The sequence below is a fragment of the Macaca fascicularis genome, chromosome X (genome assembly GCF_037993035.2).
Source record: "Macaca fascicularis isolate 582-1 chromosome X, T2T-MFA8v1.1".
NCBI lineage: Eukaryota > Metazoa > Chordata > Mammalia > Primates > Cercopithecidae > Macaca > Macaca fascicularis.
Genome location: NC_088395.1, coordinates 50,315,739 through 50,459,917, shown reverse-complemented (window position 1 = coordinate 50,459,917; position 144,179 = coordinate 50,315,739). Strand labels below are relative to the sequence as shown.

The 144,179-nt window shown below is 40.9% G+C and overlaps 1 protein-coding gene across 2 annotated transcripts; it reads left to right on the top strand.

The window, feature by feature from the left end:
• The first annotated feature begins 33,543 nt into the window (after positions 1-33,543).
• Positions 33,544-143,435, top strand: DGKK (diacylglycerol kinase kappa). 2 transcript variants are annotated; one of them, XM_005593586.4, is made up of 28 exons: positions 33,544-34,317; positions 80,871-80,981; positions 82,698-82,778; positions 84,713-84,817; positions 100,801-100,936; positions 101,380-101,486; positions 101,795-101,917; positions 103,830-103,932; positions 111,684-111,867; positions 112,566-112,674; positions 113,443-113,582; positions 114,615-114,696; positions 116,400-116,491; positions 117,372-117,471; positions 118,448-118,676; positions 120,226-120,330; positions 120,788-120,884; positions 122,451-122,558; positions 128,358-128,454; positions 128,701-128,808; positions 129,756-129,869; positions 130,215-130,349; positions 131,525-131,685; positions 132,277-132,418; positions 133,391-133,477; positions 136,952-137,062; positions 138,258-138,381; positions 139,807-143,435. In XM_005593586.4, exons 1-28 carry the CDS (start codon positions 33,691-33,693, stop codon positions 139,884-139,886), a joined length of 3,798 nt encoding a protein of 1,265 aa, XP_005593643.4. In that variant the 5' UTR covers positions 33,544-33,690; the 3' UTR covers positions 139,887-143,435. The 2 variants fall into 2 exon arrangements, with proteins under 2 accessions (XP_005593643.4, XP_045239545.2); XM_045383610.3 differs by lacking the exon at positions 133,391-133,477 and having other exon boundaries at positions 139,807-140,024.
• Positions 143,436-144,179: the final 744 nt, after the last annotated feature.

Here is a 144,179-nt window from a genome sequence, read left to right as displayed (position 1 = left end):
GAAGAGTGGAGGAGAAGGGAAAAGGGAGGCAAGAGGGACTTTAGACACTTGGGAACATTGATGTAACAATGATGAAGACGGAGAAGAAAACCAGCAGTGCTGCTTTCTGCCTGCTGCAGGGCTAAGGCAGTGAAAGAGGGCTCTAGGGTAGAACGCAGTCTGGAGTGACTGCAAGGGGCGACTCAGGGGCGACTCAGTTGAGTCGATGACTCAACTACAGGTTGAGCTATATTTTTTTATTAGTAGTATACTTTATGTTCCAGGGTACATGTGCACAACGTGCAGTTTTGTTACATATGTATACATGTGCCATGTTGGTGTGCTGCACCCATTAACTCGTCATTTACATTAGGTATATCTCCTAATACTATCCCTCCCCTCTCCCTCCACCCCACAACAGGCCCCGGTGTGTGATGTTCCCCTTCCTGTGTCCAAGTGTTCTCATTGTTCAATTCCCACCTATGAGTGAGAACATGCGGTGTTTGGTTTTCTGTTCTTGCGATAGTTATGTCCTTTGTAGGGACATGAATGCAGCTAAGCTGCAGATATTTGCATTTATTTGTCAATTGGCTCGAAATAAAGAGGACAAGTAAGTGGTGGGGGCAAATGGTAAAAAGAAGTGATAGGGTAAAGAAAAACCAGAAAATGAAGCCTTAAGGAGGGTGGGGCCAAGAATAAGAAGCAAGTTGTGAAGGCTGAAGATTAAAAATACTTGAGGTCCAGCTATTTTAAGAGCCTGATGTGGAGAGCCAAATGAGGCATAGCTTTGGCCATGATTGTGCCCTCAATGCCTAGTTCAGTGCCTGGCACATACTGAGTATTCAAGAAAGGTATTTGTATGATCCAGGATGTGAGTTGTGCATGTGTGAATGTGTACATGCATGTGCATGCATACTCCTATAGAAAGCTGGGTGAAAGCAAAAAATTAAAATTTCCACAGAGATATGAGAAACCTAGCCAAATTTATTCCTATCTCTATCTTCACGAAGGCTTTGCCCTGCAGATCATATCAAGTCCCAATAATGGCTGCCTTCTCAGGACTCCAGCTGCCCTGCTTGTGGGATCCATGTTGCTCCGAGAGTCTGATGAAAGGATTTTCTGCCTTTTCTGTGCATTCATCAGGGGTAGAAAGCCGTTATTCACAACACTGCCTGGCACAAAGCTAGCTACATAGTAGGTGTTCAAGACATACAGAGTGGTTTAAATACCTGGAAATTCCAAGTACTCGTCAGATAAATAATGGCTTGATCTTATTCTCCAACGAACTACCTTATGATAGAAATGGAGAGCAGCAACTTTCCAGCAATGATGGCTGAAGGTTGCTTATTACTTTGGAGAACACAAGACAGGGCTGCTTATTCACTCCTTCCACCTTCTCCTCCCAGGAAGTGTCCTGACCCCAAAGGTCATACTGGAAATCAGAATACTCTGTTCTTAGTAAACCTACCTTGCTGGAAAAACCCCTGAAGATGTTCCTACTACTTAGGAAGACAGCTCTAGTGCATGCAAAGTGTGACCTAACATTTTAGGACAAATGCCAATTTTAAGGCATTTCTATTTTTATTTTTTTTTCAAGAAAATAAATATATCTCTGCACATTATATTAAAGGGTTTACATGCAGTTTGCCAAGATGGATCCCATCTTGCACAGGATAGAAAGAATCCCTAGAATTGCCTTAATGGAAAAAGAAGTAGGAGATGATAATGACACGTAACATTTGCATAACACACTCTAGTTTACAAAAGTTCCTTATATCTGTTGTCACATATAACCCTCATGGCAACCTGTAAGGTTCAGTTTACAATTTTACAGATTAAAAACTGAGGTTTGGAGAATTGAAGTGACTTGCTGGGAAATGACAAATGCAGGATTTGAACCTGCATATATTGCAAGTTATCAACTCTGCCTAGAAACTCTAGCTGCCCAGTCCCACTGCAGTTTGCCGTACCCTCCTGATAACTGTGATTTAAAGCTCCTTCCTTAGGGAATTTCTCTGTCCTCTCCATGAGGAGTCTGAAACACAGCCTGGCATATCCCTCTGGCCCACTAGCTTTCTTTGGGAGGGCCCAGTCGTTCACTTGGCTGCAACTAAGCGGCCTATATCGGGTCAGTGGATGAATGTGAAATAAGTTACTTAATCACTTGAGCCTCATTTCATCTCCATGGAGCCATTATGAGGATAAATTATAACAATATGTGACAATTTTCTTATTTGTCCATTTATTTATTTACTAAGTTGTAAGTGACCAATCCAACACAGTGCTGACACAGATTAGGAACTCAGTGACTCTTTCCTCTTGGAAAACCTCTTCTCTGACTAAAACCTCCTTCCAGTCCTTCTATCTCTGTCATTTCATCCTCATCAAGATGGTGAACTTCTCCCTTACTTCCAGTTTACCAATTTGTCTTTTGTCTCCATATCTGATTAAAGTCTCATAGCCCCTTTGATTAAACAGCTCATCATAGTTGTTTTGCCTATTCCAAATTCATGGGTCTATGTGCCAAAATTTTTTTCTGGTTATTTCTCTGGCCCTAAAGGAATGCAATGGAAGAAAATCACACTTTCATATCTTCACTCAACCCATATTTATTGAGCCATTTATAAGCCACACACTCAATAGGTATTGAAAATACAAAGATGAATAAGATTTAAGTCACTATCTCTAGACACTCACAAGGAAGATCAGATAATAAATAAACATAAACGAAGTATTACAACACAGTGAGATAAGTATTTTAATAGTTTACTCCTTTACAATGCCCTTGGCAGCAGCATTCCCCCTTAGGAGATAACATATGACTATTCCACAGTATCGTGCCTGGCGCTGTCCTGTATGTATGTGAAATAATTAATTCCCCCAAAGTACAGCCATTCCTTGCCTCCCCTATTCCCAGGCCTTACTAGGTCTACTTATCTGTACCCTTTGATACTGTTGACCAGCCACTTTCTCCTTATTGACAGGGTTTCCTCCCAATCTTCTGTGTCTTTTGGTTGTCCTCCTACCTCTTTGATTGTTCCTCTTCTTTCATCTTTCTTAGTTTCTCACTCACACCCTAAATTTAGGCGTTTTTCAAGGTCTCAAGGTTATATCCTTAGCCAACTTCCTTTTTTTGCTATATGCTTTTAATGGCCTCTTTTATTCATTCTCATGCTCTCAGTTGTCATCTATATATTATCTTTGTGTGTGTGTGTGTGTGTATATATGTATATGTCACCTGTCACCTATTATCTTTATATGGGATAATACATACAGATAATACCCAAATTAACATTTGAAGCTCTGGTTCTCAATGGGGGTGCTTTTGCCCACAGGAGACATTTGGCAATGTCTGGGGACATTTTTGGTTGTCACAACTGGGAAGTATTCTGCCGCTGGCATCCAGTGGGTAGAGGCCAGGGATGCTGCTAAACATCTCGCAACATGCAGAACAGCCTTCCATAACAAAGAATTATCCAGCCCAAAATGCCAATAGCGCTAAGATTGAGAAACCCTGATTTAAAGTAGTCATAAATCTTAAACATTCAAACACAGATATTCTGTTTCATTCCCAAGCAATAACAGTCATTCTTAGGCCTAGGTAATCAGCCATTTTTCATTTAAGAAAATGTGACACACAGAAAAACACATACACACACACATGCTCACATGCATGTGCATGCGCACACACACACACACACATACTCCAAATCCATATTTTCAATTGACGTTTGGAGAGATCCATTCAGATTTCTCACAGAAACCTCAACATTAGCTTGTCAAAAATGCTATCCATTGTCTATCCCATCTCAACTCTACCATCTGTGTTTCCTATTCTAAACGCTGGGAGTCATTTTTGGCCCTTTATTTCCCAGCACTCCCCCCAACAAATCAGTTAGAAATTCTCTTATTGCTACCTCCTGAATAACTCTCAAACCTCATTTCTGTTACCCCAATCCTAACTAGTCACCATTATTTTCTTATAAGGATTATTGAAAGAACCTCCCAACAGGTTTCACTGTCTCTGGTCTCAGTCCCTCCAATCCATCCATTACACTGCTTCCAAAGAAAGTATTTTAAAATGCAAATCTGATCACATCACTCCCATCTTCCACGGTTTAGGTTCCCCACATACACTTTGCACTCCAGCCACATAAGGTTGTTCAACAATCCTTGACAAAATTCTGCATAATCTCTAACATCCACTCAGAAGTATTACTGCGTTATTTTAGTGTAAATGTGGTCAAGAGACTTGAACAGGTGCGTCACAAAATAAGATATTCCAATGGCCAATTAAACACACAAAATGATGTTCAAGCATATTAATGATCAGGGAAATGCATGTTGAAACCACAATCAGTTACCACTACATATCTACCAGAATATCTATAATTAAAGAGACTGGCAGTATGAAGTGTTCGTGAAGGTGTGGAGCAATAAGAACTCTCATATGCCACTGAAGGGAATGTAAATAGGTTCAACCACTTTGGAAAACTGGCATTATGTGAACCTACGTACATCCTATAACCCAGCAAATTCAGTCTTAGATACATACCCAAAAGCAACGTGTGCATATATACATCAAAAGACAGGTACAAGAATCTTCAAAGCACTATTATTCACAATAACTGAGGACCAGAAGGTACCCACATGCCTGGAAACAGTGGAATGAATAAATAAATTGTGGTATATGCCCACAATGGCATACTTGTACAGCTACATGCAACAACATGGATGACTTTCATCAGCACAATGCTGAGTGAAATAAGCCAAAAGAGTATATTACATTATAAATTCAAAAAGAAAACAGAATTGTATATTATTTATATATATACAATATATATTTATTGTTTATGTATCCACTATTGTATATAGTTTTGGAATACATAGTTGGGTGGTAAAACTATAAAGAAATACAGTGAAATAATTACATTAAAAGGATAGCAATTATATTTAGTGGGCAGAGAGATTATGATTGGTCAGGGACATACAAAAGGCTTCTGATATACTGGCAACATTCTATTTCTGGACCAGGGTGGGGGTTAGCCAGTTGTTCACTTTAAAATAATTTGCTAGCTGTACATTTATATTTCATGTATTTTCTGTATATCTGTTATATTTTATTTTAAAAAGTTTTTTTTTTTTTTTTTGAGACGGAGTCTCGCTCTGTCACCCAGGCTGGAGAGCAGTGGCCGGATCTCGGCTCACTGCAAGCTCCGCCTCCCAGGTTCACGCCGTTCTCCTGCCTCAGCCTCCCGAGTAGCTGGGACTATAGGCGCCCGCCACCTCGCCCGGCTAGTTTTTTGTATTTTTTAGTAGAGACGGGGTTTCACCGTGTTAGCCAGGATGGTCTCGATCTCCTGACCTCGTGATCCGCCCGTCTCAGCCTCCCAAAGTGCTGGGATTACAGGCGTGAGCCACTGCGCCCGGCCAAAAGTTTTTTAAAGTTCTGTTGTTTTCAGTTTTTGAAATGAGTTGTGTACTTGTGGAGACTGTTTAAGTAGTTAAATATAATAAATGATTACCAGACAGTGTTTTTGAAATTTGTTCAATTGGTTGTCTTGATTATCTCTGCAACAACATGTCAGTAAGTGTTAAGACCTTCATTAACATCTAAAAGACCCATAAAAGGGGCTACCAAATGAAGGCAGTTACCTCTAGCAGATCCACAAGGATTGGTTTGGGGTGCAAATCTCTGGGGAAAAAAAGTTTTGTGTTGCTGTCTTCTATGATCCTGTGAACATTATCTGAAGCCTAATGACAAGATACAATCCTGCTGCAGAAGAAACAAATACCCAAGAATGGGTGTCTCACTCTTCTTCCTCGATCTACTCAGGACTAGTCAGGAATATAGAAGGGTGGTAGAGCTATTGCACTATTAATTATTGGGTATTTCTCTGTCTTAATCAAAGACAATTCATTAAGAGTGGCTAGTGGAAAAGAATCTGATTTCTAAGGAGCAGGTCTACAAAAATCTCCTGCAGTAGATTCAAGCTATGGCTTATTCAAATAAATATCAGGAAATTACTATTTTCATTCATTCAGTAATTCAAAATTACTATTTTCTGTCCCCTTCTTCCTCTCCCTATGCATACCACTAAACCTTACCAGATGCTGCTTCTTCTGCCTAGAACACTGTCCCCAATTCCCACCACAGCTCTTAACTAGCCAACCTGTACTCTTCTATCTCAGCTTAGGTGATAACCCCTCCAAGAAGCCTATCCAAGCCTGTCCAAGGCTAGCCTTGATGCCATTCATTTGTATTCCCATAGCACCCTGCACTCTCCCTCACATAGCCTATGTGATCACACTAGATTGTAATTGCTTGCCTAGGCTCTTGTTTACCATGGTAGTCCCAGTATCTATCACAGTTTCTGGCATATAGTGGGTGTTTGATGAAGGCTGTTGAATGAATAAATGAAAAAAATTCCTTTCTATGAAGCCTTCCCCATTCTTCCAGTCAGAACAAATTGCTCTTTCCATGTTTCGTAGCACTTTTTTTTTTTAAAACAGACTTCTATTCTAGGCTGCCTCATGTTATAACTAGTTGTGTGCTGGCTGTCTTCCCTCACACAGTTTCATGCTTCCAGGAGGCAAGGAATTAACCTTATTTATCTTTGTATTTTCCCCAGGACCTACCTTCTTTCTTACATGTACAAAGCAGACCTCAACGAATGTTCGTTGAATTTAATTGAATTTCCCTGCCCTCTAGCCCCACTGTCACACAGTTAATGATCAGTAATAATTGGTTCATGATTTGTAAATGAAAAACTTAACTGTGCTAGAGAAATTGCTGTTTAAAGGAATAAGTTAGTGACTGGGGAAAGCAAACAATAAGAAAGAATAATGAGTAATGTGAATAATTATCTTCTAGTTTATCTAGTTTGTAAGTCCAAGATTTCATAAACTGGGTTTTGGGATTTTTTCTGCAAGTATAAGAATAGCCCTGTGATCACTTTAAATTTTGCAATTTTTCTTATTTTGTTCTTCAGGGTATATATTAATTAGGTGGCGTCAGAATTAATTTTAGAGAACTACATGAGAAGACACTGAGATGCCACACGTGCATATGCAAATGCACACACACGTACCTACAAATGGAAAATGGGTTGTAAATTAGAGAGACCTCTTAGGTCTCAGCTCTAAACTGAAAGGGTCCTAGTTAATTGAGATGAGAGGCAGCATAATGAATATAGCCTGACACCTTTGTAAGTCACTAATTTAAACTCAAGGCATGCATATTCAGTCTTTGTAATTTGTTGCTTATATCATATACTTGCTTGGTCACAACTTTAAAGAATTAAACGGAACATTGCCATCTCTACTCAACTGATCTCCCAGCTTCCACTCATTTCCTCACACAGTCCATTTTCCACACAGCTTTCCAGAGCATTCTTATAAAACATAAATCATATCATGTATGTCCACTCTTTAGAACTCTCCAATGGCTTCACATCACATGAGATCAAAATCTAAACTACCTTGATCTAGCAGACCTTGAATGATGCAACCTCTGCCTACCTCTTTTTACTATTTACCTTGCTCCAGTTTTCTTTCAGTCCCTTGAATAAGTCAAGGTCTTTCCAGCTTAGAGACTTTGCAAATACTGTTACCCTGCCTGGAGTGCTCTTCCCTTAAATCTTCCCATGGCCAGTTGCTTTCCATCTTTCTGATCTCAAATCAGATGCATTAGGAGATCTGACCTCTTTGTTTAAAGTAGCCTTATATTCCATTAGTCATTTTCTCAATTATTACCTTCGTAGCACTTATCATCATCTAATATCATTATCCTATTTATATATTTACTTATTGTATGTCTTTCTCTTTAAGAAAGTACATTCTCTTAAAGCAAAGGCTTTAGACACTGCTGTATCCTCAGCAGCTAGAATAGTGCTTTGTCCAGAGTAAGTGCTTAATAAATATTTATGAAATGAATTATTGTGAAATCAATTGGGATCCTCTGCACTACTGAGTTAGTTCAGTGTCTTGCCCAGGGATGAGCCATTCAATCTGATTCAATTTAATTTAGTTCAAGAGGCATTTATTTGTTTTATTCACCTCTGACTCTCCAGAACTAGAACAGTGCCCGGCACATAGTAGATGCTCAACTAACAAAGTTTAAATGAATGAATTACTTTCATTCTACTGTATGCAACATTGAGATAGGGAGAGCCACTGGAAAGGGGGCTTGCAATAATGAGGATAACAGTCCAGGAACCATTTGTTGACTGCCAATAGGGCAGAGGCAAAGGCTGGGCCTGGTCTCCATGGCAACCCTTCAATAGGAAGCATAGGAAGGAATCTCTCTTACACCTATTCCCCAGGCCAATTAGGAGCTATCAGGAAGATGAGAAAAGAAGAGGCATTTTTCTGAGACCCACATCACTTTTCATTTTCACTAACAGGGTGTGGATCTCTAAACGGCTTGCAGGGTAGGTCTCGGGAGAGAAGCCTCTCTGTCAATCTTAATCTTGTTCTCACCAGAGATCACTGACGGAGGAGTGCAGCACAGCTCCAGTTTTGCAGTAAGGTGATCCCTTGGGGTCTACCTGAATCACTGCAGAGGAGGAGTTTCCATAGAGAAGGCTGCTTCCCTTAACTCCACTAGGCCTGGGTGAAAGGTGGGGATGGTAAGCAGGAAGGGGCCTAGCCTGGATTAAAGCTGAAGCTTGTGTGGCTCTTCCTACAACTGTGTCTCTTTCCTGCTGCCCTAGTTACACTATGGGTGACATCTTCATGAAAAAGCACCATCTATGCTGTAGATTCTACAGAAGGGGTTCTTTCTAAAAGCACTTGCTCTAGACTATCTAGTGAGAACTGGTCTCAAGATATATTATTTCTATTCTTCAAAACTCCAAAGTAGGGTAATACTAGCCCCATTTTACAAATTAGGAAACTGAGGCTCATGTTGAGTAGAAATTTAAAAGCTCAGCCTCTAGAGCAAGATTACCTGAGCTGAGCGCCACCACTATGGGATCTCAGGCAACTCACCCACAGAGCCTCAGCTTCTTCACCTCTAAATTGAGGATAAAAATAATATCTTAATCCATAGGAATTCTACACATGCACACACACACACACACACACACACACACACACACACACATCCCTATACATATGTACATGATAAGTCCTTAAATGTGCTTAGCACATTATCTGATAAATGGCACGTTTGTTCAATAAATATTAGCTCTTGTCATTATCCTAGGTTACCTAGGTAGTATGGAGATCAGATTCAAACCCAGGTGTGTCTGGCTCCAAAGCCTGAATTCCTCTCATTTTATCAGGGGTTCTCAAACCTTAGCATGCATCAGAATTACCTAGAGCACTTGTTAAAACACAAGTTACTGTGCTTCACCTCTAGAGTTTTAGGTCTGGGTAGAGCTTGAGAGTTTACATTCCTAACAAGTACCAAGGTGATGCTGCTACTGCTTCTGCTGGTCTGCAGACCATGCTAAATACCACTGCATTAAACTGTTAACCCATAGCTTCACTCTCAAAAAGCATCTAGAAGCACCTCAAGAGATTTTAGATGATAATAAGGTGTGAATTCTTGCAGAGCAACTGCATTTTAAATAGAGAATTATGGAAGCTGAGATAGTGCACTTCTGCCTAGAGAGGGGCAATGAGTAGGGTCGCTTTTTTAGAGTAAAGAACTTGCCCCTCCAATCACAAACAGCTATAAGCCAGCTCTTTATCCCAAGACTGTGCAACTACTCTGTGCAACAAGAAGGCCCTAGAGGAGAATCTCCTCTTGACTGCTAATGGAGCCACATGGCAAATAGCCAGCCCTGGGGAGTGCTTTGGGCTTTTCTAGCCACATCCAAGCCACATTGTTGGCACTGGGTCAGGCCTGAGCTCACACCTTAGAGATTTGGGAGTTACTGGGAGATAAGGAACCTGTAGGTCTGATTTTACAGTCCACTTGGCTGAGATAGACTTTTCCTTTCAGTGGAACGACTATGAAATACTGCCTTATCAACAATCCATTTCAAAAAGGATGGAACTTGGATATGTATGCCCTCTCAATTGTCCCACAAGTCAAATTTTGTGCTTAGGAATTCTTCACCCTGAAGCATCCATATTGATTTCCCTAACCTCCTATCTCTAGTCCAGCTACTACTGGAGTGAACAATGCACCATGTAGGGTATATACAAAGGCCCACTCCCCACTGCTTCTTAAAGCCTCCTGCCTGCCCTATTCCTGATGCCCACTGCAGGCATCCATGTCCACTATAGACTTTCAATTTAGTTCCCCCCACATCATCATGGGCATCCAAAAACCAGATTTCAACTTCCTGGTAGGCAAACTTTCCCCACATTTCTCCCATGAACACTGGTTCAAAATGCAGTTCTTTGGCATAGGTTCCTCAAAATGCAAATTTCTCTGGCAGAATAACACTTCAAAACACAGTAAGTCTGAATACCTATGTGTCAGTGAGTCTGGGAGTTCTTGCCAAGTGTCAGAAAGTTAGGAAAAGGTGGGGCACAAAATTCAAGCTTCTTGAGGGTTGAGCCCATGACTGGTGCATCTCTATATTCATTCCCCCAAGAAGGCCCTGCTTTTATTCTGCCCTGTTTCTTTTCCAGTTTTGTTATTTCTTTGGGAAAGGTAGGTGAGTGTCCATATGCATTAACTGCTAAGTCTTTCAAAACACATCTATACATTAATAATGTGAAAATACTACATTATTGTCTTGTATACATTATTGTCTTGGCTCCCCAGTTTTTAATTGTGTAAATAATAGATATCCTCCTTTCCAGAGAGTAAAATGTGTATGTGCTTTCTCTTTCTTTACCTACCCCTCCCCTGACCCTCCCCTCATGTTATGTTAGAACTGGAGATCCCTTTTGTGAGTCTGTTTTGCATTGCTATAAAAGAATGCCAAATGCTGGGTAATTTATAATGAAAAGAGGTTTATTTGGCTCATGGTTCTATAGACTGTACAAGAAGCATAGTGCCAGCATCTTCTTCTGCTGAAGGCCTCAGGAAGCCCTCAATCATGGCAGAAGTTAAAGGGGGAATTAAGTCACTTTATAAAACCACAGATATCTGGGACCTACTCCATATCTAATGAGGCTCCAACAAGGGGGCCTGGATATCCAGATTTTCAAAAACATACTGCCTTTCACTTCTAATACACACCCTTAGTTCATCTAGTTTAAGCCCTTCAGTTAAAAAATGTGGAAACTAAATTCCAGAGAGGGAAATGACTTGTCCAAGCTTACATGGCCAGTTAATAGCAAAGCTGACTCCCCAGTTCAACCTTGAAATAGCCAATTCATTGCCTTTACTCATGACTATGTTCAGAACTGCTCTTTCTCAGTGTAGCTTACAAACTTAAATGTACCCAGAAAAATCTATAAAAGAACTCAAGGGAAGGGATAAAGGAAAAACAAGGAGAGGGGAAAAGAAAGCACAGTAGATTTCAAACTATTCGAAGACTTAGATGGGGATAAGAACCTGTGAATATCTGAAATTTCCAGTACTCACTAGCCAGACAGAATCTGCACAGAAATGATTTGAGAATCACACTGCAAACACTACTGGGAATTTTATGATCCCTGAGCTCAGTGGCTGTCATCTTCGTATTGCTGTTAATCAGCCAGGCTTGGTCTTCATTCCACAGTATAATCTCTTCAATTGTCCCTAGCCCCAGACTATGTCATGTGACAGCATCACCCTATACCAATCTTCTATCTTTTTGTAGGTCAGACACACTCCCTGTTATCTTTTCTGTATTAAAGCCACTTAGGGAGGGGCAGAGACAATGGCCCTATAGACCTATTTACATGAGTTAGTTTTCTTTTCAGATTTCTTTCTTTTTTTTTTTTTGAGACAGAGTCTTGCTCTGTTGCCCAGGCTGGAGTGCAGTGGTGCGATCTCAGCTCACTGCAACTTTTGCCTGCCGGGTTCAAGCAATTCTCCTGCCTCAGCCTCCCAGTAGCTGGGACTACAGGCGTGCGCCACGATGCCTGGCTAATTTTTTGCATTTTTAGTAGAGACAGGGTTTTACCATGCAGGCTGGTCTCTAACTACTGACCTCGTGATCCACCCTCCTCAGCCTCCCAAAGTGCTGGGACTACAGGAGTGAGCCATCGCGCCCGGCTCTTTTCAGATTTCTTGAAGGCAGAGGGGAGCTGGAAGCCTCCAAAGCTTTCTCTGACAACACATCAATGACATCCCAATCTAGATGAGGGATTTTTAGCTGTCACAATTGTCTTTTTGAAATAGGATCTTGAAAGAAATGAAGCTATTGTAAATTCAAGATTAAGAAAAAGTGAATAGGGGATTGGGAGCACCAGTTTCTCAACCACCTTAAACATTTGCGAATACACAAGAAACCCCTGCCATCTGTATTTGTGTTTTCTACCCTTCTGAGCCTTGATAGAAGAGGTCTCCATTATATCATTTTACACATGTAGCTTTTGGCTCCCCCATCACATTCCCCACAATGTCTGTCACATACTTTCTTTGCTCTTTCAAGCTCCTTCTACTCAATCTTGCCTTCCACCTTACTGAAATCAAAGTCATCCTAGGTGAGCTCCCTAGACTTTCCTTCCTCTTACATTTCTACCTAACATTCAGTTTCCTTCTTTGCATCACCTTTCTTCTCTGCAATGACTGCCTATATCCACCCACCCACCCCTTCCCTTAGCCTCCAGCACTGTGGTTCTATCCCTACCACTGTCATACACTCTTTTATTTTTCATCAGTCAAACCAAGAAATGAGGTCATACTTGTAGAGCACATGACACAGTTCCTGACACAGAATAAGAACTCAATAACATTGTAGGTCTTTCTAAATATAAGCAAGCACACACATGTGCACACACGCACACAGAGCTAACTCCAGTGGCTTTCCCTCTCTCATCCACTACCTATTCATGGCATTTGACACTGCTGACCACTCAAAAATTTCTCTCACCTGACTCGGGAACACTGTACATTAGTTCAGTATCTTATTGCTTCTTTTTCTTTTGACAATTCTTTCTCCTCTATCCCCTCCAACTGTGGTCACATCCAAAGGCTCACAACTGAAATCTCTTCTCTTGCTAGATTCTTCCTTCCACAGAGAGCTGCTACTCAAACTGTAGTCCATGTACCAGTGCCCATCAGCAAACTGTCAGTTATTGGTTCATGACAAGATAAAGAGCTTGTCCGAATGTAAATCACTCACATCACTAAACACATAGATTAGTTCAGCTGGTAGTTTTTGGTAACAAAACTTTCTCAGTGAAGGAAGCGGTGCAATGAATTACATTCTGCCACAAGTGTCTCCTCTTGACATGGCCTGATGCTTTGAGGAGCAACACCTTTGAGGTCCCTTACACTCTTTTAGCTTCAGTACTCAACCCTATGCAAAGAAAACACACTCAAATTAACTCTGTAACTCCAGCTTTCCCCAGAGCTCCAAATGTGCATCTGTGGCTGTCTGCCAGACTAGTCACCACTGACAACAACCTAGATATTTCATTAGCTCTTTAAACTCAACAAGTCAAAAGCTAAGCTCACAGTTGAAATCTGTTTTGGGAACAGATAACAAATATGCATATTTTCGAATATATCTCTCCTATATAAATTTTACTTATTCACATAACACATGAATTCATTTTCCTCATAAATATTTTGAAAGTTACAGATAAGGTCCATTTTGCATATCATCAACAACCAAGATCCACTCCTCTCCTCCCTAGAAATAACCATTGTTGACAGTTTAAATTTTGGTATCCTTCTAAATCTTTTTCTACACATGTTCATTCATATACAGAATATGTACTTTTACATAGGGCATTGTTTGTTTTTTTTTTTTAATTCCAGTGTTACTATATTGTAACATATCATTCCCAAATTATTTTTTCTGATCATCAAAATATTCTGCAGATCTTTCCATACCAGTCCACATAGAGACGTTTCTTTCTTTTGAAAGTGCTGAATAATGTTCCATAGAAAAGACATACACAGTTCATTTAGCCATTTTGTATTGATGGACATTGTGGCAGAGACATTGCTATATGTTCAGCAAACTACTCTATTTTTCTCCTGGGCACACAAGAAGTCACAGGTGGACAATATGACTAGTTCTGGCCAATGGAATGTGAATAAAAGTGACACATTCTACTTCTAGGTCTGGGCACTAAAATCTACAACAAATCCCTCTGCTCCCTTTCTTTCCCTTCTATAGCGACCATAGAGGCCATATGTGGAAGATGGCCAAATTACAAGATGGGAGAAACTTGATTTCAGAATGACTATGAGGACCAGAAAATCTCTCTCCTCTCTGACCACATTGGACAGTCATATGAGCAAGCAATGTATCCTCATTGTGTTAAGTCACAGATTTTAAGATTGTTTATTATGACAGCTATGATTGCTTATCCTAACTCATACGGAGAAAACAAGATGGACAGAAATTAAGGGGCAAGTGTTTAAGAGATGAAAAGGTGACCACTCCTAGGTAGCCATGAACCTATGGTGGCCTTAACGTTTTCTTCTTTGTTCCATTCATGATTCAACCAAAAGCTGTAATTATGGTTGACAAGTATAAGAGCAGCGCTGATTCAATCAAATTAAAGAACGAAGAGTCATACGCTTTAAAATAAAATTAACCATGATAAAGAAACTTTGTATCCTCTAAAGTCCTTGAAAGTGCCAAAAGTCCTATTCAGAATCTCCACATGTATATTTCTTCATCTACTTTACACCACTCATAATTAAATCAGCTTTTCTTCAAGTACTGTCATTTAAAACTCATTCTTGTTCAACTTGATAGTTCATTTTGCTTAATTATTAGTACCACAACAACATTATTTCATATTAATTTTCCTAATAAATGTATAGCATTCCAGCTATATCATGGATAAATTGGATTTATGGATCCACCTATAAAAGGTACATATCTTTAGTAAGTTCCCAAAGTAAAATGAACTCAAAGTTCCAAGCAGCTGCCTTACAACCCAGCTTTAAAAACACCACCTATTCTTTATTGTTCCATATATTTCTTTCTTAAGAAATAACAAATCTAGCCAAACAGTACATAAGCATCTTAAAGTTAGGAACATTGCCATTTTCATCTCCTAACCCATTCCTAGTTGCTCCAACACAAGGCCAGGTACACAGTCTACATCTTCAGAGAAGAGGACAGAGTTCAGATGAGAATTCAGTTGAGTAGCAAACCACACCTGCCTTCTCCATATGTGTTTCTTTTACTTTCTCTCTTGCTTCACCACCACACTTCTTAACCAGTTTCCACACCTGTATCCTGGGGACATAGTAGTTTACTTAATTGATGTAAAACGCTGATGACAGTATCTGACTGTTTAACAAAAGTGGTCCATCTTTATTATCTCACCTCCTGGCTCACTGTCAAGAAATTACTGTTACTGATAGTGAGAGTCAAGCCTCCTCAGGTGTGTTAAAGTGAAAAAAGTGTTGACCGTCACTGCCTGAGATGGCAAGATGGCACCTCTGTGGATTTCAGAATTTAGTCTTTGTAACTGCCTTGAGGAATCCTGATGGACTCAGGAGTGCTTACCAGATCCATTTGCACACAAATCTTTATGCCCAGTAAAGGCATATGGAGAGAGGAATGTTCCCGGCATGGGTAAATTAAAATGCTTCCAGGAGAGTTGCATTCCCTACATAACATTTCCCCTGCACTGGGAATGAGGCTGCTTTGAGGCAGTTAGGAGCTTTTCCAGAACCAAAGGGGTCAGTAGGTCTGCAGACCTTACTCTCCAGAAGGGATCTCCAAAACTGTGATTGATTCATTACCCTATCAGAACCAAAAGATACCCTCATACATGTATACTTATTCATACATATTGTATATAAACCACAGCACAATATACACAAATAAATACTAATATTAGATACAACTAAAAAGTATCTGTTGCTGATCATCCTGGCTGTATACTTCAGTGCACAAGAGACCCTCAGGATGAGGTTCATTGTTATTAGAATGTTTATGAATCCACATGTCAAAGTAAAAAAAAAAAAAAAAGAAAAAGAAAGTAGTCTGTACTCTCAGTCTCCAATTCCTTCCCTCCCATTTGTGTCATTTGTGTCTCAGCCTACTTGGGCTGAGCTCTCCTGGCACCATTCTACTGCATATGCCCTCTTTAAGATCACTAACACCCCTGAGTGCTAAATCAAGTGGGCCCTGCTTCTGCCATCATCTTTCTTGACCTCTATGCTGTATCTGACACTGTGGACCATATCTTCCTTCTTCTAAGGTTTTCCTCCTATCTCTCTGATTATTCATTCTCCTTCTTCATAAAATTCTCTTCCTGTGTCTACCCCTTAAAGGTTACTATTTTCAGAGACCCTTTTCATAAGGCCCTTTTCATATCATTCTGGAAACTTGCCCAGGGAAATCTTCTCCTTTCCCATGCCTTCAACTACTCCATTGATGATATGTAAATTTTTATCTCTGACTTTCATATCTCTCCCCTACTCCAGACCCATAAATGCAACTGTCTCCTGGATGTCTCCAACTGATCTCTATTAATGGCACTGTCATCTATCAAGTTACCTAAATTAGAAACCTGGGAGTCATATAAAACATTTTCCTCTCTCCAATAACTATGTTCAATTGGCTACAAAGTCCTATTTTATCTTCTTTGGAATCGCCCCTTAACCATATTCCCTCCTTATCATTTCCACTGTCACTGCCTTTGTTTGGACCCTTATCGTCCTCACACTGGGATTTTTGCGACAGCTTTTTAATCTGTCTCTGTACATTCATTCTTGCCTCCTTTCAAACTGTCCTCCATGTAGTTGTTGGAGTGAACTTTATACATTGCCAATAATAGTATGCCATGCCTCTGCCTAAAAATGTTCAATGCTAAATCCAAGTACTTTAGCATGGCATAAGGAGGTTCTTCACAATCACCCTAACTCTCCTTTTTAGCAAGATCACCTGACATTGCCTCAATCAAAATGAACTTCCTGCAGACCTTTGAACACTCTGTACCCCTTTACATTTCTGCGTCTTTTCATATGCTTTTCCTAATGCCTGAAAATAACTTTTTCCTTCTTCTCCATCTTAGAAACGTAGCTCAAATGTCACCTCCTTTGCGAACATTCCCTGGTTCCCCAAAGAAGAAAAAAAAAAAAGCCATACTTTGTCCAGGCATCTAATCATCACACTTATTATTCTGTATTTTGGTGATTCATGTGGGACTGTCTCTGGAAGAGAGATCTGTATGTGGAGCTATAAGTGCATCAAAAGCAGGAAATTGTATCTTGCATGTCTTTAAATCTCCAGTATGTACCACAGTGCCTGGCACACAATAAGTGCTCAATAAATGCTTGGTGAAAGAATGAATATGATTGGCTGCATAAAAAGACACTAACCCCAATATAATATATCCTCAAAAAAAAAAAATCCTCAGAAACAGACTTTCATGCATTGAGAACCATGGAATATTTAAAGTTCAAACCTCTTGCTATATCAAGATATCTTAGAAAAAACAATAATAAACTCAAACATCTTGGTTCACAGTGAGTGGCTAAATGCACTGTTCTGAAGGTACTTAGAGCAATAACAGAAGGCTCTCTAGCAGGAATCAGAACTATAATAACTGAGAAACTAAGTTACTTAGTTACTTATGGCACTGTGATATCCCCTTCTATTCTTTAGTATGTTCATTCTTGGCCTTGAAGAAGAAAAACACTAGTCCTTAGGCTAGTGGTGGAGGTGGGAGTGGAGGAGGGGAGTGAGAATTAGCTGACTCATCAGTCTCACTCACACATTTTTGTTTCCATGGAGGAGAAAGAGCACACATGTGATGTCGTCAAGACTACAAAATCTTCTCTCATCACTCTTGTCTCCAAAGAAGTCAAATATCTTTTACAAACTCTATCCTCTGAATTACCATCACCCCCTTCACTAGTCACACATACAAAAAGAACATTTTTCAAGGAAGGAAAGTCAATGATATTTTAGTACGTAGTCAGTCAATCTAGCCACCTCATTTATCATCATAGAAGTATGTCTTGATGAAGCTTAATATAACACAGTAGAAAGAAATTTACAGAAGAGTAAAAATCCAGCCAGAACTCAGCAGAACATAAATGGTTAGAGACAAAGAGCGTCAGCTCTACAGAAACTGTCAGAGCTAATGTTACAACAGAAACACAGGGTCCTAGGCAAATCTCACCTAGGTTTGCTGATTGACTTGGTTGTCAGTGTCCTATGTTCTCAATTGTATTGATTAACACTAGAGGACTTGGCAAAGCAGAGCATAATCTCTGCTATAGACTGAATTGTGTCCCCCCATATTTGTATGTTAAAGCCCTAACCCCAAATGTGACTTGAAGATAGAGCTTATAAGGAGGTAATTAAGGTTAAATGAATCCATAAGGGTGGGGCCTTAATTCAATAGGATTAGTGTCCATATTAGAAGAGACACCAGAGAATTTGTTCTCTTTCTCTCTCTCCACCATGTGAGGACACAGTGAGAAGGCAGCTATCTGCAAGCCAGAAAGAGGGCCCTTCCTAGAGCCCAACCATGGGGGCACCCTGATCTCAGACTTCCAACCTCCAGAACTGTGAGAAATAAATTTCTGTTGCTTAAGCTCCCCAGTCTAATGGTATTGTGTTATGGCAACCCAAGCCGACTAAGACATCGTTCCAGGATTTCTCCTAGGGGTAACAATCCCAAGTAATTAATAATAAGTTAACGTAATTTATACCGTCTGTTCCCAGTCCCCCTAAGTCTTCCATTTCTCAAGAAACTTGGGGAAAGTCTCAAATTGCATTAAAATTACTTCTTCCTGTTCCCCTTTTTTGTCCTCTTCTAGGCTACGTTCATTTGAACAATTCAAGACATTTCCATCCTTATGTGTTTTATTCCTGAAATTCCACATAAGTTTGAAGATTGGGCAAAGTTCTCATCTCCACTCCAAGCCTCCATTTCTCCTATGAAGAGCTTGTGGAGTAGAATAAGGCTGTAGTTCCATGCTACAGTTGAGGCAAAGGGGACGTTCTTGCCACTTTGGGCAATAATACAAACTATAAGAGAGGATTTTCAAAAGAAGCAAAATTCTGAGACAAGAATAGGAGGAGGTGGTTAACCAGAGGGACAAGGCGGTATGAGTAAAGAGTGGATGCATCCTACCACGGGTGTGGAGTAGACAGCAAATGAGTAGGAATGGCAACAGCTTATGTGATGAGCCCTCCCACCACTTCTAGAGTCCCTGTCATATTTTCTTGTGAAACTATACTCCCCAGAACTTGATTGATTCAGAAAGAATTCACTTGGAGAATTCAATGGTAATAAACTACAGATGGGTATCTACCTCACGGGGCTATTGGGGAAGTTAATTAAAATAGTATATGGAAAGTACTTAATATGGAACCAGGCTTACAGTGATCACTTCGTAACTGGGAGCTGGTGTAGTAGTAGTTGTTGTTGGTGGTGGTCATTACATTAGGGCTTTCTTATCATGGTAACTGTGTTCCTGGCAATGTTAGATTTGCTCTGAGCTGGTTTTGTGGTGACATCAATTGTAGTAGTGAAGGAGACAAGTGTGTTGATAGCAGCCCTGGAAAATGACATGAAAACAATGAATCACGAAATGGGTGAAATCCACCATCCATCCTACTACACAAGCTTAGGAGTCATCGGTGACACCTCCCTCTCTCTCTCTTCTCCCCACTCTCAATCTACTACCAAGTGCTATCCATTGCTTCCCTTAAACATCTCTTAGAACTAGCTACCTAATTGTTCTCCCAACTTCCACTGTTATCCCTCCCTCATAGTCTTCTTCACAAAAAAGGTCACCATAATCTTTTTAACATGTAAATTAGGACATCCCATTGACCATGACAATCTGAACACATGTATTTACCTCCACTTCACTGCCAGCCCTCATTAAAATGACAGTAATTTGGGGAGAGAAGATAACAATGCAATATTTAAAGCTAGAAAAATAGATATACAAGGGTAACTGACAGCTGACCTGCAGAAAATGAATCCAAAACTGGCATTGGGGAAAACTGACAACCAATACAATTCACAACAAAGAACCTCCAAAAGGCTCAAAAATTGGCAGGACCAGTACTTCTGGAAGTGGAGGTGAAAGTAAGCCTAAAATCAAGAGTATTGGTTGAAATTCTTATTAACCAGTTGGATCCTAAGATCTCCTCCACAACTCCTCACAGCTGTGTGATTGTCTCTGCCCCAACTCCCATCAGATGTGAGGTTTATTCTCTAGAGAGAGTAAAACAGAGGGTCTCTGGACTGGGGAAGCACAGTTGAGGAAGAAGTACCATATGGAAAACAAGGACATTCAGAAGTTTACATATTGATTTTTGAGATTCTTAGCCTCTTATCCCACTTAGTGCTTTTTTTTTCTTTCCTTTTCTTTTTTTTTTTTTTTTTTTTTGAGGTGTTGTCTTACACTGTTACCTGGGCTGGAGTGCAATGGCGCCATCTCGGCTCACTGAAACCTCCACCTCCTGGGTTCACATGATTCTCCTGCCTCAGCCTCTCGAGTGGCTGGGATTACAGGTGCACACCACCATGTCTGGCTAATTTTTATTTTTATTTTTTGTATATTTAGTAGAGACGGGGTTTCACTATGTTGGTCAGGGTGGTCTCGAACTCCTGACCCCATGATCTGCCTGCCTCTGCCTCCCAAAGTGCTAGGATTACAGGCCTGAGCCACCGTGCCTGGCCCCACTTAGTTCTTAGAATGCTGACAGTCAGGCTTACAACCTCCAGGCTTGAATATTCTTCTTTGGAAATGTGAACAACCTCAGAAAAAAAATAATAATAATAAAAAGAAAAAAAAAACTAAAGATGTTGATATAAAGGGTTGTCCAGTGAAATGACCCAGCCAGATCACCTTGCAGTGAAACCCATTGTGGTAGACAGACCCACAGTAGTCACCAGTGGATACCACCTCCTCGTACTCATGCCTTTGTGTACTTCTCTCTTCTTAAATGGAAATGGGAACTGTGACTTGTTTCTAACCTAACAGAATATGGCAAAGGTGATGGGATGTCACTCTCATAATTAAGCTACATTATAAAAGGCTCTGCTTTAGCGGACAGAAGCTAATGTCTCTTTCTCTGGGCTTGATGAAATGGGAGGCTATGTTGCAGAAGCCTATATGGCAAGTAACTGCCAATCTCTTTAAGGAGCTGTGGATGGCCTCTAAGACCTGAGAGTAGCCTCCAGCCAACACTTAGCAAAAAGCTGAGGCCCCAGTCATGTGGTCATTAGAAAATAAATTCTGCCAACAACAGCCTGATTAAACTTGGAAGAAAATTCTTCCCCAGTCAAAACTCCAGATGAATTTACATCCTGACCAACACCTTGATTACAATCTGGGAAGACTCTTGACAGAGAACTCAGCTACCCCAGACCTGAACTGCTAATGCACAGAAACCATGAGATTATTAATGTGTATTGTTTTAAGCCACTATATTTGTGGCAACTTGTTATGCCACAGTAGAAAACTGATATACTCACACGAGTCTCACTAAATACTCTGACCTTTTAATTAGCTTTTTAGGAACCTACTCATAAATATGAGCAAACAGCCAAGGATGACAAACTATCTGAGGAAAGCCTGCAATATCAAAGATAGAGACCTAAACCAACCAATAAACCAAAAACTTAAAAGAAACAGAAATGAAAATTAATAACCATTATTGTGCTCAAAGAGGTAAGATATTGTATCTATCAAACAAGAGCAAGATTATATTTAAAATGATACTCAGAGGGCAAAAAATTGCTCTGAAAAATTCCTGCTTTAGCTGGAGGCCATTATCCTAAGCAAATTAACACAGGAACAGAAAACCAAATACCACATGTTCTCACTTATAAGTTGGAACTAAATGCTGGGTCCTCATGGACATAAAGATGGCAACAATAGATAGTGGGGACTACTTAGCAGGAGGTAGGGAGGGAGTCAAGGGTTGAAAAACTATTGGGTACTATGCTCACTACCTGGATGACAGGATCACTTGTACCCCAAGCCTTGGCATCACACAATATACCCATGTAACAAACTTGCACATGTACCTCCTGAATCTAAAATAAAAGTTGAATTTTTTTTAAATCCTGCTTTGAACTTATTAGAAAATGTTGTAGAACGAAACATTTGTCTGGTCTTTGTTGCAGGATCTTTGTCTCAGTTTCCTGGGAAAGAGCTTCTAAACTCTTAAAATTTCTTGAGTGATAAGAATGTCTTTGTTATTCATGATGGGCCTTTGGACCCATGACTGAATTTATGCTAATGAGGTGGCTTAGGGTGGGCTCTTGGGTAGTTTCAGGATGGGGGTTGGTGAGGCTGTAAAGACCAACAGTGTTACTAGAGAGTTAAGGCTTTGTGCCAGATGATATCAGCCGAAGATGACCTCTGGGGAGGGAAGAAGGAGGGCTGGAGACTGAATTCAATCACATGGTCAGTGATTCAATCAGTCATGCCTGTATAATGAAACTCCTGTGAAAACCCTGGACACCAAGGCTCAGGTGAATTTCCTAGTTAGTAAACATATTGATATGCCAGGAGTGACATATCCTGATTCCACAAGGGAAGGACATGGAAGCTCCACAATTAGGGCACTCCCAGACCTCATCCTCTAGGTCTCTTCATTTGGCTAGTCCTGATTTGAATCTTTTGTAATAAAACTAATCATAAACATGGTACTTTTCTGAGTTCTGTGAGTTATTCTAGAGAATCATCAAACCTGAGTGCTCATTGGAATACCCAAGTTGGTAGCCAGTTGGTCAGAAGTGCAGGTAACCCTGAACTTGTAGCTGGCATCTGAAGTGAGAACAGTTCGTTGGAGACTGTGCCCTTAACCCACAGAGTCTCTGCTAACTCTGTTAGTATCAGAATTGCATTGCAGTAATGCAGAAGGTATGAAAGATAAAGCTAAGGGAACAGCCCAGAAGTAGAGCAAACAGACAAACATATGGAAAGATAGAAAATATAAGAAAAATGTAAGCAAATTACATTATTCAGGTAGTCCAACATAAGAATAACATTTGTTCCAGGAAGGAGAAGGTCAGAAAAACTGGAGAAAACAAAATTAAATAAATAATTCAAGAAAAGTTCCCAGAGTTGAAAGACAGTTTTAAGATTGAAAGGGTCCACAGAATACCCAACACAGTGAAAGAAAATGGACACACACCAGGGGATATCAATGTGATGTTGCACCCTAAGACAAAACAAAGAACCCAGTGGCTTCCAGAAAAGAAAAATTACAAGAGATCAGGATTCCAAATGGCCTCAGGCTTCTCAAAAGTTAGAAGCTAGAAAACAATGAAGAAATATCTTCAAAATTATTAGGGATATCACAGGATGACAGCGTTCTACAGATCTAGAGAGCAATTGGGCCGGATTGGAGCAATTCAAAGATGTCTCACAGAAGATGAAACTGACAGAAGAGCCAATGCATCTTCACATAATGGGAGAATATTTAGTCAACTGGGGAACAGGTTGTGGATGAGCTAATGTTAAGTGTGTAGAAAAATAAGCAAGAGAATAAACAAGACAATTATCAGCTCCATTAAAAACAAGCAGATGTGCAAGAAAGGAAAAGTAATCCTAGTGTGCTATGTAACTCAGCTGTGAATAGCATTTCCAGAGTCAAAATAATGTAAACACTGAATATTGAGCTAGTCAAAATTATGACATAACTGTACTGGTAGAGTGGTGGAATGGGAAGTCTGTGTTTGTGCATGCACGGGGGCTTATGATGATAATGAGCTAAACTCTCCTCTTCCATAGAGTGCTTTAATCTGAAAAATTATGAATTAGCTTTACAAGCATGCTATTTAGCTAAAGGAGCTCCAAGTAGTTCCCTCTAGGGAGTAGATAATGGGAGAGGGGGGCAGACTGACAGCTGTGACATGTACCTATTTGTTTCTTTAAACTGCATACAAAGCAAAATTCTTTAGAAAATAAAAACTATTTTTATTTTTTAAAATTTTTTTATTATATTTTTTTCTTTTTTCTTTTCAACTTTATTGTATTTATTTTAAGTTCCAGGATACATGTGCAGGATGTGCAGGTTTGTTACATAGGTAAACGTGTGCCATGGTGGTTTGCTGCACAGATCAACCTATCACCTAGGTATTAAGCCCTGCATGCATTAGCTATTTATCCTGATGCTCTCCCTACCCCCACCTAACCCCAGGACCCAGTGTGTGTTGTTACCGTCCCTGTGTCCATGTGTTCTCATTGTTCACCTCCCACTTATGAGTGAGAACATGTGGTGTAAAAACTATTTTTAAAAGCAAATTCAAATCAGATCATGTCACCAAATTACATAAAACCCTTAGTGGCCTACCAGTGCAATTAGAACAAAATATTCTATTTCCCTTGACTTATATGCTACATCATGATCTGAATCCCGCCTATCTTATTTCATTTCATACGACTCTCCCCCTTGATCTCTAGGCTCCAGTCATTCTGGTCTGCTTTTTCTCTCTCAAACACAAGCCTGTCTCCATCTCCAGGAGTTTATACTTGCCATTCCCTCTGCCTGGAATTCCTTTCCCCAGATATTTTCACAGCTGCCTCCTTGTGTTCACAGGACTCAACTGAAAGTTGCTTCTTCACAGAAGCCTTCCATGACAATCCAATCTCAAACAATTAGGCAAACCCAAATTGAAATTGAAATCCAGTCTAAAGTCAACTGGTCTGTACTCTTCAAAAGTGTCAATGTCATGAAAGACAAATGAAAGCTAGGACTAATCTAGATTAAAGGAGACTAAAGAGACAGAACTAAATGCAATCTATGATTTGACCCCATATTTACAAAAAAAAAAAAAAAAGAAAGAAAAAAAAGCTATACAGAGCATTATTTGGACAATTTGAGAAATTCACATATGCATTGTATTCTAGATAATATTAATGTATCATTGTTAAATTTCATAAGTGTGATCATCGTATTGTGTGTGAAGGAGAATGTCCTTGCTCTTTATGAGATACATGCTGAATGTATATGCTGAATACTTAAGTGTGACATATCATGATGTCTGCAACAAAGGTTCAAGTGGCTCAGCCAAAAATAGATAGATATGCAGATAAATAGATGGAGTTATAGATATTAAGTAAATGTGATAAAGTGTTAGCAATTGGTAAAGAATATGTAAGTGATCACTGTATTATCCTTGCAACTTTTCTGTAGGATTGAAAATTTTTCAAATCAGAAGTTGGTGGAAAAAAAATCTTGAAGTTTATTTAGTAGGTTTGTTGTTGGTAGTAGCGTTGGTGAAGTAATTCCAAACTATTTTGGATGTCCTATAGGATTAAGCAAATGAGTAAATAAATTGACTGACCAAAGTAGCCCTCCAGGCACTTTCTATCACATCATCCTGTTTTGTTTTCTTTATTGCACTTATTTTCTGAAACAACGTCTTCATGTATGTATGCCTGTTTAATGTTTGTATTTCCCCATCCCTTAGCCAATAAATGCTGTTTGAGCATGGATGATATCTGTCTTGTTTTTTGGTGATTCCTCAGCATTCAAATGAGTGCCAAGCATGTAGTAGATGTTCAATAATTATTTGTGGAATTGATGATTGAATGATGCAATCCCTAGAAACCCTGGGGGTCAGGAAGCTGCAGTTTTGCCCCAGGGTCACGTTAAAGTTCTGAGGCCCAGTTGGGAAAGGGCCTTGTTATTGCAGAGACCAGTGAAGCTGAGAAAGAGAAAGGGTAAAACTGAGCCTAGTTTTGTCATATGAAGTGTAGTTAAAGGGAATAGGCCCTTCCAGAAATGGCTGTGCCCAAAGGTCATAACTAGAGCATGGGGACTTAAAACCAAAAGGTGAATGATAGAAGGGAGGTCCTGGAAATGACTATTGAATGCTTTAATCTCCGTCTAAGACAACCAAGTTATGTGATATCTTGTCCTTGTAAGTCGCTTCAATTGTGTCAAGCCCCTCCCCTGAGATTCCTTCTTATGACAGAACTGATTAATTCTGCATTTTGAGCTAACTCTCAGTAAAGGGAAATTACAAGAAAGAGAAAAAGGGGCAGCCAGAAAGGCTGCTGGCAGTTCTTTGGAGGAAAAGAAAGCCACCTTCTTCCCCAACCTTTTTCATCACAGCAGTTCTGCCTATCAACACCTCTTTTTCCTAAATTCCTTTCTCTATCTGTTCCTCCCTCCTATATCCATCACTTTCCCTCCTAAAGTCAGTCATAAAGCATTTGTAGAGGGTGGTGAGGTAGCAAAGTAATTTTGTGCAGAGACAATTCTTACTAACATCATCTTTTTTCCTTTTTGGATAAAGATACACACACATACACATATTCAAATATTGAGAATGAGTATTACAAATGTCTGCCTGCCTCCATTACTGACACCACACCAGGAGGGTTCTAATAATCTTTTTCACTCTTTCTAAACACCATCACCTAAGGGACACTATCAGCTCTATATTCTCTCCCTCAGCTCCCCCCACACACACCTGTGATCTGCCACACCAATTTCCACCACGTTTTTCTCTATGCCATTAGAGCAATCTGTTTTCTCTTATTAATACAAGCTGAGTTTAGATCCTTGGCAGGTTAGACTGGATGGCTGTTTCTCATCAGCTTTCCCCCATATCTAAGCCACAGTGAGTTAAAGATTCTGCAAAGATTCATTTTTTTCTTATCTTCCTTCAAACTATTTTCAATCTTCGAATCTGCTTTCAGGTCCACAACCATCCCACTCCTGCCTGCCTACAAAGACCTTTCTCTCATCCCCTGGTCATTCATCATCAGTTAGAATTTTAAATTAGAAATCCTATTAGCATGTTGAGTCCATGGAAGCCAAACGACCCATTATGGACTAAATCCAAATGTATAGGCAGGTGGTTAAGCCAGTTGGGCCAGCAGCCTTGGCAATGCAGACCCAAAACTAGAGGTTGCAGTAAAAATAAAGAAAGAATCATGATTTTACAAATTACCTCAAATTAATTGGATATCAGCTCAAGGGGAACAAAATAGATTTGTAGATGCTTCCAGAACCAAATGCACAGTCAAGGACAATTTTTTTCTCACTGGTTAGTTTTACCACGTACACCTATATTCAAACAGCCTGCATTGTTCCCATTACCTTTAAAACCAAATCTTCCAACTCTTCAATCTGATGTTGAAAACCTTTTACATCCCCCTTTCTCCCTACCACTTGCTTCACTCTAATCTCTTTTTTTATACTATATTTTTTATTATGCAAATATATATTACATGTATTTATTTTAAAAACACCTTTACTGAAATTTAATTCATGTACCTTGTGATTCACCCATTTGAAGTATACAATTCAGTGACTTTTAGTATATTCACAGAGTTGTACATTCATCAGAATAATTTTAGAACATTTGTGTTACCCTCAAAGGAAACCCCACATCCCTTAGCTGTCACCACCATACCATCTCCATTCACTTTGTCCCTAGCAACCACTAATGTGCTTTCTGTCTCTATAGATTTTCCTATTCTGAACATTTCATATAAATTGAATTACACAATATGTGGTTCTTTGTGACTGACTTCTTTCACTTAGCATGATGTCTTCAAGGTTCATCATGTTCTATGTATCACTACTTTTTATTCCCTTTTATGTCTTAATGATATTCACTGTATGGATAGACCCCATTTTATGTGTCCAGTCATCAGTTGATGAACGTTTAGATTGTTTCCACCTTTGCCTATTATGAATAATGCTTTTATGAACATTTGCATACAAATTTTTGAATAACTGTTTTTAATTCTCATGCATATATAGCTAGGAGTAGAACTGGTGGATTATATGGTAACTCTGTGTTTAAGCATTTGAGGAAATGCCAAACTGTTTTCTGAAGCAGCTGCTCCATTTCACATTCTCACCAGCAGTGTATGGCGTTCAGTTTCTCCACACCTTCATCAACACTGTTATTATCTATTTCTTTGATTGTAGCCATCCTAGTAGATGTGAGGTAATATCTCGTGGTTTTGATTTGCATTTCCCTGATAACTAATGATGTGGAACATCTTTTTATGTGTTTATTGGCCCCACATATATTTTAAATTAATGAGATTATGAGGCTTTTTTACTTTCAGAATTTATATTTTTACCTAAAAACGTGTCAGATTTGTTTAGATATTTGTACCATTACTCTTCATTGTTTACAGTTTTGACTGTGTGTTATGTAACACAATGTTAGTTACTCTACATGATTTCTCTGTTAGCTAACTGTTATAAGAAATTGAGGCTGAGAGAAGATAAGTAATTTGTTCAAGGTCACAGAGCTAGCAAATTGTGTAGGATTTGAATCCAGGTCATTTCAAATCCAGAGCCTGTGTTCTTTATTTTTTTTTTTTTTTTTATTTATTTATTTTTTATTACACTTTAAGTTCTAGGGTACATGTGGATAACGTGCAGGTTTGTTACATATGTATACTTGTGCCATGTTGGCGTGCTGCACCCATCAACTTGTCAGCACCCATCAACTCGTCATTTACATCAGGTATAACTCCCAATGCAATCCCTCCCCCCTCCCCCCTCCCCATGATAGGCCCCAGTGTGTGATGTTCCCCTTCCCGAGTCCAAGTGATCTCATTGTTCAGTTCCCACCTATGAGTGAGAACATGCGGACTTGGAATCAACCCAAATGTCCATCAGTGACAGACTGGATTAAGAAAATGTGGCACATATACACCATGGAATACTATGCAGCCATAAAAAAGGATGAATTTGTGTCCTTTGTAGGGACATGGCTGCAGTTGGAAACCATCATTCTCAGCAAACTATCACAAGAACAGAAAACCAAACACCGCTTCACTCTAATCTCATCTCTCATCAGTCATTGGTATGGTCCCTCTATCTCAACCAGCCTGGCTCATTCTCGCCACCAGGTTTCTATCTTTGCTTCTCTCCTTGTCTGCAATGCCTTTCCACTTCCTCTTTGCTAATCTATGTTAATTGCATCATTCAAGACCCATTTCAAGATCTGTCCCCTTACAAAAAGCTGTCCGTGATTCACTCACAGGATTCCTGATATTTTGTGCTAAAACAGACTTTAGAGCTAGATGATCAAGTTCAACTTTATTCCTACCTCCATTTTTCATAGGAGAAAACTTAAGTCCCAAAGATATTAAATGATCTGTATAAGGTCATGTTGAGAGTTTAGTGGTAGAACCTTAATATGAAGCCAGATTTCCTGACTCCCCTTGCAATTTCCTTTCCGCTCTGTCACACTTAGTCCCCACCCACCCCCAGCCCCCCAGAAAGGTACAAAGTATGGTGTCATGATCATAAACTGGTGTCTGTGTTCGGATTGCTTTTCGCCTGTATTTGGCTTATCTTGACCACCAAGCTCGAATAATTGTTGTGGGAAGGATGATGTCTAATATTTCTGCCCTTTCTCCTTCCCCAGGACACCTAATAGGGCTGTATACACCACAGACTGGCAGTAAATATGTCTTAACTGTGGAGTGCTTCACTTCAAGAAAACATAAAAACAGAACCAATAAAATGAGTATACCCCGGTTGAATTATTATATTACATACATATTCACAAATGTTCCTCTAAACAGGGACCTTCTATAGTGAGCTTGGTTACAGATCATTAACTGCTATCCAGAAAGAGTGAGAGCTGAGAAACATCAAGGTAAAAATGGAAGAGTCTCCACTTCTTTGACAGGCCCAAGAAAGAAACAGGCATTAAGGCAGCCTTCCCACTCTACTATGGAGAGGATTTACATAAACCCTGTCTCACAGCACCCAGCTCACAGCCCTCAGTATTGTGCTCTGGTCTCCCTCAGCTGGGAATTGAGTGACACAAGTTCTAAATGTCTGTTTCACCACTAATTATCTCTGTGACCTAAGACATGGCACTTAATCTCACTGGACTTGTGTTTTCTCATCTGTTAAAGGGTAAAGGGCAGGGGTATGTGATGGAAGTCCAAATTTGCTTGCCTCACACATTTGTTGTGAGGCTGAAGTGAGATAATGTATGTGAAACTACTTTAGAAATCAAAAGGCATTATACAAATGCAAGGTATTAACTTTTTAACTCTCCAATCCTATATCAATTAATCCTAGGAGACTACAGTGAGTAAAGGTTAACAAGTTTGCATTTTAATCCCAGCTAAATTAATTGTCTGAATCCTCTACATTCTCCATAAATGCTGTCTGTTCTTCATCCCATCTCATTTTATTTAGTAGATTATTATAAAGGTTGCTATTTTGGCTTGGCACATCCCGAGGTAGTACAGTAGGAGAGGTTGGCAGCTGCTAAGACTCGGGAGAGACACTGATTTCTTCCCAAATTGCTCTAAAAGGGAGGACTTAGGGAATTTAAAGCTACTGATCAAGGGGGGAAATGTCTCCACTCTAGCAGTACAGTGCCACTCTCTCATTCAATAATGAAAATGAAATGAAAACAAGAAGGGAGAAGAGCTTTAATTTTGTCACATTTCTCAGCTTTTCTCTCCTTTGCCTCTCCAGAACTCTGAGCATGGCTGAAACTGAAGGAGCTCCATGCTGGCTTGGATAAACTTTATTTTGGGTAGAATCAGAGTAAATGCTGGCAGTTGGGTGAGGTAGTGCATCGCATATTCAAAAGATATGAGTCTACTGTACTGATCGATCCTTCATCCAGTCCAATCAGGTAACTTATATAACATGCCCAAAGTCCCAGGCTAAGGACCATTTCTGCCCTGGGACGTCCAGAACCATGTTCATCCAAGCCTTTGTGGATATGGTCATCATTCCATAAATGTCTGGTTAAATAAATTCTTATGTACCTCTTGGCCTTTTTAAAAATCAGTATTGTTTAATTAAAAGAGAGCCTCTTAGGAGATCATTAATCATTTGAAATATCAAATACTGCTAAAAAACAATGCAGAAAAATACATCCTAACCAGTAACCTACAATGAATCATCCACTTAACAGACATTTCCTGAATCCTGACTATGACCTCAAGCCCTGGGTTAGGTTGTGAGGAAAATACAGAAGCATCTAAACAAAACTTTATTAAGAAACCATCAGGTTATGGGAAAGAGGAAGGTGTAGCTTAGTTACAGCAAAGGTGCCTCCCCAAACCAGGTACCAATAAACCATTTTGGCCATCCCTCTACCCTACCTCCAATGTAAAGCATGGTATTCAATACTGGGCTAAGGAACTCCCCTGCCCCCTCCCCACACACAAAAACCCTTACTATGATATGAAGCAATAAGATAGCTAATGATGTGCTGAAAAATAATTTTCTAAAACCTTCAAAACTAATCATAATGTAGTTCAGGCAGCATATCTCCAGTAACCTACCCTAATGGAGCAAAAGCCATGTACAAACAACTATTTTAGCATTCAACCTCAAAATGACCTTGTAGCAAGAGTCTACCTCATAAATGTTGGCCTCATTATAATTCAGTGTAGAATTATAGACAAGAGTTTCAATAAACATATATAAAACAGTAACTCCAAGTTATCCCCTGATGGTATCCCGCTTGACAATACACTGTCTATGCCAAACCCCAAGAGGCCATCTGTAACCAAACAGGCCATCTTACTCTGTGACTGCTCAGCCTTCAGCCCATCTAGCTACATGTCAGGTTTAGTAAAAAGCAAAATTTAAATGTGGGATATCTGCTCCTTCTAAGGACAGGGATTTCATTAAGGTGTGAGAGCCAGAGAAGTGATCTCCAATCCTGGGCTTACTGGTTGGTCAGTTCTGGCACTTTTATGAGCCAGATCCGATAATGAGCTCTGGCACCTGTATATTTCAGTCCTGAACTCTTAAGATTAAAGGCAGCTTGGCTACTTGAGGTGTGGGATAGGGGAAAGGAGAACAAGCCCAGAGAGGGTGAAGAGAGTGGGCCCCTAAGGTGAACTTACTGGAAGGAGGACTACCATATGAGGGAATGGATAGGGCTCACCTCTCCTGGTCTTCCCATCCCCAGAGTTTAAGGACCGTCCCTGCACTAGCTTAGTAGCTGCCAAGCAGTGTAACATATCTCTGCAAAGGTAGGCTTAGGCTGTGATGCTGCAGCAAGGATCTGGGAAATGCAGACCTCACCAGAGATTCTGGTTTTTGGAGGGAGTTAGGTGAGACTGTGCTCTTGTGGTATTATTTATTGCTGAAACATAGTGTAGGTAACAGAAAGATGCTGCAGATTCCAGAAAATTCTGGCTAGGTCAGAATCCATTGGCAAAAGAAGAGGGAATGGTGGAGGATATGGTCTGGGAGTAGATGGCTAGAGAAGGGGCTGCAGAAAGAGGGCTGCTACCCACAACTGCAGCATTATGTGTATGGGAGATAAACTCAATTCTCGTATTTCAAATCAGGCTTACAGGTGTTTCTCCCCCGTCCGATCCCCCCACCCAGCTGTGGCTTAACGGGTAGTCTTCTCAAATTTTAATTACAATTGGCAAGATATTGGCGTCTCAAGTCTAGGTCTGACTAAGATGATGGTTTGTATGCATGTGTAGGTGACTATAACAGAAAGAGCTTCTAAAGTCTCCCGATGTGGTGGGAAAGGTGCTGCGCTAGGCATCAGCCGTTCTCTTCGCAACAGAATCTCCCATCTCTAATGTCAGACTGCTTCAGGAGGTGAAAAAGGTGTGGGTGTTGCAGTGAATTTCCCCAGCCCAAGACACACACACACACACACACGCACACGCACACACGCGCGCGTGCGCGCGCGCGTTAACAAGTTTGGGGGGGAAAAAAAAAACAACTCCTGCCGGTGGCTGGGAAATCCAGCTAAAAGCACAAGGCAGGCTCCTGTGGCATAGGCGAGTCAGACAGATGCCCAGATAGCTGCGGAGACCAGAGTAGCCTCAGCTCCCGAGCGCTAGCACAGCTGCTGCTGCCGGGGCACTCTCGCCTTGCTCTCGGGGAGGCTGTAGGCTGCGGAACGCCGGGGCTCCAGCCTCCCTCATCACACTCCTTTCCTGAATCACCTCAAACTCTGTACCCAACAGCAAACCGCTTGGATCTGGCAAAGCTCAGAAACGCAAAAACCGAAGGGGGGCAAATTGTACTTCAAAGGAGGCTGAACACCCCCACCCCCGCCACCACACACACACACACACACACACACACACACACACACACACACACACCATGCCGCTTAATTTCTTTTCCAGGCTTAGATAAAAAGTATTACTTGCCCATCGAGGCTTGGAGATGGGGGGCAAGAGGTTGGTCCGAGGCTAAGCTCACCTGCTGCTGAGGGAGAGAGCAGACACAGGATGGAAGCTGTTCTGAGCAGCAGCTCATGGCTAAGTGGTTGGGGAATTGCAAAGACCCTCAACTTCGCCTCTGGCTTTTTTTTTTTTTTTTTTTTCCTCTTCATTCGTGTTACTAAAGGGTTAAACACGGCCAGGCTCCAACCCGCCCCCCAACCTCCACGCCGCTCCACTCCCCCTCCCCTTTTTGTCTCTCCCCTCCCCTCCCGCGCGTCGCTAGGAAGTCATCAAGCACTCTGCCCAGTCCGCGTTCGCAAGCCCCTCTGCTTCCCGCCCATCGGACCCGTGGCTGCTTACGAAGAGGTGTGCGCTCACTGAGGGGCGTGTTCCAGCACAGGGAGACGCTGAGCGCCTACGGGTTAGACCTCAGAGCCCAGCCAGCCATGGAGTGGGATGGGGGAAAGTTTGGCACCCTGCGAGGGGCTGCCAGACTGGAGTGGGCGGGGCGCCCGAGGGTACTTTAGCCCTCCAGGCTTAGGGACGCAGGCTGCCCAGACCTGAGGCGGTGTGCGGACATGGACCGCGGAGCTGCCGCGGCCCAGGGCACTGCCCCGCCTCAGGATGGAGAGCAGCCCGCTGAGTCTTCAGAGCCTCCGCCGCCTTGGCCGCCGCCGCCACCACCACCGGCTCCGCCGCCGGCTCCACCACTGCTCTCCGAGCCTTCGCCAGAACCCGTACCAGAGCCCTGTCCAGAGCCTGCTCCAGGACCCTGTCCGGAGGCGACCTCAGAACCAGCCACAGAACTGTACACAGAACCGACCCCAGAACCAGCCACAGAGCCGGCGCCAGAACCTGCCACAGAGCCGGCGCCAGAACCTGCCACAGAGCCGGCCCCAGAACCGGCCCCAGAACCTGCCATAGAGCCTGCCCCAGAGCCGACTCCAGAACCTGCCCCAGAGTCGGTCCCAGAGCAGGCCCCAGAGCTGACTCCAGAAGTTGCCCCAGAGGCGGCCCCAGAGCCGACCCCAGAACCTGTGACAGAGCTGGCCCCAGAGTTCTGCCCTGAGGCGCCTCCAGAGTCCCGTCCGAGTCCAGCACCATGTCTATTGCAATGTCCGGTGGACATTCGAGAGAGGGGTCTAAAGACCTCGCCATCGCCATTGCCATCGCCCAGAACGCCAATGTCGTGGTCCAGAATAAAGGTAAGCAAAAGACCCCCTGGAGCGCGGAAAAGAAGCAAGGCGAAGTCAGATGGCTATGGAGCCCGCGGGACTCCGGGTACCCCTTGCATCCCGCTTGTCTGGCACTGGCTGGCCAAGATGCTGAGAAAGATGCAGGGATTGGGGAACCCGAGGGAATGGGAAGGGGTTGGGAGGCGGGAAGCAACATGTGGGAATCGAGAATGGGCTGTTTGGGGCTAGAAACGGGGGTGACAGCAGGGGGGTGGGAGCAGTTTTCCCCGTGAGGAGAAGCGACAGTGCGGTGAGTCTTGAAAGAGAAGATGAAGATACCCTCGAGGAGCGCAAGAGACCTGGAGAAGTGTTTAAGGCTGGCCCCAAGTACATAGCGGAGGGATTGAGTGGGGGCGGTGGGACACACCTCTTAGCCGCGGTCACTGCCGCAGAGGCCCAAGCTGCGGAGCCGCCGTCTGCTTGGCCCCCCTCCCTTCCACTGGGGAGGGGGCTCCTCAGCTGGGCGCAACTGGCGGCGCTCCAGGGAGGTGCCCGGCGCCTCTGCCGGCTGCTGTGAGCCGGTACTCCCGGTGGGGACTAGGGGATGGGCGGCGCCCACGCGCACTGCAGGGGAAGGGCAGGGTTCTCCGGGAGGAGGGGGAGAGCATGCGTGTGTGGAAGCCACCATTCCATCTGTCTGCAGGATTTCCCAGCAGGTAGGTGCAAACGCAGTGATACAATGATGCGCAGCGTCACAAACGGGGCAACTGGCATCCCGCACCAGGGCCAGCTGGAATGGTACAGGAGTCCTCGTTTAGAGACACGAAAATAGGAGATGGGATTGCAGAACGTGTGAAGGGGAACCTTCATCTCTACCAGTCTACCGCGACGCCTTCTAAATCGTTACACTTGGCCGGGAAAAGATGAGTGGAGAATCCTCCGGCACTCGCCCAGGGGGAGTAGGGAGGAAAAAGGTTTTCGTGTTTGCCTTGGACCCTGAAACCCCGTCTGCTCTTCAGCGCGAGTATGCCTGTCTTTCCTGCTTTCTCTGCACTCTCCCTACTCTTCCGTTCCCCTAAACTTCGTTCCACAAAACTGTGAAAACCATGATAATGCACACACACACCTCAATTTAGCTTCCCCTGCAGGAAAACATACACACACGCGCGCATTCACACACACACACACACACACACACACACACACACGCGCGCGCACACACAAACGAATAACACAACACACGAACAATACCGGTCCATCCTGCTGCCTAGCAGACCATAAGGAACCCTTCTGCTGTGGACCGCATACTTATAGAATGTAGAATGCAGGAGGGGAGGGGGCAGAGGTTGGCATCACGAAATAGAAGCGCTCCTTGCTTCCTGAGTTCTTAGTAGGGAGGCTTGAGTTTGCAAAATATCTGCAATGACGAACGACTGAAAAAGACGGCTAAAATGAAAAGTTTCACAGAGAAAAGAAAGTGCAGAGGTTTAAAAATAAATAAATGAAACAGGACGGTGGGAGACTGACAATTTTTTTAAAAGTCCAACACCCTAGCTCTCACACCAGGGGGTGTATCCCTCCCTTTCCTGAAAATACCCTTTCCTGAAGTGATCTTAAGAAGGGCAAAGTTGGGGTGGCTAGATTTGGGAGCTCACCCCCACCGGGTGATTGCTCTCGTCTTTTTGGAAGAGTTTGCATTAAGCTGGTGGGAAAAAGACAAGCAGGAATCACCTGACCTGTGGCCATCTTAAGCGAAATTTTGGGAACATGGCTGTGAAACTGACACGTGGGGACGTAATACCCAGCGAATGCATCTCCTCTTTGGCCTCTGGAAGGCTGACTGGAGACCAGGACCCTTCCCCCAGTGAAAAGCATCCCCTGCTCCTATGCGAAAGCATCTCCTACCTGTTTGACAGGAAAATGTTGTTGCCAGACAGATGAGGAGGATTAAGGTAAGGGGAATCAGATTAGTTTCCTCTACATAGTGCCCACTCAGACGTGCTGGCTAGCTGACTCACGGACATTTGGCAACACTGGCAGGAGACCAGGATCCCAGGGGTTTGACTTTGCCCTTAGTAGAGCCAGATATTGTTTGAATCACTTATCTGTAGAATGGGGTTAAGAGCCACGACCATCCGTTAAGAAGGCCATGCAGATTAACTGATCAGTGGCTCTGGAGAATTTTGAAGGATGCAAAGGATCTGGGTACGTGCTCAAATTAAATTGCTTGGAGCCAAACCCTTTTACAACACCCTCAATGTTGCTATGCAGTTGCTCTCTGGTGCAGCTGGAAACATCTGATCTTCAGTGATAGGATCATTCTCTCCTGCATCTTCCTCAGACAAATGGCACCTGCAACCAGCTGGCTTGTACCTTAACATTCAAGGCAAACAAGTTGTCATCTTAGCTGGGGTGATGTTGTTTTCAAACACTGCCTCCTCAAGGCAAGCTTGGGGGGAAACAGCTATGCAACATGCATAGGCGTGCACACACCCCTGACACACACATGCACATACTATACATACGTGCACAAAATGTCAGGGAACAAAACAAAATACAGGTCTCATCATGCAATGAAATCCTCCATAGCAAGCATGAAGCTATCCTGATAACTCAAAGGATGAAATGAGCAAAACCAAGTGTTTGAATGTGACTACAAGTTTCTCCCAGATAATTTTGTTGACTGGTATTGTAGCAAAAAAACATTTTCCAGCCTTGTAGTCTGCCCTCTTTTGGGATTTCAGGAACGTTTCAGAACCTGCAATTCTATGCCAAGCATGAGGGTAGAGACTGAGAAAAGGTGGCTCATGTTTTCTTTCCAAATAGCTACCAGGATAACACAGTCAGTCTGTGAACCAAACATGTCTATTTCTTTTCTTTCTAAAATGTTTCAATTCCCAGGAAATGAGCCATGGTCTCCCACCTGGTGGCAGCAAGTGTAAGTAAGGATGTGTGAATTGGTTCTTTAGCAACGCTATAACTTTCTTCCCGGGAGGGATGGGGCTTATATGAAGTAGACCATGTTTCTTTCTCTCCCATCAGCTATGCTTGAAGAAAGACAAAATTTTGTTTATTCATTGGGTTTCGACCGTCTATGAAATTAAAATCACATCATACAAGTGATTGATGAAAATCTGGGGGGAAATACACTTTTATGGCTTTTGGGGGAGATAAAAGGGGTCTGTGTATCCCTCCTGATGACTGCACAGTAATAACCATTATCCTCAAACCATATCAGGACAGTTTTTATGTACAAAACTGGCATTTTTGTACATTTTCTTGCAAAATAGCAAGCATTTGTTTATATGATATCTGGTGATTCCTATCAGAATATTTTAGTGATTTCCGAGCTTCTCAAAAATAGGGGTGGCCTTTCTCAGTGCCTAGTTCAATGCAGCCCTCCTTGGTTTTGCTTAATAAACACTTGCTGAAGCTTGAAACCTATCTATTTCCAGCAATGTGTTGGCTGCTGCTGTGAATGAATAAAAATTATTCTCATTGGTTTCAGAGTGAGAAGTAAGTGCTTATTTAAATGGCATGGAATATATAGCCCTTAAGGAAATACAGTCAATCTTTCCATTTTCAGAGTGGTTATTGGAACTATAATTAAGAAGCAAATTACTAACAATTTTTTTAATGGCTTGGAAAGTGCCCTTATCCCATGCAGTCCCACCAGCAGCAGACTAATAATGATATTGTTAGCTTCAGGGGATAATAAATTTTTTCCTAAGTGAACAGAGTATCTGCAGTGACTGTAAACAGCTTTGGGATTATAGATTCAAATGTTTAACCTGTTGAAGGTCAGAATGAAATTATTTTCTTTTCTCTTCAGTTTTTGCCCCCTCCTTGCCAAGTTTTGATGATACCATCTGATTTATTTGGTATATTCTAATAGTTCCTAAGCAGTCACTACAGGATGTTCTAGAAAAGATAATGAAGTATTGGTCAGTGGTCTTTAGTTTCTCAGAGTACAATTCTTATGCATTTATTAAAATCTCCAACTAGGGATTCTGCAGATCTGCAGCCCAAAGGGAAAGTGCCTCCAAGGAAAGGCAAAAAAAAAAAAAAAAAAAATCCATAGAAACCAGGAAACCATTCAGGGGTATTCTAATAAGGATTCTATAATTCCTTCTGCTCCTATGGCACTTTACAGTTTGCAGAGTGCTTTCCTCTGCATTATTAACCCTTTTATTTCCTTGAACAAGGCAGCAGGTGGGGGAGGACAAAAATAAAATTTGACAGCTTATAGGATGTAATGACTGAATTTTCTATTGTAGTTTTTTTTTTACAAAATCTAACATATGGCCTTTTGTGATACATAGGATCCTCATTTGTCTAAGAACAGTCTTTTAGCTGACATTTCATTAGCTCTGATATTTTTTCCAAAGCGGTGGTTGCTGCTCCTCTTCTGATGCTCCCAGAGGGGGCCAGCATAGAAGGGGAGCCTGAGAAGACAGGAGAAGAGGCAGAGACCCTGAACCGATCACTCACAAAGACCTTTTTTGTTTGTGTGTGTGTGTTTTGTAAAGGAAATAAATTGAAATCCTGCTAAGGATAGGGTGCCCGACCTTTCCAAAGCCCACCCACTGTAATTCTTTCAGTGGAAAAAAAATAATTTTAAAGGAAAAAAAAAAGCAAGCAAGCAAGCAGCCATTCTAAAGGGAGATGCCCCACCCTCACCAAAGCAAATAGATCTTATTCTCAAAATAATAAAAACAAATTTATGAATTTTAAAAAGGAAAAGAAAGGGACAGTGACCCCAGATAATGAAACTTACCCCTCCTCTGAAAATTATTTTAAGGAAAAAAAAAAAGAAAGAGCTTCTAAAAGGAAATTCTCCTCACCCTCATCAAAGCCCATGAAACTGATATCCCCCAAAGAAAAATTTTAAAATGAAAAACGAGAAATCATCGTAAGTTAAACAGTATTTCTAACCTCAAAATATTCATGAAATTTATAAACTTTATTTGACTTCTGGCTCATGCTCAATCTCTTGAGAAAATTAAGGGGGCAAAAATAGAGGGAAGGTCCACCAACCTCATCAAAGCTTCCTGACATTATTTTTCCCAATTACATAAAATGTGCAGAACAGGCAAATCCTTAGAGATGGAAAGGAAATGAGTGGGGCAATATGGGAGGTGGAAAAGGGAATGATGGCTAAAGAGTACAGGGCTTCTTTTGAGGGTGATTAAAATGTTCTAGAATCAGAGAATGGTGTTGAGTGCACAACCTTGTGGATACATTAAAACCCACAGAATTGTATGTTAAGATGATGAATTTTATGGTATGTAAATTACATCTCAATTTTAAAAAATAATTAAAAGAAAGATACCATCCCTCTAACCACAAGATAAGAGACCTAGTATTCTCCCCAAAACAAAAAACAAACAAAATTGAAAAAATGAACTAAAAGAAAGGGAGATCCTCTTAAAGGATCTTTAACCTCACCAAGGATAATAACCTTTATTTGCCACCCCTTCAATTAAAAAAAAAAAATAAGGAAAACAAGCAAAACAGGAAATCCTTTTAAGTGCAGATATTCTCAAAAATCATAAAAGTTAATGAAATTTATGAATCCTCCCCTCTAGATACACACATTTTAATTTAAAAAAAAGAAATAAATATTAAAGGATAGGTCCCTGATTATACCAAATCTCCTGAATTTTTAATTCCAAGAAGGGTGGGGGACGGGGAGGGGAGGGACAAGAGAAATACCACTCCTCCATGACTAAAGAACATAAACCTTATTCTTAAAATACAGTTTTTTTAAGATTTAAAATAAAATTAAGAATGGAAAGTTATATGTGTTGGTGAAGAGGATATTATTAATGAAACAAAAACAAAATCCTCTTAAGAGAGGAAGTACTTCAGTGTTACAAAGACCCATGAATTTTTCTGTCAAAACACAACCAAGAAAAAAAAAACGATTTTTTTTAAAAGAAGAAAAAAATAAAATCCTTCTAATGGGAGTTGACAAAAATTCACCCAAAAACTTCATTCTTTTTATTTTATTTATTTATTTTTAATTAATTTTTAACTGATGCATACTAGACATACATATTTTCAGGGTACATGTGATAATTTAATATGTTTGTATAATTTACCAAAAGCTTTATTCTTAATATAGAATTTTTGTAATTTGAGAATAAATAGAAAAGATAGGGGAGAAACACAAAGCCAAGAAAGTCCTCTTAAACAAAAGTATTCTCAGCCTCAACAAAACCCCTTTTTTTCTCAAAACAAGCAAATACGTTTAGAATTATGGGGGGCGGGGGAGAGAAGATCATGAACAGTATATTTTAAACAGAAATATTTTTCTTAAGGGAATGAAGATGCCCCCAAACTCACCAAAGTCCTGGAATATTTTTTCTGAAAACAAAAAAGAAACAAAGAAAAGGAGAGAGGGAGAAAGAAGGAAGAGAAGGGAGAATGAGAGAGAGAAACAGAGGGAGGGAAGGAGGGAGGGAGGAGGGAAGAAGGGAGGGAGGAGGGAAGAAGGGAGGGAGGGAGAAAGCCGGACAGGGAGAAGGGAGAGGAAGGTAGGAGCGGGTAGGGAGAGACTGAGATAGGGAGAGGAAAAAAGAGGGAGAGAGAGAGAGAGGAAGGGAGGGAGCCAGAGAGAGAGAGACAAAGGGGAGAGGGAAAGGGAAAAAGAAAGAGGGGGAGAGAAGGGAGGAGAGGGATAGAGGGAAAAAGAAAGAGGGGAGAGGGAGGAAAGGAGAGGGATAGAGAGAAAGAAGGAGGATGGGGAAATTTGAAGGGAAGGGGAAAAGGGCTAGCTAGGATAGAGTGAAGGAGGTAGAGAAGGTGGGGTGAGAAAAATAGGAAGAAGAAAATTAACAAAGGGATTATTTTTTAAAGGATCAAAGGAAGAAATTCTCTCCAGGAAAATGCACCACCACCTTACTGCAGACATTGCATATTATTCCTGATGACTATCCTCTCCATCCCCCACAATAAGGAAAAAAAAAACCCACAAAATCTCTTTCTCAAGCTTCTTCAAAGTGGGGAATGTGTGGGGGGGGGGGAAATGGGGGGGGGGGATGTGCCCAATGTCACCCTATCCCAGAGACCTTATTTATCTTTCAGCCTTCACTGTTTTATTAAAAACAAACAAACAAACAAACAAACAAACAAAAACAAAAAAAAAAAAACAAAAAAAGGAAACAAGGAAAGGAAAAGAAAATCTTTCCAGGAGAGATGTCCCCCATTCTAATTTTTCCCAATAAACTGTTTCTTTTAAAGAAAAGGAAAGAAAGAAAAATCCTACTAGGGAGGGCTCCCGAGCCTCATTAAAACAAGTTGCCCTTGTAGGTCCTCTTCACAAAACCTATTTTTTAATGGAAATCCTTCAGACCTAAAGAGAGATGCTCTACCAAAAGCAATGAATCTTTTCCCCTGGAGATTTTTAAAGAAAAAAATCTTCCATTGTAAGAGGAGATACCTTCAACTTTATTAAAATCAATGAACTTTATTCCTCTCCACATCCAAGAGGAGAAAAAAATATTTGAGGAAAAAAGGGAAGAAATCCTCCTAATCTAAGGCAAGTTGGCCATAATCCCTCCAACACCATTGAACTTTCTTCCTGAGATTTTTTAAAAGAAAAAGCAAACACAGAAAAAAAACCTCTAAAACAAACAAACAAACAAACAAAAAACCACTCACTTCTCCCACCAGCTCCACAGACTCTGAAGTGTTGTACAAAGAAAAGGTACTATCCCTCTCAAATGGCACTAGTGAACCTAACATTCAGCACTAAGGCTAAAGGATGATACATTTTAATCCCAGGCTGGCTTCCCGCTGCCCCAGTCTTTTTCTGGTTACCTTCCCCATCATCCAGGTAGGTGACACTCCCAAGAAAGGCACTGTCCAAGGGAAAAAGAATTAGGAGGCAACCCTGCTGGGGAAAAAAATCGTACCTCTTTTCCAAACCAAACAAATGATTTGGGAATTAGCTGCGTCACTGTTCCCATCTAACACTACAGAGAATTAAGAATTGATGATAAACTCAAAAGCAGTGACACTCTTGCTATTAACTACCAATTAGTCAGACACCCCTACCTAACAGGGAAGGACTCTTAGCCAACTCAATAATGGAGGTGATCCATCCTCCATTATGTCTCATTATGTGCTGGCTTTGATGTCTATTCCTGCAGGGTGATAAAAGGGCTTGATTTTCACAAATCCATAAAATTTGCAAGTCATATTTATAAACAGAGACTAAGACTCAATTAATGTTTTCCAAATTTTAAAATTCATTTATTTCTTTAAAAACGTAAACTGATACCTGCTCTCTATGTGCTATGTGTTTAGCATTGTGCTAAGCACTGAGGATTCTACAGTGAACAAAATCACATGGATGAGACTTCCTTTAAGCAAAACTGGTAAATGAGAGACTCAATTACCAAAACAAATATACAGATGGTGGTTATTTGTTTTACCAGATGCTTTGCCAAGGTATTCACTATTAATAGTCAGTTCTCTCAGCATTCCTCTACTTAAATTAAAATTCAATGTAATAAAATAAAGGAATGCATGCTGATTTCAGAGAATGTAGAAAATCGAGAAAGCTTCTAAAAAGTAAATAAAAATCATCTAGTACCCCACCACTCAGAGATAGTCACTGCTAATATTTTGCTATATTTCTTATTTATTTTCTCTGAGTATTTGCTGATTGTTTTCTGTAGTAAGATTTTGGGGAATGCACAATTGTGTCTCGGGCTTCACCCTGCCCCAGTCACAGCCCCACATGCTTAATTATTAGATCGTGTTCATTATTCTACCTTGGATTTAGGAAACACTTGTTGATTTTAGCTTAAAGTTCATCCAGTCAAACTCCTATATGATCTGGTTGATAAACATATGCTTGAATCACAACCCTTCAGGGACATATTTGCTGTGTGAAGCAATAAGTGTATAGATTTTATGTAGACACAATTGTTGCAGTTGCTCCCATATGCAAATGCAGTTTGATCTCACATTTACTTACTGCATTTTTTTGGACACTTAGATGTTATTTGTCCAGCTAGCTTTTGTGACTTGGCCTTGGAGAAGGAGATCCAGAACAAAACCAACCTTATCTTCCCACTGTTAAATTCCCAAAAGGAAAAAATCTAAATCTCTCAGTCACTTTTAACTATATGCCAAAAAAATATTAGTGATGGCTTTGTGTCTTTAACAAGAAGTTACAGCATTATGCTAAACTGGGTATGCCATACCCAGAAGGGAAATAAGAATATATGAGAACATTATCCACAATTATAAGGAAATAGAATATTCAATTCATCCAGCTTTCATTAACCAAGTGTGATCAAAAATTGAGAGAATTAATAAATTGTGTACAACTCAACCAAGGTTGAATCAGTAATTTAAAAGGGAAGTGTAATGCATTATTGAGTAAGATCAGAATCTTGCCTGGTCACTAGCACTTTAGAGATTTTCATCTTCCAAAGCATTATAGGCATTTATTGTTTAAGCCTCTCGCTTTAAAGAGCCTGTAAAGGAAATATTGGCCCCTGTGGACAGGGATTCTTACCCCTTGTTTCCCTCAAGCCCCTGTAGGATACTGAGGGATATGCTTAATGCTCCCCACCCACTCGCACACCCAGAGCTTTGCAGTGTTCTTCTGAAACAAGAGGCAGTGGGTCTGAGGACTGAGCCTTTTCCCTGCCTCCAGGAGTAGAGGGGAATGAAAGTACGGCTTGCAGAACTAAATCCTGGATGTTCATTCATTTGCCTCCTCCCCCAGCAAATGTCTCTACCTGTTCTCTTCTGGGATTTTGCAGCTTGACACAGGAAATGAAAGGTACCTGATGAGCAAAAATTGTTAAGCTCCTTTTGGCTGTCAGTAAAGAGACTTGAAACCCAGAAAGTTTTCGTTAACTCTGGGCTCTGTCAGTTGAGTCCTCACTGTCCTCAAGTCAGCTCCAGCGTCGTGGTGCTGTCCTCTGAACCCCAACTCTAAGAGCAGTTTCTCAGTTCCATTTTATAATAAACTTGATTTTAAATTTTCCCTTGATAAGTGTCACTTGCATTTATTATGTACCTTTAACATATTATTTCATGGTTTATTCACATCACTGTGCATGTCTCTTGCACTATAGAGGAAAATATGATGTAGCTTTATTAAAACAGCTAAGCATAAACAATAAAGAGGACAGTAAATGAAGCTGCAGAACAAGATTCTTGATTTCAGAAAATTAACAAGTTGGTACCCTTCTCACTAACCTCAATTAATGCTTACTGTGACAATTTCCCTCCTGCCGAGCTTGAGTAAAACAACTTTTCTCTTACCCAGAATTCGGATATTGCTGTCCCTTTCTTCCCTACCTCACCTCTACTTAACTCTCTTTGACTGTTAAGACTAATTAAAATGATAATTTTGACATTGTTATGGTCTCCTCTGCTTTAATTTACTTAACTTGGTGACATGTTTTTTGTTTGTTTGTTTGTATGTGAGAGCTTCACTTTGGTTTCACATGGAATCAAAACACCCATTAGTGGTTCTCTTCGTGGTTTTCTTATTATATTCCTTCGTACTTGTGAGTCCTCTTTCTAGAAATTCCTGAAAAAGCCTTCCTTTGCCTTTCCACAATTCCTCACTGGCACTGAACTTTTTGAATTTCTCTGCCTTTTTTTCTAATGATGGGACACAAACGTAACATTTCAAACAGCTTGAAAGGTTGTTTTTTGTGTGGGAAGTACTTTGTACCCAGGATAGCAGGGTATTATCTCACAAAGTATCTGCTCGTCTGTTAAGTGTTCAATAATTAGGTACTTAGTGTTTTAAATGCTTTATAATATGATACATATTTGGAGGATTGTTACTTGGGCATTTAACAGTGTTTTACAATATCTGAAGAAATATTGGGACTTTTAGATGTGGTGGGAATGCATTATCGCTTTTCCAACCTAAATAATGGAACAAAGGTTCCTACAATTCAAAATTCATCATCCAGCAAATTTTCAGAGATGGATTACGTGCAGATATGAGAGACTGCCTGATAGCAAATTCACTTTGATGTAAGAAGTTTAGGGGAAAAAATGAAGAAATTGTTTGAGGAAAGTAGAAACAATATATCCCCCTCAAACCTAGAGAGAAAACTGGTATTAAATTAAGCAGTGACAGTGAAAAGTATCAGAAGTGAGGTTATACTTGAATTGGGCAGGTGAGGCCAGGGCCAGGGAATCATAGGGTACTGATTGAAATATTGTAAAAAAGTAAAGTAGATGAGGCAAGTCCTATTGAAATTTTAAAGGCAACAGATTCCCTGGCAAGTAGACTCAGAAAAATAAATGAATAAAAGCAACCGACAGAATTTTGTATATCACCTGATTAATGTTGTGCAATCATTGAAGAGCTGTTGATTAGTATAACATGGCTGAAGTGCAGGGTTGGCTGATGGGCATATAATTAAAAACTATCCAGCTTTCAATTTCTTTGTATGCCAAATTCCAATGTAAACTACAAAAGCTAAAATGAGAGAAAATAAATATATTATCTAGTGTCCTTTTTCTACTGTTTTGGGCCCTCTTTTATCCACATTACACAGTTACAAAAGTCTCATCTGCTTTCTCCATGACATTTTTCCTATTTCATTTCAGTGTTTTCTATAGTGGAAGTAAGAAACCATGATGAAAATCCAGTGAAGCCTTTTATCTTCACTATTATAGACCATAGAATGTCCTGGAAAGAGCCTTTGGGGATCAGGTAGTCAGGTGGTTTTAAAACCTTTTTAGCAGTAGAATCTCATGTTTTTCTCAATGAAATAATAAATGAAAGTCAGACATTTAACATAAAACATGCAGTATTTTATTAGTCCTCTTCTATGCTAAAATGGGTTTGTAAATAACTTAGCTTCCCAATTGCTTATTTTAGGCTAATAGGAGAGTGAGTTTGTGCTCCCTGTTTATTACTAGCTCCTAGGAGGCTGGTGATGCAGGAGCACATGGGACAGAAAAAAAAAAAAAGAAAGAAAGAAAGAGAGAGAGAGAGAGAGAGAGAGAAAGAAAGAGAGAGAGAGAGAGAGAGAGAGAGAGAAAGAGAAAGAAAGAAAGAAAGAAAGAAAGAAAGAAAGAAAGAAAGAAAGAAAGAAAGAAAGAAAGAAAGAAAGAAAGAAAGAAAGAAAGAAGTCAGGGTTTAAAATTTGGCCTGTAATATTCCAGAAGGTAGATCATACTTTCTTGGAAACATGGCCATTCTTTCAAGTTTCTTTCTTCCCTCCTCCTAACCTGGAATGTGTTACAACTATCTCATAAAGTGGGTTGTCATAATGTACACTGTCTTTGCTTATAGGGTGTTATTATTATTGGGGATTGTGTTCCTGACCAAGGACACTACACCAAATAAACTGTAGATATAACTAAAAATATGTGGTAAAGGCTAGTATATAACTGTAAGCCTCTGTAATCATTTAAAGCAGCAAAATTGTTCCAAGTCCTATAAAACAGGCATAAACATACCATCCACACTGAATTTGTAAGGGGCCTCAGTGTACTATAAACTGTACATGAAGCACATAAAAGAGATAATTCTACATAACTTTAATCCATTGTTTGTTGTTTATTTAGAAATTACACTCTGCCTGCATCCAGAAAAGATATGAAGTATCTTACAAAATTAAGTGCACATAAAACAGTACAATTAAGCACAAATAAAAACAGGACAAAGCCAGTTCAAAGCAGGAGTGAATCAGACCTAGAACAAATGTATGCTAGTTATAATAAACTCTAATTACATTTTTAATTAGCAGTACTTTTGTTTGCTGCCTTTGGTGGTCGAAGGACTTTGGGGAATGATTTGAATGACTCAGGCCTCTTAAAGTTGGTGTCCAAGGAAGTTTGAGCGGACACAATGCATCTTCCTGTAGCAAGCTGTAGCAACCACAAAATGAAGAACTAAAGGTTGCCAGGATTGTGGTATAGGTGTTAATGAGCTGTCCTAAAAGGCTACAGGATTGGGTTATTTTGGTGTGCCTGCATTTTAATATGCCAATGTTCGTGTCTGTGAGGCATGTCAGTATGGAATTTTCTCACAAAAATCTTTGCTCCTTGGTAACTTGTAGCAAGAAGTTGAAGAGTTTGGACTCTTTCTTAGATTGGGAGTCACTTTACTTTGGTGGACTCCAAAGACGGTGGTGCAATATGGGGTAAATTGCTTAATCTTTCTGTGACTTAGCTTTTATGTCTCTTAAATGAAGCCAGTGATGTGCCATTAACTCAGCTCAGCAGTCTCATCCAGAAGGCCTTCACTGCTATCCCATCTGGGCTAGACACCCTTCCCCTAGGGTTCCCATAGCACCCTGTGCAAACTTTTGCATTACCAGTAGGCAGTGTAAGCAGGACTGCCTCATATCTTCCCAGAGGATTATAGATTTTTCTAACTCACACAGAGGCATCATATGTACTAGGAGGAGGCCCATATTGATTGTGTGGTCTTGAATTACTAGTCTTCGGTCATGAACATAGTTAATTTTAATAAAAGTGAGAATGATGAGTTATCTACCCAGTTCTTAAAAAAATCCAAAATGCGCATTTATTAAAATACTCCAGCATAATAACACTAAAGAATATTGCATTTAAATGTACTATATGGAGAGCAGGTTTAAACAAATAACTAAGTACCATTTGGTAACCTTTTCACTAATCTTAACTGTTAATCAGAATTTAATCTATTTCTGGTCGGCTTTTCACTTTGACTGAAAAGCTCTTGACTCATTACCTTAGTGTCAAATTTCTCCTGTACCTGGCACTTGAATTTGGAGCTAGGTGTCAGTAGGACAATTCCAAGGCTCTCTCTTTTTTTGTGAGGACTGAGAAGCAACAGCTAAGCTCTGATGTTCCTTTGGCAGTCCAAGTTTTATCTAAAATAGCTTTCTACTAATTACAGGAAAAGCCTTAACTTGTTTTACCAATGCCTCTGATCAGATTAGCACCCTGAGCTTGAAATGGTCTGGTCAGGGAAGAGAATATGAAGTCTCCAATCAGAGAGCAGGAAACCCTAACAGCCACCTTGTTTCCAATCAGAAGGAACAACTTTTCCTTTTAAATGAAAAGGAAAACTTCTGCCCTTTCTAGAATAGCTGCAGGGAAAGATGACCACATAAAGTTGTACAGGTTGTGCACCACATGAGGGTGTCATGTCTTAGGGGACACCTTTCACATTGTAGACACCATAGATGTATATATTCATTTTGACAATTTTCTAGCAGATGGCAGTTAAGTGCCTCGCTTTGACAAAATTGGTATATTGTGACAACAAGGGAGTGTAGACAAATGTGGGCAAATAATGTTTAGGGAAAAGGGGAGGGAAAAATACTGAATTCGAGATTGAAGTATTGAAAGTAAATCAGGAAAGAAAAGAATGTGTAATTTTTTAAGGAACATTTTCATTTAAAGGGTTGATTGATCCTGAGTAATTTTTTCAATAACTTTTCTATTTTTCCTTTGGCTATTTTCTCTTTGTTGATGAAAATTCTCCAAATGGCTTTGAAAGGAGAGGGAATATTGTTAATGTGTTGTCATTGGATGGAATGCAAGTGCCTTTTCTCTCATTACACAACTGCTTATTTATAAGCCTTGGAATATACTGTGTTTAGAGAAACTAGTAATGAAGGTTAATATTTATTCAGTTATTAATAGGAGGACCATGAAAATACTTCTCTTTTATTAAAATAATGAGAATTTATTGTTCTCTATATAAAAATTCTATTTTAATGTCCTTCACACATAGTGTGAAGTATTAAGTACCTATACTTAATAACTGCTGAATTAACATGAACAACAAAGCAGTGATAGACAGATAAATAGATACATAGATAGATACAGATATTAAAAGATCTCCAAAGACAGCAAGCTAAAATATGCTTAGAGCATTATAAGATTTGCTCTGAAAATGTTGAGGGAAAGTGAGGACTTTCTTAAAAAAAACTGGTCTCACCAAGTCAACATCGTCTTTCAGGTATCAACTGAATAATAAGCTCCTTAAAATGGCTGCAGACAAAGGGAAGGCCAGACAGAATAATCAGGGAATAAATCAGTAATTGTTTAAAAGTGTGAACTGAAGACCTAGTAGGTCCCCAGTTTGTGGAAAGAGCAAAATAGATGCAAATTTTGCAATCTCATTTGAAAGACAAAACATATACATTGGAGACAGGTACATAACAATATGAGGAAAGATATGATTTTGTTACAGGATATGCGGTACAGAGAATAATGCTGTAGAATTATAAAAGAGGACCAATGAAGGATGGAGGAGACTTTTCTTGTAATTAGTAGAAAGCTATTTTAGATAAAACTTGAACTGCCAAAGGAACATCAGAGTTTAGCTGTTGCTTCTCAGTCCTCACACAAAGAGAGTCTTGGAATAGTCCTACTGACAATTTAGCTCCAAATTCGAGTTTGGGAAGGCTTCCTGATGGAGTTGAGATCAATTGAATTTGGATCTGTGGAGAGGAGAAAGCATTCCACTACAAGGGAGCAAGCAACATACACAAATACCTGGAAGCAGCAAGAATCCTATTCAGCTGATATCAAAGAGCTCTGAGAGAAAGGCAGAGGGATTTGGACCTTATTATGTACAGCAGGACATTAATTAAAGTTCTTGAGTAGGAGAGTAATGTAATGAAAGTACTGTTCTTAAGATATATATTGTGATTGCATAAAGGATAGATTGGAAGGAAACAATACAGAATGCAGAAAGATTACTTGGGCTGTTGCAGAAATCAAGGTGAGAGATGATGGTGGCCTGCTTACCTCAAGCAATGATAATCTAAAATCATTCATTTAACGCCTACTCTGTGTTGAGTGCTGTGCCAATAACTGTAATTTGCCTGAAGGAAGGAAATTACAGTCAAGTAAAGGAAATAAGACCAAGTATACAAATAATTGTAATCTCAAATAGAAAATGAATGTGGCCACAAGAGAAACTCAAATTTAAAGGAGATAAGAATTCACTGGGGCCTAGCAAGATGGGGTAGACTTGGGTTCAGCGATGAGTAAAAGGACATTCCAGAATTTTTCTTATTTTGGCGGAGGTGCTGAGAGGAGTGATGAGAAGGGAATTCTAGGCAAGCAAAACGGTGTGAGAAAAGGAACAGAGATGGGAAAACCATTTGTTTGTTCATTTGTTTGTTTTTGGAAGCCAGAGGATGTGAGAGAAGTGGGGGAGAACAAGTGAATAGTGGAAGGAGAAAGAAACTGTCAGGGGAGGTAGCATAGGATGTTGATAATGTCTCATTTTCTCTCCACTCTACAACTCACCCTTTTCTCAGGCTATCTGGATTCTTTGTGGCTGCCATCCAAGGGTCTGCAATGTTTTTGTTTCCCCTCTGTTGCCCATTTCCATGTATCATCTTTCTCTGCCATGAGAGCATCAAATCTTGATTGACTTTCAGAGATGTCCATGTCTGAGAAGGGAGCTAATTCCCCCTTGCATTTTATACAGGGCCAATTTCTACATGAAGGAACATCTATATTCAGTCTTTGGTATTCAAGAGAATCTTTCAGTCTCAGTTTTGTTGCCTGTATATGTCTGTTTGTCATACTTTTGGAAGGCCTTGTCATGCATGTAAGGAATACTACATCTTTCTCTGTAGGCTTATAATATTGCAGAATGAGCCTTCAGAGACCTTCCCAATCAGGCATGTTATGGCCAAAAAAATGTAGTTGTCTTTCTAGACTACCACTTGATTTTTGTATCATACTCTACTGCCTTATACACATACATTTCCTAAGTCCTATGTCCTTGTATTCTCACCCCAATCCTGTGTAGTTAGCGATATTCATTTAATTCCCATTGTGCAGATGAGAAAACTAAAGCTAAAGGAAACTTAACTAGGGATCAGAGTCAAGATTGAAGCCCAAGGTTCCGGACTACAAAACCACTTCCTAGTCCACCTCAAGATAATTAATACAAGGTTTTCAAAGCAGCCTCTTTGAGCCCAGAAATGATCTAGGTTCCTCTAAACAAAGTGGAATAATGGGGGCCACTTGCCAGCCTTTTAGGACTAATTACCTTATTTAGGGCTAAACAAATCCATAGACTTAAGATGAGATACCATTTTAAGGTGGTTGTAATGATTGATTTTTTAAAAGGCTTAAAACTTTTAAAATGCTTATAATGATGACTCATCATTTAAACTGTTTGAGACTTCCTGAGATCAGAATTCTCAAAAGGTTCTACAATTCCTAAGAGATTAAAAACACACCAGTCTAGTGCTTTGGGCCCAGAATTGAAATTTAACAGGCTGACTCTATTCCTAGCTGTGCCTTTGTGATTTGAGATGCATCTTTTAACCTCTCACTTCTTATATATTCATTTGCAAACAAGCATATTTCCCACCATAGAATATCTGGGAAGCACTTTAAAATTCTAGGCTCAAAGGTATTTTAAAGCCTTATGAATTCTATAAAGCACTTTGCATAGCCTTAAAGTGAATGTGACACCAATACATGGTGGAATTCATTCACCAAATAACAGTAAAGAGCATGGGAACGGGGTTAAAGCCCAGATTTCTGCCTGCCTACTACTGTTTTTTAACAAGTGCATCTCAGGACTATGTTCTGCTTCCATCTCCGCCACAATGTGGTGTTGTCACAGCAAGTTGGATTATTTTATATACTGCCTCCTGTAGAGCAGTACGTCACTAAGACTGATTGCTGGGTAGAGATTTTTCTAAGGTAGAAGCCTAGTGAAGAAGGCGAATTTTTTACTTCACTTCCCCGCTTTGGAGCCTAGATTATATGAAAGAAGAAATGTTTTAGACTCTTTGGAATAATACTTCTCTGTCCTATGCCTTAATGTCCTTGTCTATAAAATGGAGTTAAGATTTGCTTCTACCTACAGAGAGTATGGTGTGAGGCTAAATGAGAGAGTATAATATAGCAGGCTTCAGAGTCAGACACATTTGGGTCGCAATCCCAGCTCTGTCATTTCCTAGCTCTGTGACCTTGGGCAAAGACCCTTGCTCACCTTTCTGAGTCTCATTTTCCTCATTTATGATATCAGTCTAATAATTCCCACCCTGTAAGGTTGTTCTAAGGATCAAATGACATATCAAGTTCTTAGTTCAGTGCCTTGTGCCTAACTGATTCTTTAAAACTATGGAAGCCCCTACAATGTGGAGAACACTGATTTCGTTTCAAACAAATGCTATACTCCTCATGACCTCTGGTCCCTTTTCCTTTCAAAAGGATGAGTGCCCTATGCAGAGTAAGGAAAAAGTCAGAACAACAAAGATGGCTATCTTAACAATGCATCTTTACATCAGAGTCATAGATCCTCTTTAATTACTGCTGTTTCTTTCTCTTCTGGTTAAAGGGGCATGTTAAGAGAAAGATCCGCAATTCAATTCAACAAGTATTTCTGAGTATTTAGTATGTGACTCTCTGACTTTTTTCATAATAAGTTCTTGCCTCTTTCCATAATTTTTCACAGAAAAGTGACAGATATTTCATTGATATTAGTAACTGTAGGATTTCCTAAGTTTTCAGTCAATAATTATTTTAATCTTTCCTGACATCTGAGCTACCAATATCTGACTAATCACTATCTCATATATATATTAAACTTAAAAATTGTATATAAATATATAATTTCCAGGATGCATAGCATTGGCATCAATTTCATTTACACTTGTCTCTAGCAAGAATATTAGTAACACTTGGGTGACTTGCCTTCAATCATTGAGGATGATGATGAACTTTCATCATTCTGGAAAATGATAAACTTCCTTCAGCAAAGATAACGGTGAACTTTCATGATCAATGTATGAGAGTTCACAAAGTTTTGTATTAACTTTATTCTAGCCGCTAAAGAAATTACTGGAGAAACCTAAGTCCTGAAAGGAACTCTTCTCACTTGGAGTCTCTCCTACGTAGATTTTTCAAGCAGATAGAGGCATTAATTCAGTATCTACATAGAGTTTTTTCCCATTCATAGAGTACCAGAGAAATGCCATAAAATTTCAAAGCCCCATTTTTTTATTTTTTCACTTAGAAAAGAAAACTATTGTGGCCTGGCGTGGTGGCTCATGCCTGTAATCCCAGCACTTTGGGAGGCTGAGGCAGGCAGATCACAAGGTCAGCAGATTGAGACCATCCTAGCTAACATGGTGAAACCCCGTCTCTACTAAACAAAATACAGAAAAAATAGCCAGGCATGGTGGCGGGTGCCTGTAGTCCCAGCTACTCAGGAGGCTGAGGCAGGAGAATGGCGTGAACCTGGGAGGCGGAGCTTGCAGTGAGCTGAGATCGCCACTGCACTTCAGCCTGGGCCACAGAGCGAGACTCTGTCTCAAAAAAAAAAAAAAAAAAAAAAAGAAAAAAAAGAAAGAAAGAAAGAAAAAGAAAACTATTTTGTGTTGCCTTCCTCCCTGCCACCCCTCTTGATTAGAGTTGTTCTGGATCTGAGAACACTGACAACTATATTTTCCTAGGATGGGCTTGTAACTTGAGATTGCAGCATAACAAACATGGCAGACACAATTTCTGATGGGTGAATTTGTATCCATGAGACGAATTGGAGGGAACAAGGCAATTCTGTTTATGCACTGACATTGCAACATCTGCTACTATTAAGAGGCCTGAGCTCTAATGTCAAGTTTGGCTACCCTGAGAAGGTCTCCAAGATCCTAAGGCTCCTCACAGTTGATATAATCTATAATCAACTCTCCATCTCTAGGTGAAATTAAGACAGATTTAGGTATTTAATCCATGGTCTCAAGTAGCCTTGAGATTTCATAGAGGAGGCTCATGGCAGAGCATGCCTCTTGTCCTCTGGGAAGTACTTTGACTCAGTAGTCTAAAAATAACATGAATGCCAGGGATAGTCATGTAGACACTGCTGTGGTCAAATGACTGTTTGCTAAGCACACACCTTAGAAGACAGACAAATGATTATAAATGGTTGTGAAGAGACAGCACTGACCTTCTGGGAAGTGTGAGGCAAAGCTAGCTTATGTGTCATCCTGTAACAGGATCAAGTTCTGTATACAGTGGAAAGCTGCCACTTGAAGCCCACCAACGGAACAAGGTCAGCCAGATAAAAAAGGCAGGGCAGCAACATCCAAGTTCCCATCACATTTCCACTCATCTGAGTTGGTGCTCTGTGTTTTATAAATGGCAATTGGAGACTAAACAGCCAGTGTATGATGTGGTGAGGTAATCAGAAGCCTAGAGGATGAAGAAAAGCTTTCTAGGACACACTGAAATACAGTATGGCTTGGCCTTGGACTTCCAGCAAATGAGAGTGTATGTGCAGACCATTCTAGTCAGGAACTCTCAGAAACAGAATGTCTTTTTACATATGGAGCCAAATATGAATCTTAGTTGCAAAAGTATGAAAAATATCTAGCATGAGTAGTGGATAAGGCTGGCCTCAAGGATAGGGTTTGTGTGTAGAGCATGGAAGAGAGCACTCACAATTATTTGCAGCCATGTGTATACATGACAAGTCATCACTCTCACCTGTACTACATTTCAGCATAAAGGACAACAATGTGTGCGTTGTTTCTCAAGTCTGTCTCGCAGAAGGCTAATGTACACATTTTCTATGATTTAGAAGACAGAAAATATTTAAAAACACCACGTACAGTTAGTCATCCTTTCTAGGCTAAAGTCAATCCGAGGGACTGACTCTTAGTTGCCAGGGGGACTTTTGTGGGAAAAGTTAAAGTACCGTAGCCGGAGAAGTCAGTCAAGAAAGCTTCAACTCAGTCCTAGTAGCTATTGGGGCCCTCTATACCCCATGTGTGTCTGAGCAAGGTCATGGTACTAGTGGTGTAAACAGTAGCACAGGGGTGGTTGTGAGCCGGCTCAGCTCTTGAGGCCATTGTGCTTTATCATTGCCTTTTCTCTCTAGGGAGCCTGGTCACTAGAGTCTTTGTATGACCCATTACATTATTTGCTCAGAGGCAGCATAAAGTTTCTGTTCTCTGGCATGTGGCTTCTATCTCTGCTCAGAAGGAGGAAAAATAAACAATCAAAGTAGTCCGCCTTCTCACTCCTCAGTGTCTTCTAGTCCCAATACCATTGAACTCTGTCTTAGCTGTTTCGATCAAGGTTTCCACTACAGCAGACACTTCCTCTGTGGGATGGCTATTGATGAGGTATTTGAACATTTCATCATCTTTGGGTGGGTCTTTCCCAGGTTCCACTTAAGGAGGGGAAAAACAGGAGGAGTGAGGGAGAAGAGGAGGCTCCAAGTGGGTAATATCTCAAATGCTGTTACTTCCACTATCTCCCCTCTGACTACTCCCTGGGCTGCCACCCTAAGGGACACACGGTTCTTGTTTTGGAGTGTCACCATGTGATTTAGCATGCAATTCTCATTCCAGAGCTTGGTCTTCCTGCAATGTAGTGGTGATCTCAACAAAGAAGGAAACTGATGTGTGCAAGCTAGTGTGGGCAGGCTGTTGAGGCTGTAAGCTAACAACAATGACTTCTACTTTACCCTGCCCCTGCTCCGGGATAAAAGGCCCCAATACTTGCCACAGGTAAAGATGCCACTCAATTCATTCTAATATCCTGACAATTATTTTATCAGGGTGAATACAGAGGCACTTCCCCATTCCTCCCTGCTTCACAGGTTCCTGCAGTCCCGCTGGGGCAGTGAAGACCATTATTCCTAGGGCATCCTGCAGGGGGAGTTCTAGGTCAGGAAGCAGATAGAAGCCCTTAACCTGGCTGACTGTTGGGACACCTTCAACTGTGACTCATAGTAGGTGTCTGATATTCTGAGTCACCACTATTAAGGCATACTGGTCATCCAGTGTTCATTGTGAGCTCTTGATAGCTATGCAGACTTTAGAGACTCTTGGAAGAACAGGAGAATCTATTTTGAAGCTCACCACTCCCTGCCTCACCCCCTCCATGCATTATTGAGTCCATTTGTGGCTGTGTATATACTTATGCACACTCATATGGATTTGCCTCTGCTGATGTATGTGTGTTTCTCTTCCTACGTGTTTCTGTGTGGGAGTCTAGCATTATGTCTTTTAGTCAAGTCCTGTGAGGGGTGTTCTCAGATAATTAATAGAGCAATTTGTTTAGAAAGCACTTCCCACCCCCAGATGTCCCTAAGCAGACTGGGCTGATCATAATAAATAAATAAATAAATAAATAAATAAATAAATAAATAAGAACTATCTGGGGAGCTCCCAGAAGATCAAATAGCCTTATTTCAGATCAGCCATTTGGGATCCAGGAAATGGTATTGGGGCTAGAGCCTGCAAGATGGAAGTACTGGGTATGGGATGGAAAAAAAAAGAGAGAGAGAGAGAGAGAGAGAAAGGAGCTTTAATAAAAGGTTAAAAATATTCCCTCACAAAAAAGGATGTAACCTCTGCCAGATGCCTAATTTCTCTTTCGGTGTTTAGAAATACCACACAAATAGCTCTTGCATTTGAGTTGTCCAGGTGGCTGGAGATGTATTTATTTGACATTTAACAAAGGGTCAAAGGATCTTTGCAGATGTTTTTGCTTAAGGGTCCCAAATAAACTGTGTCCACCACATTTATCTGGAGGTGGACTGGGGTGGGGGCAGTTTGTTCAGTACTTGCTATTTTTATATCACCTTTAAGTCACTCCTTTTTTTAAAAAAAAATAATTAAAAAGCAACATTTATGTCCTGAAAGATTTCTGAAAAGAATACAGAAGATCTGGGTTACTGCTCCCCCTCCTTCCCAAGGGAATTTCTCACTGGAAATCCAAGCAGTCACTTGGACTCTGCCCTGAACACAAAGGATTCTCATGCAAATAACAGAAATTGGTTAAATATTGGTACAACCCAAGGTAAAGTGTCAGAAATCTAGCCCTACCTTAAGCCAAGTTGGGTTTTAAGAGTTGGCTGATAATGATAGCTAGTCAGTGTTTGACAATGTAGGCTCATAGAATCTGACTGTCTTTGTATGAAACACCTAAAACCAGTGTTCTGCAGTGAGTTCCAGTTTAATGAATTTTGATTCATGTTGGTGCCTTATTAAGTAGGTGTGTCATGCATTTGTTGTACAGTGGCCTTGGATCTCAACTTCTGTGAAAGTATATATATATATGTATACACACACACACTACTTCTCCTAGACATTAATGAATTTTAGATTTTTTACTTATGTATGACCACATACTTTTCAAGACATTTCACAGATTTATATAAATATAAATATATATCATATATATATACACTATAGTCATGCCTCCCTGTTTAATTTTTATAAATGGAGCAGTATAATTTGAAGAGGAATTGTAATTTTATGAGCTATTTCCTCCCCATGCACATCAGGCATGGTAAATAAACTCTCACTAGATAATATCTTTTACAGTATTATATTCAGCTCTAGGAGCTATGGTTCTATGAATTCCATCGTAGTACGTATGCATTAGCAATTATGCATGAGCAATAAGCTCAAGCTTTTCTAGTTAGACCAGTCAGCATACATGCACACGCACACATGCATGCACCTACACATGCACATATACATATACACACATGCATGCACATACATGTAAAAGCTTCCAAAAGTATGAAAGACAGCAGAAAGAATGTCATGAAGAATGTTTCTCCAAAGGCAATATATAACAATATGCTATCAAAAGCATGAACCACAAAAGTAAGAATTGATCAGTTATATCTCATCAAAATTTACAACCTTTACTCTGTAAAAGAACTTGTTAAGAGGATAAAAAGACAAATTGCAGATTAGGACAAAGTATTTTCAAATCACATATCCAACAAAGGACTTGTATCTAGACTCTATAAATGACTCTAAAAACTCAACATTTAAAAAACAAAAAATCCAATTAAAAAAGAGACAAAAGGCACACACAGACATTTCATCCAAGAGCATATACAATAGAAAATAAGCACATGCAAAGATGTTCAACATTATTAGTCATTAGAGAAATACAAATTAAGACCACATTGAGATATCACTATACACCTATTAGAATGGCCAAAATAAAAAAGTAATGACAACACCAAATGCTACAGAGGATGTAGAGAAACTGTATCACTTATAAATTGTTGGTGGAACTCCTATTCAATATAGTATTGGAAGTCCTGGCCAGAGCAATCAGGCAAGAGAAAGAAATAAAGGGCATCCAAATAGGAAGAGAGGAAGTTAGACCATCCTGTTTGCAGACAACATGATTCAATAGCTAGAAGACCCCATAGTCTTGGCCCCAAAGCTCCTTCAGCTGATAAACAACTTCAGCAAACTCTCAAGATACAAAATCAATGTAGAAAAACCACTAGCATTCCTATACACCAACAACAGCCAAGCCAAGAGCAAATCAGGAACGCAATTCCATTCACAATTGCCGTAAAAGGAATAAAATACCTATGAATACAGCTAACCAAGGAGGTGAAAAATCTTTACAATGAGAGTTACAAAACACTCGTCAAAGAAATCAGAGATGACACAAGCACATGGAAAAACATCCTGTGCTCATGGATAGGAATAATCAATATCATTAAAATGACCATACTGCCCAAAGAAATTTAGAGATTCAACACTGTTCCTATCAAAGTACCAATGACATTATTCATAGAACTAGAAAAAACTATGTAAAAATTCATATTGAACCAAAAAGGAGCCCGAATAGCCAAGGCAATCCTAAGTAAAAAGAGCAAAGCTGGAGACATCACGTTACCTGACTTCAAATTTTACTACAGGGCCACAGTAACCAAAACAGCATAGTACAGATACGAAAACAGACACATAAACCAATGGAGCAGAATAGAAAGCCTAGAAATAAGGTTGCACACCTATAACCATCAGATCGTCCACAAAGCTGACAAAAACAAGCAATAGGGAAAAGACTCCCTATTAAATAAGTGGTGCTGGGATAACTGGCTAGCTATATGCAGAAGACTGAAACTGGACCCCTTCCTTACACCATATACAAAAATTAACTCAAGATGGATTAAAGACTTGAATGTAGAACCCAAAACTATAAAATCCCTGGAAGACAAACTAGGCAATATCATTCTGGACATACGACTTGGCAAAGATTTCATGACAAAGACACCAAACACAATTGCAACAAAAGCAACATTTGACAAATGGGATCTAATTAAACCTAAGAGCTTCTGCACAGCAAAGGAAACTATCAACAGAGTAAACAGACAACCTACAGAATGGGAAAAATATTTGCAAACTATGCATCTGAAAAAGGTCTAATATCCAGCATCTACAAGGAATTTAAACAGATTTACAAAAAAAAAGGTGGGCAAAGGATACGAACAGACACTTTTCAAAAGAAGACATATACACAACCAACAAGCATATGAAAAAATGCTTAACATTACTAATAATTGGAGTAATGTAAATCAAAACCACAATGAGGTACCATCTCACATCAGTCAGAATGGCTATTAAAAAGTAAAAAAATTACAGATGTTGGTGAGGTTGTGGAGAAAAGGGAACACTTATACATTGTTGGTGGGAGTGTCATTAGTTCAACTGTTGTGGGAAGCAGTGTGGCAATTCCTCAAAGAGGTAAAAACAGAACTACCATTTGACCCAGCAATCCCATTACTGGGTATATACCCAAAGGAATATAAATCATTCTACCATAAAGACACATGCATGCAAATGTTCATTGCAGCACTATTCACAATAGCAAAGACATAGAATCAACCTAAATACCCATCAATGACAAATTGGTAAAGAAAATGTAGCACATGCACACCATGGAATACTATGATACTATGCAGCCATAAAAAGAATGAGATCATTGTTTTTTGCAGGAACATGGTTGGAGCTGGAGGCCATTATCCTTAACAAACTAATGCAGGAACAGAAAACCAAACACTGCATGTTCTCACTTATAAGTGGGAGCTAAATGATGAGAACTCACGGACACAAAGAGGGGAAAAACAGACACTGGGGCCTACTTGAGGATGGAGGGTGAGATGAGGGAGAGGATCAGAAAAAAAGTAACTATTGAGTACTAGGCTTAATACCTGGGTGACGAAATAGTCTGTACAACAAACCCCTGTGAAATGAGCTTACTTATATAACAAACCTGCACATGTACCCCTGAACCTAAAATAAAAGTTAAAAAATAAATTGCTGGTGGAAATGTAAAATGATACAGTCACTTTGAAAAATAATTTGGCAGTTTTTTTAACATTAAACATGGATGTACCATATGACCCAGAAATTACATTCTTGGGCATATATTCCAGAGAAACGAGAACTTATTTTCATGCAGAAATGTACACACAAATATTCATAGCAGCTTTATTTATAATAGCCAAATACTGGAAACTACCCATAGGCTATACAAAGCATGGACATTCTTATCATGGAATACTACTCAGCAACACAACTTTGATGAACCCAAAGGAAATATACTGAGTGTAAAAAGCCAATCTCAAAGGGATACAGACTGAATGATTTCATTTATGTAACCATTGTGAATTAACAAATTACAGAAAAGGAGAACAGATTTGTGGTTGCCAGGGATTAGGGATGGGAGGGGCCAGAAGGAGTAGGTGTGGCTATAGAAGGGTAGCAGGAGAGAGTTTTGTGTTGATGGTACAGTTCAGTATTTTGATTGTGGTGATGGTTACCCAAGGCTACACATGTGACAAAATTGCATAGAGCTACACACATCCACCCACCCCCACACACACATACACACACATACACACACACACACACACACACACAGTGAGTGCACGTATAACTGGTGAAATCTAAATAAGCTCTATGGATTGTACCAATGTCATTCTCTTGCTTTTGCTGTCATACTATAGTTATATAGGATGCTAACATTGGGGGAGCTAGGTGAAGGGTGCACAGGACCGCCCTCTGCATTTCGTTGCACATTTCTTTCCTGTGAGTCTATAATTATTTTTTTAAAATAGTGTTTTTTTAAAACCCCAGTGATAACATCTTTTGGATGCTAAATATTTTTGCTTTATATGTAGGACATTTTGGTTCTGTCTGTGTCATTTTGTGCTTAACTATATAGTGCAATATATTTAAAAGTACAGCATCTGATGTAAAAGATGTTAGTTCTCTGGCATAGGGATGTCACAGTGGAAATGGGAGGACTTATGCCACTGGACTTGAAGTTTCCTAGGGTAGAATTTTTGGTGTGTTGTGGCAAACAAACCCTGAAGTGACCTCAAATGATCCCTGCCTCCTGGTGTTCACCCTTTTGTATAGCACCCTCCCCTAGAATGTAGGCAGGATCTGTAAATTTCTGTGACTTGTTTCTCACCAACAGAATATGACAGAAGTTATGAGATGTTACTCCTGTGATAATGTTACTATATATATATCTATATAAACTCTGTGTTGCTAGCAGATGAGCTAGTCAGACTCTCTTTCACTGGCTTTGTAGAAAGAAGCAGCCGTGAAATAAGTGGCCATGTTGGAGAAGCCCATGTAGCAAGGAACTGTGGGTGGCCTGTAGGAGCTAAGCATGGCCTGCAGCAAAAAACTGAGACCTCAATCTTGTAACCATAAGGAATTGAATTCTGCCAACAACCTAAGGGAGATTGGGAGCATACCTTTCCACAGCCAAGCTTCTGATGAGAACAGAGTCCTGGAAGATAGCTAGATCTCAGTCTGGTGACACACTGAAGCAGAGGACTCATCTAAGCTGTGCCTGGACCTCTAACCTACAGAAACTGTGAGATAATAAATGGTTTACTTTTTAAGCCACTAAGTTTTTGGTAATTTGTTACTCAACAATAGAAACGTAATACATACATGAATCCCCTGCAAGGTCCCACTTACAGTTGAGGCCACAACCTACACAGATCTACTTCCCGTAATCTGTCTCATCATCCTGAGACAGAGAGAGGTCAAAAAGAGTAGCTTCACACATTTTGTTTCTGGTGACCATGTCCTGAAATAGTGTTGTTTCTTCTCCTTATTTGTCAAGGGGGTACCTTGACACAGCTGAGCCCAAGGTTTTACAGCCCCATTGTTAAACTGTAATCAAGAAGTTTAATAGGTTTGTTTGTTTAGAATTTTGTAATCATCAGTTCTCAGTTGTGGCATGACTAATCAAAACACATTTATATTTGGCTTTTGAAATGTGTTTTATGCTTTCATTTAAATATAGTTACATAAACCTGAGTGACTTCATATTCTATTCAGAAAATAGATGGCATTATATCTTAGACTCAAGCAAAGTACCCAACTTAAGCAGATTGCCTGTTATGAGACTTGAAAATTTGCATTTCACATATTTTTTAGCTCTTACTTGCTCTAGGTTGTTTGTTATGTGAAGAAATGGCCTTGTGAGATTTACCTTGAGGAAATTAATTGAGCATTCTGATTCAAGAAGCCTCTTTTGGGGCTGTAGGTTGCATTAGAGCACAGAACTCAACAAGAGAACAAGGAATGTTATCTACGAAATTTCTCAAGATCCATTGTTGAAGTGTGTCAATGAGACCCTGAAAGCATTTTGGCCCAGGAAAATGACATAAGATGACATCATTTTTATTTATTTATATCAATGTATTAAAAGGTTTATACTTAAGCTAATATATAGCTATACACACATTCTGTTAAAAACTGTCTAAATGGCAATAACACAAAATGAATACGGTCTGTAACACACTTTGACATTCTTAGAAATAGATACTATTAAGAAAATATGACATTTTACTGCACTTTAAACTTGGGGAAGAGAAAGCACTCTGTAAGTGTATCTACTGAGGCAATGAGTTATGAAAATGATAACCTACTTTCTCATTACCTTTGTGGGATGTTGAAAGGACAAATCAGGCAGAATGTAGAAAACTTTTTTTTTTTTTTTTTTTTTTTTTTTGAGACGGAGTCTCGCTCTGTCACCCAGGCTGGAGTGCAGTGGCCGGATCTCAGCTCACTGCAAGCTCCGCCTCCCGGGTTTACGCCATTCTCCTGCCTCAGCCTCCCGAGTAGCTGGGACTACAGGCGCCCGCCACCGCGCCCGGCTAGTTTTTTGTATTTTTAGTAGAGACGGGGTTTCACCGTGTTAGCCAGGATGGTCTCGATCTCCTGACCTCGTGATCCGCCCGCCTCGGCCTCCCAAAGTGCTGGGATTACAGGCTTGAGCCACCGCGCCCGGCCGAAAACATTTTAAACATCGTGGAAAACGTGTTCTTGATGCTTTTTCTCCATACAGTAAAAGGTTTTATACACGGAATTTTGCCTTCCTGAAATCCTTCACTGACAGCTTTTCCTTTACCACTTCTCTCTTTGATTCTACTATTCGCTCACTCCAGAACTATCTTCTCTAATCCAAATATTTGTGTACCCACCTTAGTTTCAGGCCATCAGTTAGAATGTCCTCTTACCTCCAAACATGCTATTTGGAGAACATTCATATGTGGGAATCAATTAGTAACCACGATTGACCACAGGGGTTCCAAGGCACATCTGAGTCCTTGAATGAGGAGATAGTATGTGTATACACTTTATACATTTTGAGGTCAGAGAGACTGTTCCCTTTCATATTTACTTAAGGTTTATGAGGTTTTCAGTTTATGTTTCCCTGTTATTTCTCATTATGCAACTTGCTACTCCTGGGTAAAAATAGTTGAGTGAATCATGAGCCTGGAAAAGGGTTTCACTGTGTCTCCAGGTGAGAAAGACATGGAGAAGTCAAAAAGCTCATCAAGTTGGGAACACTACAGTGGAAGTTCTGCTCACCAGGAAGCCATGAGGATTGAAGGCAAATGGGGAGTTCCCTTATAGCTAATTACTCTATAATAACCAGAGAGAGTTTAAGCTATGTCCACCTACTCTATACTCACTTCCCCACATTAAAAGTTATCTTGGTTTTCCACTGGCCTCATGTTGGTATAGCAAATCTTTAACTGCTCCTGACAGAATTGAGAGCTAAGTAGAATTAGCATTTCCTGCCTCTGCATAAAAGATAAAAGGAAGAGGAGGAACTTCTAAGAAAGGTAAGAACAGCCATTTGGAGGGGATAGCTCAACTATGTAGTCATCCCATATAGCCAGGAGCAAGGAGATGGATTTTTTTACTGTGACACCTACTCCAATTCTCTTAGCTTCCCAAAGGCATGCAGTAAATAGGAAGATGCATTTGCCATTTTTCATTTTATAACTCTACATTTAGACTTTCCTTGAGAGCCCAAAGCACATGAATGACAAAGTATAATAAGAAAGGGTTGGATTTTTATTTTAGGCTAAGTACATGGCAGAAGCCGTTACGTAGTATATAATTGTAGACTTCCAGGTCCTGTCCAGTAAAGTCATAGATGTTACTCATTGGTATGATAAAACCCTGCTCGTCATTGTTGGTTTCATGGAAAAATGGCCTTGTGATATTTACTTTTATGTCATGTAACTAATTTGGGGTTTGCAAGGTTAGACTCTAAAAGCTATTGCTTTCCTCCTAGGTTATTGGCCCGGAATTACGATATACGATGACTAGAATACATTGACACCAGGTAAATGGTGATGCCTCAGTTATGGCAGATTATAGCAGCTCTTGAAACTACGTTTCCCATAACCGTGGCTGATGGCATACAACAGAAGAGGATATTTTCAACTCAGCCCTTTTTTGGGGCTTTCAAAAATTGGCTCGACGTTTTAATAATAAACATTAGAGAGCATTAGATTCAAAATGTCTATGTGCTAAATTTAAAGAGATACAAACACTTGGGTTCACTAATACTAATTGTTCTTATCCCCTCTTATTCTAACACTGGTTTCTCTTCCAGGCTTCAATAGAGCATTTCTTTCAACGTACCTTGTCTTCATACCTATCATCAGAAGCCCTTCTGATGTAATAGGTTCTGTTTTTTTCTCTGGCGACCTCATGAGTCCTAGTACTATGGGTGTCTTTATAGGGACAGTAAGTACAAATTCTTGCACAGACATAAATTTGATTTTCTATTTATTGTCTTTGTTTCTTTTTCCCAGTGATCTTTGCTCTGTTACTCATGGGAAGGAAAGAGTCTGTGCTTGCCTGGACTAATCCACACAAATCAAAAGCACCCTAACCTCTGGTAGTAAAGTCCTTCTGGGCTTGGACTATTTTTATGTAAATTATGCTTCCAAATTTGGGGCAAATCGAGCCCCCACTACCCTGTTGCAACCACATATACACTCATACTTGACAAGACTTGTGTTCTAATTTAAGGGTCAAAAATATAGCCACCATGTTCACAGAAAGAAAGAAGAAATATGTATTGCATTTCTACCTTACACTAGGCACTTTAATGCATTATCTTGATCCCTACTGAGAGTTGAATGTCATTATGTGTATTTTTACAGATAAAATTGCTAAGGTTTTTAAGTTAAATGACTTGCCCAAAGACACACACCTAATAAGTGATGAAGCTGTGTTTCAAATTCAGGTTTATCTGAGTCCAAATCTACACTCCTTTTTGCTGTACTATATTGGTTTTGCATAAATATATGTGCTTGGATATATTAATATAAGAATCTTCAGTGTATTTCTTCCAATAGTGACTGACTTTTAGAAGCCAGTTGATAGAAAAATGAATCTGGGAACATTTGAGAACACCTTTTTCATTGTCCTCTCCAGATATGTTTTCCCCCATTCAATTTCACTTTATAAATATTCATCAAGTGCTAATTATGGGTAAGTTGTGGCACTTTGGGCACTGTGCCTGACAGATATAACTTGGCTATGACACATATTTGTGATTTACCAAGAGAGTTTTATGCTGAGGTTTGCCTTCCTGGCCTGCTCAGTTTTGAAATAATCTCTATTCCCGGGCCCAGGGTCTATCCCTGCAGTGTTAAATTAGGTAGGAGGCTACGTTATGGCAACAGACCTAAGCGATATTAATAGCTTGTTTTTTCTGTTATGCCTTGGCTTTCCTTGATGAATCAAGTGCCAAATTTTCATATCTTTAACCATAGTTCCTAGCAAGGAGATGGCAGCTTGGAGAAGCGATAAGATTTGCTCACACATCTGGTTACTGCTGGTGGCTAAACTCCATGGAGTTCAGAATACTTTAAGTCCACTGTCTTTCCCAGGTGCCATGTTGGTGCCCATATTGTACCTGTGTGCAGATGTTTCTGTGAAGTGGTATTATTCAGGTGTCTCGTGGTTTTGCAAACTATTCACCCTCTCTCACCTCAAACCACCCCCACTTTCCAGGAAAGAGAGGCAGTGTGTGTGATATAATGAGTAGAAATGTGTCTAGGCTTTGGAATCAGACAGACTTGAGTTCAAAGTCATCCCTCTTTGTAACTGTGTGTGGTCTTGGAGAAGTCTATTGAATATTCTAAGCTTCAGTGTCTTATCTGTAATACGAGGACAATAATTACCTTGCATATTGTTGTGACTATTAGCACTAATGTATACAAAGTGCCTAGCACAATATTTCAGAAAAGGTGTAGATATCAGATGCCAGTCTAATTAGAACATTACTTTTTAATTATATGCATGGAGGGGTGGAAGGGGCAAGAGAAGGATAGCTGTGTCATGGTATTTGTGTTTCAACTTTGGGTGTGAACATTGCTGTTAGTGAGTTTGTTTCAAACTGGACTCTCCCCTGCCATCTCCCTTGCTCCTTCCCTTTATTAAGCTTTGTTGTTTAGGCCCTGTTTCCAATTAAAAGACAGTCCCCTCCCCCACAAGACAATTTTGCCCACTGTTTTGGTTTTTTTTTGTGTGTGTGTGCGATTCAAGACTGGCTGTCCCCCAGATTGCAGCTGATAACCCTTCTCTTCCCAGTAGCCACTACTGCCTCTTCCCAGAAATTTTAAACAGGGAGCAGCACATATGGATTAGGGCACAATCTCAGAGTTGATGAAATGGTGGCTCAGAGATCTTTCCAGGACCAGTGGGAATCTCATGTGTCATTGTGGGAAAATAAGCATCCCTTGTCACCTACAAGTCTACGAGTGTTTGCTGCCACCCCTAGCCCTCCAATGCCACATGCTCATCCTATTCTTATTTATTATCTACTCCTCTTCCTCCTCCCTTTCCAGGCCTATCAGATTGAGTTATAATACCACTGATCTCTTCCTTCCCTCCCACCCCTCTCTCTTTCTCTCTAATTGCATTTGTACGTTTATGGTCAGCCCTTCTGGATACGTTATCAAGAATTGAGCAGCACAAAATCCAGATGGTAACAGTCAGCCTTGCTCTAAGCCCTGGCTGGTAGGTGTTAGAATTTGATTACTGTAGTTAGTGGCCATTTAGGATTTGAGCAACCTTAATCCTTTAAACAGAGCCTGGCTAGAGAGGAGTGGAGGGGGGGTGGTAATTTTACCAGGTGTTTGCCTGCAGGGAGAAGTTAGAAAAGGATGCAGATCTGGATGCTGTTTTTGCCTGCAGGGAGAAGTTGGAAAATGATGCAGATCTGGATGGTGTTTCAACAGGGAAATAAATGGAGGTGAAACATTGTGAAAAAGGTAGCAGTAGGTTCTAGGGTAAAACATCTGAACAAGCTGTGGGAAGTTGCCCCCTGGGAGGGAAGGCAATACTGAGAGCCGCACTCTCAGTGTTTCTCAGTGAGATCCTTGTGTGATGCTTTTGTGTAGTAGTTGTATGGCCAAGTTAATTTTTTTATTACCAGGAACTATCCAGGTCAGAGGAGAATTTCCCTTTGGGTCCAGCGTGGTATTACTTTCGTTAACCAAGAGAACGCCTGCCACTGGCACACTTGATTTTGTCATAACTCTTTACCAGTGATGATGGCAGAGAGTTTTATTGCAGGATAACAGGAAAGGTAAAACTAGGCTTTGAAATATGGACTACTAATCAAAATGATATCAAATAACACAGAACATATAAAGTGTGGAGACAACAGTGAAAAAAGCCTTGTACTGGAAGTCAGAAGGCCAGAACAAGTTTACTACTTGGGCAAGTCACTGTGCTTTTTTGAGTCACAGTATTATTACCTGAAAAAGAAAGGCCAATAGCATTACCTACCTGGCCTACCCCTCAGGGATATGTTCAGAGTCAAGTGAGAATCTTCAATATCTTTATAACCTACAAAGTGCTGTGTAAATTAAACAATTATTACTTTAATTACTTTAGCATTTAAAATTAAAAACAAAAACGAAACTGAACCAACAAGCTGTGATTCACACCACCAAACTCCTGCCAAATCTGCCTTCTTCTGTCGATTGACTTAAAATAGGATATAATTTCCAATAGGACCAGTGGTTTAAACCTTCCTGTTTTCCTTCCACTGAAGGGATAACTAGTTATTCATGTCCTTGTGAAACCTCAAGAGAGATTTCAGCTCTGCCATTTATTAACTCATTAGGGAAACTACTTCATCTCTCCAAGACTCAGATTAGCATGGCATCTACCTTTCAGAGTTGCTAAAATCAAATGAGATAACCAATGTAACATGATTAGCATAGTCTTTCCCACATAGTAAGGACTCACCAACTGTTAGCACTTCATTTCACTATTATTACTCTAGGAGGCTTGTCCCTGATAGCCTCCTGTTACCAAGAATACATTCACATTGGCACAACTTTTCAGCTTTGTCACCTGGCCAGTAATTCTCTGGACCCAAGGCCCACAACATAGTCTCTTCTTTGACAAGAGTAGTGTCTCATGCAGTCACTTCTCTTCCCTCTCTCTTCCCTCCAAGTGTGATAGGCTGTCAAACTACCATATCTCCTGACTCCATGTGAGGCAATTGTGTTCAGCCAGGGACAATCCTCTGCTCAGAGGCAGCAAGGCTACCCACAGCTTTAGGAATTGAGTGAGGGCTCCCATTATTCTGTCATCACCCATTCTACCCCCAAGCCAATCCAACCCCTGAGGTGCCCTTACCTGACACTTTGCTCCTGCTCTCACCTACCACTGGTGGGACAGAGGCATTCTCTCTCTCTCTCTCTCTTTCTCTCTCTCAGTCTCTCTCTCTCTCTCTCTCTCTCTGTCTCTCAGTCTCTCTCTCTCTCTCTCTCACACACACACACCTTCTTTTCCCACCACTCATACACAACTCCTAATGAATTAATGAATTTCATCTTGCCTAGACCACCACTGCTGCAAGAAGCAAGCAGAACCAACTGGTCTAGCATTAATTTCTGTCTACCTTCCTCATGATTCTTGGTAATGCCACTTCATAAAACTGAGAAAAAGTAAAAACCAAACCCACACATCCCCTCTTTATAATCAAACCACTTATTCCCCAGAGAACTTTTTAGTGAATGTATTCGTAAGTATTATTCAGGCCGTCAGATAGCTGTTTACATGGGTCCAGTTTGGTAATAAAACAATCTCTCCAGCTCAGGAGTAAACATGTGCTTCCCAAGTACATGTGATTAGGTGATGTGGGCTCACCATCCCCGCTTCTAAGAGGCATTTAAAGCCATGATAGGAAAGAGATGGGTACTTTTAAAAACCAGAGCACAGAAATCACCAAAATTGAGTTTCTCTGCTTTGCTGTTCTGAGTGAGTTGTAACCAAATAAGCTACATACAGGCATGCATAACAATGTCTAACATAACAATTGTTATGCACTGCATAACAATGTCTCAGTCAATGATGGACCTCATATACTATGGTGGTCCCATAATATTATAATATTGTATATTTACTGTACCTTTTCTATGTTTACATACACAAATACCATTGTGTTACAATTGCCTACAGTACAGTAACATGCTGTACAGGTTTGTAGCCTAGGAGCAATAGTCTACGCCATATAGCCTAGTTGTGTAGTAGGCTATACCATCTAGGCTTGCGTAAGCATACTCTGATGTTTGCACAGTGATGAAATGGCCTAATGACGCATTTCTCAGAACATATCTCTGTCTTTAAGTGAGGCATGTCTCTATTTGCATATTTACAAGCTTCCTTTTTGGCCTTAGGTTGCAAGCACTTTTAAATACCTCTGGGGGCTGAAGTCTCCAGATTTAGAAGCTCCCAAGCATGGTCCAGCATATTGTTACAAAGTTGTATATATGCAAAATTTGGGATTATGACATTTCAGGTACCTCTCTAAAGGACTGTGTTTTTTTTTTTCCTCCCTATTGTGAAATCGTTTGCAGTACATAGTCCCCTTCAAGAAATTCAGCTAAACTAGTGGGAAATCTGCAGATATCACTGGTCCATGGCTTTTCCTGCTGGGTGAAATAGTGGCCCCTGGGGGAAAAAAGAAGTGAACTGAAGTGATCCCCAAGTTAGATCTGACACCCAAGTCAGATCATGATAACTGTCATCATGTAGTTATTTGATATGGGAGTAGGGTGGGGAGAGACAGTAAAGTAAAAGAGATCGGGGTTCGAACCCCAGTTCTGCTATTCATTGTGACTTAGAACTAGACACTTAACCTCTCTAAGCCCCAACTTCTTCACTTCCCTCACAGGACTGTTGCTGTGGGCATTAAATAAGATAATGCATGTAAAGCAAGGGCAAATAGCAGGCATTTGTCAGCCAGAAGCAGCTCTCTTCCTTTGGAGAAGGAGGGTTGAAGAGAAACTTAGAGAAGAAATTGCTATTCCTGCTGCTTCTAATGAGGGCCATCACCAGAGTCACAACAGGAGCCACTGCTCTCATAGTAGATGGTTAGGATCAACAGGGCATGTTGCTTGGTGTTGGGAGCCCAGGGTTAGTTAGAAGCAGTGAAGGAAGTGTCCCTGAGAGAATAAACATCCACAGAATGTTAGAAGAACCATAGTCTCTGGTAACTTATGGTCAGGTAAAAGAATGGAAAAGAAGGCAATTGGAAGCAGGCATTGCACTGTCACTTTTTATAAGATGGTGGCACCAGATAAGCTAATTGATGTCCTGACCTCTGTGATCTTGCTTAGGTTGAGGACTAGGGTCCAAGATACCCTGGTATCTTTTGGGGGTAAATTCGTGTGACCAAAAACCTTCTTTTCTAGGCAAGCAGCAACTACTGCTGTAGCCATAGGGGTCTCCCACGAAGCTTCCACTTATACTATTCCTTTCACTGGATTTCCTGTTTCTAGGTTTTTGGCTCCCCAGTGGTCAGAAACAATCCTCTTTCTCCTACTCAGAATCTTGAGTCTTCCCTGGATTTGTGGAGCAAAGGCAACCCTCTGCAGGAAGGTTTATCATAAGCCACTTTTCTCCTCAAACTCCTAAAGCTCTTACCCAGCCCTTCCTTTTGATCCTACTCTTAGAGTCAAGCCATCTTCCTGCTGGTTTCCTCACATGCCATTCCATGCCATTCCCCTAGCCCTGTAACTGTGCACATATTCCAGAAGGCATTCCCAATACAGAGAAAACTCAACGGCTGCAGTTACAGGGCACCTTCACTCACCTTAGGGAGGTCGGTGAGGAGCCCAACACAACTGAAATACGGTGGCCTGAGGCCCAATGCTCTACCACTAATTTGCTCTTTGACTTGAGTAAGCACAGCCCCTCTTGGAGCATTATTTTCATAATCTCTAACAGGGCGGGGAGATCTAAGATTACTTGTTACTAAGGTCAAGATTGGCTCAGAAAGTTAAAAGGCCAGTTTTGTGGCATGAGCACAGATTTTGAACTAACATAGATCAGAGCTTGTATCTCCATCCTACCAACTTAACGGTGGCCCCTCTTCGCAGTGAAATAGCTTGTTCAAGGCTGCACAGCTAGTAGGCAGCAAAGCCAACATGCAAACCTATAAGCGGTTCTGGGAGGGCTCAGCAAAGCTCTTCCTCCTTCCTGGATGCAGCTAGTCCCAGGTCAATTACCAAGAGCCAGGTTACTGCTTTCAGAACTTTGTCAGCCTGGGCTCAGATTGCTCACCTCCTCCCCATACCCCAAACAATCAGTGATCCTTACTCTCCCTAGGAATTCCAGTAATAGAAAAGAAGAAGGGGGAAGGGGCAGAGAGATTTGAGAAGACACAGGCTTAAAGGCTAAACTTCCATTTATATTGTTCCTTTCACTGGGTTTCCTGTTTCTATGTTTTTGGCTCCCCCAAAACTTATCGGTGTTTAGGCTTTATGGTCCCAGTGGACCAGTTTTAAAGTCATCAACCCTTGATATTTATTTTATCAATGTACTCAGACCAGTGCAAAATGACATGTATATACAGAGTTTCTGCAGTGTCATTTGTAATAAAATAAGATTTGAAAGCACTGTCTTTCAATAGGGAACTGTTTAAATAAATCACATTACATTCATTTAGTAGAATGCTATGCAATTGTAGAAAGAAAGGAAACCACTTAATATGTATCAATATCTAAAAGGGTTCATTGTATATTAAGTGTAGAAAGCAAGAAACAAAACATTGCACATAGAATACTATTATTTACAGGAAGAAAAAAGAATATATGTGTATATATGTTTGTTCACGTGTGTAAAATACCTTTATAGTGATATGCAAGGAACTGGTTAAAGTTTTTGCCTATTCATAAAAATAAATATGTATAGCAGCTCAACTTTCTTTTATTTCACTGATAGAGAGCAGGGACATAGATGTTCATCTATAGCTCTTCCTTAGCACAGGAAGCAGTGGGAGGAGATTTGCAGATATAGTCCTTGCAGACCTGTGTGGTAGAAAGATCTGGCTTTTCAGTGTTAGGGTGACCACGAGGTCCCAGTTTGCCCAAAAACCTCCTGATTGTAGTGCTGAAACTCCTGGGAAAACCAGGACAGTCGGTCGTCCTATTCCTCATCCTGCTGCTGCAGCCCTTAGCCAGGAGGGAAGATTCCAGTAGTGGCATGAGCGGAGCAATGGCAGCAGCCCTTGCCTCCACAATCCACAAGGGACAAGGGACTCACAGAGTGGCAGGCACATGCTCTGTAAGGTATCTTCATCTAACAGACAAGGAAATTGAGGCTCAGTGAGGTTAAGTGATTTGCCCAAGGTCACACAGCTAGTAAGTGTTGGAGCCAGTCTGTCTGACTCCTGCCATGTCAACAGGACCCTGGGGAGTGTGAAGCTTTCAGTGGAGCAGTGGATCTGACCTTTCTTAAAGCCTAAAGCACCCGGAGTTGCATTTTAACCAAATCAAACACTGTTGCTTTGAATCAACTTTGGCAAGCCAGTGTTAGGAAACGGCTTTCTTCCCAGCACTCTAACCCAAGCAAAGAGAATAGATGTTCCAGGTCTTTGGACTGAAGGAGTCATAGACAGAAAGCTGGCCTTCTCAGTTGTTCCCAGAATAGTTCAGTTCTCACTTGGGGAGTGTAGCCTACTCATCCCCTAACTTGATCCAGCCTCCTACACAACAGCAACAAGAGAAATTAAAACAGAAGAGCAGCCAACTAATAACAGGTAGTGGTGCGTATCATGATGCTTGTCTACTTTTTGAGTGGGTGGGGGTGGAATTCAACTTGGCTGTGTAACAGGGGACCCTTCTGCTAGGAAAAGGTAAAGAATTCTCCAAAGCCTTATGCATCAAAAACGAACAAAGCAGGCTGGACATGGTGGCTCATTTCTGTAATGGGATTACAGAGGTGGGAGGATTGCTTGAGCCCAGGAGTTCAAGACCAGCCTGGGCAACAAAGCGAGACTGTCTTTACCAAAAGATGAAAAAATTAGTCAGACATGGCGGTGGGCACCTGTAGTCTTGACTACTCAGGAGGCTGAAGCAAGGGGATTACTTGAGCCAGGAGTTTGAGGTTACAGTGAGTCATGATTGCGCCACTGCACTTCCGCCTGGGTGACAGAACAAGACCCTGTCTCTTAAAAAAAATCCACCAAGCGACAGAAAAACAGATGTAGCAGATAGTAGAAGCTTTAGGGACTTGGGAGAAGCATAGGAAAAGGTCACAGCAGCAGCTGTACTTGCCCTTTCCCAATTAAGCAGCAGGCGGGTGTTAATTATATACAGGAAATTGGGCTGCTTTACAAACTCTGTTGAGATATATTATAGAAGATATTTTATAAATATGGAGTGAGGGAAATGTTTATCCTCATTAATTTATTAATTTACACATGCTGAGTTGTAGAGAGCACCAGAGAGAGATACTACCTGTGCCAGGGTGTGGGAGTTTCTGGGAGCAATGGATTTGGGTATTGGCTTTTCAAAGAGGATTCAAAATGAAACTGAAGCAGAGTTTTCCAAAGCTTTAGCCTTCTCTGCAGGGGCTGCCATGGTTTTGACAAAGACCATTTTGTGTGAACACTGTACACAGGACCTGAATTACGTATGCCTTGGAGTCCTACATTCTTGAATTTGAATGAAGCCAATTGATCTCTGTGGTGATTGAATTCAGGACAATAGACTAATTAGCACCATACTCACTCTCACCACAAAACAATCAGCCTTGAGGGTTTAATAGTAGAAACCATAATGTTATTTGGGTTTTAATGTCTAATAGAGCTGGCAGGAAGGATTAGGAAGCCTGCCTGCAGTGTGCTGTGGTTTAAGAAGCATCAAGTGGTAACATGACATTTTAATATGTACAAGGATTCTACAGCCCTTCCTAAATTATTTCTATCTGCAGCATCACAGATATTGCCACAGAAATGTGGCAGCTTGGACCAAGAGGACTACATGTGTGTCCCTTCTTATGAAATAGCTGTGTGCTTATAAATGTGGCCACCAAGGCAAAACTTCCCATATGGAGTCCCATTCATCATTGCCTTTTGTAATAATATCAGAGATGTTCTTCTGACAAATATTTTAACTCCAAGATGTTGCAAAGTCTCAAAACTGCAAAACAAACATGGGCAATCTTTTTTGAGAGGAAAACTTTCAACTATTTCCTCGGGCAAGCCACTTGAAGATACTAATTTCAGGGTGTCTTTCATAGGACAGAATTGCGTTAGAAAACGCCTTTCACTACCTGCTTCAGAGGGCTGATGAGAAGCAAAAGCACTTTATCAATTACAAAGTGTTGTCGATATGTGAATTCTAATTACTCTTCCAGTCAATCGTGGAGTATCACTTTAAAAAAACTGGAGAACTCCCTTCTCGCCCGCCAACGAATGTTAGGTGTTTAGAAAAACAAGGAATACCATTTGCCACTTTGAGGGAAGCTCATTAAGAGTTCTATTATGGAATAGTCAGAGCTGTTCATAGAATACTTTTTTTTTTTTTTTTTGAGGGGAGGGGACGGAGTCTTGCTCTGTCGCCCAGGCTGGAGTGCTGTGGTGTGATCTCGGCTCACTGCAAGCTCCGCCTCCCGGGTTTACACCATTCTCCTGCCTCAGCCTCCTGAGTAGCTGGGACTACAGGCGCCCGCCATCACGCCCGGCTAATTTTTTTCCATTTTTTATTTTTAGTAGAGACAGGGTTTCACTGTGTTAGCCAGGATGGTCTCAATCTCCTGACCTCGTGATCTGCCCGCCTCGGCCTCCCAAAGTGCTGGGATTACAGGCATGAGCCACCGCGCCCGGCCTAGAATGCTTTTTAATTCTTAGCAATCTATGATCTTGTCATTCAGGATAAAGTTTGGCAGTGGGATGGGGTGGGGTCTGTGTTCACCCTGTTGTGTACATACTAATTAACCAGGCCCTCCCAGTTTTCTCATCATGGGTAGAGGAAGCACAGAGTCCACTAGCATTTTGTAATTATGGGTACTTGAACAAAGTAAAGGAAACCAAGCCTCAGATTTACTTTCTGGAAGTCAGACGTGATACTGCATAGTTGTGGTGAGGAGGCAATGAGATAATATTATCTGCCAGAGGCCAGGGACCAGGAAGCACTATGCAGATCTTCTTAGGGGATAGGCAAGGTCTCTCCCTTCAACTGCCCCCCTTGGCAGGATGCATTTGCTTGTTACCTTGCTTCTTCCAATTTTTGCCTCAGGACCTTGTTCAGTTTAGTAGCCCCAAGTAGGTAAAGATTGTTTTGCATGCGCATATTTTATCGACTTGGGGCAATCAAACAAGGGATTTTTAGCTTCTACCTGCTCAAACTGGCTTCCTAGGGCTGCCTATTGGTTTTGGGATTTTAACAAAATAAACAATGGTTTATTTAGAAACAGTAATTGGGTGAGTAGGGAAGTTTCCCTGAAGGAGGACAGAATTCAGAAGGGAAAGGACTACAGGCCCTTTATCTTTTCCAAGATCCAGGTTTGAGCATTTGTAGAAGTTCAGAGCTGATGACATAGAGCCTCTGTTTAGAACTTAAGGAGCTCTTCTTGTGCACCCTGAGAAGGGAGGCATTGAAGGGAGAGCCCTTGCCTATCCCCTAAGAAGATTTGCATTCTAACTTAATTAACAAAAACTAGGTTTTAACTTCATTTTATCTTATTCAAAGCAATACAACTTCGTTTGGTTCCTTCCAACAATGCCCTCTTGGGTCTTTTAACTTGGTGAAGAGGTTTATCTCACTAAACAATTTTAGAACCACAGAGCTTACCTACTCCCTAGCCTTGACATTCTGTTCTTGTCATGGTTGACTGTGTCCTCCTGTTTCCAGTTTCCAGATGGTGATTTGGCTTTTGACAGAAACAAAGTAACTTGATAGGCAAAAGAAGGACAGTTTCCACAAGCTACCAACCGTGTTCTGGTGCCAAAGGATTATAAACTTTGTGTTGACAAGCCATAGTATCTATGAGAGTAATTCCAGACTTAATCTAAAATGTGTTCATAATAATAATAATAATAATTTATTATTGGAAAGTAGCTCCACAATCTCATCATCCACTTCAGAAATAAATCTTCCTCATCTCCACTGGTAGACACACATTGAAACTCTACCCTTCTCATATCCTCAGACCTTAGGTATCAGGTATAAAAGAGATTACTTCATTTGTGCCATCTCTTTTTCCCTTAAAGAACTCAAACAACCACTCCCAGAAACAGCCAGGGTGTAGACAGAGCTTTTGTTGTATTTTTCAATGAATATTCTACATACTTATGCCCCTGCCATATCACATGGGTATATGTTTATGTTCCTTTAATAATTTTAACATTTTAGTCCCTTTAATTATTTTTTTATTACTATAGCTTTATACTAGGTTTTAAAACCTAAATAGGAGGTAGTTCCCTCTTAATTACTCTTCTTTTTCAGAATTCCCAGTCTGTTTTTGCTTGCTTATTAAAAAAAAATTAATAGACCATTTTTAGCAGTTTTAGGTATATAGAAAAATTGAGTGGAAAGTAAAGAATGTACTCATATACCCACCGCCTCCCAGTTTCCCCTATTACCTGCTTGGGGCTACTAAACTGAACAAGGTCCTGAGACTATTATTATTATTATTATTAACATCTTACATTAGTGCAGTGCATTTGTTACACTTGGTGAGCCAATATTGATGTTTTATTCTTTTTTTTTTTTTTTTTTTTTTTTTTAGACGGAGTCTCGCTCTGTCACCCAGGCTGGAGTGCAGTGGCCGGATCTCAGCTCACTGCAAGCTCTGCCTCCCGGGTTTACGCCATTCTCCTGCCTCAGCCTCCCGAGTAGCTGGGACTACAGGCGCCTGCCACCTCGCCTGGCTAATTTTTTGTATTTTTTTTAGTAGAGACGGGGTTTCACCGTGTTAGCCAGGATGGTCTCGATCTCCTGACCTCGTGATCTGCCCGTCTCGGCCTCCCAAAGTGCTGGGATTACAGGCTTGAGCCACCGCGCCCGGCTGATGTTTTATTCTTAACTAAAATCCATTGTTTACATCAGGGTTCATTCTGGGTGTTGTGCATTCTGTGGGTTTTGACAAATGTATAATGACATGTAGCCACCATGACAGTATCATACAGAGTAGTATCACTGCCCTAAAAATCTCCTGTGCTCCACCTATTCATCTCTTCCCAACTGCCCTTGAGCTTCTGGCAACCACTGAGTTTTTTTCACTGTCCCTATAGTCTTGCCTTTTCCAGAATGTCGTGTAGTTGGATTGATACAGTATGTAGCCTTTTTGGATTGACTTCTTTTACTTGGCAATATACATTTAAAGTTCCTCCATGTCTTTCTGTGGCTTTACAGCACATTTATTTTTATTACTGGATAACATTCCATTGTTTGGATGTACCATAGTCTGTTTACCCATTCACCTATTGAAGGACATCTTGGTTGCTTCCAAGTTTTGGCAATTATGGATAAAACTGCTATAAACATTCATGTGCAGGTTTTTGTGTGGACATAATTTTTTAATGCATTTGGGTACATAGCAAAGATTTCAATTGCTAGATCACATGGTAAAAGTATGTTTGATTTTGTAAGAAACCGCCAAACTGTCTTCCAAACTAGTTGTACCATTTTGCATTCCTACTAGCAATGAAGGAGAGTTCCTGTTGCTCCATATTCTTGCCAGCATTTGGTATCATCACTGTATTGGGGTTTAGCTATTCTAATCCACGTGTAGTGGTATTTAATTGTTGCTTTATGATGTATTAATAATTTTTAAAAGTTATTTTTCTAGTTGTTACTCTGGGGCTTATACATCTTATCAGAATCTATTTCAGATTTGTATTAATTTAGTTATGGAGAGATATAGAAAACTTATTCCTATATAGCTCTATTGTCTATAAGGGTCCCCTGAGTGGTAGAGCTTAATTGGGGTCCCCTGAGTTGAGGGTGGCTACTGGTTTGTTGGGAGTAGGCTCTGAATAACCAAGCAGGATGACTTGCTGAGGAAGGGGATGTGATCTACAGGCAGATAAAATAGGAACTTGAACAAAGATAGCATTTCTCCTTCTTGCTCATAGTATTATCATTAAAGAGCTTATCAAATGCATAAGCTAAAATCTGAGTCCTCTTGGGCTATCATATTCACAAGTTATAAATTGAGAGATTTTAGTTTACTAGCCCACGACTTGCAATGCCTGAAAAATGGTTCTTTAAGGGTAAGTGCTTCTCAGAACAGGCCAAGAGAATGTAGTAGTGTAAATATCTGACAGTCAGAACTGCAAAACTTTAAACTGCAAGTGGAGGGAAGGAGAAAGTAGCCAACCAAAAACTGTAAAATGAGCTTGTACGGGGACATTATATACGACAAAATAAGAAGAGTAAAGGAAGCATTTAATAATTTTAACAGAGCAGAACAAGTTGGGAAAAGGGCAGAGATAATGGGTGTAGATTCAGTTGTACAGAATTGGAGTCGTTAAATTTTGGAATTTAAGTCTTTAGCAGAGAGAAGTAAATAGGGCTGCCTAGGTAATACGAAGACTTAGTGTGGAGAAGTATATGGATAGAGGTGAGAGGGTTAGGATACAAAAAACCAAATGCCATTATTGAGAATTGTACTTTAGGCCACCTGGCCAGAGAGAGGAAAGGAACAATATATTCTTAATGCTTACAGCAGTTGTTTTCTCTTGGATGACTCAATTTCAACAATTTAAATATAATTTCTTACTCTCTCTCTCTGCAACCTCCCTCCTTCCCACAAGATCGTATTGTTCTCTTTGTTCTGACTCCTCAGCACCATTCTTTTGCATCCCAAGGGTGTTACGATAACCTTGAAACTCCCATAAGCTATGAAGAGGGTTCAGGTAAATCATGACTGCTTATGAACTGACTTTTCAGTTGAGATACAGAGGCTCTATCCACTAGTACTATCCAGTTGTTTAGAAAATTGAAGAGTGTATAAATGTGTGTGTATGAGTACGTGTGTGTGTGTATGTGTGTATGTGTATGTGTGTGTGTATTTGGGAGAACAGGAATGACAAATAATTATTTGGATCAGGATCCTAAACTCAAATTCCTGCTGGAGTCAGGCACCTCATCTGAAGGGGGCAGCTGGTACTCAGTTTCTGCAGACTGTTGCCATGTGAGAATATAAATTCAATGTTACCAGATGTTCTATTTTTTTTTTTTTTAAGGAACAGGAAACCTGAATTTTTATATGAAATCTTCTACCTTTTAAATATTACCAACTAATTTAAAACTTTGAAAAACACTAGGTAGGCCAAACAAAACACTTCTCCAGCCACCCAATGGTGAATGCTACTTTAGATGATAGATAGAATTCATGGTAGGGCCTTGATCTGGTGATTTTAAACTCAATCTGGCCCTTCGTCCATTAAGTATGAGTTTGATTCCAGCTTGGCGGGGTTGAGTACTTCTCCCAAATGGCAGTCTTGCATGTTGGTTTGTATCCTGTAACTTAAGTGAGAACTTCCTCAATGATGAAAATAGTAAGTAGACTCTATGCTTGGTTAGGATCAGTCTGTTCAGCAGGTAACTGAAAAATCTGTAGTTAGACTATGGGATGTAACGAAAGTAATCAGAAGGTAGTTTTCTTGTGGTTCCTTTTTATGTGCTTGCTCCTTCATGAGATCATGAGTCTGCTGAAGACAAACCATGGTAAAGACTTTGGATTTGGCTCTAAAAGTGTTGAGAAGCTATTGGAGGCTTGCGAACAAGGAAGGAACACGATCCAACTTAATATTCTAAAAGGAACACTCTTAAAGAGCTGACAGGCGAGCCCTGTCTAGAGCTATAATCAGGAGACTTCCAGAAAATCTGCCTTTACAGCCTTTTCCTCTACCACGCGTTCTTTCCTAGGAATGGTGTTCTTGTGTGTTCATGTTCCTGCCCTCTACTGCAAATAGAGATATTCTTCATGGTTTTTGGGCCATGTAGCCTGATAAACGTGAAGCCTATATCATCCTGAATGAGTAATCCAAGGGTAACCAATGTCTCCTCTGATTGAACAAGCTTCACTGTGTTCTCACCTGGCCTTCAGGCCATTTCTCAGATATGTGACAAGATAGAGCCTTCTAGATGTCTGCTCTTTCCATCTGAGAAAACAAGTGATATGACCTTATGAATTGATCTAATTGCTCAACACCATGCTTCTATCTTTCAGAAAATATTGAAGGAAGGACCTATGCTGAAGAACTGTAACTCCTTCAAGAGATGGAAGCTTAGATATTTTCTGGTTCAAGGACAGAAGCTCTACTTTGCACACCATCCCGCGGTAATGTATAGCATATTGTCAACTAGATTAATGGGTGGGTGCCAGGAAACGTTTGTGCGGGAAGATGGACTAATAAGTAAAGATATGTCAGCAAACATTAGGGTGGAAGTTGAAGCCCTCTACGCTTTTTTTAACTTGCCCTTTTGAGTCAAATGGGGATACTTTTCTCTCCTTTCTCTTTTCTGTATCCCTTTCCTTTCGTATTTTTCCCAGCTAGCTTCTGCACCCAGAACCAACTATAATTTTGGGGATCCAGTGCAAAATGAAAATGTAGTGCCCTTTACTCAAAAAGCAGGGGGAAGTTGTATTAAAGCTACTAACATATAATGCTTTATGTTTATACTAAAATATTAATATAAAGCAAAGACTTGTCATGGTGTTTTTACTTGCTAATGTAATTCTAAGTAAAGAAAAATAAAATTTTAAACAATTAGCATGAATTTCACTATTCATCTGAACACTATACAACACCAGTTTTAAATGCAAATGTAAGAGCATTTAATTCATATAAAGAATCACTAAAATTATACAATTTGTGTTTAGTAGCTCATACAAGTGTATGTATTTTGTTCTCAGCAGTATAAAAAACTGCACAAAACTAGCTCAACTGTTCATATTTTACTTCTCGATACTTGCACATTCCACCAACACTTTTCTAACTGAAAGTACTATGGATTACCTTATCTTTCCATTTCCTTCCATGTCATCATTTTTAGCAGAAATGGTTGGCTAACCCAGGGGTGTAATGAGCAAGGAAGAATACAATAGGGCTTCTTGGTTTTTCATATTTCTTAGAAACCATTGTCTTTTTTCTAAGTCTGAAGCAAGTTCTGGTTCCAACAGAAAGTATGACCTCTCAGGGCTGTCAGCTCCCCTACTGCTTACTCAGTCATAGATGTAACACACTTATCTTGTACTTGCTTTGAGTCTTGCTAAACTCCCACTCTTCATGGGTCCACTAGAATTCTATGTTCATGGGCATCACAAATGCAAATGGAGTGACAAGACATGGGGTGGAAATGTATATTGCGCCTATCTACTCTGCTCATATGCATGATCTGTTGTCCCATTGGACTTCACTTACGAAACACATGCACAAAGACAAAATTATGAAGTAATTTTAAGATGACAACAGCAAAGCATTAAACTAAGTGTGGGGCCCTTCTGAACACGGGGCCCTGTGTGACTGCACAGTTTGTATACCGGTGAAACCGGCCTTGCTTGTATCCATGATACTGATTTCCTGCTGCTGGCTAGATGGTATCTACTATGGCCAATTAATAAGGAGACACAGACCTCAAACTGGATGGGACTAGCAACACTGCAAAGGCTGCCACCCAATAAAATAGGAGTTAATCACAATCTGTTTCTCTAGGACTCTAGTTAAACCACATCCCATTATCTTTTCCAGCATAAGCCTTTATGTTTAAATAATTCTGAACTGACCAACTCAAGCCTTCCTATAATTCCACATAAATATCTGTAAAAAGTTTATTTTGATTTCATTTTTTTTGTTGCATGATATATTAACAAAAATCATGTTGCTAAATAAATGTTAGCCCTCAAGCCAAAGAAATGATTGGATCATGACTGCCACAAATGCCTGTCAGCAAGTCTGTGTGTGCGTGTGTGTGTGTGTGTGTGTATACCTTTTAATGTCTCTTTGCATCATTAACCAGACGGTTCCTTGTCCCTCTCTCTCTTATATCCTTCCAGTTTGCACACTTTGAAACGATTGATCTGTCTCAAGCCGCTGTGGCAGAAACCAGCTGTAGAAACCTTTGCCACAGTTTTTGTGTAAGTAAGATTGGGAATGACTGAATGGGCAGGGGTAGGGGCTAGCTGGGAAGATAGCTTTCCATAACCACTTCTTACTTCTTTGAACTTCAGGTTTCCAAAATTTCCTTTGATCCCAAAGTGTTATCATTCACGCAAACATTTTCTAGCAGCCCATTGATAGGGAAGAAAAAAGTGATGGTCTTTTTCCTTATTACCAGTATAAAGCTAAGCTGATTTCAAGGGGAAGGGAGTATGTGACTTATAAAAATCAGTCCTTCCAGTGAAGGTGATTTAGAAGCGTATCACTGGGAGTCTTTCAAGACACTGCTAATATGTTATAGAAAATGGCAGGATAATTGAGTTACATGACATCCTCTCCTCTGATGAAGTAGATAAGAGCCCTAATTCAAAGTGAAATCTACCCCATGTTGAGATTACTGATGAAAGTGCCTCAGAGAAAGCAGAGGATTTTCTAGGGAAGCATCTAGGGCTTGGTGTGACTGAAATGTCACATGGCTTTGGTCATTCAAGTGAATCCAGACCAGAAAACTCACTGAAAAATAGAAAGCTTGGTGGTCCAGGAATTCTACCCACCTCCTTCCAGAACTGTCCTCTCCCAGCCTCAATGGTGGAATATGGAGACTGGAGTTCCTGTTTAGGCAGGTAGGGGATAGTACCGAACAGACTAAAGAGCTGCAGACCCAATATCCTGCTTCCATGGTTGGTTCATGTTCCATCCTCCCTTGAAAGGAGAGTGACTGGGTCTAAGAAGAAGACTTTGCTTTTGTTACTCTCTCATTACATCACCTTGACACAGGGTAAAGCTGAGGGCTGTGTTGACCAATCCCAAAAAGCTGAGCCTTTGGGTGATGAGCCTATAGGCTAATGTTTTTGGTCTCCATTTTACAAAGAAATAAATCATAAGGGCTAGGCTGCCCCTTAACCTAATTAAAGCACAGAAGCAGTGAACATCAGCCCCACTCAAGAATGGGTTTGGACCAAAGGAGTGGCTGTTATCACAATCCCGACTAGCTCTTATTTCCATCTACCACGTAATTTCACTGTGCTACATGCAAAAGAAGAAACAAATTCCTTGTTGGTGTGGTGAGCTCTAGCTTCAAGACTTGGGGAGCTTATAGTAAAGGCAGTAGGGCAATGGAAGCAGTGACTGATGCTGTAGCTATCCATGATCCCTCCTTCCCTCTGGGAAAAGATCAAGTCCTGCTCATGGTCTATGTCTGCTAGACTCTCAGTGTGGCATTCTTATTATTCCTGCCTGGGTTCTTGTGCCAAGCAGGATTAAGAAAGACAACCGTAAAATTTTCTTCAGGTTGTCCCTAACCATAAGAAAGAAAGAAACTGGATTTTTAGACATCTCACTCTCCCACTAAACAGAAACAGGGACACCCTAATGAACCACATACAATTTTACCACTTCAAGTAGACAGAGTAGCAGTAAGCAAGTAGGGTTTTCAGGCAAACTAACTTGAGTAATAGATGGTACGTGGTTTAGTATTTAAAAGAATGAATTCTGAAGCCAAAGAATCTGAATTTCAATTCTGGTTTAGTTTTTTACCTGCTGGGTGACCCTGGGCAAATCATTTAACTCTTTTTGTCTTGGTTTTCTGGGCTATGAAATGGGAAAAATAACAATGCCCATCTCACAGGGTTGTAATGAAGATTGAATGAAATCATATGCATAAAGTGCTTTAGAGTAGTTCCTGGCACATAGTGAGTGGCATTAAAATGTTAATTATTGCTATTAGCATTATTATTATTTTGGATGGGTATCTAAGGAGCTACCAGTGGCTCTGGGAACGTCTGTTTTATATTCAAGAAGTGCCTTATGTTGTGCTTGGTACAACTGTGTAGTTTCTTAGAGAGTTCACAGACTCTGTTTGAAGGCAAAGTTATGGAGTGAGAACCAGCTAATAATGTGACTTTTTGTTTAGGTTATCACACCACAACGAAAAATCACTCTGGCTGCACCCAACCGGAAAGACATGGAAGAATGGATTAACATCATAAAAACCGTCCAACAGGGAGAAATTTATAAGGTAAGGAAACTAGTAGAGAAGCCACACAATTCTTAATAGGTAAATAATTAATTGCATTAGTTAAGCCACCTTTACAGCAGGGAAATAATGAGATGGAAGCCGAGACCACCTGGTTAGGAATTAAAGACAGAAAACCTCTTTAGAATTATTCATAAATAGGAGTAATTCACTTGGACTCAGACCTTTGTAAGTATGTGGTGCAGATACTTTTATACATATCCACTTAATATGTAGATGTAAATGTATGCCCAATAGATGAGTCACTCAAGATGTGTGTGAGCAGCTAATGTAGATGCCCTTAGGTTAGGAAAACAGGAATCAGCAGTCTTAACTTGGGTCTGCTGAATGACAATAGTAACAGCTAAGGCAACTGAGACTCAGAAAGAGGTAGGAACCAGTCCAAGGTGGAATCACTATTCAGTAGTGAAACTAGGATTCCAATGCAGGCTATGTGACTCCAAAGCCTATGTCCTTGACCACTATACTCTTTGCCTTTCTGTTTTCTGTCTACTACAAAAGTAATGCAGAGGGAAGAGCAAGAAGTATCCTCTCCAAAGCTTAGCAGGGTTCTTTTTAACCTGGCAGTACCAAATATCTGGCCACTGCTCCCGGCAGTAACTGGTTCAATCAAACTTCAGGAGATACACTCTGCCTGCCCTTCTATACATCTACCACAGTTAGAATTTATGTAAGTTCCAAGAGGAGAGAGATCTGTGTCAGTTATTTACTTAGAGCAGTCTCTGGCACATAGTAAAGGCACAATAAATATCTTTTGAATGAATAAATGAATCTGCAGGAAATCTTGGAACCAGGATTTGGACAGAGAATGATACATGGTTCATCTTGAAGCAAAATTCTGCTGTAAAAGTCTTAGAGATAAAGGGGAAGGTGAATCCAGATTTTAAAATAACCTAATGTCTTAAATAACTAGCAATGCGTAGATGATTGTTCTAGGCAATTTGAATGGAGCAGTATGTGAAGTGGTTTGGATAATGTGGTTTAGAAATAAAACTAATGCCATAGAGAAGAGCCATCCATCCCTACTCCCCAAGTACTTCTCAAGCTTTTGACCACTTAGTCTCATAACTATACATTCTGCTCCCTATAGCAATGATGGGGAACATGACAAGATGGCTGACTTGAGGCCTCTCCAATATCATTAAGGCCTCCCCCAGTCCCACATTATATATGCTTAAATTGAGAGATCCTTTGCTTAGCATTTGCTGGTGATCTTTATACGATTTAGCACTCAGAATTTTACCTCTTTGTTATTTTCTTCTTCCTTTCCTAATGGAGAAGCACATCCCCTTTTCGCCTCCTGCCCCGACCAATAAGGCCACTACAGTACAACATTAGAGGCAGTCATAAAAAGTTGTGAATTCCATGCTCCTTTCCTATCTTCATCCCTGTGGACCAATATCTTTCCTTCCTGTGACTTAACCTCTATTCAAACTGGAGGATTTCTCATGAATCTTATAGCATTTTCAGTTTGGCATAAAAGGTCACTTAGGATATTTTGAATTTTAATTATTGTTCTAGGAACGCAAAAACTGCTAGAGAAATTCTGATGACTACTAGAGAATTGGTGCACCATCCCTGAATTCATTGAATTAAACACCTAGGTATTGATTACCCACCACAAACTAGAAAGGAAAAAAAAATCCCTGTTTACTCTCTTGGAAGAGTTATATCAGGTTGTAATCACAACCTCTGTGGAGCTTCTCCAGGGACCTAAATCTATTAAGGAATACTTTTAGCTGATAGTGAAACGTCTCAGCACCAGCATCTTAGCAATTTGTCTTACTTGAGGCTTAAATAGTCAAATATGCTTTCTCCCATATGTGCCTTATCTCTAATGGTCCCTTCTATCTTCCGTCACCACCAATGCCTGACAAATAGGGCAAGGGAAGATTAATCATGGATTTAGTGGTCTATTAAAGTGGTGACAAAGTAATTGGATAATCTATTGGAAACTAGTCAGTACACATTAATAAGCCATCCCATACTAGTTACCCAATTCTGTTTCATAGAGAGTAGGAAAAAAAAAAGATGCAATACTTGCTCCCAGCCTCAATGAGCTTTGTAGGTAATACGGAGACACTATATACACAAAAGAAACAGTTAAAGGACAGTACCCAAGATAAATGACAGTTTTCAGAGATGTTACAAGGCAATGCATGATTGATTGCCAGATGAAGGAAACAGACAATAAAGTGGTATGGGAGTTCAGAGGAGGAAGAGATAAGTATGGGCTGGAGTCCTCTGGCTAGAGTTAACAGAGGAGAGATTTAAGACTGACCTTGAAAGATAGATTGTATTTTATTGGTGGCAGGGAATTAGGGGCAGTGGGAGGTCCTAGGCTATGGAACTGGTATAAGCAAAAGCTGAATAACAGGAAAACAGACCATTTTGGAATACAGTGAAAGGGAGAATCCATTTCACCAGAAAAGTTTAGGAAATTGTGTCCAAGAAGTATGTCTTGAGAGGAAGATGGGGCCTGACTATGGAGATTTTTCAATGCCTGGATAAAGAGTGGGGAAGATTTGCAATGTATACAAAGTTAAGCTTAAGGATGGATTCAAAAGAGAAGAGAATTGATAAGAGGGATACTTTATAAATACAGGATGGATTAGACAAGGGAAAAACTGAAGGCCAGAAGTTCAGAGAAGAGGCTATGATTAATTATGGCGAGACAGTGTCAAGCCCCAAAATGAGGATAGAAAGGGAGGACAAGTGTGGATACTGAGTTAGGGGTGGGGGATAACCTAAATATAAGAAAGAGGCAAATGAAGTAGAAAAGTCACAGACAGATGAAAGGTGTGAGGCTGGGGGATTTAAAGAAAGAATAAAAGGAGAAAGTTAGAAATAAGGAGCTGCTTGGAAGACTAGATTAAAAAGTTTGCTCTTCCTAATGAATTGTCATGGAATCATTGACTGTGGAAACAGAAATAGACCTTAAAAGTTATCTGGACTCCAGATACTAGGTTCTAGAGCATCTGGAGATGTAAGTCATGTGGCCTTTATTTGAACTCTTCCAAAGGTAGGGAACCAAGTTTCTTACCAAAGAGTCCATCTAATGTTCCTAAAGCTCTAAATTTTGGAAATTTTTTTCTGAAACTTTGGCCTAGTTGAAGAAAGAACTTTCTAACATTCACTGTAAGCTGCAGGAATGGCATCAGCTGGCTCTTGAGGTGGAGAACTCCCTATCATTGGAAGTAATACAAACAAACAAACTGAACAACTGCTTGTCAGATGTTGTACAGAAAACTGATTTTTTCAAGTGGGCAAACTAGATGAACTTCAAAATTCCTTTCAACTTGAAAAGCTTATGATTCTGAGATTTCATTTAGCAGATGAGAAAACTGAGCCTCAGAAAGTTTCATTTGCCTTGCCTAAAATCTTAAGTTGATTCTGGCAAAATTAATATCTTAATTCTTTTAATTTTTAATCCAAGTTCTCAGGAGGATATCGTAAATTCTGCCTAATTATCTTCTTTCTGTCCTTTAATTTCCACCCTTTGTGATTATGGGGCAGGAATACTAAGGTAGACAACTGAATTGTATAGATCAGCAAGTAAATTCAAAGTGGCAAAATGACTAGCTCATGCATAGTGTGTCCATGGCTAGTGGTTTGCTCAAGCTGAGCCCAGTTTGCCCTTGTCCCAACATAAGTATTAATAGCTCCCCTTTCACTGTGGAAAGTGGCCCAATGTGGGCAACATGGTCACCCTACCAATGGCCAACCTGGGAGGCCCTAACACTATTCTATAATTCCCCAAACTTTGATAGAACTGAGCAGTTGAGTTCACATTAAAGCACAAACCACTGACTTCGTTTTATCTAAACTCAACCTTTTATCATATAAGCCATCCCCAAAAAGGCTCCTTTATGGAATTATATCTGTAGCCAACTGTGCCTTGTGGGATATTTCACCTGATACTTTTACGTACTTTGCAAACACTTAATATTACTAAATCCTCACATTTGGAAAGTGCTTTAGAGTCAATACGGTTTCATTTAACTAATAGACAAATAATTAATATACATATCTGACTTCTGGATTATACTGAAAGGAATTCAGGAGGTGGGGAAAGTACCCTTAGCTGCCCTACATCAGTGATGTCTTAGTTCAGGCTGCTATAATAAAAATACCATAGACTAGGTGGCTTAAACAATAAACATTTATTTCTCACACTTCTGGAGGCTGTAGAGTCCAAGATCAAGGTGCTGGCAGGTTCAGTGTCTGGTGAGGGGCTGCTTCTTGGTTCATAGATGGGAGTCTTCTCGTTGTATCCTCATATGGCAGAAAAAGGAGCAAGAAAACTCTCTGGGGTCCCTTTTATAAGAGCGCTAATCTCATTCATGAGGGATCCATCACCTCCTATAATGTGTGGGGAGCATGCATTCAGTGCATTGCAATCTGCCCCTGCACACCTCCAAATTAATGGCCTTCTCACATGTAAAATACACTCATTTCACCTATAAATTCCAAAAGTCTTAACTCATTCCAACATGAATTCTAAAGTCTAAAGTATCATCTAAATATCATTTACATCAGGTATGGGTGAGACAGCCTTGGACAAAATTTCTTTCCAGCTATGAACCTGTGATGTCAAACAAGTTATGTCCTTCCAAAATAGAAATGGTGAACTAGGCATGGGATAGACATTCTCATTCTAAAAGGGAGAAATAGGAAACAAGGAAGGAATGACAGGTCCCAGGCAAGTCCAAAACCTGGCAAGGCAAGCTCCATGAGATCTTAAAGTTGGAGAATAAAGATGGTCTCCAACTTACGATAGTTGGACTCACAACTTTTTGACTTTACAATGGTGCAAAAGCAATACCCATTTAGTAGAAATAGTACTTCAAAATTTTGAATTTTGATCTTTTCCTGAGGTAGTGATAGGCAGTACCATGCTGGGCAGCAGCCACAAGCCACAGTTCCCAGTGAGCCACTCAATCTTGAGGGTAAACAACCCATATCCTACAGTATACTGTGTTGCCAAAGTTTTGGGGGATATTGTACTTTGCGTTTTTGCATCCCATCATGTCTACAAAACATCCATTTTTGACTTAACAATATTTCAAACTTACTGGGTTCATCAGGATGTAACCCCATAGTAAACTGGGAGCATCTGTAATCCTCTAGCTCGATGCTCTGCCTTCCAGACCTATTCGGGTGGCAACATCACCCCCACAGATCAGCAGGGCAGTGCCAATGCTGTGGCTCTCTACAGTGACCCTATTCATGGCATGATTCTCTGTTGGAACAGGTGCAAGCCCGCAGGGCTCTGCTGGACTGTTCCATCCCCACAGCTCTGCTGGGCATTGGTTCCACCCTTTGAAATTGAGGTGGAGACAGCCTTGCCACCTAGAACTGTGCACTTTGGGCCTGTGGTGGGAGTGGCAGCCCTACTGATCTCTGAATCACCTTTGGGATCATTCTTTACTTGTCTTGAAGAAGTTCGCATCCGAATAGTTCTACGGTCCAGTCCTGTAGGGTCTTCCTTTGCTTCGTCCCATTTTCTCAATTTCCTTTAGTCTCAGCTGACAGTGGTTCTGCTACTATAATCCCATCTCTATTCCTGGCTTTTGTAGAGATGGTTAATTAAGTCTGTGATTGACATCCACACTAATCTCCTTATCAAATAGTGGGTCTTTCACACCTTTTCAAAGATATTTTCTCATTTTTTGTAACGTGGACAGACTGAGAATTTTCCAAAATCTCTAAATTCTATGGGTTTTTTGCTTAACAATTCCATCCTCAATTCATTTATCTCCTCTCACATTTTTTATTTTAATAACATTTTATTAACCAAATATATGCACAATATTATAATTTTAACTATAATCAAAATAAAACTGATTAATGAGCTATTTATTTATGTTTCATTTTTAAACATTGTTAATATTAATTTTGATTGACAAATCATAATTACAGATTTATGGAGTAAAATGTGATGTTTTCATATATGTATACAAAGTGGCATGATTAAATCAAGCTAATTAACATATCCATCACCCCGATTACCTATCATTTTTTATGGTGAGATATTTGAAATTTACTCTCTTAATTATTTAAATATACTCTATATAATTCATTGTTATTGACCATAGTTACCCTGCTGCACAATAGATCGCAAAATTCATTCCTTCTGTCTATCTGAAACTTTGTATCCTTTGATCAACATCTCCGCATTCCCTCTTCCTCTCCCTCAACCACCGTTCTATTCTCTACTTCTATGAGTTCAACTTTATCAGATTCCATATATAAATGAGATCACGCAGTATTTGTTTTTCTGTGCTAGCTTATTTCACTTAGTGTAATGCCCTCCAGATTCACCCATGTTGTCACCAATGATAGAATTCCCCTCTTCTTTAATGCTGAATAGCATTCCATTGTGTATATATACCACATTTTATTTATTCATTCATTTGTTGATGGACACTTAAGCTGTTTCCATATCTTGACTATTGTGAATAATGCTGCAATGAACTTGGGAGTGCAAATATCCCTTTGACATATTGATTTCAGTTTCTTTCCACATATACCCAGAAATGGAACTACTGGATCATATGGTTGTTCTATTTTTAGGTTTTCTGAGGAACCCCTATACTATTTTCCATAATGGCTATATTACTTTACACTCCTACAAGCAATGCTTAAGAGTTCCCTATTCTCCACATCCTCTCCAACACTTATTATCTTTCATCTTTTTTTTGTTAAAAAGCCATTCTAACAGGTGTGGTGTGATATCTCAATGTGATTTTAATTTTTCACTTCCTTAATGATTAGTGATATTGAGCATTTTTTTCATGTACCTATTGGCCATTTGTATATCTTCTTTTGAGAAATATCTGTTCAGGTCCCTTGCCATTTTTAATTGGGTTGTTTTCTTGCTATTGAGTTGTTACAGTTCCTTATATATTTTGGATATTATCCCCTTATCAGATGTATGGTTTACAAATATTTTCTTCCACTGTCTGGATTGTCTTTTCACTTTGTTAATTATTTCCTTTCCTGTATAGAAGATTTTTAGTTTGATGTAATCTCATTTGTCCAGTTTTGCATTTGTTGCCTGTGCTTTGGGGGTCAAAGCCAAAACATCCTTGCCCAGACCAATGTTGGGGAGCTTTTGCCCTCGTGTTATCACAGTAGTTCTACAGTTTCAGATCTTACATTTAAGTCTTTAACCCATTTTGAATTGATTTTTTAATATGGTATAAGGCAGCAGTCTCCAAACTTTTTGGCACCAGGGATTAGTTTCCATGGAAGACAATTTTTCCATGGACTGTGATTGGGGGTTGGTAGGAGGACTTCGGGATGAAACTGTTCCACCTCAGATCATCAGGCATTAGTTAGATTCTCATAAGGAGTGTGTAATCTAGAGCCCTCACATGTGCAATTCACAATAGGGTTCGCACTCCTATGAGAATCTAATGCCACTGCTCATTTGACAGGAAGCAGAGCTCAGGCAGTAATGCTCACTCGCCCACTGGTCACTTCCTACTGTGCAGCCTGGTTCGTAATAGGCCATGGACTGGTACCCATCTGTGGTTCAGGGGTTCAGGACCCCTCATATAAGGGTCTAATTTTGTTCTCCTGTATGTGGCTATCCGGCCAACACCATTTATTGAAAAGACTGTCCTTTCTCCATTTTGTGTTCCTGGCAACTTTGTAAAAAGCTGTCAACTTTTGTCAGTTGACTGTAAATGCATGGATTTATTTCTGGGTTTCCCACCCTGTTTCATTTGCCAATGTGTCTGTTTTTATGCCAGTACCATGCTGTTTTATTTATAATCACTTTACATATGTTTTGAAATCAGCAAGTGTGATACTTCCAGCTTTGTTCTTTTTGCTCAAGATTGTTGTGGCTATTCAGGGTCTTTTGTGGTTCCATACAAATTTAAGGATTTTTTTCCATTTGTGTGAAAAATTACATTGGATGATCTTAGAGGAAAGGTGTTCAAAAATGTCATAGAAATTTTGATAGGGATTGCATTGAATCTCTAGATTGCTTTGGGTAGTATGAATATTTTTTACAAAATTAATTCTTCCAGTCCATGAACACAGCATATTTTTCCATTTATTTGTTTTTTTCTTCCATTTTTTAATTGATCTTTTAAAGTTTTCAGTATGCAGGTCTTTTACTTCCTTGATTAAATTTACGCTTAAGTATTTTTTTGTTGTTGTTGCTATTGTAAGTGGGATTGTTTTCTTAATTTTCCTTTCACATAGTTCATTATTGGTACAGGTTGAGCATTGCAAATTTCAAAATCCCAAACCCGAAATGCTCCAAAATCCAAAACGTTTTTAGCACCAAGATGATGCTTAAAAGAAATGCTCACTGGGGCATTTCAGATGTCAGATTTTTGGATTTGGGGTGCTCAACAAGAAAGTATAATGCAAATACTTCAAAATCCAAAAAAATCTGAAATCTGAAACACTTTTTGGTCCCAAGCATTTTGGATAAGAGAGACTCAACCTGCATATAAAATGCTACTGATTTTTGTATGTTGACTTTATATCCTGCAACTTTACTGAATTTGTTTATCAGTTCTAACAGTTTTTTGGTGGAGTCTTTAGGTTTTTAAAAAAGTACATAAGGTCATGTCATCAGCAACTAGAGGCAATTTCACTTGTTTCTTTCCTATTAGCATATCTTTTATTTATTTCTCCTGCCTAATTGCTCTGGTCTTTACATGTAATAATTATCAGAATTATCAGAATTTGAAAAGAAGTGATGAGAGTGGGCATCCTTGTCCCTGATTTTAGAGGAAAAGCTTTCAACATTTTACTATTTAGAATGATACTAGCTATCAGTTTGTCATGTGACTTTTATTATGCTGAGGTGCATTCCCTCTATACCTAATCTGTTGAGAGGTTTTTTTCTTTTTTAAATCATGAAAGGGTCTTGAATTTTGTCAAATGCTTTTTCTGCATCACTGAGATTATCATGTGATTTTAATTCTTCATTTGTTGATATGGTGAATCACATTTATTGATTTATGTATGTTGCATCATCTTTTTATCTCAGGAATAAATCCCACTTGATCATGGTAAATGATTCTTTCAATGTATTCTTAAATTCAGTTTGCTAATATTTTATTGAGGATTTTTGCATCTGTGTTTGTCAGGGATGTTAGCCTGTAGTTTTCTCTTTTTGTTGTGTCCTTGTCTGGCTTTGTTGTCAATGAGCATCAGAATTATTGGATCACCTCCCTGACACTACGGTTGGATGGGGCCAGGTGTTCTGGGTAATTGCTGGCCTAACAGTTATCCCTTGGCCTGGGGAAGAGTTAGAGCACCCAGGTTGTCTGAAGAAGCTAGCTAGGAATTCAAGCCCAGAAGACCCGTGGACCATGTTTCCTGCAGCATGGTGCTATTGGCTAGCTCCTCTGATGTGGTACTTCCATTGGCAGGAACACAGAGCAGCCACTAAGATCTATACATTGATTACTGTGAGCCCCACCCCATTTTTTGCTTCTAACTGACCCCAGGTGACCTAGCCCTGCTGGTACTACCAATGTTTCCCGTGGGACAAGACAGGAGTGGATTTCCTGTGAAGGGTTCCAAAATGTGAGGAGGTTGAATATCTGCCTTCAACTCTCTTTTCCCACTTAGAAACCATAACTTCAGGGAAATTCTCTGTGGCACTGCACCAGCTTGAGGGGGAAGTGGCACAGTAAAAGAGAACCATTCCTCTTACCATTTGACCCTGGCTTTTCTCAGTTCTGTAGTCCAAGGGGGGAGCCTCAGCCTCACTCCCAAGTTCTGGGATATTCACAATGGTATTCTGGCCTGTGGATAGTTGCCATATGGATTTCTGTAGTGCAGGGAGAGAAGCTGGAGAACTCCTATTCCGCCATCTTGCTGATGTCACTCTCTATCTTACATTTTACTATAAGCAGTCAGGAGGAACCAAATACCCTCAGCTAAATATTGAATTTCATCATCCACAAGTTCTACTTTCCATCAAACACTAGCATACAAACACAATTCAGTCAAGTTCTTTGCCACTTTATAACAACAATCACTTTTTCTTTATTGTCCAGTAACATGTTCTTGGCCGGTCCATATTTTTACCAAAATTCTGTTCATGATTACTGAGGTATACTCTAAGAAGATAGAAGCTTTCTCTACAGTTCTCCTTTTCCCTTTCTGAGCTCTCACCAAAATCTCCTTTAAAATTCTATTCAGAACAATCTAGGCTTTCTTGGCATGTACCTCAAAACTCTTCTAGCCTCTACCCATTACCCAGTTTCAAAGTTGTTTCTATATTTTTAAGTATTTGTTATAGCAGTACTCCTCACTTCTCAGTACCAATTCCTGTCTTGGTCAGTTTGGGCTGCTATAAAAAATTCCACAGACCAGGTGACTTCAAATAGCAAACATTATTTCTTACAATTCTGGAAGCCAGAGAGTCCAAGATCAACCCACTGGCAGACTCAGTGTCTGGTGAAGACCCACTTCCTGGTTCATAGACAATTGTCTTCTTGTGTCTTCATATGGTGGAAAGAGGAGTGAGGTGGGTTTCTGGGGCCTCTTTTATAAGGGTGCTAATCTGATTCATGAAGATGCCAATCTCATGACCTAATCACCTCCCAAAGGCCCCATCTCCTAATACCATCACCTTGAGGGTTAGGATTTCAACATATGATATGAAGGGGGTACACAAGCATTCAGTCCATTGCAAATGAAGAATCTGATCGGAGCAATGGACTGCATGAATGTATTCACCTAAGTATTTTAGAGAGGGTAAAAATCAAACACAAAAACCCAAGAACCACACACTGAAAACTTTAAAGAAGACTCTTTCTTTAGCATTTAGAGATCCGTGGTTTGTGTACATGCCACAGTTTTAAATCTGTCTTCAAAATGGATTTTTAATCTGTGTCAACAAGTAAGAAGACCTATAATGACATACTGTATTAGTTTCCTAAGGCTGCTGTAACAAATTACTGCAAATTTTGTAGCTGAAAGCAACAGAAATTTATTTTCTCAGAGTCCTAGAGCCTAGAAGTCTGAAATCAACACGTCAACAGGGCCATGATCTCTCTGTAAGATTTAGGGGAGCTTTTTTTTTTTTTTTTTTTTTTTTTGGTGTCTTCCTAGCTTCTGGTGGTTGCTGGTAATTCTTGGTGTTCTTTAGTTTTCTGCCACATCACTCCAATCTCTGCCTTCGTCATCACCTAGTATTCTCCCCTGTGCCTGTTCCCTCTGTATCTTCACATGGTGTTCTCCTCTCTGTATGTATCTAAGTTCAAATTTCTCTTTTTATAAAGATAGTAGTCATTGGATTGAGGCCACCATAATATAGTATGATCTCATCTTAAATTTGTTATATCCTCAAAGACCCTACTTCCATATAGAATCACAGTCACAGATAGTGGACATTAGGACTTGAACATATCCCTTGGGGGGACACAATTCAATCCACAAGATTCACCCCCTATTCCCCCCAAATTCATGTCCTTCCAATGTGCAAAATACATTCACTGTCATCTCAACATCCTCAAAAGCCGTAGCACATTCCAGCATTAAATCTAAGTCCAAAATATCATTTTGTAAATAATCTAAATCAGGTATGAGTGAGACTCTGTGTATGGTCCATCCTGGGCAATATTCCTCTCCGTCTGTGGACCTGTGAAACCAAGAAAGCAAGCTATATGCTTCCAAAATACAATGTTGGGGCAGGCGTAGGACAGATATTCCCATTTTGAAAGGGATAAAATGGAAGGAATAAAATGGTTGCAGGTCTAAAAAAATTGGCAACTCACCAGGGCAAATTCCATCAGGTTTTCCAGGCCTGAGAATAATTCTCTGTGGCTAGGTGTTCTGTTCTTTGACCCTACCCACTTAGCTCACTGGAGTGTCAATCCCCCCACAATCCCCTGCATAACCAAGGAGGTAGCCCCACCTTCTGGAACCCAGGAGACAACTCCACCCTCTGGAACCGAGGAGACAGTGCCCCTGCCCCTTGGGCCCACATGCTTTGGGCCTATAAGGGCAATAGCAGCGTCTCTGGCCTCTGAGCCTCTCTCGGCAACCTTGCTGGCCTCTGAGCTACCCCTGGAAGTCATTCTTCCATTTTCTTGAAGGATAACACATGTTCACAGCTGAGTCGCTTTATCAGTGTGTTTCATGCCTATAAAGTCTGACAACCTTCCTTCATTTTATCCCATATCTGTCCCCTTCAGTCCAAGTTCAGTCCAATCTGACAGTGTTCTGCTGAAATGGTTAATCAGAGCCAGGTGTCCCACATCTCATCTCTCCAGCAAAAGTTTGTCCAGACACACCCTTGGTGGTCTCTGCAGGGCACACTTTCTTGTGTTTTGCAATATAGATAAGCTGAGAATTTTCTAAATCTTCTAGTTCTGGTGACTTTTTGCTTGATAGTTCTGTTATGGACTCCATTGTGTGCCCTCCACCCGAATTAACATGTTGATGCCCTAACCCCTAATGTGACTTTGGAGATAGGACATTTAGGAGGCAAATAAGGTTAAATGTGGCCATAGGGTGGAGACCTAATCTGATAGGATTGGTGGCCTTATAATAAGAGGAAAAGAAATAGATATTCTCTCTCTCTTTCTCTCTCTCTCTTTCTTCTCTCTCTCTCTTTCCCTACATGCACACATTGAGGAAAAACCACAAGAGTACACAGTGAGAAGGTGGCCTTCTACAAGCCAGAAAGGAAGCCCTCACCAAAAACTGAACTGATTGATACCTTGATCTTGGACTTTCCAGCTGTAAACTGTGAGAAAATAGATTTCTGTTTTTAAGCCATTCAGTCTATGGTATTTTTTTATGACAGCCTGAGTAGACTAACACAATTTCTTTCCTCAATGCATCACTTCCCTGTCACATACTACTATAAACAGCAAAGAGAAACCAAGATGCACCTCTTATACTTTGCTTGGAAATCTCCTCAGTCAAATATTCAAGTTTATTGCTCATAAAGTCTACTTTCCACCCAACAGTAGGACAAAATCAGTCATGTTCTCTGCTACCTTATAAAAGTATTACCTTTCCTTTAGTTTCCAATACATTCCACATATTCACATAAGGCCTCACCAGAAACACCTTTAATGTTCATATTTTTAGAAACACTTGGTTCAAGGCAATCTAGGCTTTTTCTAGCATGTGTCTCAAAATTCTTCTAGGCTTTACCCATTACCCAGTTCCAAAGCCACTTGCACATTTTTAGGTATTTGTTACAGCAGCACCCCACTTCCCAGTACCAAAATCTGTATTAGTTTCCTAGGGCTGCCATAATAAAATAACTACAAACTGGATGACTTAAAACCAACAGTAATTTACTGTCTCACAGTTTTAGAGTCTAGAAGTCCCAAATTAAGGTATCTGCAGAGCCATGCTTTTTCCAGTGACCCTAGGGGAGGATCCTTCTTTGCCTCCTCCTAGCTTCTGGTGATAGCAGGCAAACTTTGGCATTTTTTGGCTTGCAGATGCATCACTCCAATCTCTGCCTTCATTGTCACCTGGTGTTCTCCCCTGTGTCTGTGTGCTCTGTATCTTCACAAGGTGTTCTCCTCTTTGTGTGTGTGTGTCTGTGTCCAAATTCCTCTTTTTTTTATAAGGATACCAGTCATTGGATTAGGGCCCATTCTAATCCAATATGGCCTCATCTTAACTTGATTATATCTGTTAAACCTCTATTTCCAAGTAAGGTCACATTCATAGATGCCAAGGGTTAGGACTTGAACACATTTCTGAGGGGACACAGTTCAATCACCGCACATACTCATCCAGGGTGGGAAGCATCAACGTTTCCTTACAGAATAGGATGTACACAAGGAATATGAATTCCATTACCTCAATTGCTGAACCTAAGCAATGTCCATTTTACATATTCCTATGTATTCTGTAGGCAATTCGGACCATGAAATTTAATATTATACCCAGGCAGAGCTCTGAATTTCTTCCACGCAGTCCTGTGAAAGCTTGCACATTCTAGAAGAGCTCACTTGTCACTCTAGACAGGAATGATTTTAGAATTTGTTTCCTCCAGTAGACTATAAATTCCTTGATGGAAACAGCTACGGTTTATTCATCTCTGCATCTCCAGTGCCTACCATGGTAGATGATACATAATAGGTTCTTAGTAATTATTGAAGGAGAGGAGACTGGGAGAAAAAAAAAGAAGATGCTTGTAGAATTACAATCTAGTGACTTGGGGAGTAGAAAGGTTCTAGGAGCTCAAAGTGCCAAAGCCAAGAGTATGTCACTTCCTTAGGACTCTCCATCTTCTATTCTAATCACCCTAGAGCTTTCCAGTGCCTTAATATACAATAAACATTACAATCACAAAGCAATCCCAGAACATGTGAGCCTTTAGTTCATCAAAATAGCTTTCCCTTCCAGAAGGTTCCAGGTCAAATCAACAGTAGCTTAGCACATAACCAGCATGCCAGAAGTGGGAAGGAGTGATCAGAGAGGGCTATGTGTAGGCTATGTCTTGGATAACTAATTCCTGTAAATTGATCAAGAATGAATACTTAATGTGCTAGAGCCCTCAATAGCTTTCTCTCTCTCTCTCTCTCTCTCTCTCTCTCTCTCTCTCTCTCTCTCTCTCTCTCTCCCCCCACTGTCAACTGATGTCAGGAAGAAAATATAGTTCTTTTTAAAGTCTTGTCATGCCTTTATACACCCAACTCATTATAATGTCAAGAATGAAAAGCTCTTTGTACGCCTATGTCTAAACTTCAGGGGAAGGCAGAGAAGGAGAAAATCAGACATTAACAGGAATTAGTGAAAAGGTGTAAGAGTCCTTGGAGTTTTTTTTTGTTTTTTTTTTTTTTTTTTTTGGTGCTCACCCTTCCCTTCTTTCAATCTCAGAACTGTTGCTGGTATACCCTGTGCCTTCCCTACAGTCATGAAAGTCAGACTGTGATATACAAATGCAGCATTTAACAAAAAATGTTAAGGCATGTTAACAAAAAATGTCAAACTCAGTACCATGAAAGAGGACACCAAAAAGGATGCCACTCCATGTGGGCAGGGGTTGTGTCTTGTTCACTATATCTCAAATGCTTTGAAAAGTGCCGAACACAAAGTATTTACTCAGTAAATATTTGTTTAATGGATTATTGAATGAATTAAGCTGATTAATCAGGAAACTGCTATAGGCAGTCAGAGCGTGGTATTCCTAAAAGAATACTCAAGGGATTCCTAAAAGAATCCCCTGAGATGAAACTGTTGTCCAGGTAAAGCAATGCTCTGCTCACCTGGCAGCCAGGAAGGGAAGTGTATACCTCCAGAAGGTAGTTAAAGCCTTATAGAATATTCCTTAGCCCAGAGTCAGAGCCTTATCTCCTGTCTTTATTCCCTGGCTAGAACATTTGGATATCACTGAATTTCCAACTTAATGCCTCCTTTTGCTTACTACTTAAAAAGAACCAAGGCCAAGGCTAACAGAACACATTTTTGCTTGAACTAAGCCAATAGAGTGAATGGCCAAGCAATATAAAGATCATTACTCCTGGCCGGGCACGGTGGCTTGCGCTTGTAATCCCAGCACTTTGGGAGGCCGAGGCAGGCGGATCATGAGGTCAAGAGATGGAGACCATCCTGGCCAATATGGTGAAACCCTGTCTCTACCAAAAATACAAAAATTAGCTGGGCGTGGTGGTGCACGCCTGTAGTCCCAGCTACTCGGGAGGCTGAGGCAGGAGAATCACTTGAATCCAGGAGGCAGAAGTTGCAGTGAGCCACTGCACTTCAGCTTCTATTCCAGGATCTGCCCCTCTATTATTTTCTTTTTGAAAATGACTGGCAAAACAAACAAAAACACACACAAAAAAATCCCAGGTCCCTGGTATTGGCTCCAGCTTTCAGTCTTCCTCTTCACACGCTCTGACACCTATACAGTAGGCCATTTTAGACTTAGCAGCAGATTTTCAGGCCCTCTTTAATCCTTCTCTGTGATTCATCCTCTATTCTCTCTTCTCTTTTGTTTATTTTAGATACCTGCAGCAGAAAATAACCCTTTTCTTGTTGGAATGCACTATTGGTACTCCAGCTACAGCCACCGGACTCAGCACTGCAATGTTTGTCGAGAGAGCATTCCTGCCTTATCCAGAGATGCCATCATCTGTGAAGGTACCTTTCTGATTCCTTTAGGAAGTGAAGCTCAGTGGGTAGATATAGGAACTCATGTGGCTTTAGTATCATTAACTCACATTAGGTCACTGACTCTGGTGTGAGGTTAACCCTGACTGAGGAAAGAAAAAGGGAGGAAACTATCATGAGGGGGATGAAAATAGAGGGATGAGTATGGGGGAATAGGACTATATTATCACAAGTGTTAAAAAGACAGAAATCACCTCATTCTTACCATCAATTTTCATTCAAGCTGGATAGTAAAAAGATTAGCCAGTAAGAATAAAAAGGAACTGGATTCTATTGGAAATAGGTTTTTGGAGGTACGTTAGAACTATATAGAATGCATCTGTGTTCTAACTTTCACAGCAGCTTAGGGAAGGGAATTAGAGTCCTCACTGTTACCAGATTCACACCCATCTTTTTTCTTCTTCTTCTCACAGTGTGCAAAGTGAAATCTCACAGATTATGTGCTTTGAGAGCAAGCAAAGACTGCAAGTGGAATACATTGTCTATCACTGATGACCTCCTCCTGCCTGCAGATGAAGTAGTAAGTACCAGCCATGTCTTCCCACAGTCTGCCTCTCCCATCTCCCCTTCAACCAGGATACACAGGGGAAGGAAGACTTCTTCCTAACTCCAGATAAGCAAAGTCCCAGGCTCACAATCCAACTTATCTGGAAGAATGAACCTCCCTCTTGTCATTGTTCGCTAGCATTGGAGTAGGGAGGGCAGGACTATGAAGAGCCTGGGTCATTTACCTAATGTCCTCCATGGAGTAGTACAATTATTCCAATTGGCCCTTCCTCTCCTTATATCTCTAACTTCTACCTCCTGTGTCTTTTTACCTTTCTGCAGAACATGCCCCATCAGTGGGTAGAAGGAAACATGCCTGTTAGCTCTCAGTGTGCAGTATGTCATGAGAGCTGTGGCAGTTATCAAAGACTTCAAGACTTCCGCTGCCTGTGGTGTAATTCTACGGTAAGACTCTTCTCATCTTCTTGATATTTAGAGAACTTAACTCCTGGCGAAGGGGTGGATTAGAGCTCGACCATGTATACACATAGATAGAAACCTAAGAAACCCTTATCTCAAAACAGGTTAAACAGATTCCATAGTATAAAGCTTAGTATCCTGCCTTTCCAGATCTGGCTATGGAGCCTTTGGGAGAAAGATTTAAGATCATCTTTGTTGCTTCTTAGTTGGTGAGGCCTACTAACAAATGGGAAAAGCTGAACTCTCTAATGGCAGTATGGGCAATTAAAAAATAAGTTCTGAGTCTGCCTTTGAGAAACCTTCTCCCTTTCTCATTCACTATTTCCTAGGAACTTGTAACCTTTATTAATTAAAAATAGTTGATAATATTAACACATTATTATTGCCACTATATACTGAGTGCTTAATATACATGATCTCATTTAGTCCTTCCAATAAGCCTAAACCGGGCCTCATTTGTTCCCATTTTACAGATGAGGAAAGTGAGGGTCAGAAACGTGAAGTGATTTGTCCAAGGTCATTCAGCCAGTAAGCAAGAGTCTTGATTCATACATAATGCTGCAAAGACTATGCTGTTTTTGTTTTGTTTTGTTTTTTGTTTTTGAGACAGGGTCTCACTATGTTGCCCAGGCTGGAGTGCAGTAGCACAATCACAGTTCACTGCAGCCTCAAACTCCTGGGCTCATGTGAGGTGGGCTCCTCTCACCTCAGCCTCCTCAGAGTAGCCGGTACTACAGGCACATGCCACCATGCCCAGCTAAATTTTTAATTTTTAAGTCTTGCTATGTTGCCCAGGCTGGTCTCAAACTCCTGGACTCAAGCGATCCTCCCACCTTTGCCTCCCAAAGTGCTGGGCTTACAAGCATAAGCCACCATTCCCAGCTGACCACACTCTTAACTACAACACTACCATGCCTCTAAACCAGTGGTCCTGTCCTCAACTGGGGGTAATTTAGCTCCCCAGGAGACATTTGTCAATGCGTGGAGACATTTTTTATTTTTGCAACTCAGGGTGGAGGGAAGTGCTACTGACATGTAGTGGGTAGAGGCGTGGGATTCTGCTGAACCTCCTACAATGCACAGGTCAGCCTCTCATAACAAAGAACTACCTGGCTCAAAATATCAGTAATGCTGAAGTTGAGAGACACTGATCTCGATTTCTAGCATTTTAGATGCTTCTCTAAAACTGAGTTTTCTAGACAAGAAGAAATTGAAGTATGAGCTTCTTCTTAGAAGACTCCGGTTGTCCTCTGTTTTTTTTTTTTTTTTTTTTTTTTTTTTTTTTTTCAATGGCTTTTGAATAACCAGGCCAGGTTCATGCCCCCTAGAAACTGTGTAATTTTCCAGGAAGTGGCACTTGAAGATGTCAGAAATCTGGAAAGAATGGCCACTTGTGGAAAAGACAGCAAAGTCTCAGCTGTCACTTCCCAGCTGTTTGACCTTAGGCAAAACCCTTGACCTCTCTGAGCTTTGGTATCCTCATTTTTAAAATGAATTCAATAATGTCTTTTCTACCTCACACACCTGTTGTTATAAGGATTGAAGTGTAATATTAGATTATTAGTATTAACTCTTTTATACTGCATGTAAATTCCCCATTCTGTAGGCCACTAAGGTTGTACCTTAGGACTGGTGATTTCTCAGTGCCTGTAGGTGGGTATCTTCTGAAAGCTACCTTTGAAAGGATCAGAGTTCTGAGGCCACACTGAGGGACAGTGTAGGCTCAGAGTAGAATGGGGGTGTTCAGGTGAGTTAGGGATATATGTATGGCACCAAATCTCAGTAAGGGAGATTAAATACTAAGGATCTAAATCTTGGTATTGGAACTCAAGACTGATCAATGGTATCCTTTCTCTCCCCCTCCTTTTTTTTCTCTGCTCTTCTCTTGTCGTTTCAGGTGCATGATGACTGTAGGAGACGGTTTTCCAAGGAATGTTGCTTCGGAAGCCATCGCTCATCAGTCATTCCTCCCACGGCTCTAAGCGACCCCAAAGGCGATGGTGAGTAGTTAAATCTTAGCCTCAGAAGCACATTGGGGATGGAGGGAAGGTGCAAAGGCTGGGAAGAAGGACTGCAATTAAATTATTCTCCTCAAACCGTCAAACATTTTTGGGAAGTAGGAATGTGCTTGTGTATATAGATAGCTCCTGATTCTCTTACCTTTGGGGTTGTGAATGTTGTTCTTTCTGATGTATATGTATGTGGGCACGTTCTCTGTAGCTCGGTCACAATTGTTTCTGATCAGAATTGATTCAGCTTTTTCATGATTTCCAAACACTGGATAAGTCATGAAATAAGTTCGTGTCCAGGTGGTCAAGGAAGAACTTCATGAAGGCCAGGTTATTTTACTTTTAAAATGGAAACTAACACCAATGTTGTTCCTAAATATGAAACTAACATGATCATTACCCCAACACTCTTCATTGATGCTTTGTCAATTCCTGGACACTAGTAATTTATTAAGAACTCTATTCTCAAGGTGTCTGAAGGCTACAGAAAGATCTAAGACATGGGCATTGCCAGAGCTATTGATTATTGTGGATTCGGGCTATTGATATAATACAACAATTAACAATTTAATGTGTCATATGCTAAGTGCCAAGGGAATGGTAGAGACATTTGGAAATGAGAAAACCTTAGGAATGTTAACCATTTAGAGGAGGTTGAGCAGAAAGGAGGTAGTAATGAAATCAATGCAGCAAGAATAAACTTTGTATAGAGTCTTCTATCAAGAGGTCTAGCAATGTTAGAACAAAAAAAGCAGGAGCCAAGAGGAAGGGTATTTTGTACAGTTTTTGTGTTTGTTTAAGAATAAGTAATACATGGAGGTATCATGATGTAAGGAAAAAAACAAGAGCCAGGCAATTATGAGCTTTAGTTACTTACTAGATATGTGATGTTGGGTTAGTCACTTACATTCTCTGAGCTTTGCTTTCCCCAACTGTAAATGGGAATGAAGCTATCTATTGTGAGGATAGATGATAATATGTGAAGGGCCTAAGTATCTAAAAACATAACCTCAATGGACCACAAAATTAAATCCCTTGACTTCTTAGGCAACTAAATACCTAGTCTCCTAGCCTAATAAAAAATGCAGGCCCCACAGGGATGATTCACTCTTTGGCACTTGCCTTTTGAATTCACCTCTCCTTGCCTACTTTTTCTTCGCTTTTTCTGAGAGACTCTCCTTTTTGCCATTGACTTGTTCATTTGCTTCTCCCATTACTCATTATTAAAGAGTGGGAGCTGTCAAGATCAAAATCACATATCACAGCTTAAAAGACCTAACCTATTTTACTAACACTAAGAAATTTAGAAATCTAATATACTTACCACTGACATGCTACTATTTCACTAAGCCAGAGAACAGATACACTGCTCATAAATTTCAGTTTGTGTATGGTTAGTTTCACCCTATATATGGTCAATTTCACTTACTGGAGGAAAGTTCAAATTCTTCCTGGAATGTTTTAATCTATATTTCTCTAATTTGCTAATTTGTCCACCTCTGACATATGGGATATCCACTGATCCAAGAGTGATTAGTGAATCCTCATTTCACTGACTTAAAAATTATCCCCATATCGATGCTAGTTGCTCACTTCATTGCCAGGGAAGAGCCAGCATTAGCTGGAAGCAGAGAAAGGAAAAGAAAGAAGAGTAGATGGTTTCCTTAGAGAACAGAAGGGGGCAAAGATTCCTGTAGCCGTTACAACATAGTTTTAGAACTAGACATACCACATGTGTATGTGCATGCTCATATATATGCTCATGCACACACACACAGCCACTCTAGATCCTTCCAGTTATTTTTCCAACCCTAACACAGATATAGCTAGACCTTAGTACATGGAATGAGCCATTCATACAGGTTTCTGAAGGCAAGTATACTCATATGTCCCCATAATAACATGTAAAGACACAAAACTGAATTCACTCAGGTATACATGCATATATTATTATCAGATCTACTCAAATAGTTATCCACATGGAGTCACCCACCAGGTAGTTGACCAAAGAGGTGATGAGATTCATGACTTAGTAAATAAGAGATACTTGCCTAGATAGGAGAATGAGGGACTAGGGAAGATGCAATTGATACAAGAGGAAAAGTAGCAAACTGGTCAGCTAAGCAAAATCAGGCTGGTAGTGAAATCAACCTAGTTTTGAATCTGAGACATTTTGTCCACCCCCACAGGGACCTGACAAAGATGTCTTTAAGCAGATGGCCCACCTCAGCATGCCACAAATGACCCTAAATACTTGTTAAGAGGGTTGCCGCCTCTCCTTTGTAACTGGGCCAAACGTGTTCTGTGTTTCCTGTCTTTGCATTGGTGTTTTTAAAATTTATTTCTTCCTATCCTATATCACTTCTTATGCTTGTTGTAGCTTCTCAAATGATGGCACTGTTACTTTCTTTTTCTTTCCACCAATAGTACGATATTATTGCTTAGGAGCACCTGGGCTAATCTATTCTTTTTGTTTGGTGTCTTATTTAACATCCCATGAGTTAGCTTTTAACTTTTCCTCCTAGTGATCTGCATTCCTGATCCAATTGAATCTCCCTCTCTGCCAACACTTCTTTCTGTCATGCGCTACTTGTCCTGGAACTTCTTAGAAGTGTCTTTCAAGGCTTCCCTATCTTCTTGACTCTTTCTTTCTGGCTTCTTGGCTGTGGCCTTGTGCCCTTTAATGAGTAAGTTTCCTACTGGAAGGTCCCTTCCCAGAGGAATCTTTTGCATCTTCCAGTCATAGAATCTTAGCGATGTAAGGTCCTTAAAGATGGTCTGGTTCAATGCCCCCTGGCTGAGCTAGAGAATCCTTTCTTCAGCACCCAGCTGAAGTCATGAAGGCATCTAGCTCATGACTTTCTGAGAAAGACCTTGCTAGCGTTGAGTCACACCCATCTGTTCGCACATGTATTTATTCAGTCAATAGACTCTAATTTCTGAGAATTCCTTCAAATTATCCCTTTTTCCTATTCAGTCTGCTTGGTAAATTCCTTCTCTTATCTTTTAGGGTCCAGCTCAAAATCAAACATTGTCTTCTCTGTTTAACAGCTTCTGTAATGGCCTCTTCCCACTCTCCCAAACAAATCAATTACTTCTTTGACTATAAACCAAGAACACATATCTCAAAGCACCTAACACATGACGTTATAATGGTGTCCATCTTCCACCCCAGCCTGTGAACTCTCTGTATCCTTAGCACTTGACTCAGACCTGGGTATGTGGTATACGCACAGCCAAGATTTGTTACATGAATCCATTAATAAATTTACATTTACTGAATGAATGTATTACTGTATGTAAGGCTCAGTGCTGAGCGATGACTAACATAGCAGCACTGGCTCATATGGAGAAAAAATAGTGAAGTGCAGTGGTTGTTGTATCAGAAGCATCTGAAAGGCGTGTTAAAACACAGATTTCTGTGTTTCAGACAGTTTGAAACACTACCCCCAGAGCATTTGATTCAGTAGATCTGGGAGGGGCCCAGGATTTTGCATCTCTAACAAGTCCCAGATGCTGCTGATACTACTAGTCCTAGAAACACATTCTATCATTTACTGTATGCCCCTGGACAAGTTACTTAACCTCTCTGTGATTAATCTGTCATTTGTTTTCTGCCAATAAGGAATAATAATTGTACTCAGGTGTGTCATGAAGGTTAAATTAGTTGACATTAGTAAAGGAGGATTTTTAAAGTACAGGAAGAGAATGGTAAGCCAACCTATGCCAATTTCGCGTCTTTCTGTGGAGTGAACAGAATAAATTTGAGTGGGACAGTTGGCTCCCTGTTTAGGGTGCTGTGGTTGTATTAATGCAGCTCAAAGAAACATGAGCTTTTTTCGAAAGGTTCTTTCAGGCCGTTGACTCATCAGGAGCTTAAAGTCAACTAAATCCCCTAAGCTCTTTTCACACTTGATGCTGCCAAGTCAAGTTCATATTGTCCTGTTCTGGTACAATTTATGTCCTTGAGCCTAAAGGGCAAGCTTCACATTTATTCCCTTTACATTTCATCCCTGGACTTTGACCTGTCAGCCTGTCAAGGTCATTTTTCAATCTTGATTCTGTCATGCAGTATCTCTTCCTCCAGCTTTGAGTACTTCAAAGTTCATAAGCCAGCCTTCTATGTTTCCATGTGAATTGTCAGTTAAAATTGTGGAATAATACTGGACACTCCCTTATGATTAACATCATTCTATTCAAAAGCAACCTTGTGGAAAGGATTGTTTACTGGTTATAAATCTTCTTAACATTATTATATTCCTGCCCTCAGTGGCACCCATCTTTGTCACCTGGTTCACAAGATTCTCTTGACAAACTTGGCCTTGCTCAAATTCAGATATTCTCTGCCTCAGGGGGAAATGCTAGATGGGGCTGCCCCTGTAGTCTCCTGGGACTGCCTTCCTGCCGGGGCTACTTCCCACTGTCTTCCCATCTGTGACCAAATGAGGTTTGATGCTAAAGTTCAAATCGCCTTAATTACAGAATTTTCTCTCTAAGCTTCCTATGCTCACTCTAGTTTATACCCTCATGGCTATTTCATTTATGGACAGCGTTAGTGTAATTCTTTTTTCCTACTTCTTAATTTAATTCTTGTCTAGTTAATATATTCACATGGTTCAGTTTTTTAAAAAAGAAATACATATATACACATAATACTTAATGAAAACTCTTGCTGCTATCTTTTATCTTTTCTCTGATCTTCTCAATCTCCTACAGCCCCCATATCCTCACTCACAGTTCAATACTGCCATTACTTTCTTAAATACCTTCCAGTAGTTCTTCATGTATATACTAGTAAATATAAATAGATATTCTTATCCACCCCTTTTAATACTATGCATATTGTTCTGCACCTTGCTCTTTTTCTCCTTCACAGTATATTTTGGAGATTTTTTCCATATCAACAAATTGCTTCCTTGCTCTTTTTTACAGTTGCAAGATATTCCACTATATGGATATACCATAATGTATTTAACCAGTCCACTATGATGAATAATTTAGTAGTTTTCAGTCTTTTGCTATTACAAATAATGCCACAATGAATAGCCTCATACATATCCTTTTACATACACGTCTATATGAAAAATTCCGAGAAATAGAATTACTAGGTCAAAATGCATATGCCTCTGTAGTTTTCATAGATACTGTCAAATTCACCTCCATAGGGCTTGTGTCACTCAGCACTTCCATTCTTAGTCTATGAGAGTGCCTATTCCCCCATGGCCTCCCCAATCAAGTGTGTTTGTTTGTTTGTTTGTTTGTTTTTGTATTTTTTTTTTGCCAATGTTCTAGACAAGAAAAAAAAAATGGTAACGTGGTCTAGTTTTAATTTGCATATTTCTTGTTATGAGTAAGTTTGACCATCTTCTCATCTTTAGGAGCCAAGTTATATTTCTATTTCTCATGAGCATGATGATTGGCTTTTAAAGGTTCATTTTCATCTAAACACTGGGAAACTAAGTTTTTGAATGATTCATTTTGAAGATAAGGAAACTGAGGCCCAAATAGTACACAGTGGTTGGTCTCACTGCCACTGCTGTCCCACCGTTAGAAAGGAACTGCCCCCAAAGGGCCTTTGACACTAAACAAAACAAAAACACTGGGGGCATAGATAGGTTTATTCCAGGACCTCTGGCAGGGAAAGTGCTTGCTTCCAAGCACACCTCAGAGAGCCACTAGATGTTGGCAAGAAGTTGCTTCCATGAGTCCTTTAATTAGGGTGCATACCCAAAGTCACATGCTCACCTAGAGGGTGTTGATAGAGGGTTGCAGAGTGAGGAAGGGAAGCACAGAGCACAGACAGGTTCTAAAACAAGGGAGAGGTAAGCTTTGGGCTAGGCCATGAATTGGGGCCTGCATTGTTGGTTGGTAGGGGAGCAAGCACATAAAAAGTTAACACCTTTCGACTATTTTATTTAAATATCTTAAGACCTGACTCGTAATGTTTCAAGTCCATGCTGAACAGTCTTCCGCTTATTTTTGCACTACTTCCTCTAACATCTTGTTGCCATTGAATCTGTCCCATGTCACCTCTCTGACCTCATCTTCTGCCACTCCCCCCTCACTCACTTCACAACAACCATACTATTCTCTTCACTGATCCTCAGACAGTCTAGACAGTCTCCCTTTTCAGGGTCCTGGCACTTATTCTTCTTCCTACCCCCCAAAAAACTCTTCCCCCAGATATCTGCATTGCTCACTCCTGCATTCATTCAAGTTTCATCTCAAATGTCACCTCCTGAGAGAAGCCATCCCTGACCACTCTGTCTAAAATAACACAATCTCTACCCGCTTTCCCTACTTTATTTTTCTTCATGACAAATTCTTTTTTATAATTATTTGTTATGGTCTGTCTCCTCCATTAAAATATAAGTTCCACAAGGGTAGGGACTATTTCTATCTTGTCCACCACTATATTCTCAGGACGTAAAGCAGGCACAGAGAATGCCCTCCATACATATTTATTGAATGAAGGGATTAATGCGTCTTAACTACCATTGTGTCAACATATTACTTTAGTAAAAATAAGTTGGAAGGGGTACTACTTTTGGATAACGTGTTCAGGGAAAGTAACTACTTCTGAGCTATGCTAATGAGGGGACCCAGCTTCTGTAAGACTCCCTTGTAGCTGTCAGGCCTGTCAAGTCCTAAAAATTTGGTGCATGACTGGCTAGCTGGCTTAGGATGCCTTCAAGCTCCACTGGCCAGTGAGTGGGAATTGGCCCATAGAGGAAACCTGCCTTTGATTTTTCCAGGCAAACCAGTCATGAAATCTACTCAAGTAGATTTCCTTCAGGTTCCCTTCCACCCAAGCTAAAACAAATGGGTCTTCTCAACCCACCTCCTCCCACCCCTGCTGAGGAGTGAGCCACATGCTTTTTGCCCTGTGTATTTATTTTTGCGGAGGCATCCCTGTCAAGCCACAGCTCCGAGGTCTAGGGGCTCACTATTTGTCTAGCATCTCTTAGGGGGCCATTGCACACTGCCTGTCTCCCTGCCAACAGGCTCTGAGACTCAGCATGAGTTGGCAGGCCTTGGTTATTTAGACTGCTATAACCTCACTTCTCCATGGGTAACTAAAATATTGGGGATTATTAAAAGCCTCTCTCTTGTTCAGATAATTTTCCTATAGTCTTGTTTCCCCCGGGGAAGTTGATGAGATAATACAGATTGCTCTGCAACAGCCTTAGAGAAGTGATTACAGTTCTTTGCTTCATCCCACATCGATATGTTCTGTTATTTAGCTCCTGGCTAAATGACAGCCTTTCCTTCTCCCTTCTCCTGACCTAGTATCTTCTCACTATAAGAACTGAGGTATCCTGGGCAGAAAAAGGACTAGTTGTGTGCTGGTCTTCTTCCTGGGTTCTCAATCCTCTCCTTCCTCAGTTTCCTCACAGTTTTACTAATCCTTGGTTGTGGCACCAATTTCTTTATTCCTTATGTTCCAACATACTGTTGTGTATGAGTCTCTCTCCTGAGCTTGAAGGCAAGGACTATACCCCTAGCAGTATCTGGCATGATGCTTGGCATGTAGTAGTGGCTCAGCAAATGTCATTTGTCTGACAACAGCTGGACAAATACTTTTAAGCCCTTCTGGGTGGTATCTTGACTCTGCTCCTCATTCGCAAAAAACTGAGACTCATACTCAAAAAGTTATTGCAAAATGTGATGTTAAGTTATGTCTCGTTTCCATCTCAACGGGTCTGTTCTTTTTTTTCTTCTTTTTCTTTTCGTTGTGTCAGGCCAATTAGTAGTATCTTCGGACTTCTGGAATCTTGATTGGTCATCAGCCTGTTCATGTCCCTTGCTCATCTTCATCAACTCCAAAAGTGGCGATCATCAGGGGATCATCTTCCTCCGAAAATTCAAGCAATACCTTAACCCATCTCAAGTGTTCGACCTATTGAAGGGTGGACCTGAAGCAGGGTAAGCATGTACCCCATGAGTATGATTGGGTACGTAAGGGAGTCTTCCCTCTATACATTCTAAACCAGGATAGGTTTCTTGGAATCAGTTCTGTATTTGGGCAGGAAAGATCTATTTTCTCAAGTCAGGACACAAATGCATAACTCCAGAGCCTTTTGGGTTGGCTGGTAGGAAGGCTCTTAGCCCTCTCCCAGAAATCCCTTCAAGCCCAGGTCCAAGCCCCTCTCAGAGTTGCTTTATCTTTTTTGGTTGGAAAACGTAAAACTACGCCTCCTAACCTCAGAGAAAGAGACAAATGGACACTGCTGTCTACTTTTCCTGCCACTCTCTTTCCCAGGACCAAATAGATATATCTCCTCTACAGACCTGTTTTATTTTGGGATCATCTGGCTGCTCAGTCCTGGTTCCTGTGAGCCCACTGGCCACCATGCAAGGCATCTTCCTGGGCCTCAGCAAATGGGTCTGGTTAGGTTACTAGTGTTTTCCAGAGCAAAGCTGGGCACAGAAAGAAAATGAGTTGAGGCAAAGCCTGATCTCTGGGATTGTCTATGGTCTTAGATACACAGAGAGATAAGGGTTAAGGGAAAGAAGGCAGGTAGTCTGTTAGCAGAATGCCAAAGCAGCAATCTTATATTGTGGGAAAAGTTACAAAACTCAGCTGTTCATGAAATGACCCCCTTTCCTTTTTGTCCTTCTAGGCTGTCTATGTTCAAGAACTTTGCTCGCTTTCGCATTCTGGTTTGTGGTGGAGATGGCAGCGTGAGCTGGGTCTTATCTCTGATTGATGCCTTTGGATTACATGACAAGGTAAGTCCCTGGGTGACTCAGTTTAGCCATTGCTAGAAAGAGTAGGGGTGTGTAACTGCCCATCCCAAGAAGTCCCAAGTCTTTGCCCTCCCTGTCTGTAAAATATGTTTCCCCCAGGTTTCATATTCAGCCTGACTGGTAGATTCCCAATCTAAGCCTGCTCATCTAGACTATTTTCTGGTTGTCTATCTGTGTGACATTGACAGAAAGAATGAGCAGTGCTCTGTTCCCTAGGCTTCAAAGTGAAGAGTTGAGTTGAAGTAGAGGAGAGCAAACAAAACAGAAGTGGTCTTAGACAGAACTCAGTCCCGAATTTCCTTCCCCTCCTGAGCCCACTGATTTTCTTCCTTGAGTCTCAAGAGTGGCAGAAACTTTCCTCTATGTCTCCTTGCTGTCCCTAGGCAGCCCCTTGCTCTTCTCACTCCAATAGCTTTGTCTCCTGACGTACTTCACCTCCTTGGCCCAGCCCAGATAGAAATTCACAGCTATATTCCTCTTTTATAAGCATGGCCATGAATATTGTCATATTCCAGCAAGTTTTCCCTTTACTTAGTAGATTCTGTGTTGTTAACACTGGGGTCCAACTCCTTAGGGAAAATTTCACCCAATTGCAAACATCTTCTCATTACCTTCCCCAGAATCTGAAGTCCCATAAATCCACTGACTTTAAGACCATAATTCTTCCCAAAGAGTACCCTCTAGGTTCTTCCACGGGTGAAGCTTGGTAGAAAGACCGTCTGAAAAGGGTGTCTCCTTTTGTTCTTGCAGTGTCAGCTGGCAGTCATCCCACTTGGAACCGGCAATGATCTGGCTCGTGTCCTGGGCTGGGGTGCATTCTGGAACAAAAGCAAGTCACCTCTGGACATCCTCAACAGAGTGGAGCAGGCTAGTGTGAGGATCCTAGACAGGTAAGTGGCCGAAAGACCAGGCCCTTGTGCCTCTTCCTGTCCCACATCAGTTACATCACCTCAATCAGGAATACCTTAACTTCTCTGATAGAGCCTCATTTCCTTTCTGGCTTCAGTGCAGAGCGATTTGTGGGTTGGGTTGGGCTTGTCTCTTGGGAAGCCAGGGTCTACCATGTATCCTTCAAACATTATTGAAGCCCCTCTTCAAAACTAAAGGATCCTACTGGGAAGTCAAGGCTGCAGTGGGCCATGATCACGCCACTGCATTCCAGCCTGGGCAACACAGTGAGACCCCGCCTCAAAAAAACAAAACAAAACAAAGCAACAACAACAAAAACAAAAACGCCAAAAAAAACTAAAGGATTCTAGAGCAGGGGCCCCATGGATAAAGTTCAAGTGTTCTGTGAACCTTCTTCAAATTGCAGAGCCAATGATCTGTTTAAGCATATTCTCTCTTGGGGAAAAGTCTATCATTTCATCAGATTTTCAAAGAAACTAAAAAAGGGATGAAGGTTGAGTTTAGAAATAACTTGCTTACATTGTCACTGCTCTAGAGAAGAGCGAGTACTACCATCCTATTTCCTGAGGATAAAAAGACTTTCTATGCTGGTGCATATATGAACATTTGATTTATTGCTGCCCATAAGGATCTCCTGGGGAGCCTTTTAGAAACATCAACCTGGGCCCCACCACAAAGATTCAGTAGGTCATGGCAGGGCCCTGGAATGTGTATTGTACAAAAGAACCTCAGATGATCTTGATGGTTACCTCTGGTTAAGAAGCACTGCTCTCTGAGAACCCTGTAAAGGGAAGGGAATTCCTTCCATCACACTGGCCTATAGAAGTCATGAGACAGAGGTTCCTCTTATGGTATACCTTGAGATCAGGTGACCAGAGATTTCTTGGGCACCCCCTACAACCCACTTCCCCCCACCACATAAACATTTTTACTTCTATCTTCACCTTTGAAGCATTAATTTTTACCAGTGATGAAACAGACCCTTAAATACCCATCTTTGAAATTCATTTCAGATGGAGTGTGATGATTCGTGAGACTCCCAGACAAACCCCACTGCTAAAAGGACAGGTTGAAATGGATGTACCACGATTTGAGGTAACTACTGTCCAGCTGTAATTCAAACCAATATCTTTATTACACAGTGAAATAATTGGCAAAACCCAGAGAGAAGCGTTTGCATTGTCCATGGATGAGGATGAGATCATTGAGGGTTGGTGACATGTCAGTCAGCAGCTGTTTACCAAGAACTATGTTAGGCATTGGGGATATAATTCATTCACCCATTTATTATTCACTCAAAATATTTACAGAGTAACTACTTTATGTGAGATATTATTCTAGGAGATGTTCTTATATGCTAGTGGGTAAAGAAGAATGACATAGTCTACTTGAAGAGATGGAAAAATAAATTGTTTTAGTCAAGTAGTATGAGTGTTTGTACATAAGGAAGTAGAGGGGGTTGGGAACACATAGCAGGAAGATCTATCTGAGTCTGGGGAACTCAGGGAAAGCTTCTCAGGAGGAGTGCCATTTCAGAAGAGACTTGAGATCCAGAGAGAGTTAACCAGGAGAATAAGAAAGGGGAGGGTTTTTCCACACAGATGGAACAGCGTGTATTGTTCCAAAGGCAAGAGAGAGCATGGAATATTCATGAAACTGAAGTACATTCATAATGGCTGATGCATAGGGGCCAGGGAGGGGGCATTCAGGGAGACTGACTAAAGATGAGGCTAGAGAAGTAATCAGGGGCCAGGCCAGGAAGGGCCTGATAAACCACAGTAGGAAGTTTGGATTTTATCCCAAGAGCAATAAGAATTATAGAAGGATTTTTTTTCTTATCTTATTATGAATATTTCTACATTGATGAAAGTTGAAATGGTAGTTCTACTACTAACATTTTCCTATGCATGCTTTATCACATATCCAGTCATCTATCCAGTCTGCTATCTAAGAGAAGGGGTTTAAGTAGAGGAGTGCCATGGAATGTGGAGAAACAATTGAAGGAATAAAAGACTAAAGGCAAAGAGAAAAGCTAGGAGATTTTGTAATTGTCTAGGCAAGAGATGATGATGATTTGGACTGGTAAAGTGGTAGCAGGGATGCATAGCAGTGGATACATTTGAGACATACTGAAAAAATAGAATTATCAGGTCTTGGTAGATGTTTGAATGTCAAGGGTGACAGAGAGGAAGGAGTAGAAGTTGTAATTAAGAACACAGACTCAAGAGCCAGACTACCTGGAATTGAATCCTGACTCTAAACTTATCGTCTTTCCCTTCTCTGGGCCTCAGCCTGTGAAATGGAGATAATAATAGTCTTTATCTCATAAGGTTGTTATGAGGATTATATGAAGAAATATACATGTAGCTTAGAACAGAGCCTGGCACATAGTCAGTACTATATAAGTGGGTGCTGTTGTTATTGGTAGTAATATTATTAAAGACGTTACATTCTGGAATTGGAAAGATGTAGATTTGAATCCATCTTTATTCCTTACTAGCTATGTAATATGAGATTGTTTGTTCATTTGAAACATGAAAGAAATAGTACCTCCTTCATAGGAGGTTGTGATTATTAAGAGAAAATGAAACACATCTAAATTTTTCGAATGACCATAGATCTAAGATCATCTCTGTTGACCTTCAACAAGAATTATTTGATCATTATCATCTCTAGAGAGGCAGTTGAGTTGCTGGTAGAGTCAGTAAGCAACAATGAGGCTGCGGGGGATGAGGATCGGCAGCACACTGTGTTACTGTACTAAGATTCCAGGGCTTAAGAACTCCTTTTACCCCTAGGCTGCTGCCATCCAACACTTAGAATCTGCAGCCACCGAGTTGAACAAAATCCTGAAGGCCAAGTACCCCACAGAGATGATCATCGCAACCAGGTCAGTCTTCCTTTGGCTCTCATCGTTTGGGGCTGTTCCCAGGTCAGACATGGGGCTCATTTTGATAGCTGAGGGTGTTGAGGCCAAGGAGAATATATGTTTATATTCCCAAATCAGATTTCTCCCAACTCAAGCACCCTGAATGAAAAGTTTAGGAAAGAAAGATGGCATTGAGGTGAAGTCGTCTGCTGTTCCAAAAAGTCAAAATTGCAAGCCAGAGATTTGGAAAGAGGATTATAGTAGGGAAACACAACATTATGGACCATTTAAGAGCATAGCATAGCTTCCTATAGTATAGACACCTTGCTTTCCATCTTTTACATCAAGAAAGGTCTCTGTAATATCTACCAATAGCTGCTTTCTCATAACCTGAGGAACACATTCCCCCTTCTAAATATATGGGTCATTTGTTCTTCCTGGGACTTCTTAGGGGGCTCCTGCCCAGTCGACTACACTCTCCTTTGAGAAAAACTTCCCACAGGGAGAGTCCTCCCAATATAATCATTTGTACTAAATTAGCTGGGCCCTTGAAACATAGCTGATTGACCCTGGGTGAAAACCTGACCCAAGTTGGACCAAGTGAATTCTCTTTTCTGGAAATTCAGAATTTAGTACTAAGAAATGCTGGTCAAGCTTTCTTAGGTACTTGACTTGGGAAGTGGTATGAAACTGGACTAAAGTAGGGATGGAACATATTTCACAATATGTACAGAAAAAAAAGCAGAGAGAAAAAGGCTGGGAGGAGAGGGTGAGAGAGAGAGGACAGATCAGGAAAGAGAGAGAGAGGAGCAGGAGGAAGATGGGGACTGATGACGTAAGAGAGAAGGGCTCTGGGCCTCATGGTTCACGTAACATTGTGCCATCTATCTTATCTTTCTAGATTCCTGTGTTCAGCCGTGGAAGATTTTGTGATTGATATTGTAAAGGCCTGGGGTCAGATAAAACAGAACAATACAGCAATAGTGTCTGTGATTTTGAAAGTAAGTTTCCATTCCTTTTGTCTTACACTCTTTGTGGAGCAGCCAGGGGCCCCTTTTGAATAAAAAACAAACATGCCTCTCACTGGGAATTGTAAAAGAAAGGAAAGGAGGAGCAGCTATTAAGCCTCCCTGATGAGGAAGGTCCAACCTCATTGAACTTCCGTCTTTTGCTAAATGAAGGATGGCCCTCTACATGCATACACACATACCATGTACATGCCAAACATCTGCCCACAACTAGACACAAGTGTACATCAAGCAGGTATGTGCATGGCTGTACACCAGAACGTGCTTGAAAGTATGTACATACGAATACACACTACAAATACATTCACATTCACCCCTCTAACAACAATAGCCAACATGTATGTATATAACACTTACTCTGTGTCGAGGACTGTTCTGTTTTTAATGTATTAATGTATTCAATCCTCACAACTACCCTAGAATATGGAGGCACAAAGCAGTTAAGAAACTTGCCTCAGATCACAGACTATTAAGTGATGGAGCTAAGAATCAAGGCCTTAAATCATGCAGCAGATGTAGGTCCCCAAACCTACGCACATACAAAGACACACACCCACCAAGCACCTAAGCAGGGGCACATGCATATCCAGAGGAGCATGCCCATAAAAATCCAGAAATGTTTGTCTTTCCTCAAGTTTGCATGTTACACATTGTTTTATAGGCCAGTTTGACACAAGAAAGACTCAGCTATATACACTGATGCATGGGGCCACTCTGAAACAAATGATATGGGTTTGATCTCCTAACACACTTTGGTTATCTCATCACATCTACCCACCTACTTCTTTCTCTAAGTACTTCATCTTCCCAAATGTGGTTTTCTATGCTCAGCATTTATGGACAACTCTTACCCCTCTCTACCCTTCCCCATATCACCACCACTCCTCGTTCTGTCCTCTCAAGCATGGGTCGCTCATAACAAAGACCTGTCTCCTTCCTTTCTATCTAGAGTGACTTAATGTATGATAAGCTCAGTGTCCTGATCGATGTCCTGGCTGAGGAGGCAGCAGCTACTTCTGCTGAGAAAAGTGCTACAGTATATGCAGACAGCAGCAAGGCAGATAGGAAGCCCTTCGTTCTTCAAATAGACCACATAGCCAAGTGCAAGTTGGAGCTGGCCACAAAGGCCCAGAATCTCCAGAAATCCTTGAAACTCATCATATTCCAAGTTGAACAAGGTAAGGTGGCCAGGGTTGTAGTGACTGAGGTAGGGGAAAGAAAAAGTTCCAGAGGATGACTTACTGGTCTCACTGACTCCAGGTTTGCTATCTGACTCTGCTACAAAAAGTTGTCTAGATTCTGCATTCATATTGCATACGAAGTCAATATTCAGACTACTGATTTGAAAAACCTCAGTCCTGCTAAGCTGCCCCTTTGCCTCCTCCTATCTCCCAGACAGTCAACTCCTGCTACTCATTTTTGGAAACCAACACTCATCCTATACAATTATATTAATAGATGCTAAGTGGCCTGGTTCAAAGCTCTATCAGCTTCCACCACCAGCCATAAGACTTTTTTCCTCCTGCTCCTGTTTCTTTCCAACCACTGAGCCTATGACTATTTTAGAAAGAAAATGGTGTTCATCTCTGTATGTGTTGTACAGTATTAATCAGGCACAAGGGCCCTGAGAGTGGTCCTGACAGTTCTGGCATAATTGCCATTGCCCAGAGCTCACAACAGTCTGCAAATTTCCCAACTCAGAATGAAAACTCTTCAACTCCCTCAGTTTCTTCATTGAATGTTTTGCTGACCACTTCTTTCCCACAATACTTTGAGAAACAGATCAGAAGGTGGTATAAGACTGAGTGTGTTCTAACTAAGCTATTGGAACTGAGCAGAAGTCCTATGCAGCAAGGAAGTCCGTTTGGCTGGCCCTTGACTTTTAGTCATGGTGCCTTGCCCTGCCTTGGTACCTTCAGGTACAACCTCAGCCAAGTTTCCTAGAAAGAAAAAAAATCTCCCTTCTGCACAGTGGAAGGATTAAACAGTCAATTTGCCTCTATTTCTATAATTAGTTTCCAAGCAGTGGGGATCAGATTAAACTGATGTAGCCATAACTGTCACAACCAACCCTCAGTCTGCTCCATCGGCATATATGTTAGATTTAGAGGTGTAGCTTGTGGCTATGAGATAATAAAAGACCTCCCTGGTAGGGGTAGAGATTGAGCCTATGAGCTTTGACACAGGCTGAGACTAAGCATCTCAGCTATACAACATATAGGCTGGTGAAAGAAAAGAGACTTCCCAAATGTTCCAGATGTGGAGTGAGACATTCGAGTGAAAGAGTGGCACAGTCCTAGAGGTTCAATTATAGACAGAAGCCATGTAAGTGAATCAACTAATAGAATGGAGGTAGAAGAGCAGAGGGTTTCCCATGCTGATACCCCAATCCACAGCCACAAACTTCTAGTCACAACCACATGTACTGGGTGACAGAAAAAAAGGAGTAACCAGTAAAACAAAGAAAGCTCAGGCATGAATATGAAAAAACAGCAACACTGTAAGTAAGCTGAGACTACAAACAGTATCATGGAGGAGACGTGATGGTCAAATGGGAGTCTCCATCATCTACCCATTAACTAAACAAAATAGATGCTCAATAAATGTTCAATAAGTGTAATTAATCTTTCTTTCCTTCCATCTTCTCTCCCTCTTTCTTTCCTCCCTCCTTCCTCCCTCCCTTCCTCCTTTCTTTTTTGCTTTCCTTCCTCCCACTTTTCTCTATAGTTCTGGATGAGGAAAGCAGACAGACAATATCTGTTAAGAACTTTAGTTCAACTTTCTTCCTGGAAGATGACCCAGAAGATATTAACCAGACAAGCCCACGACGCCGTAAGGATCTTTCTGTCTTCTTCCCTTATTCTAGCCTTCGTCACTGTTGTTTAGTTCCCAAAGAATAAGTATGTATTTTTTTATGCGTCCTCTTTTAGCCATACTCCTGCAGCAGTTACCCCTCCCTCTTTCCCAGAAACTCACACTATAAGATCCCATGCCAATGTCCAGAGTAATGACCTCATTAGGAACACTGAAGAGGTTGGCCTGATGAAATCCAAGATTTGAAGCTGTTTTCACTGCCAGCAAGCAAGCAGCCCAGCTTTATTCTCTTCTCAGTGGAAGTCCCTATCCATCCAAGAGGATCCCTCTTTGGAATGAGAACCCTTAATATTATCTAGGAGAAAGTCATTGAGCTTGACCTTGCCTCCACAGAGAAAAATGGGGTGAAATACAAGTGAGGGGAAGGGCTTTTTTGTTTGTATCCGACACCCAAGTGATGTCTTGTTGTGTCTAGGTTCTCGTCGTGGCACTTTGTCTGCTATATCTTCTCTCAAAAGTGAGGACCTAGACAACCTTAACTTGGATCACTTATATTTTACACCTGAATCTATGTAAGTATTTAACTCTATCCCTGTTTAATGGCTTCTTTCTTTCTCTTGTTAAGAGCACAATCTCAGGATATCCATAATCAAATCCTTTCCCTTACTTACTAGCTGTGTCACCTACACAAGTGACTAAACCAGTGTGAGCCTCAGTTTTCTCATATGTAAAATGAAGACCATTGTAGAACTTGCATCATGGGTTTGCCGTATTTATTACATTTATATGTGAAAAGTACTTGCACTGAGTAGTGCTTGGCACCCATAATTAAGTGTTATATGCATTTGCAGTTATTATTGGTATTATTATAAACAATTAATAAATGTTAGTTGTTGTTATTACAGAGGACTTGCTGTTTTCACTGTTGCCCTTAACAGTAAAAGGTTGAAGATACTAAAAACTAAATGGTCATTAGTTAGGGGACTAGGCAACAAATCTAAGGACATCTGTCTCACCAGTTCTCCCTCTTTAGAATATCCCCAGCAGCCAAGTTCTGCCACATTTACTCATTCTGAGTTCCATTAAGAAGATCAGCTTGGACATTAGTTAGAGAATCTCCAATCTCTGGACTGTGGCTGAGGGAGGCAAATCTCATGTGAGAGATGTAGGGTCAGTATAGTAATGAATAAAAAAGTAATCTAAGATTAAACAGCTCAACTGTATCCATTTTAATTTCTCAAAAGGACACAGTTAGCAATTATTTATGTCTTCTTAAATAATTTATTTAAGAAAACAATTTTTATTCCTGTCTCCAACCCACATTCTTGCCCCCACACTTCACCATTGGCTCAAATTTATGTCTGAGCTCTCATGGATCTACCTAATGAATTTTGATCAATAGTGCACTGGCAAGTGTTTAACAACCTGCTCTCTTGCGGGAGAAAGCCCTGATTCATTTATGGTGTAAACCCTTCCACCATGGCCTATTTAAATTACTGATACAATGCCATTGAATCCGGAGTTGGAAAGAGCTATGCATAATCAGTTTACATGAGCTGGTGCCAACTGGCTATGGCACACCACTGGTTTTGATGTTGGCACCCTAGATGGACACAGGAAACTTGACAATTGGCTTTTTGTTATGGACATATCTACCCTCTTTTATCAGTCTTTCCTCCCAAATGTGTGGTCACTTTGCCCTTTGATGTCAGACATCACTGAGAGCAGTTGTGCAGACTTAACTGTCATGGCATGCTTGTGTCTAGGATATTCAAAAGTTCTTTATAGGAATAAGCCAATGACTGTATTTCCCTTAATACTGCATATGAAGAAAATAGGGACCACTCATATATGAGGCCTCCAAAGATGACTAAAATCATGAATGCTGCTTCTTTATTATGAGTTCCAATCCCACTGAAGCTTCCCAACTGGCTAGGCACTCCCTCTTACAGCTAATCAGCTAGTTGTTCACACAAAAGGATATCTACATGTGCCTCTCAAAAATGTTATAGTTAGTGCCCAGTGTGGAGGGGGCCTTCCCTCAATGGTTTTCCATCATGCAGATTCATCTTCATGCCCAATGATAGCGGCACTTCTTTCTTGCACCAATGTCTGTCCTCTTCTTTGATTAATTTCAGACGCTTCAAAGAAAAATGTGTCATGAACAACTACTTCGGAATTGGACTGGATGCTAAAATTTCTCTGGACTTCAACACCAGAAGAGATGAACACCCGGGGCAATACAAGTAAGGAAAAGAAACTCCCATCCCTACATGCAAACACACTATCACAATATACATACGTATTCCTACATTCTCTACCTCTCAGACAAGCAACAGAAAGAAAGGGACCCATTGGAAGTAAAATGCATTTGTCCCAAGACTAGTCTAGCAGAACAGTGTGTGCCAAATGTTGGATAACTGCACTGGCATCCTAAGCTTGGAGCTGCCTTCAAATCCAGACCTGTGGATTTCTGTGTAAACACAGCTACCTGTGTTACTGTTACTGAGAATAGATTATGTTGACCCAATTTAGCAAATTGCCCATCTTTGTTCTGTCTGTGAGAGTTTAACCAGGTTTCAGTAGTGGCTTCAGATCTGTTTTCACTAGACAAAGTTGCAAAGTATCAAATATCCCTCTATTTGTTATTGGTGTTCCTAACCTGGTTCCCCTGGACCCGTTAATTGTACCCTATCCAGTGTTGGCCTGCATGGCACCTTCTCGCACTTTCATACTTCAGACAAGACCTAAGTCAGTCTCAGAGTTCTTGTGGTACATTGAAGCTATAAGTAAAAAGCATGATACCCCACCCCACCCTTGCCACTGACACTAGAGCCTCTTTCTCAAAGCAGGCCTGGGCTGAGAAACAAGAACTTTGTCAGATATGTGATCTGCAAATATTTTTTCCCAGTCTGTTGCTGGTCTTTTCATTTTCTTAGTGGTATCTTTGAAGTACAAAAGTATTGAATTCTAAGGCAGTCCAATTGATCAGTTTTTTCTTTATGGACCATGCTTTTGGTGCCATCTGTAAGAAATCTTTGCCTAACCCAAGATCTTAAAAATTTGCTCCAAAGTTTTCTTCTAAAGTTTGGATTGTTTTAACTCTTATTAGTACATTTAAGTGTATGATCTACTTGGAGTTCATTTTTATGTATAGTGTGAGGGTCTAAGGTATGAGTCTAAGTTTATCTTTTTGCCTGTGGATATCTAATTATCTCACCACCATTTTTATTTATTTATTTTTATCTTTTTATTTTTCTGGAGACGGAGTCTCGCTCTGTCGCCCAGGCTGGAGTGTAGTGGCATGATCTCGGCTCACTGCAACCTCTGCCTCCTGGGTTCAAGCAATTCTCCTGCCTCAGCCTCCCAGGTAGCTGGGATTACAGGTGCATGATACCATGCCTGACTAAGTTTTTGTAATTTAGTAGAGACGGGGATTTCACCATTTTGTCCAGGCTGGTCTCAAACTCCTGAGGTCAGGCAATCCACCCACCTCGGCTTCCCAAAGTGCTAGGATTACAGGTGTGAGTCACCGCACCCGGACCTAGCACCATTTTTAAAAAAATACTTTAAGTTCTAGGGTACATGTGCACAATGTGCAGGTTTGTTACATATGTATACATGTGCCATGCTGGTGTGCTGCACCCATTAACTCATCATTTACATTAGGTGTATCTCCTAATGCTATCCCTTTTTCCTCCCCTCAGCCCACGACAGACTCTGGTGTGTGATGTTCCCCTTCCTGCGTCCAAGTGTTCACATTGTTCAATTCCCACCTATGAGTGAGAATATGCAGTGTTTGGTTTTTTGTCCTTGCGATAGTTTGCTGAGAATGATGGTTTCCGGCTTCATCCATGTCCCTACAAAGGACACAAACTCATCCTTTTTTATGGCTGCATAGTATTCCATGGTGTATATGTGCCACATTTTCTTAATCCAGTCTATCATTGATGGACATTTGGGTTGGTTCCAAGTCTTTGCTATTGTGAATAGTGCCGCAATAAACATACATGTGCATGTGTCTTTATAGCAGCATAATTTATAATCCTCTGGGTATATACCCAGTAATGGGATGGCTAGGTCAAATGGTATTTCTATTTCTAGATCCTTGAGGAATCGCCACACTGTCTTCCATGATGGTTGAACTAGTTTACAGTCCCACCAACAGTGTAAAAGTGTTCCTATTTCTCTACATCCTCTCCAGCACCTGTTGTTTCCAGACTTTTTAATGATCGCCATTCTAACTGGTGTGAGGTGGTATCTCATTGTGGTTTTGATTTGCATTTCTCTGATGGCCAGTGATGATGAGCATTTTTTCATGTGTCTGTTGGCTGCATAAATGTCTTCTTTTGAGAAGTGTCTGTTCATATCCTTCACCCACTTTTTGATGGGGTTGCTTTTTTCTTGTAAATTTGTTTGAGTTCTTTGTAGATTCTGGATATTAGCCCTTTGTCAGACGAGTAGATTGAAAAAAATTTCTCCCATTCTGTAGGTTGCCTGTTCACTCTGATGGTAGTTTCTTTTGCTGTGCAGAAGCTCTTTAGTTTAATTAGATCCCATTAGTAAATTTTGGCTTTTGTTGCCATTGCTTTTGGTGTTTTAGACATGAAGTCCTTGCCCATGCCTATGTCCTGAATGGTATTGCCTAGGTTTTCTTCTAGGGTTTTTATGGTTTTAGTTCTACCATTTAAGTCTTTAATCCATCTTGAATTAATTTTTGTATAAGGTGTAAGGAAGGGATCCAGTTTCAGCTTCTACATATGGCTAGCCAGTTTTCCCAGCACCATTTATTAAATAGGGAATCCTTTCCCCATTTCTTGTTTTTGTCAGGTTTGTCAAAGATCAGATGGTTGTAGATGTGTGGTATTATTTCTGAGGGCTCTGTTCTGTTCCATTAGTCTATATCTCTGTTTTGGTACCAGTACCATGCTGTTTTGGTTACTGTGGCCTTGTAGTATAGTTTGAAGTAAGGTAGCATGATGCCTCCAGCTTTGTTCTTTTGCCTTAGGATTGTCTTGGCAATGTGGGCTCTTTTTTGGTTCCATATGAACTTTAAGGTAGTTTTTCCAATTCTGTAAAGAAAATCATTGGTAGCTTGATGGGGATGGCATTGAATCTATAAATTACCTTGGGCAGTATGGTCATTTTCATGATATTGATTCTTCCTATCCATGAGCATGGAATGTTCTTCCATTTGTTTGTGTCCTCTTTTATTTTGTTGAGCAGTGGTTTGTAGTTCTCCCTGAAGAGGTCCTTACATCCTTTGTAAGTTGGATTCCTAGGTATTTTATTCTCTTTGAAGCAGTTGTGAATGGGAGTTCACTCATGATTTGGCTCTCTGTTTGTCTGTTATTGGTGTATAAGAATGCTTGTGATTTTTGCACATTGATTTTGTATCCTGAGACTTTGCTGAAGTTGCTTATCCACTTAAGGAGATTTGGGGCTGAGACGATGGGGTTTTCTAAATATACAATCATGTCATCTGCAAACAGGGACAATTTGACTTCCTCTTTTCCTAATCGAATACTCTTTATTTCTTTCTCCTGCTTGATTTCCCTGGCCAGAAATTCCAGGACTATGTTGAATAGGAGTGGTGAGAGAGGGCATCCCTGTCTTGTGCCAGTTTTCAAAGGGAATGCTTCCAGTTTTTGCGCATTCACTATGATATTGGCTGTGGCTTTGTCATAAATAGCTCTTATTATTTTGAGATATGTCCCATCAATACCGAATTTATTGAGAGTTTTTAGCATGAAGGTCTGTTGAATTTTGTCAAAGGCCTTTCCTGCATCTATTGAGATGATCATGTGGTTTTTGTCTTTGGTTCTGTTTATATGCTGGATTACGTTTATTGATTTGCGTATGTTGAACCAGCCTTGCATCCCAAAGATGAAACCCACTTGATCATGGTGGATAAGCTTTTTGTTGTGCTGCTGGATTCGGTTTGCCAGTATTTTATTGAGGATTTTTGCATCGATGTTCATCAGGGATATTGGTCTAAAATTCTCTTTTTATGTTGTGTCTCTGCCAGGCTTTGGTATCAGGATGATGCTGGCCTCATAAAATGAGTTAGGGAGGATTTCCTCTTTTTCTATTGATTGGAATGATTTCAGAAGGAATGGTACCAGCTCTTCCTTGTACCTCTCATAGAATTTGGCTGTGAATCTGTCTGGTCCTGGACTTTTTTTGGTTGCTAGACTATTAATTATTGCCTCAATTTCAGAGCCTGTTATTGGTCTATTCAGGGATTCAACTTCTTCCTGGTTTAGTCTTGGGAGGGTGTATGTGTCCAGGAATTTATCCATTTCTTCTAGATTTTCTAGTTTATTTGCATAGAGGTGTTTATAGTATTCTCTGATGGTAGTTTGTATTTCTGTGGGATCGGTGGTGATATCCCCTTTATCATTTTGTATTGCATCTGTTTGATTCTTCTCTCTTTTCTTCTTTATTAGTTTTGCTAGCAGTCTATCAATTTTGTTGATTATTTCAAAAAACTAGCTCCTGGATTCATTGATTTCTTGAAGGGTTTTTTGTGTCTCTATCTCCTTCAGTTCTACTCTCATCTTAGTTATTTCTTGCCTTCTGCTAGCTTTTGAATGTGTTTGTTCTTGCTTCTCCAGTTCTTTTAATTGTGATGTTAGGGTGTCAATTTTAGATCTTTCCTGCTTTCTCTTGTGGGCGTTTAGTGCTGTAAATTTCCCTCTACACACTGCTGTAAATATGTCCCAGAGATTGTGGTATGTTGTGTCTTTGTTCTCATTGGTTTCAAACAACATCTTTATTTCTGCCTTCATTTCGTTATGTACCTGGTAGTCATTCAGGAGCAGGTTGTTCAGTTTCCATTTAGTTGAGCGGTTTTGAGTGAGTTTCTTAATCCTGAGTTCTAGTTTGATTGCACTGTGGTCTAAGAGACAGTTTGTTATAATTTCTGTTCTTTTACATTCCTAGCACCATGTTTTAAAACAGCTTTCCTTTCCCCAATGAATCATGTTGGCACCTTTGTCAAAAATCAGTTGACCACAAATGCAAGGGTTTATTTTTGGACTCTCACTTCTGTTCTATTTATTTATGTGTCTATCCTTTGCAAGTACCACACTATCTTGGTAACTGTAGCTTTACAGTAATTTTTGAAATTGGGAGATGAAAGTCCCCGACTTTATTCTTTTTTTCAGAGTTGGTTTGTTCTAGGTATTGTGCATTTTCATATACCTAAACTCCTATTTTTGTAGATGAGAACATCAAAGTGCCCAGAGAACGAATGGTTTAAACAGTGTCTCAATAATTTTGTGCTAGCATTCTGATATTTCAAAACTCATTCCATGTGATGATGGCTCATTTCTGTGGCTCTACTTTACAAACTCAAAGTAAACTATATCCAGCCTTTCTAGTGATCGTAAGCACCCCACCTATTTCTATCAGAGATCCCACAGTCAGCAAGATCCTGTCCTCCCTACCTCCACCTCAAGTCACCTGATATCCTTTCCTGTCTCTTATTTTTCTCCACTGGCTGTTCCTCTAAAATCTCCCTACTAAGCTTAGATCTGTTCCATGGCATTGAATTAAGCATTTGGTACATGGATCTGGTGTTTGGAAAAGTACTTCACTTTGCCAGAAAAGTTGCTACTTCAAAAACATTGCACTCTAAAAGTCACATGTTTCAAATGAAATTGTTTCCAAGCAGCTGAAATCTCCTGGAGTAGCACAACTGTGGTAGCTGGTGTGTAGCAGCCAGTTATGCTCATAGCTTTTTATGAGCATTGATGTCTGAATATAGCCTGTTTCTTCCAAGTCTGGACCAATATTGGTAGCAAGGAGAAATGGAAAATTTATCTGTTGATAGGATACTGAGGCTTCAAAGGGGCCCAGGAACACATTTCTGTGTTTGCATGGGATACCAGTTACATTAACTGCTGTCCAGTTACCATTTAGCATGACTCCTCTCTCTAAGAAGGCATTTGAGAAATAAGATAGTTTTCCTCCCTGTCTTTCTCCACCTTTTATCTATATATCATTCACCCTCTGCTTTCTTAATGCTTACCTCCCTGTAGTAGCCGCCTTAAGAACAAGATGTGGTATGGCCTTCTGGGAACCAAGGAACTTTTGCAGCGCTCTTACAGGAAACTGGAAGAACGAGTGCATTTGGAGGTTAGTGGAAAAGGGGGTAGTCTTTCCTGGGTATGGAGAAAGGAAATCTCACGGCCTTGGGAATACCCTATATGCTGGTTCTTCCTGAGCTTTAACTCTGTGATCCTCACAGCTCATGGGAGGAGGGCATAAAGATAGATTTCCATGTAATGGAAGAGAAGACAGAGCCCTTTCCCCATCTCTATAAATGTTCCTTCATGTTGCTATCTAAAGATCCAGCTAATGAGAGCTACTCTTTTCTTTCAGTGTGATGGAGAAACCATCTCCTTGCCAAACCTGCAAGGCATCGTAGTGCTCAACATTACCAGCTATGCCGGAGGTATCAACTTCTGGGGAAGCAACACAGCAACCACGGTTAGTATGGAACAAGGAATTGGGAGGGAGAAAGGCATGATCCCACTAAGGTCTCTCAGAAGGAAGCATTGTGCTAACTGAAGTGAAAAATGGACAATGGGAGAAGAGGCTGAAAACCTTTATTAGCAGCAGCTGTATGATCAGTTTTTTAGGCAATTACCATCCAAGAGCAGAAAATTCAACTGAAGACCTCAGGATAAGGTCAACTCTTAGGTGTTGCCTGAGCTTTGGATTTTCCATTCCTCAGGTCTGACAGATCCTTTAAAGGCTCTCTAGACCACGCTTTTTTTTTTTTTTTTTTTTTTTTTTTTTTTTTTTTTTTTTAGACGGAGCCTCGCTCTGTCATCCAGGCTGGAGTGGCATGATCTCAGCTCATTGCAACCTCCACCTCCCAGGTTCAAGTGATTCTCCTGCCTCAGCTTCCCAAGTAGCTGGGATTACCGGCACCAGCCACCATGCCCAGCTAACTTTTGTATTTTTAGTAGAGACAGGGTTTCGCCATGGTGGCCAGGCTGGTCGACCTTGAACTTTTGGCCTCAGGTGATCCACCTGCCTCGGCCTCCCAAAGTGCTAGGATTACAGGTGTGAGCCACTGCACCCGGCCAAGGCCATGCTCTTTTCTCCAAGGAATTCTGCCAGTAAAATCTCCTGGGAAGCTGACCACGACCGCTTTACTCTGAGTTTACCCAAGAAGGTCATAAGGCCAATAAGACTGGCCTCGGGGGTTTATGATGCTGGATTGGACAAGGAGGGAACTGGCTAAGAGTTCAGTATCCTTTTCCCAGATTGGCTTCCTGACCTCATATTTTTCCCTTTTAATAATGAAGTGTTTCCTCTCTTCATGAGCTAGAAAAATTCTCACCAGGAGCCTTTAAACATGCCTTCTTGTTATAGACAGGGTGGGATTTCCCAAGGGTGGGAGATGTGACACAGTTCTTCCACTTCAGGAATATGAGGCTCCTGCAATCGATGATGGGAAGCTGGAGGTGGTGGCAATATTTGGCTCTGTGCAGATGGCAATGTCCCGTATCGTCAACCTGCATCATCATCGCATTGCCCAGGTAGGCAGGAGCTGGGTGGGCACCACGAAGGCGCTGAGTTTTTTGGCTGCTACCCAGGATGTGAGATAGTCCCAGGAATTAACTGGGTATAAGAATGCCAGGGTGGAGTGAGCAGGTTATCTGGTGGGCACTAAAGTGCTGACTGAGGTTGGAGGCAGAGGTGGCAGAAGCCAATGGAGCAAAAAGCCCGTAAGAAACAGGCGTTTCTTCCTGGGATGATCTGATTCACATCCTTTCCAGTCCTGCTTCAGATACACATTCAAGGCCATAACTATGAGATTATCAGATAGAGTTATAGCAGTTGCTTCATTTTTATCTCCCATTCTTCCTCATTTTCTCTGGCAGTGCCATGAGGTGATGATAACCATTGATGGTGAAGAAGGTATCCCAGTGCAGGTGGATGGGGAGGCCTGGATTCAGAGACCAGGCCTTATCAAGATTAGATACAAGAATTCTGCTCAGATGCTGACAAGAGATCGGGTAAGGGGGAAAAACTTGTCTTGGGCTCCTATACTGCCTCATCCATAGTCACTTGAGTACTGAATATTTCCACTCAAGCAGAATTCCTCAAAGGGAGGTCTGTGTGCCTCTGGCATCAGAGTCACTTGAGGTGCTGGTTATAAATGCATTCTTGGGCTCCACACCAGACCCACTGAACCACATAGGGGTGTCTAGTTTCCAGGAACCCAAATTTGCCAACAAGCTCCTCAAGACATTCTGATATATACCGACATTTACAAACACTGTCCAAGAGAATGAGACAAGGAGCTTCCTCCTCTGGTTTTGGACAAGGTTATCCTCCTCTCTCCACTGCAAAGAGAGCTAAAGGCATCAGATGATTATGGAAAAATCTCCTTCAGCAACAGATTCTGCATTGAATATGGTCTTTAGGTATCTCTAAGGTTCCTTAAAATGCTGCATTCATAAATGTCATCCACTTCAGCTAAACTTTCTAAAGCTTTTAAAGGAGCTATTATTGATCACATATTCAATGCTTGGAGATTATCTTGCACTCTAACCTGTGAAAAGTCCATAGAAACAGCAATAGAGAAGGGAAGAGAAGTCCAGTTTATAAACTGCCTATTCTGTGCTAAGCATTTACGTTTCTCTCGCGTAGGTTCTCTCCACAATCCTATGAGGTGGATACACTTACTCACATTTTACAGATGAGGAAAATGAGAACCAGAGAGGTTAAATAATTTGCTAATGGTCACAAAACCAGTAAATGACAGAAACACGATTCAAAATTCAATTAAATATGTCTGGCTCTAAACTGCATCACCACATATTGCCTACATTTGGCAAAGAAGGGAGCAGGAAAGGTGCTCCACTCTCTTGTCAGTCGTGATGCCTTCATATGGGAGCTTCTAGGAAGCAGACATGTGTCTGATCCAAGCCTGGTGTCCCAAAACCCAGCATACTCAGAACAACAAAAACTAAAAGGGCACAGTCCAGAAGAGATGGAATAAAATGATGGATACTTGTATAGGTATATAGATGGGTATGACAGAGGGAATGGACAGGGGACCCTCCTTCCCCTTTACCCACTGCACCCACATACCCATTGCCCACAAATTTCAGGCTCACAGACAGATCCGTCATGTGCCCTAGTAGCTACAGCAATCATTAGGATATGCCACTGTATTCATCTCCAGGACTTTGAGAACTCAATGAAAATGTGGGAGTACAAGCATACTGAAATTCAAGCTGCCCCTCAACCCCAACTGGATTCCCAGGACTCTCAAGAGAACCTCTCTGATGAGGAGTATGCCCAGATGCAGCACTTAGCTCGGCTTGCAGAAAACCTCATCAGCAAGTAAGTGGACTGGCCTAGATACAGGGCTGAGAATCCTGAGAAGGTATAGGGAGAAGAAGCCAGTTTGTGTCTATTGGCTACTAGGGAGCCTGGCCTTGGAGAGGAATTTAGCTTAGAGCTCTAAAAATTGAGTAGGACCCTCACAATCCAGGCAGGAAATATTCTTTGTGCTCAGCAATAAGCCAGTTTAGACATCTCTCATTAAACCAGGGATGAATTTGGATCTTTTGATGCTGCTCCAAACCCAACAGAACTAAGACTGTTTACCCTTGCCCTTAAATATCAGGAGGGCCTTGGAGTTCCTAGAGTTGGCTGCCCTCCTCTGTTCTAGCCTTCTACCTTCTCCAAGTTCCCAGTATCTAAATTCAGGTGAGACAAGGATGGGTAAAGGTAAATACCTAGAGAAGAGTAGAAATATTTGCTAGCATAGGTGGTTACCTACAGAAGAGCAGAAATAACAGGAGGGAGTCATGAGTCCAAGTCAGGTATCCAGGGCTTTTACTTCTACCCTTACCCAAACCCTCACCAGTGCCCCAGGCCAGAAGTCCTTCAGAAATCCCGGCTCATCTATTTGTCCTTGCTTTATTACAGACTTAATGACCTGAGCAAGGTCCACCAGCATGTGTCTGTCCTCATGGATTCTGTGAATGCCAGCGCTGACATCCTGAATGATATATTTTATGGCCAAGACAGTGGCAATGAGATGGGTGCAGCTTCCTGTATTCCCATTGAAGTAAGTGGAAAAGGAGTGAATTAAGGAAAGACGTCAAACCAGATAGGAAAGAGGATGAAAGGGAAGGAAGCGGAGCCAGAGGCTGGATGGAGAAACTGGGCAAATACGGCAGGAAACTGATGGATAGAGTGGACGGGAAGGCAGGCATTCCTTGACTTGTTATAGATCCAAGGTGGCTGCTAAAAACCACAGCAGATTTCATCAGCCTGAGAGCTAGCCCTCTTCCCTGATTGCCATCCATCCCACCAGCCTCAAGGGAGAAATGGACAATGAATGACGAGAAACTTGTACTTGGGCCTTCCTTATCCCAAGTAGATCTCTGCATAATCTGATAAGGGGATACCTGTTTTTGGAACTAGAACTCTGGGTGCCTTGGTTTTCCTCTTGAGGGAAAGGTCCATATAAGGCAGGACACTTAATGTTAAATGTGTCACCCCATGGCTTTGTCCACTGCCAGAATTGTTAACTGATGCTTTTAAAAAGTAACTTTAGTGCTAGGCAAAAGATATAATTGTGTCAGGGCCTGATTACAGTTGCAGGAGGCCTGCAACTCAAGTCCTGAAGTTGCAAGAAGAGAGATGGTAGGCCCTAATTCCACCTGCCCTGGAATGATGGTTTTGGCCTAGGGACAACAAGTGGTCTTAAATTTACCCTCTGGTTTGCATATTTCCTATTTTCCTATACCCACTGCAATCAATCAGTGATGCCAAAGCCAAACCATGCTCTGCCACTTCACATAGTACTACACAACTACTGTACCAGCAGTTGTCAACTGGCACTGGTTCTGATTGGTTGGTGCTCATGCTGTACTAGTTGTGCTATATTTTGAATAATGCTTTTTCACCTATAGCCACATCCTACTAGCTTGCTTCTACATTCCCACGGAGAAGCCAGGAGAAGCCAGCTGCATGCTTACTAACCAACAACTCCCCTGTCTTTGTCTTTTTCTCTCCTTTTCTGTTCTTCTCTCAGACTCTAAGCAGAAATGATGCTGTAGATGTTACATTTAGTCTTAAAGGGCTCTACGATGACACCACAGCTTTCCTGGATGAAAAGCTGGTGAGTGCAGGGGGTTGGAGCATGGGAGGGCAAAGTATTCTATCTGAACATGATCATGGTCTTGTGCTTGGTCCAAGGGCACTGGAGACCCGTGGGAGCATTTTGGCCAAGTGCTTGCCTGGAATTCCCTACTGTGTCACCTAGGATTGTTGTTGATTATATGACTTCATGGGTTATGCTAATCCATAGGGACTACCATACTCTTGAGAGAAAGCCTCAACCTCTCCTTTGGTAAATGTCTTGTGGGTTCAGACCAGGCCAATAAAAAGTAGAGTGTTATCATACTTGATACAGCTCCAGTAGAAAAAAGTGAGCTCTTTTGAACTGCTCTGTGCCTCCTAAGTTTCTATATGCCTCTTTCACCCTATGAGAAGGTGGTGTGGAATAGTGGGAAAATTGGGAGATTCCTGGGTTCAAATCTCAAATCTGTCACTTACTAGCTATTAATATATTAGTTTCCTAAGGCTGCCATAACAAAGTATCAAGAACTAGGTGTCCTCAAACAACAGAAATATATTTCTCACAATTCTGGAAGCTAAGAAGTCCAAAATCAAGGTGTCAGCAGGGCCATCCTCTCTCTAAAACCTGTAAGGGGTCCTTTGCCTCTTTCTAGCTTCCAGTGGTTTTCTGACAAGCTTTGGTGTTCCTTGGATTGTAGATGCATCACTTCAATCCTCTATCTTCACATGATGTTCTCTCTGTGTTTCTCTGTCTTCACAAGGCCATCTTCTTATAAGGACACGGTCACATTGGATTGGGGCCTACCCTATCCAATATGATCTCAACAACTAATTGCATCTGCAATGACCCTATTTCCAAACAAGGTCACATTCTGATGTACTGGGGATTAGGTCTTCAACGTATCATTCCTGGAGGGACACAATTCAACCTATAACACTAGCTGTGCGACTTCACCTCTCTGGGTCCTAGTTTCCATATCTACAAGATAGGAATTACAATCCTTACCTCTCCAGGGTGTTGTATATTGGTACCTATCAGCGCCTAGCACATACTAGCAGCTTCATAGATGGTACATTTTATTACTGCCAGGGAGAACAGACTGAGGCTCCATTTTTGAGCTACAAGGCTAGTTGCATGTTTCTCAGAATGCAAAACCCATAGGCATACTTGGTGAGTGTGCTCTGATGAGGTGACTAATTATGATCATCCCACTTTAGGGTTGGCTGGTAAGGCCCTGAGGCAGGTGCTGTGCTTGCCTCTCATCTAATTAAGGTTTATTTGAAGAGGGGCTTCTGAGTTGATATTGCAAGAAGTGTATCTATTTCCTCGTTTCATTTGCTCATCTAACTGGCACACTGCACAGGAGGCAGAGTGGCTAAGGCAATCAGGTCAGGCTGTCCCAACATCTGAGCCCCAAGCTAGTCTTTCAGCCTCAGACAACATCAACAGAAGTACCTTCTATATATAGGCAGAGCTCAATGGCCTTGCCTGTTTGGGCAGCAGGAAATGGGTGAGTTTGGTCTCTTGTCACCATTCAGACTTTCCTGAGACTCATGACCTGAAAATTGGTTCATACCAACCAACAACCCAACTTGAGCACATACCACACTTGAGAAGTCTCCCACCTCATAGGGCCTGGTGAGAACTTCAACACACATACACATCCACACATCCAAATGTGGCCAAGAAGCAGGCAGCAGCTAAGAATGACCATGTATTGGCCGGGCGCGGTGGCTCAAGCCTGTAATCCCAGCACTTTGGGAGGCCGAGACGGGCGGATCACGAGGTCAGGAGATCGAGACCATCCTGGCTAACACGGTGAAACCCCGTCTCTACTAAAAAATACAAAAAACTAGCTGGGCGCGGTGGCGGGCGTCTGTAGTCCCAGCTACTCAGGAGGCTGAGGCAGGAGAATGGCGTGAACCCGGGAGGCGGAGCTTGCAGTGAGCTGAGATCGGGCCACTGCACTCCAGCCTGGGCGGCAGAGCGAGACTCCGCCTCAAAAAAAAAAAAAAAAAGAATGACCATGTATCTCCAGAAAGGCTGTCCTAGAGGTGAGATGGAGATACAGCTTGTTTCATTTGGGTGTTATTCCTCCCCATGAAGAAGGAGGGCAGTAAGGAGCTCAGAGTTAGCAAAGGGAAGTAAATTGATGACGAAGTGAATCCCTCCCAGTAATTCCCACTTCCCTTACTTGGCACACACATGTCCCGTCCATCTAGGGCAATCTTTGTTCCAGAGGTGCATAATCTTGGAAATTGTTTTCTTAAGTTACTAGTTGAAAAGCAAAAATCATTATTTGTCTGCACTGACTTGTTCCTCCCTCAGTATCCCATCGTCACTGACCATAACCTCCTACCCTGTACTCCTCTCATTCACATGCCACCCATTTGTGACAGCCAGCAAGGCTCGACCTATGGCTGGAGCAGCAAGTGGCCCGTGCACAGCAAAAAGCCACATAAGTGCTAGATTGAAAGTAAAGTGCATGCCGGGGAGTAGAGGTGAGGCCAGGTTAGGTGGGCTGTAAGCATGTGAGGGCTGGAGATATCTGTGCCCACCTGTTCTCCCAGCTCACTACTTACTGGATTGTGAACTATCTCACCTGTGTTGATGTTCTAGAACTTGATTCTTCTGAGTCGAAGATGGTCCCAAAAGAATCCATTTTAAGTGTTTCATGGACTGTACAGAGTTCATCTTGTGGGCGCTGGGGGTTACTAGGGAGCACTTAAATTTGCTTCCTAAACCTTCTAGAACTCATTTCTTAATTAATAAGAGTGATAGCTGGGGGCTAAAGCACGGCCAAGGGAGACAGACCCTCTTTTCCAGGAGGAGAAAGTTGAGCTAGCCTCTCTGTAGCTCTCTCCTTGCTTCACAAAACAACCTTTAAATTACAGTAAGCATGTAATAAAGATTCCCTCAGCATCTGGCCTCCCCATATGTCTTTGCTAAGACAGTGTTGTATAGAGGGTAGGTTATATAGTTAAACAGACCTGGATTCTGTCTAGCTGTGTGATCTTGAGCACCAGACTTCTTGGAATCTGTTTTCTCACCCGTGGAATGAGAACAATAGTACCTTGTAAGGTATTGTAAGGCTACCGGGAAGATGGGACAAAATTGTGTATGTACAGTGCTTGGCACACAGTATATGCTCAAAACTAGGTAGCTTTTACTTAGGGGAACACTGGGATGTCTCCAGGGACTTTAGGTCAACAGTAGGACCCTTGTCCTGGACCCTAAGCTGTAGGGGTGAAGCTCATTGTTAATTGATACTAATCAAAAGGCCTCTCTGCTTGCAAAACTGTAAGCATGCCCCGCCCCAAGGAAAGCCCCATCATTTGGTTGTTTTCTGGATATTCCTGTTGAGAAAGAAGAGAGCTGGCTATGGGCCAAAGGGATGCGAGTTGGCACCTTGTGGTCTCTTGGTCACTAGCAGGGACTGGGAGTAGGGGAGAGTGTAAGAGTCTACAAAAGTGCTAGGCATTGGACACTCACTCTTTTTCCTGTCTGTACCAGCTGAGAAGTGCTGAGGATGAGACGGCACTACAAAGCGCCCTGGATGCCATGAATAAGGAGTTCAAAAAACTATCTGAGATTGACTGGATGAATTCAATCTTTGTTCCAGAGGTGCGTAATCTTGGAAATTGGGAAATAAAGGGAAAGAGGGATTCTTCCTTAGTGCCCTCCCTTCCAGTGTGGGCCAGGACATGGTGACTGTAGTACAGGGTGTCCAGTGCTGGCTTTCAACTGAAGGTTACTGGAGCGTCCTCCCTGCCCACCTCCCCCTAATCTCTTCATCATAAATAGATAGGGTAAGGCAGAAAACATGTAGAAAGATTAGGCAGCTGTGGAAAAATAACCAGAAAGAAGACTCATTCTGTAACAAGAGATGATCAAGAAAGAATAAGCAAGATAGGTTTTTTCATGTGTTGTTTTCCTGGCTGCAAATTCCCCCTCCCTGCTCAGCACCTGCTGCCAGGACTGAACTTCATCTAGTTCATACTAGTATGGCCATGCCAGTTGTTCACAGCCAATATCTGTTCTAAATGGTTGGTGCCCAGGCCATACTGGTGGTTAAATCTTCCAAATATTACCTCTCCCTGCTGCTTTCCATCCCCCATCCCTCCCACTCTGGGTTTTCTGGCAACAAAGTTAATCTCAAAATTGTAATTTACTGAGACCAGTAGTAAAACAAGCACACTTTAGCAGGCCTGAGCTGGAATTACGGAGCCTGCATGATGTGCACAGCAGAGAGCCCACATTCATAATTAAGAGTTATGTTTAGAGAACCCTCTTTGCATTCCAGACAGGGAAGCAGCTGGGCTGGCAGGCAAGGGTCTTCCCTATAAGAAGGTATTTGGCCAAGGGCAAGTAAGGGCTCACCAAACTATATGCCTGAAGGAAGAGGTGTTTTTTCCTAATTCATGCAGAGATTCCGTGTGAGCTAGCAGTGGTGCTAGCAATCTCATCCTTCTAATCCCTAGCCACATGAGCTCAGGTGAAATATTTAACCTCTCCAAGCTTCTGCTTCCTCATCTCTGATACAGGGATGTTAATAACCACTTTGCGAGGTTGCTTTGAGAGTTGTATGAGAGCATTTATTAATGCTAGCAAGGCACCTGGCATCAAGTAGCCTCTTAGTAAGGATCAATTGCTTTCCTAGGGCATGCGACCGGTGATGGGGGTGTTTCTCATACCTGGATAGAGAGCAGATCTCCCTGTTCTCTGCAGCCATTCTTGTTTACCACTTTTCCAGGACTCTAGCAATTATCTTTGAATATTAGGCAACTAACATTTTGACCTTCCTCTTGTGGTTTCTCAGGAAAAATCTTCGGACACTGACAGTAGAAGTCTCAGGCTGAAAATTAAGTTCCCCAAATTGGGAAAGAAAAAGCTAGAAGAGGAACACAAGCCTAAATCAGGCCAGGGTGCCCAGAGTTTTATTGGTAAGTCTCCCCTACAGGCAGAGGGATCATAAAGACTTCCCCCAACAGCCTGGCTACCTCCCAGGAACTTAAAGCCCCCATTAGAAATGTTTGTGGGAATGGTGATGATGAAGGGGGAGGCCATCTGGGAGTCAGCAGTGAGTGATACCAAGCCATATCTTGGACAAGGTGAGAGAAAGTGGTAAGGGAAGAACCTGTGTGCTCTCCATGACATATACAGAAAACAAAAATGCTAACAGGCAGTGATTTTTCTGCCTGATTCACTCTTAAGAGTCAGGAACAGGTTCCGTGACCTATCTAAACACTTTTGTTCCTGTTATAGTAAGTGGTAGAAAAGCAGCATATCTGTATGTTTTATTGTTTGAATTTTGGTTCCATTTCTTCTTTCTTCAGAATTGGCCTTAAAGACTATTGACATATCAGTGGGATTCAAAAGGTTCTCTTAGAGTTTTCAGTTGTGCCAATTCTGATGTCCATGGTGGCCCCTCCTAAATTTTGGTCCTAGACAACCCGGAAGCTTGAGAGATGTAGTAATAGTGGACATGGAAAAAAAGGAACAGGCTCACGCCTGTAATCCCAACACTTTGGAAGGCCGAGGCAGGCTGACCGTTTGAGCCCAGGAGTTCAAGACCAGCCTGGGCAACATGGTGGGACCCCGTCTCTACAAAAAATAAAAAAATAATAGGGCATGGTGGTGTGCGTTTGTAGTCCTAGCTACTTGGGAGGCTGAGGTGGGAGGATTGCTTGAGCCTGGGAGGCTGAGGCTGCAGTGAGCTGTCATCATGCTGCTGCTCTTCAGCCTGGGCAACAAAGTGAGACCTCATCTTGAAAGAAAGAGGAAGGAGGGAGGGAGGGAGGGAGGAAGGGAGGGAGGGAGGGAGGGAGGGAGGGAGGAAGGAAGGATGGAAGGAAGGAAGGAAGGAAGGGGAATAAGAGAGAAAGAATAAAGAAAGGAAGGAAGGAGAAAGAAAGGGAGAGAAACGAAAGAAAGAAGGAAAGAAAGAAAAAAGAAAAGAAAAAAAGAAAGGGACAGAGGGTAGCAGTTTGTTTTCAAGGAACTAAGAGTTTGCATGAATGCTAAGAGAGAGAATCTCTTGAATCAAGCTGTATTTTCTCAGGTATGGTCCAACTGGTTGATTCCTTAAGAGTCTGTCAATTGGGAGACTGGTGTTTGCAAATATTTCTAAAGATGCTGATGGAGTCGATATCAGTTCCATAGATTATCAGGTTCTGAAAATTCATCCCATTTGTCTTTAGCTCACATGGTTTTAGCTGGTTTTCTCTGATGATTCAGAGATGGTTAGTAAAATGGGAACAAACCAGTCTATCTTCTAACAGACTTTTTGCTCTCTTTTGGGTCCACATACTTAGGCATCTGGCAGTGTGCTAACCTCATTATTTCTATACCATTTTTTTCCTCTGAAGGAAGTCTGTGGCACCGCAGACATTGTGAAGATGAAGCAAAGGGCGATGATCCTCTAACACCATCAAGATCTCAACTGTAGCCCTTGAAAGCTGGAAGAACTCACAACATTGAGAATTCTACTTAAAAAACTCTCAAAACCTCAATACAGGCTAGACTAAATCATTTCAGAACAAACATGAGCACCACCAAGAAAGACCCTCCAATTCTTTTCACTAATGCATTTTCCTGGACTTAATCTGGTCTCCTTAGTGGTTTACATTTCCTCATTGGCCAAAGGTTCTTGTTCTGAGTTGTCTTGTTCAGTTCTTCTTCTCTTTGTGCATCTTGAGCAACTATAATGTTTATTGGGATAAGCGCTTTATGAATGGCCTGGGATCTATAAAGGATTCAAGGGAGTTCACCTCTTCAGGGAGTTTTGGAATAGTTTTCTCTGACCAGCAGAGAAACTATCAATGCTAAGGAATGAATGAAAAGACACACAGACTCCCAGGGAGATGAAGAGAAGGGGGCAGGCAGGACAGCCAGGCTTGGTTGTGTGTCTCTCCGAATCCCTGCCAACTGCAACTTGTACCTTCAGATCTCTTCTAGCTGGCTCATTAAAATGAGAACTAGATCCTGGGGGCTTGTCCACTTTCCTGTTAAGATGACCATGTGAAATCTCTTCTTGTAGATGTGGTAACTTCTCTCTCTCTCTCTCTCTCTCTCTTTCTGCAAACCCTTTGTGTTTTTCCATGTGTGCTTCTATGTCTGCATATGTCCAGGTGGTGCTCTGGTGGCTGGGTGGGCTCATTGGTTGGAACTCACCCTTCATGGCAACCATACAGGCTCCCTTCCTGCTGCCTTGATCCTAGCCTGCATGCCTCCATGGAGTGTTTGCCTGCATTCTTGCTGGAATTTTTAACTAAATGTTTTGCCGCTGTGCTGCAGTATAGATTATGTATAGAGACATAAAGATGTATATATATATATACACACACACACATATATTTTTAAGAACTGAAAATACAACTCGACCTCTAAGTGACCCTATAATTTATTGTGCTAATCCAGGAATCCCTTCCCACTCCCCCTTACTCTACATAACACATACACCTCTACCAACTGCCCTACTTCTTGGTGGAGCTTCTAAATCTTTTGGTGCATTTTCAGCGTCTTAGAGGTGGCTGGGATCTGTGGCCCAGCTGATTCTGATGCCCCCTTAAAATTCTGAGCCAGGCCATGGAAAGGGGAACAAAAACACCAATGCCCTAAAGAAGGGGTTTAAGCTGGCATGCTGCCTTTTTTTGCTCTATTTGTCCTAGACTCTTCATCAGCAACTGTGCCCTTCCCCAATAAAAAGACTGTATGGAGCAACCAGGCCTTGAGCTCTGTGACTTAGATGCCTGAACTAGGGACTGCCTGACAATTAAGTCACAGCCTAGGCCCTTCCCCACAAGCTCCATCTTGGCCTCATCTTCTGGACAGGCTGTTGGGTCAGTCCTCAAGTCACCTTCAAATCTCCCATCTTGCCCTTTTCCCTTGAGTACAGAGGGGCATTGAAGTGATGAGAAAAAACATGGGCCTGGAGAAATGAAGGCTAGAAGCCTCTGCTTTCCTGTGGTTCCTCTTGCAAATTTCTCACGAAAACAAACTATTCCTAAATCGCTCCAAATTCTAATTCACATTTTTCAAAAAGCCTTCTCCCAGTCAGGCAAATCTAATCAAACCCCAATGCCCAGAGAGGTTCTCTCTGGTCAGCCTTGCATCTTCACCCCACCCTTGACTCATACCTTTAGTTAAGCGTCCCTTCCCACTTATCAAGAGAAAACTGGCCTCTCCCTACTTCTCAAACTTAGTGTGCTCAATTACCTGATTCAGTCCAACGGCTGGTTCATTGAGGTGCACAATCCAGATTCCAAGCACTGGTTCTCAACTCTGGAACTCCACCAGCCTAACCCACTTAAACCAGCCACCTGTGCTCCACCTCCGCAGGGGTGAGGAGAAAAATATTAACAAGGGGATAGTCCCCAAATGTCTGATTGCTGTGCCAAACTAAGTCCTAGCTCTACAACTAGAGAAGAAAGTCAATGGAAAAAGATGACAGAAAACATTTAAAACTTATTTAAGCATCAGAATGTGTTAGCTTATTGTACATATTTGAGTAGTGAGTGTGCTGTTGCTGTGTCTTTGGCTTTCTCTGTTATTAGTCTTTCTTCCCAGGAGGAGGTATTAGATGAAATCAGCAAACTCACCATTGTAGCCCGACTTGGCTCCTCCATGGCTGCATGTGTTAACACCTGCACACACACTCACAGAGTGGGAACCAAGTTGCATTTTCTTCAGAAGAGCTTTTGCTGAAGGGGAAAATTTCCAAATGAGCAAAATTTAGGACAACAGAAGGAAGTCCTGGGAGAAGGTAGCTTTATCTTGGCAGTGACTAAGCAAGGCAGTGTCTTGTAATTATTTTTATCACTGATGATAGTAAACTGTAATAAGACTCCATCTCTTGTGCTTACTTTGCTGCAATAGTTAGGTCTTTGTGCACAGTGATGCTGCTGTTGCTCTGTTGTACCATGTGGATTCCCTTTCACCCACCCTGTCCTCCCACTCTGAGTCAGAATGATATTGAATGAAACGTATTTGGGGCTAGAGTCAGCTCATGGAGCAGAGTTGATAGATGACAAGGCCCAGGAGCAGGTGTGGCTTGCTCAATCCCTCAGTTACCTCCTAAATTGCTAAGTTACCAGTAGTTTCCCAAAAAGGAAGATAGCTTGCCAAGCACCTGTTATTGCATATGCTCACTTGGAAACAAAGCAAGAAGTGATCCCTCTCTCAAGGGAGTTGTCTTAGCCCTGGGAGTCTGAGCTCCTTTAAGGACTTTGTTAACTGCTTGCAGTAATTAATACAGTTGCTTGGGTGGTGGGACCAAACACCAAATATTCATCTCAATTATGTTAGACATCATTAAGACCCAAAGCTCCAGGGTTTGGTTGTATCTTTGGTAGCACTTTCTGATGAATTGATTGGGTAGGCAATTCCTGGCCAGAAGGATAGTGGGGAAGAAAAGGCCAATATATTTGAACTGCCACCAACTGCTTCTGGTGTCATTACTATAGGAGGTAAACAGTTATGGGTCCCGTTCTCCAGAAAGGCCCTGTGCTGTGTGCATAAGGGCAGGGTAAGAATAAGAAAGAGACTTTTTACCTTAATAAAACTGGGCCAGAAGAAACAGTCAGGGTCAACGTCATCTTCCCTCAGGACACAAATGGAAGAATTTTTGTTTCACAAGAGGTGGAAAATAATACCAAAGCAACCAAACCCATTAGCACCATTCCATCCTATATGAGACCTTGCTTGGGTATATGGTTTATGGAATTGCATTTGTCTATTTGTCAGCTAATCTGTAATCCATTGTTGTTTTCTGCTCTGTGCTTTTTATTTCCTCAGAGGCCCCTGCAAATAAGCAGCAGGGCCAGGGGCTGGTTGGGGGAGGAAGCTGGGGTAGTTACAGGGTAACAGGAAAAAGCAGGAAAAAAAAAAAAGGTCCACAAAGTGTGCCTATTCCTCTCCCCCCGCCAAATGGAACACCAGTCCTCAAAGTTAATAAAGTATTGCTTCTTGAAATATTTTAATAAATGGATAAACATAATCAGTGCCAGTGCCTCATCATTTACCTCAGCATAAGGGGAGTTGGATGGTGGTGGAAATGGGGGGCAGGTGGGCTTGGGTGGTCATCCAAGCTCTAAACAAGCCACATGCGGGGCACGATGGCAGGTGAGGGAGGACAGCGGCAGCACAAACCAAGAATCTCCATCAGGGATGATCATGATACTAAAGGGGTTGCCAAGAAGAATTCTAAAACTTAGCTGCGACTCTGGATGATTCTGTGGGGAAATACATGCCACTGTAATTGTTTCAGGAGCTAATTCTCTGCAGGATACAAATCTCAGTGGAATGCATTAGTTACTGGGGAGGCAAAGTGGGATAGAGTGTAGCCCAGACTGTTAAAAAAATGCATAAGGCACCTTGAAATCTGACAATATAATCTATTCCCCCCAATGCATACATCACATACTCCTCTCCTCTCCAGAGGGGTTTGAGGTGGGAAGGCATATTCTGTTCAAATGCAAAATCAGTTGGGCTCAGCATTAAATACAGTTTAATTTCTGTCACACTAATAGTGACCCCAGGGGAGCCAGTTCTTAGTCATGTTTAATAGGTAGGGAACTGAGGCTGTACTAGGCCAGGATTCCACAACATGCTACACTGGAGTGAGAACTTGAGTCTTCTAAATCCTTGATTTTCCAAACTGAAAAGTGTCTTACTTAGAGACAAAACATCTGTGACCTTCGGGACCACATTTCAGTCTACCCCCATAAAAACTACATTTTTA

Bases quoted from the DNA above. Each gene is read 5' to 3' on its own strand.
- DGKK (XM_005593586.4), top strand. From the start codon at position 33,691: ATGGACCGCGGAGCTGCCGCGGCCCAGGGCACTGCCCCGCCTCAGGAT. The intron at 34,318-80,870 runs GTAAGCAAAAGA...TCTATCTTTCAG, and splicing joins TGTCGTGGTCCAGAATAAAG to AAAATATTGAAGGAAGGACC. The intron at 101,918-103,829 runs GTAAGACTCTTC...TTGTCGTTTCAG, and splicing joins GCCTGTGGTGTAATTCTACG to GTGCATGATGACTGTAGGAG.